Source organism: Cydia pomonella, chromosome 7 (assembly GCF_033807575.1).
Source record: "Cydia pomonella isolate Wapato2018A chromosome 7, ilCydPomo1, whole genome shotgun sequence".
In the NCBI taxonomy this organism is placed as follows: Eukaryota; Metazoa; Arthropoda; class Insecta; order Lepidoptera; family Tortricidae; genus Cydia; species Cydia pomonella.
Window position 1 is genome coordinate 21737285 of NC_084709.1, and position 144179 is coordinate 21881463.

General features: G+C 35.5%; 2 protein-coding genes across 23 annotated transcripts in view; both read left to right on the plus strand.

Annotated features, from left to right (window-relative positions):
- Nucleotides 1-35039: 35039 nt before the first annotated feature.
- Nucleotides 35040-107841, plus strand: LOC133520143 (alaserpin-like). Of its 22 annotated transcripts, none has more exons than XM_061854496.1 (10): nucleotides 35040-35142; nucleotides 53810-53898; nucleotides 54285-54428; nucleotides 54818-55021; nucleotides 55502-55600; nucleotides 55837-55977; nucleotides 56330-56539; nucleotides 57111-57255; nucleotides 105891-106021; nucleotides 107723-107841. In XM_061854496.1, the coding sequence occupies exons 1-9, from the start codon at nucleotides 35124-35126 to the stop codon at nucleotides 106019-106021; spliced, it is 1182 nt and encodes a 393-aa protein (XP_061710480.1). In that variant the 5' UTR covers nucleotides 35040-35123; the 3' UTR covers nucleotides 107723-107841. The 22 variants fall into 22 exon arrangements, with proteins under 22 accessions (XP_061710480.1, XP_061710497.1, XP_061710483.1 ...); XM_061854513.1 differs by lacking the exons at nucleotides 105891-106021; nucleotides 107723-107841 and adding exons at nucleotides 100896-101014; nucleotides 104565-104682; XM_061854499.1 differs by lacking the exons at nucleotides 105891-106021; nucleotides 107723-107841 and adding exons at nucleotides 103532-103659; nucleotides 104565-104682.
- Nucleotides 107842-142371: 34530 nt separating this feature from the next.
- The window catches only part of LOC133520142 (synaptic vesicle glycoprotein 2A-like), a 14094-nt gene continuing 12286 nt past the window's right edge, over nucleotides 142372-144179 (plus strand). The window contains exon 1 of the mRNA XM_061854490.1: nucleotides 142372-142575. Coding sequence (XP_061710474.1) covers nucleotides 142446-142575 — 130 coding nt within the window. The 5' untranslated portion in view covers nucleotides 142372-142445. The remainder of the gene's footprint in view (nucleotides 142576-144179) is intronic.

Consider the following 144179-nt stretch of genomic DNA (forward strand, 5'->3'; position numbering starts at 1 on the left):
GTACTATATAAGTTTAAACTTAGTCTTGTTTTTGTTAATACACATGTATATTTTTTTTTAAATTAGAGTGTTTAAACACTTGGATGAGAGGCACTATTTCAGTCTCGTACTATTGGCGCTCGAACGCAGTGAGTACTACCTCGGCAGAAATGAGTGCCTTTCATCTCTTGATTAACAATCTACTATTTTATGATGTTTTCACTCACATCTCAATAAGCTTTTCTAAGACATTATATATTGGGGCATTGCACGATGAGCTTCTTGGATCTCTAAAACATGCCATATTCGCTGTATGCAAGGCGAGTGGTGGAGGCAGACGAAACGATCACAGCGCACGCTACGGCTAAAAAAGAAACCATTGCAAAACGAAAATCGAAATTTTGTTGTCAAGCAGATATCGCTCTAGCAAATTTGGGGGATAGAGGCATAGGCATCTTTACTCACGTTTTACGTAAAAAAAATTGTTTAAAGTCTGTGAACTTTGGAATGCGAGTCCGTCTCGAACTTGGCCGTTTTTTTCAAAGATGAAAATGGTCAAAATATGTGTTATTAATGTTATTATGAATTGTTAAAACACTAAAAAATTCTACAGATTTCCAAATATATGGTGGAAACAACAACAACGTACTAAGTAGATAATTGCCGTAAGAAGAAAAAAGTTGACTTACTTTTTTCTTCTTTTGAAAAATGAACAAGCAACTGAAAAACATTTCTTTCATCGTCCAGAATTGTATAAGATAGTATAATATCATAGGGATTCATTGAAATTTTCACGATGTTTACTGACTTCATTGTGTCAAATTATGTATGCTTATATTGCAACCGCTATTATATGGCGCTATCGTCGTGCATGGGTTCAATACGAAAACGAAAGAATGTACGAGTATATTCGCCAATTGGAAGTCCGAAGTAAGTACAAACACTTAAATGTTTTATCAGCGGTCGGCAGTGGACGTAAATGCGACAGTGGGCAGGCTTATGGCTACTATGGAAAACTATACTGAGCTTTCTATGGTTAATTTACAATTATAATTTAAGGGGTAAGATTAGGATTAAATTAGAATATAAAAGAGTCAATAAAACATAATCAAATTATTGCACTTGCACTAATTTGTAGATAGTGATGATGATGATAATGTCCTTCCAGAAGTATCCATCGACGGCGACACCTGGACAAAGCAGGTATTTTATAAATTCTGACGTGTATGGGCTCGAACGTGACTTGCGAAACTTTTGTTTTAAACTTTCGGCCACAAGTCGTGCAGTAAAGTGCATTTGAGTCGTAAGTGTATATATAGGGCTTCGGCCGAGATTTTCGAAGTTGGCGTTTAGCGTCACTCAAGATCTTCGAAGCGTGCATGTTCGAAGTCGTTGAGACCAGTGTTGATCGCAGTTCGCCAGTCCGATCTCCGAGTTGCGAGATCCTCCCACGACTCACACGATATGCTTGTGGCCGGCAAGTGGCGTTCAGGGCGTCCTTGTACCGCAGATATTGTCCACCGGCCTTGCGTTTACCCGAAAATAGTAGGCTAACATTAATAAATTATATCAAACACAACAATCATAATTTATTAACTATTAATATACCTACATAAATTGATTTAATCAACATTACATTAGGTAGGTATCAAATAACACTTCATTAACTGTAAAATAAGTGATATACTTAATAAGTGGTATGCTTTGCCAATTTGTCACTCCCTTCGATAAGGTGCAACTTTGTCATCAGTTTCTAAAGAATAAAGAAAGCCTTTACAAGCTGGCGTGGAGAAAAGTAATGTATCCTATTTTACGATTCAAAATACGCTCCTACCTTCCGCCATCAGCATTCATCAACCGGCGCCGGGCTAATGTTTTATTCGCTTTAATCTCTCGGAGTGACTTCTAAATATTCACTCTGGAATGATAATAAATTAGTGGATAGACGGGAAGTAAATCTGCCATAATTGGACTGAGGCGACCTGTCTCGGCTAACGAACTGCATGTTAGCTCTGTCGATTTTACAATATCAACCGGGGTAAGAGTTTTTTATCCTATTAGACATAATGGTATATAACACTTAACTATACTAACCCCCTTATTCATAAAACTTTACGCGCCTGATTTAGTTAAATTGTATTTTATCCCTTTTTGACAAATACAAAAGTCAAAATGATAGATAAAGACAAACGATTCATAGCTACTTCAGGCCAGTAACGCATTTATGAATAACGCCATAAGCAGAGAAAGAAAGCTTACAAGTTTGTTTTCATTTCTCATGCTCTGAAAGCGGGTCGTTGTTCTAAAAAAGTGTGCAGAAAATGATACGTTTCTGCTCTAGAGCACTGTACTTTTTAAGTACGGTTTTTTCCTGTTTTTACGGTAAGCAATTAATATTTTGGTTTTAAATGGATTTGTTGTACAATTTCCAATCTGAAAATAAACTCCCCATTTTATAAATAAAGATATTTTTACCTAAATTGTTTATTGAAAGTACCCTCAGGAAATACAATTGAAGTTTATACTTAACCGTGTTTTTTTAATGCACGTGTATTTTACTTTCCTCGTATTCGAAATAAAATTTATAGCGTTTAATTCGGATGAAAGACACCATTTCAGTCTCGGACTATTGGCTACCACTACAGAAACGGGTGCCTTTTATCCCTTGGTTAACAATCTACTATTTTTAATGTGCAATTTCCTATCCAGTCTCCTATTACTATTTCTATTCTATCTCTTGTGTATATCTCTCAATTCTATCAGTATAGTCCAGGTATTAAATATCGACACGGACAAAGTGCCAAAAATATGTATACTCGACCTTAATGCCTATACATATGACTGTATATTCATCATTGCTCTAACTTGGGGGCGATACTAGCACATTAAAACCTTCAATAGTGGATGACGAGGACTTTCAATGAAATACGATGTTCAACTAACAGTATTTACTGGGCAAGACTGATTACAAATAACACACGTTACACTTTTTATCTTAAGCAAGCCAGTGGGTTTGACCCAGGAACCGCCACCGACGTCATCTTCTCCGGTTTCAGTCTGAAGAATGATTGACAGCATAACTTAAATTTTTCTCGATTTCAATTGTTTAATAGCGCACTCTATGACGCCTTGTTCTATTTGTCAAATATGGATGAATAGCCTCTTAAAGGCGATAGATGGCACAATTCAGCCGTTCTCCGATACTGAGGAAACAGTCGAGTACGTTTGTATGGAGAAATGATCACTTTTGCCTCTGAAATCAGCCAGTCGACTCAAATCTGAAATGAGCGGTGAATCCGCGGTTGCATCGCAGGTTCGATAATTAGCGCGAGTATTCGGATATTGCTTTCTGACTCGGTAAACGATCTCATTTCGAGTGTCGAATCTGAGTGTCTGTATCCTTTTAGAAAAGACTAATGGGTTTCGATAAATGTTTATCTTGACACTTTAAAATAATGCACGACAAAATTAAACTGTCTCGTATAATTAAATAGCTGCTATGCTTAGGAAGAATTAGTACATTATACAGATAAAATATAAATGTAAAAATACTTTACCGCAAAAAAAATACAGTTATAGTATTTTATTCAATCGTGATATAATAGAGAGCTTAATTTCAGTCGAGTACCGGGTTTATGCAACGAAGCTTGCTGAGTTGCCTAAGTAAGGTACGAGATTGAAAAGCTTGATTATATCACTATTGTATACAATACTTTTTCCACGAGTCAACAGAAATAATACTTTAAATTAATAGAATTATATTGGTAAACAAATCAAAAGTATGCAGCTACTTGATATACGGGAGCAGCCGCGATACCTTCATACTTGTACGCGCCGCGGCCGCCGAGGCCCGGCGGATGGCGGATTGTGCAATGACACCTTCTCGTAACTCATGAGGCCCTGGTTTTTGCTTCTTGCTAAATTCAATTTTTAGACAGTTTTTTTTTTTTCTTGATTTAGGCCACCGTAGCCTATGGAGACTAACAAGCAACGCTAAGCGATTTTCGTAGTCTATGGATTTTGCTATTTTAAGGGTGTCACATGTGCATTTATGGCTTATGAAGCAATTGTTTGTACTATACAAACTAATATAAATAATTAATTTGAGCTATTGTTTTGTTTCGTCCTCTTGACTGCGGCGAGCTATTGGTCAATTTCATTATATTTGACTAAACCGATTCAAAATGAATATTATAGTTGAATTGGGAGCTCATATATGAAAAGTACCCAATTTGGTATACGAAATCTAAATTCAAGCATTACAGTCGACAAGTAGAAAAAAGTATACAGTATTTCTATTAAGAGTGGGTGCATAACCAAATTGACTTACGGAGACTCCAGGAGTCTCCGCACAAGGCGTATGGATGTATGTATTATGTATGTACCTGCTGTGATGGCGCTAATAGCTGTCGCAAGTGGATGTAGTCAGTTTTACGAGACCGTGCCGTACAGTTGCGATCGTGGCCCACAAATGGTCACGCTGGAAGATCAGCGCTGACCTTCAGGTCAGCATTATTCTGAGGCGAGCCCATTTCGTGTTAAACAATTTCAATATGTTTTAATCTTTTTTTTTGTAATAGGTATATATATATTTCTGTATGTAATTTAAGTTACTATTTTACCACGAAAATAAATGATTTACAATTTATTATTTATTATGATTTACTCCATCACAGTCAAACAATAATTTCCGTAATTTTTGTAATAAATAACACAGCTCCATTCCGTACCTACTCAAACATCAAAAATCCCTTTTGTAGCACCGTTTCGAGTGGGAAGTGTAATAAGAAAAGTGCTCTTGTTTCCTCGAGATCTCTTAAACAGGCCATTGAATAAGAAAATAAGCATCTAATGGACAAAGTACCGCTTTCTTTGTGCCTCACGAGAAATATTGAAATATTTGTTAAACAAAAACCAAAGGTTGGTTTGTGTAAAGTCAACTTATAACTAAAAAGTAAAACCCGGACTAGTGCGAGTCGGACTACTTCATCCACGGTCCCGTACAAAATTTACTTATTTTTTACAAAGGGTCTAGCAGGCTAAGCGAACAAGAAGTGCCCCCAACGACGGATTTTGTCGATATTTCTGGTAGTGTACTGTTAGGTCCTAAGGACCCTCCATGCTTAACATCAGACCTCGATTCTCTTTTGTTTGCGAGTTATTCAGGATAACGTAAAATAATTAGGGTATCATTGAAAGTGTCATATTTTATAAACGATTCAAGTTACGTGAACCAAACAAAATTATATTTGATAGCAATAAAAAAAACTACAAAATGCATATTTTTTACCAGCATCCTGTCCTTAAACTTCATTGCAAAAAATAAAATAAAAAATTTCCTTCCAATTTTTTTTTTTACTTTTCGCGGAGGTACACCTCCAAAAAAAATATGCATGAGTAGCCACTAATTCCCACTACATACCCATATAAAAATATTTGCACAAATGTTCGTGCTTCATGTCAAAAAAAAAACGATTCTCCAATAAGTAGTCACTGGCATTATATGTACAGATAGGAGTACATCAACGATGACGTGTCAGCGTTGATAACATCTGACACATAATATTATCTGCATTTGTTTTTTGCATTTTGTAGTGGAAAATGGAAAACATTAAGTGCAAGTCTTGTAAAAAAACATTAAAAAATATCCGTGGGAAACAAAAATGCATAGAAACAGAGCAAGAGGCTGATTTATATAGCAAATGCACTAATATGTTAATTTGCATAAATGATTTATTGTGTGGTAAGTGTCGGCTTTTAGTGTATAAACATAAAGCAGTAGCATCAACTTCTGCGAGTACATGCACAACAATTGGCGATGCTGGCTCTTCGTCTGCAACCTACTGCTTTATGTTTATACACTAAAAGTCGACACTTACCACACAATAAATCATTTATGCAAATTAACATATTACTGCATTTGCTATATAAATCAGCCTCTTGCTCTGTTTCTATGCATTTTTGTTTCCCACGGATATTTTTTAATGTTTCTTTACAAGACTTGCACTTAATATTTTCCATTTTCCACTACAAAATGCAAAAAACAAATGCAGATAATATTATGTGTCAGATGTTATCAAAGCTGACACGTCATCGTTGATGCACTCCAAATAGGTTTATTAGAAGAGTTTGTATACCTACACACTAATCTTCAAACTGCACTGGTACTTCTATCTGTACATACTTATAATGCCAGTGACTACTTATTGGAGAATCGCTTTTTTTTTTGACATGAAGCACGAACATTTGTGCAAATATTTTTATATGTGTATGTAGCGGGAATTAGTGGCTACTCATGCATATTTTTTTTGGAGGTGTATCTCCGCGAAAAGTGAAAAAAAAAATTAGAAGGAAATTTTTTATTTTATTTTTTGCAATGAAGATTAAGGACAGGATGCTGGTAAAAAATATGCATTTTGTAGTTTTTTTTATTGCTATCAAATATAATTTTGTTTGGTTCACGTAACTTGAATCGTTTATAAAATATGACACTTTCAATGATACCCTAATTATTTTACGTTATCCTGAATAACTCGCAAACAAAAGAGAATCGAGGTCTGATGTTAAGCATGGAGGGTCCTTAGGACCTAACAGTACACTACCAGAAATATCGACAAAATCCGTCGTTGGGGGCACTTCTTGTTCGCTTAGCCTGCTAGACCCTTTATAGATTTTAGATTTTTCTCTGTACTTGTATTGTAAAACGATGTTACTTGCTAAATTTTATCGTTGTATTGTATGTCAACGGGAAGTGTTCTATAAATGTTCATTCCCTTGAGGGTTTACATATGCCTTTTTTGCGACATTAACTGCCGTATCTTTTGGCATTAATTTCAATTGGATAACTTGAAGCGTTGATCTTGATCGATATACAGACGGATGGACGGATAAACCACGTGATCCTATAAGGGTTCCGTTTTTTTCCTTTTGAGGTAAGTACGGACCCCTAAAATCAAAATAAATATTATTTAATTTAATTATTATTATTTTATTATTTTATTTTAGGTTAGGTTTCAGGTCAAGTATTTCATCAGTATATCTTATAAAGTAACGTCCCACGCCGCGTAAAAAAGTCATTTTAGATGGGAGGTACCCAAAAAAGTTGAGTTGAGGTTGCCAGAGCTCAACGAGGGGCGGGAGGGGGTTAGGGTCGGCAACGCGCGTTTTACTCCTCTGGAGTTGCAGGCGTACATAGGCTACGGATACTGCTTACCATCAGGCGGGCCGTGTGCTTGTTTGCCACCGACGTAGTATAAAATAAAATAAAAAAGGGTATTTTTAGGTTTATTGTACCGTTCTGTTTCTTGAATTTATCCATGACTAATTGCAGCTTTCTAGCACGCGTTCTGACGATCACGGAGCAAAGCCGCGGGCGGACAGACAGACGAACATGACGACACACACAGTTTCCTAGTTGACTACAGAACCCTAAAAATATCTAAGTATACGATAGTTGAAATAACAACCAGTTTATTCTTATAAATAGAAACTTGTACCGACCTATAATCAAGTAAAGCCACTACATAAAATGTTGTACAAAGTGAACTTTGGCGTGAAAACGCGCAAAGTTGTGAACGCGGTAAAAACTCGTTACGCCAAATCGGCCACTAAAACTCCTGAAGCGAAAATTCTATCCAACTTCAATTCACTTTTATTGTTTTTAGTCTCCTATTCTTCAGAGAAAAGTTTTTTCTTTCTATTTACAGGCCGTTTTTTACACCAATCCCAACGAACGCAACGTTCAAATTTCACGTTTGGCTTTACTTTAATTTCCTCACGAAAGGGAGAAAATCTCGTTTCAACGTTATTGTAAATAATCTTTATTTGAACTTCCTTTTTACGCAGAATTCTCCGCTAAATTTGATTATTGTATGGTGAAATCCTCATTTTAGATATTACGACGTAACGTTAATCCATTGAACGCAATTCAGACTCATTTTGAATTTATTTCATTATTTGGCATCTTATAATATTATTTTTCTTAGAATCATTAAAGAAGGTTTATCTTCGCAGAAGAATCAGCGGCTTGATTTTCAATAACAATAATACAGGCAACCATTAAATTGACTTAAAATCATATTAAGTCGTCTAAAACAGTAACCATTTAATTAGTGCAAACTATATATAATATAATGAATGAATAATGAACGTAACATAATGAGGTCTAACCGATACGTTTTAGAACTTACGTTTTACAAATGTCGCGGTGTATGGGTACTTCTCAGTTAGTATGTTCGCGATAAACTCAAATACTTCTGAACGGATTTTCATGTGGTATTCACCTATCAATAGAATACATGATTTACTGAGTTATTTGAACTTAACAGATAAATTATTTTATTGACAATAACAATATAAATAATGGATATATACAGATGATTACTATAACTAGCTTATATCTAAAATAGGCCCTTGAGGCATTGTACCAAGGATGCTGGCGGCATTTCCTCGTTGTATCGCAATACTGATACGTTGTGCGAGGAAGCCGCCAGCTCTTCGGTCACCAGTTACGTCAACCAGACGTTTCGCGATTTCTCCAAAAAACTTTTGCGCGCTGGGACCCCATGGACCTAGGGTTTCAACGCCAAAATTAAAGAAGGTTTATCTTCGCAGAAGAATCAGCGGCTTGATTTTCAATAACAATAATACAGGCAACCATTAAATTGACTTAAAATCATATTTAATTAAACTTAACAGATTAAAAATTAAAGGTACTCAATCCTGGCGTAATAAAAATAATTGTACCTTAGCGTTTTTTTCTTAAAAATGAAATCGATAACTTGAAAAATTATAACGCCTGCAAAATTGTAATAGCAAGCAAAATATAAAATGAGGAAAACTTGGAAACCACAAATAAAATGACTCGTATTATAATTGAATATGAAGATTGAAGGTACAAAAATTTGGCTTTTATAGAATTTATCAATAACCACGGGAACATAGCGTAATAAAGTACACCCGCCATTCTGACTGTCAGGATGGCGGGTGTACTGTTTTTTTGGTTATAACTTTAAGTACCATGAGGTACAATTTTTTTTAAAGGAGGTACTAAATAGTACAAATTAGGTACAAAAATATGGTATGGTTTTCATTTAATTTTATTTAGGTACACCCCGCCATTCTGACTCTCACAATTTTAATGTCACCAAAGTGCTAATCGCACATGCAAATGCGTAAGTAGGTAATGTACTTAAATAACAGTCAAATAAGTCCACATCATTATCTTATAAAAAATGAAATGGAAAATGAGGACCGAAATTACATACCTAAGTTATAGTCAGGTAAATACCAATAAATTCATTTAATTGCCGAGTTTTGTAACTTCAGACAAAGCTGATTACGTTCAGATGATTAAACTTTTATTTCAATACGAAAACTAAATAAATTATCGAAATCCAAGTAAATTACTTTAAAAAATATTTTTTTACTAAAGCCCTAGTAGGTTTGAGGTTACTAATGCCAGATGGTTTTTCGTGTCTGTCTTTTGGTAGTAACGTCAGTTTCAAATACTAAGCACAACTTTAATTATTTAGAATGGCGCCGAAAAAGCAGGATATTGGATTTCTTCAGACCAACTTACATATTAACTTCTCACTGTGCCCATATTTATTTCTTAGTAATTTTCCTATACGGCCATATATTATTTATTATACACCTTGTATCTACATGCAGAATTGCAAAAAAATAATGATACTTTTGAAAGAATAGCTTGACGAATTATATGTTAGAATGGTGGCAAACCATTCTAACATTTTTTTTATCATATTACGAAAAGGTAAGCATTTGACCACAATCTCACCTGATGGAAAGTGCCGATGCAGTCTAGGATGGAACATGCTTACCTAAAAGATGTCTATTCACTCTCGATTTAAAAAGGTCCAAGTTATAGTGGACTGGGAATAGATTTGCAGGAAGTGAATTCCGCTCCTTAGCCGTTCGCATGATAAAGCTGGATGCGTAGCGTTTAGTGCGAATCAGTGGTAAAGTAACGACGTAAGGGTGAAACGCCAGTCCGCGTCTAGTCCCACGGTGGCAGAACGGAGATGGGGGGATAAGATTATTATATAAGCTTCAATATTGTTGCAGTATATTATTGTAGATTAAAATATATATAAAATAAGTAAAGAAAAAAAATCCCATGCCATGTTACAATTTTCGTGCTGTATAGTCTAATTCCCATCGACCACAAAAATTCCCGTGTCCAGACCAAAATTTCAATTTGCAATACATTTTATAGCTTTATGGATATCGTTACTAGATAAGAAAATTAATGTTTATTATATTTTTTATCAAATTATCAGCATTATTTTTTTGTGTAAAATTCCATGGGAATTAGACAAAAATGCTCGTTTGGTGAAATTGACCCACAAGCATATTTTTTTCTCAAACAAATTTACAAGAGCAACAATTAAATTGATAAATAACGTAATCGGAGTTACCATCAATAGATACTCATAATTACAAACAGTCGCACGAAAATTATGCTTCATTGTATAATATATTAATAAGAAGTGATACAATAACTTCTCGGGTTAAAATTAGAAATAAAGCTCAGCCATCATTTAACTTCCAAATTACCAGAAGTCCTGAAATACAGAGCCCCTAGTGTAAATTTATTCGATTTCGAAACGTGACTTACGCGTTTGCGTTAAGTCTTATTTAGATTAAGATTTAAACACAGCGCGCCAAGCGGAACGTTTTGGTAACTCAAAATCCCATACAAAATGAGACTTAACGCAAACGCGTACGTCACGTTACGCCATCTAATAAATTTACACTAGGGGTACAGATGACAAACTAAATGTAGGTAAGAGATTCTGTAATTTTCTATCGTTAGCTTTAAACTAACTTATTTTAAAAACAACCTTATAAACGTTGAAATAAATCTTAAATTCGAATGTAAGTGAAATAGGAGGTCAACGAAGCTATTCCAACAATCGTAAACTGCAGACATGAGCATACATCATCCTCGTTGCAGTCGGTTAAGTCGCTCACACAGTTCTGGAGGCCTATTCTGATTAACAGGTTATTATTTGATATTATATTTTGATCTGGATTTATTATGGATATGATCTGTCAGTGTCAAAAGTGACATTTCTTCAACCAGAAACGTCACTTCCTGACATTTTTCAGATTGTGTTTGTGTGAATTCCTTGATATTAGATTGAAATCAAATGTCAATTTTGAAATCGCAATTAAATCCTATTTTTGAAAGCCTATGCCCTAACGGGGAGTATGAGAGGCCGCTTCCGCCTTTCGGCTGCGGCGGCTGTCGCGGATCGCTCCCCACCGACCGGTGGGGAGGTCTATTGGCCGTTGTGTGGAGGACGGTGTGTGTGTGGGCCAGCTCTTCGCTACCGATCGTTACCCAACTCCACGAACCCTAGCCTGGTAATACCGTTTAAGCGGGGCCAGGTTTCGGGGCCGCGGTAAAGGCGACCGGTAGCTTAGCTGACGTGTGCGGCGTGCTGGTGAGGCTGTATCCGATGTGTGTTGTGCTTGCTCTGCTACTGGTGTAGGAGGGCTCGGGGCAAGTCCCGAGCCCTCCTCTCCGGAGGTCCAGGTTGTGCTTTTATACGCTACAGCTAAAGTTCAATACCACGTGTTATAAGAACGAATGCCTGTCTACCCGTCGCTCTCTTAGATATATTTATATGTATAGGTACCTACTGTTAAACAGATATTCAGCGTACTGAGAACCTTAAGACAAAAGTGGAGGACCTAAACGAAATGACCTGTTCATACATTGTACCTATCCAAATATTTTAATTAATGTGAATGTTTTATTGCAACTGAATAATGCCTTGATTAATGACCTGACATGTAATATTTATAATATTATTAATAGATGACTATGACTATGACTACAAAGGTAGTCCTCATTTTCCTCTCTGCATATTAACATTATTGAAAATATTTTGACACAAATTGCTGCAAATCAACCACAGGTATGCCCCTGCGTTAGATTTTTTTTTGAAGGTTTATTGTAGGATCGTTACATTTTTTGTATGAAATCTGTTTTTCACTCTTATTTTTAATAATAATACAAAAATCGAAAAGAGTCGAACGTAGGGGCATAGCTATGGTTAATATACATCAAATTACATAATTAAATTAGAATGTCACATGTAAAAATATTTTCCAAAATATCAATATCCAGAGATCCTGGGGACTACTTTTGTATGGAGAATCGGCCTTCCTTTCTCGTCTTAAATATTTATGAAATGTGATTTTCTTAAATTCTAGTGACGAATATATTTTCGTTATTGCCTTCGCTCAGTGCAGCTATAAAACTAGCTCAGCATGCATAAGACGGAAGCTCTGGGGCAAGCAAAGTATTTACGTACCTCTCGGCAATCTTTTAAACCTCAAGTGGCCGCCGTCTATGTCAAGCGCTCCTACGTCGTTTCGTTGTATCCCATTTGGTAAATTTTAATTTTATCTTTTACTCTAAACAGTGGAAAGTATATGTTGGTTTTCTACTGTTCTTCCAAGTTAATTGAAGCTTTATTGAAAATTTGTTTTCATTCATTAATGACCTCTGTCACACATACTGTGTTTTTTCTTCCTGACTAAGATTATTAGATATCTATTAAATAGATATTCAGATCTGATTTTTTCTCTACCGAAAATCACATATATTGGTGAAGCGATTACAGGAGGTTCTTGGAGCTCAAGTAAATGATTGGAAGGCACTTTACTTTCTTGAATATTACATAATTATTTATTGTTGAATTAACACAGTTACCTATATAATTTTTTTTGACACTTGGACGAAGAGTGAATACTAAGATTTAAATGTCAGTTGAATTTAAAAGATTCTATATTTAAAATTAGAATGTCAAGCTCGAGTCGATTGCTAATGAAATATCTTCACACTAACACACGTGGTCAGTAGGGGTAAGATACTTAAGATGGTCGCCTCTTTATCATTTGTCACCATGCCTGTCACGTTCTAACAAGCATTTAAGCGCGAAAGTGATGGGCATAGTGACAATCGATGAAAATGGAACTATGCAGTAGGGCTAAGATGGTTGGCTCTTTATCATTTGTCACCATGCCTGTCACGTTCTAACAACTATGTAAGTGCGAACGTGACGGGCATAGTGACAAGCGATAAAATTGGAACCATGCTGCCACTGCAGGTGGTGCTAAACGTTAATCGATCCAAACACTAGTCTCCAAGACCCACTGTGAGTTTATAAATGCCTCTTCTATAATCTTTCTCTTCACAAAACTATGACAATTTTGTTAGCGCTCTGTATACCTAATAGTGTTTATTCATGCCTATGGTTGCGGCCTGCCAGTGACAGCAGTATTCTCATTTGGGCGATGGCGTCTGTTTTCATCATATCATAATTCACTCGTTGCAGTATGTACTCAAAGAGCAGAGCCACGTTTATTATGGCATGGAAATGCAGATGACGCAAACATCGACCGGGTAGGCCACATCGGACCGGACTGCGATTTACTCGGTGCAGAAGGAAAATGTAGCTTACATTCATACAGTCACGGACTTTAATTGCTGAGCTATTTAGGGCTTACTTTACATTGGACATTTCATACCGTTAGTATAGTCAACCAAATTAGTTTGAACCCTATATGGACCGTATGTAGTGAGATTCCACAGTTGATTAATCGCAGGAGAAATTAACGCACTTAGAAACCCTGTGGTATTGCCGATGTCCACGTGGCGGTGGGGATATGTTTGCTCATTTGGCTTCAATATCATATAAAAAAAACTAGCCAAGAGCATGTCGGGCCATGCTCAGTGTAGGGTTCTGTAGTTACCTGTCCGTCAAAATAGATTTTTTGCATAAACTCAGAAACGGCTAGACCGATTTGGTTTGCTATAGTTTTCCTTGAAAGTCTTAACTAAGCTTGATTTTCACGATTTTTGTCCTAGTTTTTGGACCCATGGTTCAGAAGTTAGGGGAAATAGAGGGGGAACCATATTTATTTTCGTTTATAGCGATTATTTTCGAGAATATATGGTTTATCAAAAAATGGTTACGGAAAACCTGTATTAGTTTTGAAAGATCTATCCAACGACACCCCACACTATAGGGTTGACCCGAAAAATATATTCATCCCCACTTTTGGTGTAGGGGAACCAGAATCAGATCCCGTGTGCTGAGTACCGAAACACCTCGTGGGCATATAATCTGACTGAGAAATTCTTCCTAGAGACAAATGGACCAACGACTAAATGTACGTCGAAGAGGGAAGCCATATTTGGTACACTGATGGTTCCAAGAAAGGCAATGATGTAGGATGTGGGATCTATGGTGAGAGACCTAAGTTCAGAGCTAGCGTCAGTATGGGCACACAGGCCTCAATCTTCCAGGCAGAAGTCTACGCCATCAACAAATGTCTGGAGATTAACGTGGATAAAAACCTAAGACATGAACATCAACTTAGACAGCCAGGCTGCTCTGCTAGCACTGGAATCCCTTGAGTCAAACTCAAAACTAGTCCAGAACTGTAAAACAAACCTAAATGCACTGGCTAACTCCAACAAAGTCATACTTAGATGGGTACCAGGGCACTCCGACATTAAAAGAAACGAAGAAGCGGACGAACTTGCTAGAAAGGGCGCAGACACACCCCTGGTCGGCCCAGAACCGTTCTGTGGAATCTCTAAACGGGATGCATATTCTCTGCTCAACAACTTAGAAAAAAACAATTAAAAGGAAGTCAAAGGACAAGAACACTCAAAAGCTCTAATCAAAGGTTTCAACAGGAAATTTGCTAAGGAGCTTCTAGAGCTCAAAAGATACAAAACCTGCACAGTGACCAGAATATTGACTGGACACTGTAAGTTGAACAAACACATGTTTCAAATTGGGAAGAAACAAGATGCGACATGCAGTATCTGCAAGGAGTCAGAGGAGACTGCAATTCACATTCTCTGTTTCTGTGAACCACTAATATCAAAAAGAAGTACCCACTTAGGGCGACACGTATTGCAACCCTATAAGGTAGTAATATTACGGCTTAAAGAATCTAGAATTTCCTGTATTCAACGGGCATCAGTAATGAACTTTAAAAGGCAGTCACAATAGATCACTTCCTGGTCGACGTGGCAATCAAAGGCCCACAAAACCCCAATAATAATAATGTGACTTGCTAGCATGAGTTGCGTTCTCGCGCGCAACTCCATACATTTTGCGCGACTTCAAGTATGGACTCGCGCGCGAGAACGTAACTCATGCTAGACGGTCAGGTTAAATTAGTAGAGAACCGCTGGACAAGAGTAAGATATGTATAGCACATGATTGTTGTAGATACCATTGGATGAAAAAGTTCATGGCTTTTATGATATAACGCAAAATGTGCCGAAATACTTTGCTTCAAAATATGCTTCCAAATTCGAAATTTAATTTAAATTATAAAGATTTTGTTTAATTAAGGCAGGTATGTTGATAATAATTTATATGCCGATTTAAAAAAGACCATCGCTGCTTGACCGTTGACCGTTAGTTGTACCACTTAAACGAGATTGTGATATAATTTTCATATAATAAAAACTATTGGATTACACTTACCCAGTGGCGAGGAGGCACTGTTTACGGTAAATAATGATTTTGATGCCAATATCTAAAAAGAGATATGACTTAGCTATTATGTTGCAAAGTCTCGATAAGACTAATTTCTGAGAAAGGTCACGGATGACCAAGGATTGATCTATTTACTTAACCTACTTAACTGGAACTGTGTTTAAATATATAATATAATAAGTTAATTTATCATACTCGTGCCAGATAATAAGTTGGTAACGGATTTACGGCTTAATGCGTTGGTTTTAAAGAAAACTAAGTAACCTACTCCTTTAAAACGTACTATGCCCCACATAGTAAGACTTAAACGACAAGTATTTTTTAAGTGTACTTATTAGTAAGTAAGATTTTGTTAAGTATCTGGTAATAAATATTTGGTAGTAAAACCCGTGCTCTTCAACATACCAAGACCATTGCCAGACCAAGTGGTTAGGGTGGTGATATTTTGATAATTTACGTCGTTAGTCAGCGCTATGGAAAATGGCGTCGCTGCACAGTTGCGCCAACGTTGCGTTGCGCTGCAGCTGAGTTGACTAGACGCCGACGCTCGGGAGACGGGGGAAAATCCAACCAAACCAAAACCCATACCCCTTGGAGTGGTAGGCGGTCGACACCCGACTAGTGATGGGCAGCTTGTAAGTTTCCAAAGTGAAACTTACACTTAAATTTCATGTAAGTTTCTGTAAGTTTCATATGGAAAACTTCGCTTATATTTCTTTATTTTTTTCTTACTTTTCGAGTTTTTAGCGAACAGACATAGACGCGGCGCGGCGGGGCATCTTTGATATTATATTATGTTTAGATATATAATTAAAGCTCTGCCTACTTTCTTGTCTCAAAACTGTTCACCACATTTTTATATCAGAATTAACAGCATGTCAAATAACAACGCCAAGCGGAATCTATAATGCTCAATAGAAACATTACGAATATTATGGGTTATTAGGATAACGAATATAAGAGCAGAGAGAGTAAAATGAAATTTCATTTACATACGAAGCAAAACAAATAACAGATATGTTATAAAAAAATAATAGAAAGGAAATAGGGCGCAGCGTAACATGGTCTTGAACTTCCATCCATCGTATAACGACCCGGTATGATTACCCTTTAGCCACGCGGCTACTGAACAACAACAATCCGTTCCACTGACGTCAGAAATAGCGGATAGGTTACATGAAATTTAAGTGAAATTTATTCGGTAACATTTCTATCAGAAACATTTCCTGTCAATTATGTAATTTTCAACAGTTGAAATATGTCACCCTTAAGGAAATATGTGAAATGTTTCGGAAATTGCCCATAGCTACTCCCGACCGATTGTGTAAATTAAATTTCAAATTTGATTAATTGAAATAAAATGAAAATTCCAATAACTCAAAAACGACATATGCCACTTGAAGAGATATGCCTCCGTGACCTTTATTTTGTTTATATAGTAGACTTTCTGTATGCTATTACCAACGTTTATATATCCAAACGTCTAAATATTAGCCTAAGGCGTTAAAGCATCTCACCTACTTAATTAAGGAAGTTACAGATTTTAATTAATATCTTCGTTAGCTAAATCCGATAACATTATTAAGTTTCTAGCGATCCGACTGACCCTTTTTGGTCGGATGTCTTGAACTTTGGGAGATTATGAATTTTCTGTTTAACTTGTGAATATTCATTAAATATTTGTTTGCTCTGTAGCGATAAGGCTGTCTGTTGTTTACCTCTCTCTTCATGTATTATATATGTTTCCATGTAAATTTATTTTGAGGTTGTGCAATAAAGAGGATTTGTATAGAATTTAAAGATAAATACCCAGAAAATTACCCAGGTGGGGTGACAAAAGCGACCATATTACACGACATGGATACAAACTAGCAGCGGTGGCTTAGCAAAGACGGCAAAAACTATACGCGTCATGGGCCCCTCTGAGTATAATAATCTAATATCAGTAATAACAGACACACCTAGTTTGTTAATCTTTAAAAATAATCTTAAAGCTTGGCTTGTTGAGCGTTTGTTCTATAATATACAAAAATTTCTGACTGCGAAATATTAATGAAAATCTATACCTACGCAAGTAGCTAATGTATTTTAATTAACGTGTTGTAATTTTAATTCCTTTTTATATGTTATTTGTACTATTTATGTAAGTTGACATGTAATTACCTATTACCAATAAAGAATGAGTATGAGTATTGTATTCTTATTACTTCTTTCCTTACTTTTGGCATGGATGATCCATTTGGTGTCCATCTCATAAAGACGTTTTTTAGTTGCCATAAATATACGCCCGGTTATTGAGTTACTTCTATTTCGCCAAAGACTACCGAATTCGCAAAGTCATTACCCTCGTCGGATCTCGGGTAAGAGCAAGTCAAATACAACAATTCCACGAGATCGTTTCGATTGGAAGCCAACATTTAACTATTGGATCCTAATTAAGCGACCAAACCCGTTTGAACTTCGCACAAGATTAGTTGGGATTCAGAGGATGTTGAATAACACATATGGAAAACTTTGATAGGTACTTAATCTGATTGTAGTATTTTTCAAACTCGATGTGTGTCACTTTAAATATAATTTTGCGGGATTTGGCGTTTTAGGTTATAAATTATATGGAAATGACACCTGTCACCCTACCCATCGACTTTGAAAAATACTATAGCGTCTTTGCCTGTGGTTTTCTATGTCTTTACCTTAGGACATATTTTCTAAATATGGTGTAGTAGGTACGTTCCATTTTATTTTTATTAAAATAAAACTATGAAAACGGATTATGTTCATATAATGTTTAAAGAACTTTATTTATCTCAAAAGAAATTTTACATTTCACCTAATGAGAATATATACTAAAACAAAAGTTAATCAGTGAGCATCGCAAGTTATATAAAACAAAAAAAAAACAAAAAAAAATTAGACAGACGTTTTTGTCACAATAACGAATAGTAGTACACTGCAGGTAGCACTATAAAAGTCCAGAGAGGAACACTTAAAATATTCATTTATTAAGCATACATTGTTATAAATATTACATCTACACAATAATCATTACACTAGATTAATTCAATTCAATTATTTATTTGTATCGAATCTAGGGAGATGCATATAGTGTTAGTACAGTACAAAGAATCTTAAAATTAATTGGGGTTAGTGACATAGAACTTACAAATAACTTAAAACACACACACACATGGCACATTAATACAACACAAAAAGTATTATAATAAAATAAATAAAATAAATTAAAATCTAAAATAAAATCTAGGCAATCTAGATGCACCATTTCTCAGCATCTGTTGTTGCCACATGCAGACTATTCCACTGCTCGAGTAATGGTGCATCTATCTTACCTGCCAACGTTTTCAGGATACTATTGTTACTGCCACCCAGTGTTGCGTATAATCGCAAAAAAGTCGTCCGTGTGCGCCTCCGCGAACTTAGCGGATACAAAGTTTATTAGTATATCGCGTATAATGAATTTATAATATATCCCGACGTTTCGAACCCTTTACAGCGCTCGTGGTCAATGGGTGACACGCGATATAATCCGGTTTCATAGTTTTATTTCATGAGTAAACTATCGCAGTAGGTAACCGAAGACAATTTTTTTTTATACTACGTCGGTGGCAAACAAGCATACGGCCCGCCTGATGGTAAGAAGTCTCCGTAGCCTATGTATGCCCGCTCCCCCCCCCCCTCGTTGAGCTAGAAGTAATATGTAAAATGCAAAATCAAAGCTAACATTTCAAACAATAGAACACAATCGGCTGCAGAAAAACATGGAGTTACAATATACCTAACACTGGAAAGTGCTAAGATGAAGTATTAAAGTGGCGTTCTGCCAACAGTTTTTGGGTTCCGTACCTAAAGGGTAGAACGGGACACTATTACTAAGACTCCGCTGTCCGTCCGTCCGTCCGTATGTCACCAGGCTGTATCTCATGAACCGTGATAGCTAAGCAGATGGTGTATTTCTGTTGCCGCTATAACAAATACTAAAAAGTACGGAAATTGGCAAATCTGACTCGCACTTGTCCGGTTTTGAATTTTTTTCATTGTAGCATTTTTTTTCATTATACTTAATACGGTTGCCAAAAAATGTAAATAGCAATTTTGAGCCCTCTCTACTAACTTCATCCTGATTAAACAACTTTCTCCCGGCCCAATAGAAGAAAATCACAAGAACGTCTTACAAACAATTTGTAATTCTTTTTGCACAAAAGTTATCAAAATGAAAGTTTTTTATAAATTAGACTCACAGCTATAAATGGAGACCCAAATAATTCCTAGAACTTTTAAAAATATTTTAGTTTATTTCATAAGAGTTTCGTTAAAATAATTTAAAATTGTAATTAATGGTCTCAGAGATGTCTTTTTTGTGTCTGGAACTCTTTGTTATCACGTGACAAGGCAATATAATTTTTTTTATTCCATTTGAAACTAAATGATATGCTAGTGTGTGAAGTTAGCATATCATTTGGTAAAAGTCCATAGTATTGGTTTTTATGATAAAAACGCCAGAACTATTGATATAAAGTATCAGGAACTCTAGAACTATGGTGCATGCTAAGAGAACTCCAATAAAAACGTGATCTGATATTTGATCGAACTCATCCATAACTTTTTTTTGTGGAAACGAACTAAAAATAACAATGATATCCGCGATCCCAAGCACGCACGGCCGTCCGCTCAGTGCTCAGCGAGCTGCATTCGGATAATGACCTGAACTCACTGCACTTTAAGCATATACATAAGAGAACGTAATAATAATACCAATACCGAACGGGATGGTCTTATGTGTTCTATGGGATAGGCAGAGAAAGTGTTATTTATGTCGTGTCTCCTTGTCGTACCCACACTTTTCATAGTTTTCATTAAGTAACAGAAGGGGGACATTGAATTTTTTTAACTTTCTTCTGTCATTTTCATTGATGGCTACATTTTTGAATGATTTCCAAAAAGGAAGCTCTGTAGAAATCACACTTACAAAAAACCCGATAAGTGCGAGTCAGACTCTCCCATCGAGGGTTCCGTACTTTTTAGTATTTTTGGCAACAGAAATACATCATCTGTGAAAATTACAACTGTCTAACTATCCTGCCAGGTAACAGACGGACAGCGAAGTCTTAGTAACAGGTTCCCGTTTTAAACCCTTTGGGTACGGACCCTAAAAAGTCCTCGTGGAGTTAAATACGGTACTGGAAAGTGCACAAACCATTTGGTTTGTGCACTTTCCAGTACCGTTTCTAACTCCACGAGGAAGACTTATTAAATTCGCGAATCTTTGCTTTCCATTAGTTGATTAAGCTTCTATTGTTTATGTTTAATCCCGCTCGGCAATGAATAATCTTAATATAAATATCTTTGGCTTAATTTAAATCGTGACTTGGGATTATCTCTTTGAAAATTAAGCTTGTTGCTAATCTATGACGATTTATTTAATTCTGGTTGTGCCTTTAAACCACTATTTATATGCGAAAATTAAAAATATGCGGGAAAATAATTGCATGGGAGCCCTTAAGACACCAGGGTTTGTATGAAGGGGTGATTTTGCGTGGGTCCTCCACGTTCGTCTTAACACCTGTAAAACTTTTATAGCAGTGTTTTATTTATGCACCTTATCACGTTATCTCACTCTAAAATGTATAATTTTCGTCGTAGTAGTACAATTAAATTCATAATAACGTTAGTAAGTACATAATTAATTGAATACGCAACTACGAGAAGGGCTATAATATTAAAATGTTACTTGATTGTTCATGTCAAATTTCATGTTTTTTCAGAATGTGGTTTTATGGATCATAATTCGGTTGCAATCTCGGTAACAATCTTGCAGCCTTTCTTTAGTAACGTTATCAATTCGTAACTTGATTAAACAACTTTCGCTTCATAGAAAAAAAACACGAACAAGTTTAAAATCACCATTAAAAATTGTTAACAATTTTTGCAAATAATTAATAGAATCAGGCGTTACTTTGCGGAAATCCATGCTAATTAAAACAAGAAATATTACTTTGCTAATCCGCGAGAAAATAACGTGTTAGTCAATCAGTGCTAACCCGTTATATTTACTTGCGTATTTTTACATGCAATTAATGTTCCCACCCTCCCACCGCAAAAATAAATACGCAAATAAATATAACAACCCACCACCAAAAGTACAAAACTCGACACGTGTTTCGCCTCTCTACGAGGCATCCTCAGGAGATGCTGGAGATGTTGACGGTCTGACACCCGACAACTGACTGAGCTGTCTAGAACGGTCGGCCATATTTATACCTTGACCAGTCCCCCTACTGTGCAAGTGTGAGTGAGATGGAAAAATTCGTAATAACGGCGATGACGCAACATTCAACTGTTCGTTAAGAATCATCCCCCTATTGTTGTACCTAATTATTTCCAACTGTTCCAGAACACTCAAACGCAATCCTTTCTCGCAAACATGTAAAATATCAAAAGAATGATTCTCAGGTAAAGCATGGCCACTGTCTATCAAGTGCTTCGCAAAATTTGACTTTTCTGGATGGTTGTGTCTGTATGACGCAACATGCTCCTTATACCTGGTAGTGAAATTACGGCCTGTTTGCCCCACATACACTTTATTACAATTATCACAAGTAAGCTTATAAACTCCAGATTTTTTCCCCATCTCGATCTTATCTTTCCCATTGCAAAGTTTAGAGTGCAAAGTGTTGTTTGTCCTAAAAGCCACAGGAATGTCGTTAGATTTTAAAATTTTGTAAATTGCATCTGACAATTTGCCAACATAAGTTATGCTCGCTTTGTATTTCTTAATCGGCTCAGAGGATCGTGCAGCATACAACATATTGTTGACTATACTATTTCGCTTTTTTCTGATGATTCCATCCACAACAGACTTATCATAGCCATTCGAAACTGCTAAATGATAAATATTATTTAGTTCAGCTCGATAGTGTTCATCAGAAAGAGGCACAGTCAACATCCGATGCACATAACAATGAAAAGCAGCCAACTTATGCTGCCATGGATGCGTCGAAGAAGCCGGGATAACCGAATCAGTATGTGTAGGCTTACGGTAAATTTGGAAATGATGCCTATTATTCACTCTCGAAATTGTTAAATCCAGAAAATTCAATGAGTTGTCTTGCTCCAGTTCCTTTTTAAACTTGATTTTCGGATGCTTACTATTAAGTTCAGTAATAAAAGCATCCAGTTGGCCCATGCTCCCCGTCCAACAAATAATCAAATCATCTACGTATCTAAAATAATATAATATATTATTATTGCCTACAATGTGCTGGTTCTCAAAATGGTCCATAAAAATATCCGCCATTAAAGGACTCAGCGGAGAACCCATAGCCAAACCATCACTTTGCAAATAATACTGTCCCCCAAATCTGAAATAATTTTGTTTCATACAAATCGCAGTAAGATCTATCAACTCATCTACCTCCCCTGGATGCAACCGTTGCTTTTCAAAAAGACCCCTAAGAATATCCAAAGTATCCCCATATGGCACATTCGTAAACAAACTGTCTACATCTAATGAAAGAAGGACAGCATTCTCTGGTATGTTAATATCTTTTATTTTCTCTATTAACTGCAAGCTATTCTTCAAACAATATTTCGGCTGGAACTGAGACTTCTGTCTAATAATACAATTCAACCTCTTAGCTAGATTATAAGTTGGAGCACCCAAGTAAGAGACCACTGGACGAACCGGAATATTATCCTTATGGATTTTTGGAAGTCCGTAAAGAAAAGGAGCTCGTGGATTCATAGGCACAACCATGTTCTTTTGATGCTCGGTTTCAAAAACAAACATAGAATTTTTTATTGCATGTCTGAGATCTTTCTGGAACCCTGGAGTTGGGTCCCTATGCAAGCTCGAAAAACCAACACCTTGAATAAGATCTAATACTTTCTGATTATATTGTCCCTTCCCCATGATCACAATGCAATTGCCTTTGTCCGCTTTTGAAACCACCAGATCATTGTCTTGCACTTTCTGTTGTATAGATCTCAGCACCAAAACATCAGAAACAGCACCCTCAGCCTGTGCTGGACTAGAACTCTTAATAACATTAGCTACCATGGTCTTCGTATCTACATCACCACGGCCCCGCACTATTGCAACCTCTGAATCCACTGCTAAATTCTCTAGAGTTCCCTGAGTTATTTTTGGCCGGAAATTATATTTTAATCCTTTTCCTAAAAGCCCAACTTCATTCTCAGCAAAGTCTACATTAGTTAAATTCTTTACGCGAGGATGGAAATCATGGTGTGTTGTTGGTTCCATTTCCCTCCTCCTTAAAAATGAACTAGAACTTGACTCTGTTAACCTATGCAATTTATTAAGCTGGGTGGTATACATGTCGTGTGCAAGTTCTGAAGCAAAGTACCTCGCCTTTTGATCCAGTATATCGAACTCGAGATTATGCAACTTAAACGAAAGTTCTGAATATAACACCTTAAGATGTAACTTCAAATTATCTCTAACTGAAAACCAGTGGCGAGATTCTTCGTTCAACCAAATTCTCTGAGCCCCATTAATAGCCAACCTAGCAGCCCTAGAATTACTACTACTGCGAACATGGATGTAATTAGGAACAACCTTTAAACGCTTGCACTGTTGGTTAAACCAAACATTCTGGACAGCTGCACGATGTTGTTTAGTTAGTTTAACGTAAAGTCGTGCCTGTTCGGCCACGCAAGCCGTTTTCAAATAATTAATAGAATCAGGCGTTACTTTGCGGAAATCCATGCTAATTAAAACAAGAAATATTACTTTGCTAATCCGCGAGAAAATAACGTGTTAGTCAATCAGTGCTAACCCGTTATATTTACTTGCGTATTTTTACATGCAATTAATTAAAAATACGCAAGTAAATATAACGGGTTAGCACTGATTGACTAACACGTTATTTTCTCGCGGATTAGCAAAGTAATATTTCTTGTTTTAATTAGCATGGATTTCCGCAAAGTAACGCCTGATTCTATTAATTATTTGAAAACGGCTTGCGTGGCCGAACAGGCACGACTTTACGTTAAACTAACTAAACAACATCGTGCAGCTGTCCAGAATGTTTGGTTTAACCAACAGTGCAAGCGTTTAAAGGTTGTTCCTAATTACATCCATGTTCGCAGTAGTAGTAATTCTAGGGCTGCTAGGTTGGCTATTAATGGGGCTCAGAGAATTTGGTTGAACGAAGAATCTCGCCACTGGTTTTCAGTTAGAGATAATTTGAAGTTACATCTTAAGGTGTTATATTCAGAACTTTCGTTTAAGTTGCATAATCTCGAGTTCGATATACTGGATCAAAAGGCGAGGTACTTTGCTTCAGAACTTGCACACGACATGTATACCACCCAGCTTAATAAATTGCATAGGTTAACAGAGTCAAGTTCTAGTTCATTTTTAAGGAGGAGGGAAATGGAACCAACAACACACCATGATTTCCATCCTCGCGTAAAGAATTTAACTAATGTAGACTTTGCTGAGAATGAAGTTGGGCTTTTAGGAAAAGGATTAAAATATAATTTCCGGCCAAAAATAACTCAGGGAACTCTAGAGAATTTAGCAGTGGATTCAGAGGTTGCAATAGTGCGGGGCCGTGGTGATGTAGATACGAAGACCATGGTAGCTAATGTTATTAAGAGTTCTAGTCCAGCACAGGCTGAGGGTGCTGTTTCTGATGTTTTGGTGCTGAGATCTATACAACAGAAAGTGCAAGACAATGATCTGGTGGTTTCAAAAGCGGACAAAGGCAATTGCATTGTGATCATGGGGAAGGGACAATATAATCAGAAAGTATTAGATCTTATTCAAGGTGTTGGTTTTTCGAGCTTGCATAGGGACCCAACTCCAGGGTTCCAGAAAGATCTCAGACATGCAATAAAAAATTCTATGTTTGTTTTTGAAACCGAGCATCAAAAGAACATGGTTGTGCCTATGAATCCACGAGCTCCTTTTCTTTACGGACTTCCAAAAATCCATAAGGATAATATTCCGGTTCGTCCAGTGGTCTCTTACTTGGGTGCTCCAACTTATAATCTAGCTAAGAGGTTGAATTGTATTATTAGACAGAAGTCTCAGTTCCAGCCGAAATATTGTTTGAAGAATAGCTTGCAGTTAATAGAGAAAATAAAAGATATTAACATACCAGAGAATGCTGTCCTTCTTTCATTAGATGTAGACAGTTTGTTTACGAATGTGCCATATGGGGATACTTTGGATATTCTTAGGGGTCTTTTTGAAAAGCAACGGTTGCATCCAGGGGAGGTAGATGAGTTGATAGATCTTACTGCGATTTGTATGAAACAAAATTATTTCAGATTTGGGGGACAGTATTATTTGCAAAGTGATGGTTTGGCTATGGGTTCTCCGCTGAGTCCTTTAATGGCGGATATTTTTATGGACCATTTTGAGAACCAGCACATTGTAGGCAATAATAATATATTATATTATTTTAGATACGTAGATGATTTGATTATTTGTTGGACGGGGAGCATGGGCCAACTGGATGCTTTTATTACTGAACTTAATAGTAAGCATCCGAAAATCAAGTTTAAAAAGGAACTGGAGCAAGACAACTCATTGAATTTTCTGGATTTAACAATTTCGAGAGTGAATAATAGGCATCATTTCCAAATTTACCGTAAGCCTACACATACTGATTCGGTTATCCCGGCTTCTTCGACGCATCCATGGCAGCATAAGTTGGCTGCTTTTCATTGTTATGTGCATCGGATGTTGACTGTGCCTCTTTCTGATGAACACTATCGAGCTGAACTAAATAATATTTATCATTTAGCAGTTTCGAATGGCTATGATAAGTCTGTTGTGGATGGAATCATCAGAAAAAAGCGAAATAGTATAGTCAACAATATGTTGTATGCTGCACGATCCTCTGAGCCGATTAAGAAATACAAAGCGAGCATAACTTATGTTGGCAAATTGTCAGATGCAATTTACAAAATTTTAAAATCTAACGACATTCCTGTGGCTTTTAGGACAAACAACACTTTGCACTCTAAACTTTGCAATGGGAAAGATAAGATCGAGATGGGGAAAAAATCTGGAGTTTATAAGCTTACTTGTGATAATTGTAATAAAGTGTATGTGGGGCAAACAGGCCGTAATTTCACTACCAGGTATAAGGAGCATGTTGCGTCATACAGACACAACCATCCAGAAAAGTCAAATTTTGCGAAGCACTTGATAGACAGTGGCCATGCTTTACCTGAGAATCATTCTTTTGATATTTTACATGTTTGCGAGAAAGGATTGCGTTTGAGTGTTCTGGAACAGTTGGAAATAATTAGGTACAACAATAGGGGGATGATTCTTAACGAACAGTTGAATGTTGCGTCATCGCCGTTATTACGAATTTTTCCATCTCACTCACACTTGCACAGTAGGGGGACTGGTCAAGGTATAAATATGGCCGACCGTTCTAGACAGCTCAGTCAGTTGTCGGGTGTCAGACCGTCAACATCTCCAGCATCTCCTGAGGATGCCTCGTAGAGAGGCGAAACACGTGTCGAGTTTTGTACTTTTGGTGGTGGGTTGTTATATTTATTTGCGTATTTATTTTTGCGGTGGGAGGGTGGGAACATTAATTGCATGTAAAAATACGCAAGTAAATATAACGGGTTAGCACTGATTGACTAACACGTTATTTTCTCGCGGATTAGCAAAGTAATATTTCTTGTTTTAATTAACAATTTTTGCACACAAGCTATAAATCTAAAAATGCGCATTTAAAAAAAAAATAGAACTCATCTATTTTTGTTGGAGATTACTCCTTTAAAAATCGATTTTCGTAAATATAACCTGGGCACGATACTCTGCAAAGAATACAACGACAAAGAAGAAGACCATGGGCATGAAAATTTACAATTTTTTCTATTATTTACTTTATTTATTTATCAAACGTTAAATTACGCTATATTTCGTGCGCAACTTATCTTGAGCATTCCTTAGCAAGAGATGAATGGAAACACTTTATTTTCCAATGTCAACAAATAACTGTCAATTTGCGGAGTTTTGATTATAGAGGAACAATTTGACAGAGGCCGCGCCACTGACGACCAGCTGTGACACTGCAATGGCGGACGGTTTCAGTGTGTGCGTGTCACGAATGTATATCTAGACGGATTGAGTACATTTTCTCTAGTTTGGTACGAAACCTCTCTAGCTCGGTGATAAGATTCAATATAGTATGGCAAAAAAAGTGGTAGCGCCCTCCACTTTAGGTACAACTTCATGGATTAATATCGTATTTTACGAAAATAACGTGATAATTGTTTAACTTAAGTATGAAAATTTATCCCATCTCTTTTTTTCTTTCAATCGGTATAATTTTTACAACATTTGACCACGCATGCCGGCGTATTTAATATTTTTCATCGAACAATTAATGCACTGACGTCTCAATTTGTGTTTGATGAATCCTAGTTGTGTTTTAGCGGAACTACGTACTTAGTATTCTAGGTCCATGGTTTTGATCTCTAATTTAATAATGCCTTTTACAATCGTTCGAAAGGAGTACCTAAACTCCAGTCGTGCGTCGGAGCTAACATACACTTTTTTTGTTAAAACTAACTAAAAAATAATAACTCAAAACAATGAAATCCGCGATCCCGGGCACACATACGCCGTCTCGCTTACGCTCAGTGAGAGTGAGAGAACATGAACTCACCGCGCCTCCATATTAACAACGTGAAGGTAATGAGTCACGTGACCCGTCAGCGCCATTCGCGACTACAATTTCCTGACGCTGACGGATGCGTTTCCAATTTCAAACCTCGGTGAACCCTTACGAGGGCTAATGGGAAAAACGTTAGCTAAAGTAGCTCTTGTATGAAGTTGTGTACAGTTTGTGAAAATGCATTATGTCATGTCTTAATTTCATATTTCAAATATGGGACAGTCACATGTAATAAAATGTTATTCTTCAAAGGCCACAAAAATATGTGACACGCTCTTAAGGCTTTACAAATAAGGTCGTGTCAGATATTTTTGCGACCTTCGTTGTGTAATATATTATTGCAGGTGACTGAACGTCTATTCAAATACTCTTACTTCACTACTACCATAGACAAAGTTTTTGGGATATTGTGACTTGTGACTTCAAGAAACGGTCCACATGACTGATAACTACTTAATTTATCTGACACATATCACTGATGGTTATTCCTTCTGCCATGGCTCGGCACCGGTTTTGAAAATAGCGATAAATACCGGTTTATTCCGATTTTACTCCGAACTTTTATAAGAACGTGATTTTTTTTTATATGTACTACGTCGGTGGCAAACAAGCATACGGCCCGCCTGATGGTAAGCAGTATCCGTAGCCTATGTACGCCTGCAACTCCATCAATAATTAAAGAACTTTATTGTAACCTAAATAAACCGGTTTAATTCGCTCGAATAACTTATTCGACGAGCGACTAGACGGGCTGGCCAGCCTAGTAGTGTGCTATGTTAACAAAGACAACCAGTGTTTTTTTTATACCACGTCGGTGGCAAACAAGCATACGGCCCGCCTGATGGTAAGCAGTCACCGTCGCCTATGGACGCCTGCAACTCCAGAGATGTTAAATGCGCGTTGACGACCCTTTAACAATCTGTATACTACTTTTTTGAAGAACCCCATACTGTATACCCTCAGGAAAAAATCGGCAGGGATCTCATTCCACAGCCGGAGCGTCCGCGGGAGGAAATTCCTTTTAAACCGCACAAGCTTTAGGGTATGAGGATGAACACCCTGCCGACGGCGAGCGGTGCGGTGATAGAAAGTGACCGTTGGCATCATGTCAAACAATTCTTCAGAGCACAGCCCATTGTACAAGCGGTATAACACACAAAACACAAGGAGGCAGAGTCTCTCCTTAGACTTAAAGATTCAATGCCGCTTGTGAGTTTGTGATCGTCGACGATTCGTACAGCGCGCCTATGGACTGAGTTGAAGGGTGTAAGCTGGCATCCAGGTGCTCCATATATTGTTGTAAACCTATTGAATCTGTCAAAAATTTTATGGAAATGTTTTCTTAAAAACCGGTCGAAAATAACGGAAAATAACCGAAATTAAAAGGTTTTATGCCAAGTACATGGTAACAGTTTGGAAATTTATTAACCAATTTCTGAGCCTCGCCTTCTTCATAAATATACCCCGCTTTGCTTTGAATATTATTACCCAATACACAATTTCTTTCCTGCTATTATAGAAAAGTTGTGAATATACTTGTAAATCCATCTTTTTATCTTGTACCTTTCATATTACCTATCCTTGTTATTGTTATTCCAAAAAGTAAGATACCACTGAAACAGAAGAAAACAAGTATGAAAATATGTCTATAATGAGAGCACATGATACAATACTTATTTTAATTGGGATTGATAGGTAAAGGTCACGGTCAGCAAGATAATATACCTCTATATATTAGTACCTACTAACCAAAACATCAATGTCAATCTAGCGTTATCTGTACCCCTAGTGTAAATTTATTCTATAGCAAAACGTGACGTACGCCTTAGCGTTAAGTCTCATTTTGTATGGGATTTTGAGTTTTTTTTTTTAATACTACGTCAGTGGCAAACAAGCATACGGCCCACCTGATGGTAAGCAGTCACCGTAGCCTATGTACGCCTGCAACTCCAGAGGAGTTACATGCGCTACAAACGTACCACTTGGCGCGCTTTTTCTAAATCCCATACAAAATGAGACAACGCAAACGCGTACGTCGTTATTTAACGTGCCCTGCGGTGGCAGCATGGTTCCATTTTTATCACTTATCACTATGCCCGTCACCTTCGCACTTACATACTTGTTAGTACATGACAGGCATGGTGACAAATGATAAAGTGGCGACCATAGCCCTACTGTTTGTATGTAATTTTGTTAGTTAGTGTGGCTCAAATCCTGTAAGTTAAATTTGACATACTTTGACTAAGGTGTAGAGCTTGTGAAGTTAGGGCTTGTAGTGTTAGAAGCTTTGCTCTACATGACATCTGAGGGCCTACCGCGAACCACATTCAACGTGTTACCTCTCTGTCATATTTACGTGCGAAGTTACAAGTGCGACAGAGAGGCAACACGTCAAACGTGGTTCGCGGTAGGCCCTCTGATAACTTTTTGACAGTGCGAGCCTCATGGTTTTGTCTTAGCCACATTTTACATGAAAATGTTTTGATGAGATTTATTGAATAAACACAACCACACTAACCAAAAAAGATTTTAAGGATAAAGATTACAAATAACTGTCCAAGAATTTCGGCCTGATTTGAACTTTAAGCTACGTCCAAAATTTGCTATAGATAATATTTGACGTATCTTAAATCGGGCCGTTAGCATAAAAACGATGATTTTAACAAAACTGAGTCTCTACGAGAAACATAATGAAACTAAGTAAGTACTTCTAATCTAACATTAGTATTAACCGTAGTTATATTGTAAATATGTTTTACATTTGTTTTCTTTGTGGTGCAATAAATTATATTTTCTGCCCTCTGGGCAGAAGTTGCCGCTTTCCGCCTCCGTCAAGCAGAAAAATAGTATGCGCACCACGGGAAGAAACGTAGGACATTCCATCCCACGTGTTTGTCACCCTCGCCTTCGTCTCGGGTAACAATTTTACACGTGGCACGCAATTCCCTACTTTTCCTCCCTTGGGACACAAATAACTATTACTTACGAGTAAGGTAAATATCGGTAGCCATACAGGGTGGGCAAATAAGAAGTATACATTTTGTCTTTAAATTTTAACAATATCACAATATTAACTGGGCGTTATTCCCTATATTCTTAAATACGGTGACATATCAAACATTCGTCCGCCATTTTGTAATTTCTTGACAGGTTAGTATCGAGGGCACAGACCTCTTCGGCATTCAGCCACGATTAATAATTATGTAAAAATATTTTAAACGGTTGTTAAATTAATCGAATTATTTAATTTTAAACATAAACAAAAATATTAAATTATAAACGTCAGTATTTTAAAAGTAAAACTCATTTATGCTAAGTACTTGGTTTGTATGTAAAAGTGACATAATTAAAAAAAAAAGCTATAACTCCCTTTTTTTTTTCACAATCCATAACTCCCGCGGGAACAAAATAGATCTTTGTCCCTCAGTACTGCATGAAATAAGAACTTTTTCGAGCAAGTGTGATGAAAATATTTTAAAGGCGTCTCAGATAAGATTAGAATAGAATCTCATTGGAGTACATTAAATAAATTAAAATGTTAATTTTGCCTAGGTATACTGCCCACCACGTAGGTATAGGAAGCGTGTGTATTTAGTCATTTGAAAACCTTATTCATTTGTTTGCCGTCTTTTTTTGTACGCGGTACGGTAGTTTCCATTTTTGTTCTTGTGGTGATAAAACTGAACCAGAATATCTTTAATATCGTGCAAGTTCATTAGAAATAGGTAAGTCTATTTTCAAAATTGTTTAACTAATGGCAATTAAGAAAATAGCTACTATTGTTTGTGACGATAATCTATTCTTAGAAATATGTATCTATAGAACAAAAGGAAAATGATTACATTTGTTCCTTACTTCTCTTAAGTCTTTTCTTATTATTTTGGGGCTTAGTCAATTTGTGTAATAATATCCTATAATATTTATTTATTAAATTTTGTCACTAACTGATAATAATCACACGATAGTGTTCTTCTTGGAACTTGTTATTCCTTGAACTGACAATACATCAGTCATGTATTCCAAGTAAATTATATTTTTAAAGATTTTCCCTGGTAAACATTATACATTGTGTTTTTATTGACGTTGTATTGTTTTCAAAGAACAAGACAATAAATTGAAAAACGGATAATATGAGGCCAAGAGTAACTGCTCATCCTACGAGCATGTCGTAACCTAAATTAACAGAATGTTCACTTACGTCCAAAATTACATATTTTTTTTATTCACTGTCTTACTCTATTTAACTAACTGATGAAAGCAAAGCATATGTACCTGGAGGCCTATTTAGGAACTTCCGAATTCAAACTTAATTTGTTATTGCCACGATATAGGCTGTAGGCTTAGCACATGATTGGGGCGACAGTATCTCGCGGCGAGATAGACTACCCATCTTTTTCTAACTATGCTAATTAAAGAGGGACGGGTAGTCTATCTCGCCACGAGATACTGTCGCGCCAATCATGTTCTAGCTAGGCTGGATATATCTGCTGCATACACCCAGAAAGGTTGGCCAAAATAGTTACTGACTGGACACAGTACTATAGATGGTGCAGAACGGGGTGCACGGAGACCGAGAAGGAGATGGCAGGATGACTTGGACGCATTCTACCTAGAGTTGTGCCCACAGGTTGTGCCGTTTTCAAGGGCGTTCTCAGTTTTGTATGGGGAATGTTCTCGCTCGAGAATATTTACCATAGTAAACAGGGAAATTTCTCGGGAACGGCACAACTCTGGGAAAATACAATACAAAATACAAACAACAGGGTCGAGTGAGGAAAACGAGGGGAGGCACTGCTACTGACTGATTTAGTGTAGGTACTACTGGGCAAACGATTCCAACACACCCGACTTGAAGATCTTGACGCCAAACCCCAGCTACGAAAAACTCGGCCAAGGCCCTCCTACCATTACACAAACAACACATCTGACTCTACTGTGTTTCATGTTGCCGGACTTCCAAAACAAAATTTGGATTCGCAAGCCACGTTCGCGCACGTAATAGTTAAGACCCTTTTTTTATTAAATTTGTCAGGATGTCGTCGTCGATAGATACGTCCGGAAAGACATCAAATTAGACTAATAAAAATTATATGACCTTGACCGGACTAAAAAAATAGTTCGATCTATTTATAATCTTTTTACTCTATACGTTATATATGAATACGACACGATCACTTCTTTAAACCTATCCTGGAGGGGCGAATAGGAAGCAAGCAAGCGAGGTAAAGGAAAACCCAGACGAAGTTACTAAGATCAAGCGAAAGAAAAAGTAGGGGTCGTGTCGTATCAAAAAGTCAAAGAGCTGGCGCAAGCTAGGAAAAGCTGGAAGATACTCCACCGACAAGAGAATAACTGTTAAGTTCATGATGATGATGAAATGATGATTACTGTATAGCTTGATGTTTGATGCTAATTTAAAAATACCGTTACATTCTTTAGTACACAGTGCACACATTCTTTGGAACGATATTTAAATTTGTGCAAATACAGACTCGTAACCGAATTATAATTTAATATGAGTCGTCGAAAAACCCGGCGCTAGTTTTATTTACTAATGATAAGTATTTAATGAGAAAACATGTCTAATTATCAATGTTAACCCACAAGAAAACAATTAGAAAAAGTAATATTAATCGTTAAGTGTCCCCAAATAAGTAAAATGGGTGCAAATAAGTTATGCATGTACGTAAGGCGCAAATTCTGAGTCATCGTCACGATCATCCACGTAATTAATAAGATTCTGACAATTGACTACTAGTATTTCTTTCTTTCTTTTTCTTAGCTATGTTCCCATATCACTTGGGGTCAGTTCTCTTCGTATGGACGTTTTCGCCACAACAATCTATTTTGTATTGTCACTGCGTCTATATTATTAGCTTTAAGTTTTTTTCGATGGTTCTCTTCCAGGTGACGGCTGGCCGGCCTCTGCTTTGCTTAATTGTCTCTATTTGCATTACTGGTCTCATCATATGTAATTTTTACAATAAAATCAATAATCTTAAAAAGGAAAAGTCAATAATAATGTGATAATTTAAAATGTAAGAAACCGTCCAATTGATAAGCTACTATTATTATTATTAAAAATGAAAATTCAGATTAGGTATGAAATATACATTCAAAAGCAATTAATATCGGTCACGTTGTATGATAATTTCTATTAGACAATAAGACCTGTTTTTATTACTCTACAGTATAAATCATTGCAATCTAGCTACCGTTTTTAATATGTTTGAGAATGAAAATCAGTTGGTTGAATATTTATTGTCAAAGGAAAATAAAATAACATTCGTAGATTACAAAGAACATATAAAATGTTACCTATTATAATATATTTACGTATGTACTTAAACTATTTTTGTATGTAGGTGTACATAGAAAAATTATACTAACGTATTTTTTGTAAAACAGTTTAGCTGAATACCTAATAGGTTTGTTAAAATCTAGTTGAGCCCCCAAAATTGATATAACTAAAACCGTCTAGTATAACTACATTTACGTTCCTATTTCTATACGCGTATTTTTTAATAAAATACAAGGAATAGATGATTATCACATTAAGTTTAAAACTCTTTTCCTAATAAATTAGGCCTTCAGAAAGGTGTGATATCATTCAAAACAAAGTCTGATACGGGGAACTCCAAAACAATTTACCACTTGGTCGTTCATTAGCTAATACGCAGTGCACTAGCTGACATTATGATGTTTGTACGCTTAAGCGTGTAGTAGAAAAAAGTCGTAAGTCCTTATGAAATAGTTCGGGTTCGTGCCTTTTTTGGGTTTTGCGATTGTAGTGGTCACTTGGTCAGAAGGTGAGCTTGATATATAAGAATCGTACTGGCCGACCGGTTTTAGTTAATGTTTGGTGGGCGCGCAAGCAACACTGGATAGCAACATGAATACACTTATATTCTGTAAGTCTTTACCGCTTATTTTAATTGTTTATGAACTTGATATGATATAGTTGGAAATGTGTTTTTAATGCATATATTACGAGTATCTAGTTGGATTAATATTATTTTACCGGCTTTAATAATAATATTAATTATTTGTTTAAATCAATATGTTTATAGTAGTACACAATGTCTTGAACTGCAATGCTTCTCCAATTAGGATGACATCACATTTTAATATTACGAATACACATTTTGAATCAACGGTTTTTTCCAAGGCAAACTTTTTATTACTTTATTTAATTAGAATGGATCCATATTTTATACGAACAGAAAAACATTTTATAGTTAATTGTGTAATATGTTTTACTACCTACTTCAAACATTCTATTATTTTAACGCTGCCCCTAAATATGAAGAGCACTCGAAATTAAACTTTAGTGAGACATATTTAAAAATATTCAAAGAATAATAATGACGACCGGTTTGGCCTAGTGGGTAGTGACCCTGCTTACGAAGCTGATGGTCCCGGGTTCAAATCCTGGTAAGGGCAATTATTCGTGTGATGAGCATGGATATTTGTTCCTGAGTCATGGGTGTTTTCTATGTATTTAAGTATTTATATATTATATATATCGTTGCCTAAGTACCCTCAACACAAGCCTTAATGAGCTTACTGTGGGACTTAGTCAATTTGTGTAATAATGTCATATTATATAAGAAAAAAAATATATAAAAAAATAACGGTTACACTCGCGTAAATTGTTCTTCGCTATTGGCTATTTCAAATACCTTTATAAGATTTATTTACCTCTGTAGATTGTGGACTTCTTTGCGTCGCTATAATTTTAGGATAACAAAGTTGCATAGCTTTTTCGCTTTTTTCTCACTCTTTATCATACAAGAAACCTATTTTAGTACGACTCTTGTGAATTTAATTTAAAAACGGATTTGGTATGGGCAATGGAACTATTCCAGTAATGTTTTCGTGGGTAGATAACACGTGTGACCTACTGTGTGAAAGATAAGTTTCTTTAAGGTCGAAATTTCTTATCTATTACGTTACGTGATTAGGAGTCGGTTATGTTAATTGGCCCTTATAAATTTATAAGGTTTCCATTGCTCCTAATATTTTCCTTATATTAAACGTTTATATGTTAAACCAAATTTGAAAAAGCATGGTGGCCTAGCGGTAATAGCGTGCGACTTGCAATCCGGAGGTCGCGGATTCAAACCCCAGCTCGTACCAATGAGTTTTTCGGAACTTATGTACCTACGAAATATCATTTGATATTTACCAGCCCCTTTTCGGTGAAGGAAAACATCGTGAGGAAACCGGACTAATCCCAACAAGGCCTAGTTTATCCTCTGGGTTGGAAGGTCAGATGGCAGTCGCTTTCGTAAAAACTAGTGCCTACGCCAAATCTTGGGATTAGTTGTCAAGCGGACCCCAGGCTCCCATGAGCCGTAGAAAAATGCCGGGACAACGCGAGGAAGAAGATATTAAACCAAATTTGATATAATATATATCATTTGACGACCGGTTTGGCCTAGTGGGTAGTGACCCTGCCTACGAAGCTGATGGTCCCGGGTTCAAATCCTGGTAAGGGCATGTATTTGTGTGATGAGCATGGATATTTGTTCCTTAGTCATGGGTGTTTTCTATGTATTTAAGTATTTATAAATATTTGTATATTATATATATCGTTGTCTAAGTACCCTCAACACAAGCCTTATTGAGCTTACTGTGGGACTTAGTCAATTTGTGTAATAATGTCCTATAATATTTATTTATTTTATTTATTTATTATTTATTTATTTGATATAATATTCTCTTTCAACATTTTGTAAAGAAGGCTGAGTGATATTTAGTATCATGTATCAATTAACACAATAAAAAAAGATTTACGTTATTCAAATACTGAGAGTGAGATTTGGATGTCCACAACGACTGCATCAATTTCCTTTATTATTTGTGGTAGTCCACTACAAAAGGGACCTTATGGCGGTCGGGGCTTACGCCATTATTAGCCCAAGACTAATACGGTACTACGTGACGTATGCGCCGATCGTCATAAGGTCCCTTTTTTATGGACTGTCATTTATAAATGAAAACATAAGTACTAAAACGCAACCATCATCTAAAATATCTAAATCCACAGCGCAGGTTTCGTTAAAAAAGCCTTTCCTTTCTTAAAATGATGTCATGATGTGTGACGTTCTCCGCCAATTTCCTTGATTATTTGTGATAGTTCACTACAAAAGGGACCTAAAGACTAATGTGGTACTACGTGACGTAAGCGCCAACCGCGATAAGGTCCCTTTTTATATGGACCGTCACATTTGACTTTGATCCTTATTATTTCACTGATATGTGTTAAATTTGTTAAATATCAAAAAGCGGCGCCATCTAATAAATAAAAGGCCAAAGGTATGGCGGCATCGTTTCGAGCGATGGCGCCACAACCTTTAGCCACTTTTTGATATTTAACAAATTTAACACAATTCCGTAAAATAATAAGGACAAATGGCGTTCTAAAAGTTTTAATCATGTGTCGAGAGATGGCAGTAAATTTACTGGGGCTATAATATTTTCTTTGACAATCCACCCCTATTTCAAATTCTCTTTACAGCAATACAGCTGCAGTTGACATTCGAATGCCACCTTTAGGGGTCCTCCTAATATACGCGACTACGCAATTATCGCAAGTTCGCTCGAATTTTAGTCGCACGTGCCCTAATTGACAATCGCGCGACCAGTTAGGACACCTATTCGAGTTCAATATGTATGATCGCGCGTTCGCGCGAGTAAAATTCGCGCGAACTTGCGATAATCGCGTAGTATTAGTACGACGCCTTACTCTCAACGGAAATCTTAATTATTTTCAGTACATTCACGGTTCTCAAATCGATTTTGAGGTATAAGACCTTGTAGTAACTTCACATAGCGTTTGTGCGATAAGGGATTCATTTAAGCGTAACATTACAGTTTCTACAACGCACCTAATAATAACTTCGATTAGAAGTTAATTGTTAACAGATTATTTTCCTGTTTTAATGGGTGCATCGAATCAGGCAGGTATTATGTACACTTTAAGCATTAAAACGATTAAGTTGTTACTATGTGATATGCCTAAACCGTCTGATTGCCACTCTCCAGGTATAGAACTTAAGTAGAAATCACCTTTTCATACAAACGTAGTCCTCATTTTCCTCTCTGGATATTAACATTATTGAAAATATTTTGACACAATTTGTTGAATATGAACCACAGCTATGCCCCTACGTTTGATTTTTTTAGATTTTTTTGTTATTATAGGAGTAAGAAGCATTTTAAATTTTGTATGAAATCTGTTTTTCGCTCTTTGTATAGTAATACAAAAATCGAAAAATGTCAAACGTAGCTATGGTCAATATACATCAAATTATGTAAAAATATTTAACAAAATGTCAATATCCAGAGAGAAAAATGGGGATTACGTTTGTATGGAGAATCGGCCGTCCTCTTTCCTCTTGAATATGATTGAAATATGTCTTATGATGGCCTAAAGTAGGTAGTATTTTAAAACCGGAACGCAAGTACTACGTATTTGCAAATTATTATTTCTCGCTAATTACATTTATTTTAATGATTCAAATAATTAGCTACCTGCACGTACGATAATTATAATTATAGTATCCATGGTATTGTAACAAATTCCATACAAAATTATTTGCAGAATATTCGCATTTGGCAAAAAAAAAGTTTTATTTTTTTAACTATTTTATTTAGTTTTTGTTTTGTATGTACAGTGAGCTACAACACAGACAAATTATGGTAGTTTTGTTATAAAGGCACCTCAAATCTTTAAAAAAAAAATGTTCTGTTGCTACACTCACTTCGCAACCATAATATAAAAAAGTGCGAATCGAACTCGCCCACCGAGGGTTCTGTACTTTTTAGTATTTGTTGTTATAGCGGCAACAGAAATACATCATCTGTGAACTGTCTAGCCATCACGGTTCATGAGATACGGCCTGGTGACAGACGGACAGATGGACAGACGGACAGACACGTACAGACAGACAGACAGACAGACAGACAGACAGACAGACAGACAGACAGACAGACGGACGGACTACCCTTACCCTTTTACCCTTTGTGTAAGAATCTCAAAAATATGCTTTTTTTATTTTTTTATAAATGCAAATATACAAAAAAATACTTTCAAGACTTGAGGCAAATAACCAAATAAAATTTTAATAACATAAAATAAATACTTCAATTTTAATACAAAAATTAACATCCCTCTTTGAAAGCCAACAATAGCATATTAAAATGCCTGATGTTTATGCATTAAAACAAGGCTGCAATATCTGGTCTTTACGACATCTGAAAGGTATCATCTATTAATTTATTTCAAACATGGAACTCATTTTGGTCCGTTAAATTTCAATATCATAAAATCAAGCGATAAATGAGTTGTCCGGGTTGTGCCGTTCTCGAGAACGTTCTTCCAGGGAGAACGTTCTCGAGAACGGTAGAACTATACAAATGACACTAAAAGTCGAATCACCCATTGTACTCGAAACGAGATAAGCACCTATTGATTTCGATAACCCGTTTTGAAGTCATTTTACACTGGAATCCAATTTCACCGAAACTTATTTTAAATTTTTATTTAACTGGGTGGGTTCCATAACGAAACTACTACACTAGGTACATGCGGTATTTATTGTCGTTTGTGATAAATCATTTCAACAATATAATCCTTCGAATCAGGCCGTTATGAATGAGATACAGTAACGATAAGTTCTGGTTTAGATAAGATCTCATTTAGATATCGTTTGTATGTCGTATAATTGTCAAAAGCAGCTCGATTCGGGCAACCAATCTCTTTGAATCAAACCAGTCACTTTGACGTTAAAATTATCGTAGATAGATCTTATTGGGATCGAATCGGAATCGAAATAAACGTCAATTTTGACATGTCGTTTAGTTATCGATCTTTTAAAGATCTTTCCAACGTGTCTTAATCATTCTTCGAATCGGGGCCTAAGGTGTTCCCCTACAAGTCCGAATCAGGGGGACTATCGCGAACAACAAAGTTAGCAAACTATATTTTCCTGGGTTTGTTCTAAGCGCGTACCTAATTAGATAAGTGGCATTACAAAATGTGTTGTATTTCCTTCTTCTTTTAGCGCAAACAGCGTCGTGTATGCCTAAGAACACAGAAACAAAGGAAATCATGAGTAACTTCATATTTCTGTCACTGTGACGAAAATCTAAATCAATGCGTATGAGTGGTATTTAGAACCCCTAGTTTAAATTTATTCGATAGCGTGACGTGACGTACGCGTTTGCGTTAAGGCTCATTTTGTATGGGATTTAGAAACAGCGCGCTAAGCGGGACGTTTTGGAAACTCAAAATTCCATACAAAATGAGACTTAACGCAAACGCGTACGTCACGTCACGATATCGAATAAATTTACACTAGGGGTATAGATTTTGAAATCTCGACTTGATTCGTTATTGATGCTATCTTTATTCGCAGATATTGCGCGTAGGTACCAATAAGCCCAAGTGATCGTATCAAATAATTAAATCAAACAAAAAACAATGTTAGGTTTTTATTATTTTTAATCTTAAAAAGGAAAAGTCAATAAAAATGTGAAATTGCAAAATGTAAGTTAAATGTAGGTATGAAATATACCTACATTCAAAAGCAATTCATATTATACGGGTCACGTTATATGATATTTTTTCTTAGATAATATGGCCTGTTTTTGTTACTCTAGAGAAACAGACTCTCTGTCGATCATTGCAATCTAGCCACTGTTTTGAACATTTTATATATTGAAAACAGTGAATATTTTTGATAATTAAAATCATTTGGTTGTTTACTGGTGTTTATTTAATATTGACAAAGGAAATTAAAATATAACATTTATTCGTTATTGATGCTATCTTGATTCGCAGATATTGAAAATATCGATATAAAAATATGTATACACTACCTTAATATATGGGCAATAAAGTAGTGTATACATATTTTTGGTACTTTTTTCGTATCGATATTTTCAGACGTGACCGTACCAATAAGCGCAAGTGATCGTATGAAATAATCAAATAATAAAAAAAAAAAACAATGATAGGATTTTAATATCTGAAGACCGCGCCATGTTTCTAGACCAATTATCACTTACAATGTTCGATTTAATGTGTAAAAAGAGTCTCAATACTCTTATCTTTTATTATTGTGCATTATATAAGCATACTGATAAACATAAAAGAAAAAGAATTGAAGAAAAGAAGTTAACATTAATGTGTGCATCACGAAATGGATCCAAGTCTGCATAATTCTAGCGAAACTAGCACTGATTCCTTCGTAAGGCCCATTCGGTGATAGAACGACAGATAAATATCCATGGCAAAATATATAATAATAATGAATTACACATGAGTCACGCGACACATGAATGCCTAAAACAAAAACAAATCAGTCTCATAGAATTAGTTTAGTTTTCCATGAACGCTGAATGTGGTGATGTCATCATACAACCGACGCGCCAAGGCACGCTAAGTACGAGTATTATGGTCTGGGATTCCCTACCTATTTGTGTAGTAAATATGTTCTATCTTTAGGAAAAAGGGAGTTATTCACTTAAGTGCTAAGTGATTACCTCATTTAGAAATTAATAACTAGCAACTTTCCGCCCGTGTCATACTTGTTAAAAACTGTTGGGGGCAGCACAGGAGACATCAGTACCGGGGAGTGTAAGTTTTATAGACATCATAACGTGACGAACGCGTTTGCGTTAAGTCTCATTTTGTATAGGATTTTGAGTTTCCAAAACGTCCCGCTTGGCGCGCTCTTTCTAAATCCAATACAAAATGAGACTAAACGCAAACGCGTACGTCACGTTTCAAAATCGAATTTATTTACACTAGGGGTACGGATTTTTGGCGCGAGGTGTAAGTGTGAAGTTTATACTTCACACGAACACGAACGTACGATGGCAGTACTGGCTTTGGCGTGAAGTGTCAATGTACATGTTTATGTTTCCGATTCAGGCCACCAGATGACAGGCCCTTCAACGCGCACGTTCTCTATAAACTATAAGGGTGAATTAATTATTCCTGTCAACCGTTGCCTTAATTACATTCTTCTCTTTAAAACCGTTATATGTATTTAACCTATTTGGCACAGATGTTTGTGGTCGCCGATTATCTACTTATCTTTTTTCTCAAAATTCACCATAAATGTCATTACGACACGTCCAATTCATCTCTATGATAGTCGGTATTCCATGCAGGCTAAACAAAACATTCTTCAATTTGCCTATCACTTACGATCTACCCTTGACACTGACCGGCTAACAAGTTTTCCTCGTCTGGTCACTTCAAGTGTCAACGACATTGCAAATGAGACCCTATTTATATTACAAATACGTTTTTATTTAACTTGTTTGACTTGTTAAGTCAATTTGACAAAGCAATTGAGACTATGTTTGTATTGATGTTGAGTTTATTTCTGGTTGTTTGGCATTCAAGACGCTAGGCAATGTTTACTTCAGACAGCGTGATGCTAATTTATTTCTTGTTTGTTTTTTTTCCGGCTGGTTGCTATGGAAACTATAGCCGGTCAAACAACTTTGTCAGTAGAAAAAGGCGCGAAATTCAAATTTTCTATGGGACGATTACCCCCACGCGCCTGTATTGTTTAAATTTGCTGCTTTTTACTGACGGAAATGACTGAATCGTAAGGTTCAGATACTATCTAACACTAGTAGCTCTTTGAGCAGTAGACCTCGCGATAAACTTAGAAAATGTAAAACACTTAGTTTGTTGAGCAATTATCACAGTGAACTCACAATGGTCTTGACCCGAGACGCTGTTGGCGATTAATTTTTTATGTTAATTTCCGCATTTAAAGCGATAAGAACATCCGGGCCTACGAAAGCCATTGGCCCAAGTTAAAATGAAGACATTCCTTAATGCTTTGGTCAATAAACAAAGACGTACGTTGTACGGCGCCATATATAGTTAATCGCGGCCGGCATAACGTCCCAGTATGTCGCTTGACATAACTTGACATAAGGACGCCGAAGCCTTGACAGGTTATCCGTACGAGAATAAAGATACAAAGCAAATCTCTTAGGGTAAGCGACAAAGTGGGATGTTTGCCGGCCGCGGTCTCAATATTTTGTGGTAACTGGATTATCAAAGGTTAGCGCGAATTGATCGACACCTATTCAGACTTATTACGGTTTTAATTTTATTTTGATATACCTAAACATATAAATGATGTGAAAGTTGTGCTTGGCACTATTCACCAAGACGATCGACGAACGTATCAAAACTAGTTCAAAACCATAACAAGTTGTTAAATCTGAATCTGGACTCCATTTATTTATCAGATTTGAATGACGCATTCTAAGTACGCATTTGGTTTTACCCGGTGACAAATACAAATTTAAGTAGTAAATAGCCTCTTCTGGCAAAATGTAAAGAACAATTTATTTGATTACTGTACAGAAAATTGTAATTGAACTTCCGAACAGTGTACTTTATGAATCATATCACACACCGCTCGCCGTCGGCAGGGTGTTCATCCTCACACCCTAGAACCTAACTGGGCGCTTACTGTGTGGTTTAAGAGGAGTATTCTCCCGCGGACGCTTCGGCTGTGGAATGAGCTCCCTGTCGAGGTTTTCCCAAGGGTCTACAAGGGGTTGTTCAAAATAGGAGTGTACAGGTTTTTAAAGAGTCGGCAATATCGCTCGCATGTCTCTGGTCTTGCATTGTATAAAATACTAATTGACAATTGTTTTTTTACAGTATAACAAATTCTTATTGCATACGTTTTAAATGTTAATTAGCATCTGAAGATCTTATATAATTATTTCATCATAATTATGTTTATTATGTTTTTTTTTTGTAATGTAATTTTAGTATTTATATTAGTTGATGTTTAATTATATTTAAACTTGTAAATCTAGTTCGTTTTAAATGAGTGATCTAATCAAGTAATCACTGACAACTGTTTTCACACGTCTATATAGACTGATAATATCATGGGACACAGTGGTTGTAATTTATGATCATATGTTCCCATAATTATGTTCATTGTGAATTTCATTCATTCATACGAGCGAAATGCCCGCGCGAATGATATTAAAATAACATCATTTTGCACCTCGGCTAACCAGTCGAGGTCTCCAGTACTCGCTGGCCCCATCGGTTGTCATCCCTGCGACAGATATGGCCGGTCCATTCCCACTTCAGTCCCATGTCCTCCAAATTCTGTCTCGCAAGGAGATCCCAAGCACTAGTTCTGTTACCAGTTTTAGTGGCTTGACAACAGTATTTTTATTAGACAACGTACTCTTGTATTTATTAGTGAAATAAAATAAAAATCCAGTCTTTTATACTGCATATTGTTTAGAACTTTAGAACATCAATAACATAATTCAAGACTAGGTCAACACTTTTACGATTGTCGGAGTTGGTTGATATTTTCCACATTTACGATTCATTGTCCAACTGTCAATGATGCAGGTGAAGGAAATCATTAATCGTGATTATCGTTCTGCTCAGGAATTGAATGTCAAGAGTATTCCATTGTTTAAGTCTTTGTCACCTCACATTATGTTTAACGCCTATTTTTAATGAATGAATGAATGAAAATATTTTGAGTAACTATGGACTCGTACACATTTGTTAGTAGACTTACGCTCCTATTGTTAGTATCTAATTAATTTTTCTATACCTATTTATACATTATCATAATGTGTATACATTGCTGGAAACATGCCTTTTTGCAGCAGTTTCATTTATACGGGCAGTCAAGTCTGTCCGCTATCAGACACAGGATAGGATTTTTGCGATTAGGGTTTTAGGATTTTTGATTGGAATTTTGCGTGCTATTAACTATACATCGTGTTTTTTTTTCGTTAATTTCGAGGGTGCATTTCTAAGTAACTTTCTCAAAGACACCGGTATTCTAGTTAACTCTATTTCGGAGATAATCATTAATTTATTTTTATCTGATAAGACCCTTACGAGCATTTCCACTTGCCTTAGGGCCTGTTTATATATTGATTAGTGTTAAGTACGAGTTTATACATTAAATTTGCTACTAAACGTACGTACAGTCAGCTGCAAAAATATGTATCGAGAGAATCGTCTCATAAATTTGGTACTACGCTCTTCTTACACTAGAATAAGATGCTACGGGACATATTTTTGGTTGTTTGGTTTGGTTAAATGTAGTGCCCGTGTTACAACAACTCTACTCGTATATACACATTAAAATACTTGTTACTAAAATAAAAATAAAAAATACATTTTTTTTTAATTAACTATGCCATTTAGTTTTCTTAAACGTACTTACCCATACCCCGAAATCAACGGAATTTAATAAACCACACAAGGACATTCTACGTATTTTTTGTGTTAATATTATTTAAGCATTAGTTTTTGATATCTTTAAGTAAAACGGAACCCTTATATCACTTTTTTGTCCGTCCGGTCGTCTGTCTGTCTGTCAAGACCCAAGAAGATCTCAGAAACATAACCATTTGCTCAAGTCCACAGTTCCTTGTAAAAAATCAACCTTCTAAGTTAACTTAAAAAAAGATTCGTCCGTATGCCGCAAAAAAACTTACATTTCGACATTCTCAAGGGAATCAAAATTTATAGGATACTCCCCCAAGAGAACGATATTACTTCCAAAAGTTCATAGTTGTACGTTAACACCTGTGAAATTGTGCAAGTAATATCGTCTTACACTATAAATACAGAGAAAAATCAGAGAACTATAATAAAATAAAATAAAAAAAGTTTATTTTGTACGGAACGCTCGGTGGGCGTGTCCGATTGGCAGTTGTCTGATTATTAGTTCTAAACTTAACCGCACATATGACAGTGTTCGATTTAATGTTTCTTCACCTGACGGTGACAAAGGTTTGCACATTATTTATTGTTTCCTCACCTGACGGTGACAAAGACCTGCACATTATTTTAAGCGACAGTGTCATTTAAAGTAAAATAAAACTACACAATTACGTAAGCGACAAAACGTTAAAAACGTGTCATTGGTAAAACCAAACGTTGAAATCGAAGTGGTCGTAAAATACAGCGGAACCAATACTTCGGGTTATTGCGTAGGTATGTATTGTTTAGTACCTTGTAATGTTTATGCATTTTTGAAGGCAATTTGTGGTTATTTAAATATAGCTTAGAGAAATCATATATCAATCTTGTCATTTTGTTGTCATAAATATTAATATTCCAGTTTCTTATGGTCTAAATGGTCAATTAAATGATTGTTATTGATTCATTCTTCAATGTCACGTATGAAACGTACAAACATTAATGTTCATTTCATAAATTCTGATATCTAAATATTCTTAAATAAAATAAATAAATAAATATTATAGGACATTACTACACAAATTGACTAAGTCCCACAGTAAGCTCAATAAGGCTTGTGTTGTAGGTACCTAGACAACGATATATACAATATATATAATTATAAATACTTAAATACACAGAAAACACCCATGACTCAGAAACAAATATTCGTGTTCATCACACAAATATATGCTCTTACCAGGATTCGAACCCGGGACCTTCAGCGTCATAGGCAGGGTCACTACCCATTAGGCCAGACCGGACGTCAAATTCTTAAAATTGTTAAAATGTTAAACAAACAAAATATGTGACAATTCATATCACAAAATTAAAAAATTTGAAAAAACCCACGACGGTTGAAACGTAGTTGAAAAAGGATGCACAAATAAATGTTTACTGCATCGCCCTCTGGTGAGTTGTCACCGTAACACCTATCTAAGAACATGCACCAATCAAACCCGAACCCATCACTGAAAACCACATCAAAATCGGACTAGTAGATTTTAAGAAAAATGGCAACATTGGCTCCGTTCCGTCGTGGGTAAAAAGGGACCTTATGGCGGTCGGTGCTTACGTCGCGTAGTGCTACATTAGTATTGGCGCGCCGCTATAATGGCGCAAGCGCCGAGCGCCATAAGGTCCCTTTTGATTTGGATTATCACAAATGATGATTTGCATGCATTTTAAATCCAATACTGTATAATAAACTTTATTTTATTTTATTATAAACTGATCGGCGATTGGTCCTAGTAACACCTGATGAAAAGTGAAGACTGGGTCTACAATGGAGCTTGCAGCTCACCGGTTCAGTAGTAGCCTATTCACTCTGCATACATTTTGGTGAATCCTATGTCAATATTTTCTATGGAACAGCTACTTTTTTTCGGGATCGAAGTTGGCCTAATAATAAAACTTGTTCAGAATGACCCACATATTCACCCCTCAGCTTGTAAATATAGCAATTTCACCCTGTATGTATTGTGTGTCGACAGCGCAAAATATATATCTTTTAAGTATCTCCATTATCCGTAGGTTGTCTTAAAAATTGGCCTTTAGCGATAAGACCGACTGTTTTTTAACCTCTACTCACATATGACATTGTGATTCTTCATTTGTTGCTTATGCTTCTTTATCAAACAAATATTGTATTAAAAAGTAAACAATAGAAAAATTGTTTATTTATGAAATAATGAAATAATGAAATAATTTATTAATGCATGTGGAGAATGGGTTACAAATATTAGCTAAAATTGCTACTCTAGTAGTCTCACCAAACTCTACCTTTTCAGGCGTACATACATTTTAGACGATACACACACACACACACACACACACACACACACACACACACACAATCACATTATATAACATCGATTTGAAATAATTTAATTCTATAACTAACATAAATAAATTAAATTATATTAAAATTAAATTAACATGTCATACATTTTGAAATTATTAAACATTAAGTATCATTTAGAAAGTCTTTTATACTATAATAACATTTTTGTAATAGCCATTGTTTAATTAAATTCTTAAATTTATTAAAACCACATTCCTTAAACATGTCCGGTAACTTATTATAAATGGCAATACACATACAGTACGCATTTTTAGAGGAAAGTGCTAGCTTGACCGCGGGCTTATATAGTTTGTGCTTGTATTGCTCCCGGACTTGACGGGGTCGTAGCTGTTGTATTTCCATAAACTGGGTTTTATACTTGTGCACGAATAGTGAAGCTTCCAAAATGTACAGACAAGGGAAGGTGAGAATACCATTATCAATAAAAATTGGACGACATGAGTCCAATTGCTCCATCCCAAAAATTGCTCTAATGCAGCGTTTTTGCACAAGGAATACCTGGTCTCTCTCTGTACTATTTCCCCATAAAACTACACCGTAGCGGAGAATTGAGTCTACGTACCCATGATATGCAACTAATGCTGCTTGTATAGAGACAGTTCTAGCTATTCTCCTTAGTGCATATATAAAACTACTTATTCTGGAACAGACATTATCCACCTGCTTCTGCCAGTTACAGTAACAATCAATTATTATACCAAGAAACCTTGTATGATGGACTTCTTCAATAGGATCGTTTTCGGAAAATATGCTAAGATTTTGTGAGTTACCCCGGTCAGTATGGAATTGCATATAATTTGTCTTATTTAAATTTACTTTTAAATTATTCATATGTAACCATTTAATTGTTTCTGCCAATGTCCTATTTATGTCATCATTATATCTAGATATATCTTTACATTTGATTATAATGGAAGTGTCGTCTGCGAATAAGATGCATTCCTGAGACAGATATTTTGGCAAATCATTAATATATAGCAAGAAAAGTAACGGTCCTAATATGCTTCCCTGTGGTACGCCATAGTTATTTTTAACATACGTAGATTTATATGATGCTAAATTTTTAGATTTAGGACAATATTTGAGCGTCTCCACACATTGGCATCGATCAGTGAGGTAGTCTCTAATCCAGTCAAGAGCTGGGCCACGAATACCATACCTATATACTTTGGTTAATAACCGCTCATGACTCACAAAATCAAACGCCTTACTCATATCCATAAATAGGACTGTAACTGGTATATGCTCATCTATAGCTGTTAATACGCTTTTCATTAGCTTAAACGTTGCCAAAGAGGTACATCTAGATTTCCGAAAACCATGTTGCTGGTCGTCTAACACATTCTTACTTTCTAAAAATTGTATTAACCTATTATACATAATTTTTTCGTATATTTTAGAGAAGATCGGAATGAGTGTCACTGGTCTATAGTTACTCATTTCGCTTCTATCTCCCTTTTTATAGAGGGGTCTCACCACGGATTTCTTAAGAATTTCAGGAAAACTACCTTGCATTAATGATAGATTAAGCACATGAGTAAGCGGCTCTGCAATAAGAAACATACTTTGTTTTATAATGTCTGTCCTTATGCCATCATAACCCACTGCTTTTGAGTTTTTGAGGGTTTTAATAACTTTTATTAGCTCGTTTGGACTTAACGGGTTCAAATAAATTGTAGAATCACAATTAGAAACGTCAATGTCATTGCAATTTTTTGTTCTTACATTATTAACCACAGAGTTTATGAAATAATGATTGAAACATTCTGCAATTTTTTGTGGGTCTTCAATATGGTTATTGTCTACGATAAGTTTTTCCACAGATCTACTATGGAAGTCGGGAGTGGTATAGTTTTTTATTATGTTCCAAACTGCTTTGCACTTATTGCTATACTTATGAATATATTTCAAATTTTCATCCCTCTGATGAGTCAAAATACATTTTTTTAAGAGACGAGAGTATTGCTTGTATTGTAATTTCCAACATTTTGAATGTCTACTTAGTAAATATAGTTGCCTTTTTTTACGGCACGATTTTCGCAATGCCGAAGTTAATTTTTGACTACATCGATTTGTAATTTTCACACGAGTTATAGGAAAGCATAGATTGAAAAAGAGAAGAAAGACGTCGTAAAATTTATTGAATGCCTGTGTCGCATCATTTTCATTAAAAACATCATCAAATCTTAAGCATGTCAGGCAATTCATAAACTTTAATTGATTATCACGATGAAAATCTCTTTTCGTCTCGTACCACCATTTTAGTGGGGGTAGGACCCGCTTTTGTACAGGCACTTGACATAGTTGTGCTGTATGGTCGGAAAGACCTAGATCGTGTATTTTTACAGTGGAGTCGTGAATACTAGTGGCTATATTATCTATACAGGTCTTAGAATAGGCAGTAATTCTTGTAGGTACATTAACAGTTAATTTTAAACCATAGTTGTCTAATATTTGTACAAACTCTTTAGATATCAACGATTGTTTCATAACGTCAATGTTAAAATCTCCACATAATATATATTTCCTCCTTTTATTTTTACAAACAACTTTAAGCATTTCATCAAGTTTATGAAAGAAGGTGGATGATGATGATGACGGAGTTCTATTTGTGTACAAACAAATTATGACCATATTATATTGTGGAATACTAGTCGCGCAACATTCAAAAACATGAGATTCCGCTAATGGGTTAATTTCTTTGATCGGCGTGTGTGCCAAGCCGTGTCGAACCAGAATCGCAACTCCTCCTCTTTTTGAGCGATTTCGGCAAAAATGGGCAGCAAGTTGAAAATTATTCAATTTTAGATTGCATTCTGAACCTTGAGGAATATTGGTTTCAGATAAACACAAAACATCCACATGTGATCCTTCCTTTTCCAAGTCGGATATAGTGTAGTTCAATAGGTCTTGTTTACTTACCGCGCCCGCAATATTTTGATGCATAATTCCAACTTTGTTGTCATAGATGGTATTTGCAACGAAAAAACCTGTTTTCGCTCGTCAAGCTTGGCATAGGTTCCCGCTTATCAGTTAAATTAGTGATGTCGCACGCGGTGTTCATGTTGGGCATACGGTCAGAGCTCGTTGATGCTTTCCTAGTTTTACACATAGAAATATTGCGTTTTAATAGTTGAAGTTGATAATCAGGCGTATAAAGCCTACATGCAATCCTGTGAAATATATTTTCCGCCAAAGTTTTAGTAAGCAAAGATCTATTTAGTTTCGCATCAAAGTCTCGATTTATGTACTCGCAGTGGTGAAATTGACTTGCAATGTGGCGTATCATTTTATTTACGGGTCGTTCATTTAAGTGTCGATGCTGCGGTATTTGTGATAAAATAGTGTGAGTGTGACTTGATTGTTGTATTGCGTAATATAAGTTCGCAAACATCTCGTTCGGATTGGTATCATTAACGCCTGTAAGTATTATTAAAAAATCATCCCTATTTATATTTTCTAAGATATTATTCAGTGAACTCAACACTATTTTTGTGGTCGCTCCAGGTTGAGAGTAGCACATAATATTAAAGTAGGTTCCGTACAGTTTATTGAGGATTATTCCTAGATTTTTGCCCTGATCATCGCATACTACAATCAATTTTCTTTTAGGCAACCGGAGCTTAATTCTTTGTTGAAAATCATCGTCGAACTGTTTTTCATGTATGTTTTTATACGTTTTTGTGTCAGTCTGGTTGATTGGCCGGTAGAAACCATGAGGGTTCATTTTATTAACCGACGACGGTGCTTTATTAATCGCGGCTTCACTTAGTTGAGACGTTGCCTCCTGTCCCTTCACAGGCGATGGTACAGGGGGGGTTGTGATTAATTTGCGTTCCAACACTGTCTCAGAAGTAATTTTTGATGGTGACTTGGGGCTTGAATCCGTGGTTGCCTCCTCAGGCTCAATTGAAAAATCTAGTTTTGTGCGGTTAAGTGATCTACGGTTTTTCTTAGTCGACGACTTTGATGTACTTGTAGACTTGCAAATGTTTGTCAGTTGTTTCACTCTTAATTCGGTGTTGTTTAGACGTTTAGACAATGCATAGTTTTCTGATAGTAGCCTTGTAATCTCCAATTCCGCAGACTCAAGCTTAACGGTTAATATGTTATTTTTTTCTTTTAATTCGTCTATAATATAACTATTGTTCAACCGCAGTTCTGTAAAGCTTCTGTTTAGTCCATGCCTAGGTGAGCTTGATTCAGAGCAATCATCATCATCTGACAGCCCCTCAAATGAGTTTTCCGTGGGTACATTAACTATAACTTTTTTCCGTTTAGTCACATTGTCCCAAGAGCAATGTGGTACTGGAGTTGTAGGCCGCCTAGGTGTCTCCTGATACTGACTTGAATTTATTTCGTTACATGAAATACATTTATAATTTGATTTATTCTCCGCTGTCATTAAGTTAAATAGTTTTTCTGATCTGCTGGTGCAATTTAAATGGTAATAATTTTTGCAGAGAGAACATTTTAGAAAATAGCTATCAGTTATTATCTCTTCGCATTTTATGCATGCTAGCGCCATCTTTTCGCTCAATTGTTAAGATTACCGTACGTTAGGTGGCACGAAACTCAAAGCAATGACAGCTTCGGGTGCTTTCGTTTGTAGATCGTAGGCAAAGGTTCAGAGTCCACTTTATATTTTAAATGCACTAACGGTCCCGGAATTATTAGTTTGTCCTGTATATTTCACAATAACACTGATTATTCAGTTTTAAAATAGCACTTGCACATTTTATATCACACAATTATACACAGTGTCCTTAATTAGCCACAGATATGTCAATTGATGCAGTTTTTATGTTCACATATTATTGTTTCGATATTTAGTCTTTTTCACTGTTTTTTTGTGTAGATAACATTGTCACGTGCTAAGATAAGCTTTATTTACACTACGCACTATAACTTATTCACATATCGATGCTTTACATATTTTTTTTACTGATAGAAATACAGAGCCGATGTTTACTTGACAGCAGCGCCATCTATCTTTTTCCTGAGTCACTTATGACCCACTGTAGTACTGTACCCATGACGACGGTTGACATGACGGTTTATGATTTCACTGTACCCATGTGGGTACAGTTTTTACTGATCTCCACACTAGGTAATGCCTGTGGAGGAGAGATTGTCCATTTTAATTATCTAGAAAACAATAAAGGTAGCATGAAGTATTTAAATGAAACAATTATTACAAAACCAAATTAAATTACATTAGTTCTTACATTATTTTTGTAGTTTATTTGTCTATTATAGTATTTTAAAGCTGTATTTTTTTATATGATTCGGAGTCCTTGGAGGAATGTGAAACTATGTTTTGCAAGCAAAAATAAGTGCAAAAATTTTGGACTTTTTTTAGTATTTGCAGTTTTATTATAAAACAATAAGTATTCGGTCAAAACTCGCTGTATAATGTTAAAAGTATGTACATTAAATTTGAAACAATTTAAGCTCATTTACAGTGCTGTATGTTATATAGTTCTTGAGATATGAGGCTTTAAAAAAAGGGTTTTTTTTTTCTTTTTAATATAATTTTTAGTTTTGCCTATATTTTAAATATTGCCTAAATTAAAAAATCAGCAAAATCCTTACTCATAGTAACTACCTAGGTACCTCTGATCCTGTATTATTGTCAAGCAGCCGGTGTGTGCATGTGTCACATGTTGGTTTTGTCATTAAAAACTATGCACTGCAAAACAGTGATAAGAATCACTTTGTTACATTTTTGTTTTAAGTGTTAAAAATTCTTGCATTGAATATTGATAGTGCCTTAGTTATAAATAAGTATGTTACTAGCATTGTGCCACTAGCTTCTTTATACTGAAGACATTTTTTTACATTTGCGTTTCTTTACAGCCCCTACTTACTTTCTTTAAAATTCTAGTGCTGTGTTTCTTGGTTTGACTTTACCTTCCTTTTGCAGTTGCAGCCGTCGTGGCCATGGCTTCAGCCACTGGTGAGGAGAAGATCCTCAATGATGGAAACAACGTGTTTACTGCCAACATGTTTTCGGTGAGTACTTAAAATTTATTATACATATACTCATTCACTTGTAAAGGGATATGCATTTTTTATGAGGGCAAAGATTCAAAACTGTCATCTATTATTTTAGATACTGTACAAAGACGTGGAAAAAAATGACTTAACCATCCAATTTAAATATATTCAGATATTTAAACTCATTACTACAGCAGCAGCACTACTACAGCAGCAGCAGCAGTACTATTTTAGTTGAAACGCGACGAGCAAAATATTAAACAGGAGTCTACTTTCAGACTTAATAAGGTTAAACCTTAAAATCCGTGCGATTTGCATGGCACACCATATCTTTTCTTCCCGTCTAATTTCTTGTCTTTACGCCACCTCTTAATGTAAGCAACCATTCTTTCTTTTCGCAGGAGGTGGTAAAAGAGCAGGCCGGCAAGAGCGTGGTGATGTCCGCCTTCTCTGTCCTGCAGCCGCTGGCTCAACTGGCCCTGGCCTCTGTCGGCGAGTCCCATGACGAGCTCCTCAGAGCCATCGGCCTTCCCAACGACAATGTGGTAACTACCCTCATATTTTACTTTACAGCCGACTTACCGAGGAATGCTCTTGGTTTGCAAGTTTTGAAATGACACTATGAAATGATTTCCAATTAGGTATTTAACATTATTTTATAATTCTTTGCACTTGCTACAAATCGAAAATTCATTCTTTTCTTAAGCCACAGACTTGACGCTAGCGGGCAGCGGGGCGCGGGCGATGAGCGGCCGAACAAGACCATTCATATATTGAGCTCGATCAAATGTATGAATAGCTTTGAACATTCGCTCGCTACTCCACTGCCTGATGACGTCCAACCCGCGGCCTAAGACTCTTCTCAATAAAATCAGTTCACTTCTTTTTTTCAGTTCACTTCTATCTTTTTAATTTTCAATTTCGTTGTTTTCAGACCAAAGCAGTGTTCCCCAAAGTGACCGCTCAACTTCGAGCAGTACAAGGAGTGAAACTGAACATGGCCAACAAAATATACATTCCCACAAACGCTCAAGTTAAGGAAGACTTTGCCGCACTCTCAAAGAGCGTCTTCGGTTCAGAATTCAAGAACATTGACTTTACGAAAAATGTGCCTGCTGCTCAGGAAATCAACTCATGGGTAAGAATGGATGACGTAATCCTCTTTTTCACTTTAACGCTTTCCCAGTTTCGTAAGACTATCTTGCAAGCGCTGATTTCTACGATAGGAGCTGCCTTTCTATCAAGAAAGTTCCAAGTAGGGCTGATTGGAACTAGTCTGGTTTCCTTACGATGTTTCCTATAGCTGAAAAGCAACGGGTAGTTATCAAATTCTAATTAAATACTCATTGGTTTTAGTTTGGGTTCGAACCCAAGAACTTTGGATTAGAATGCGCACGCCTTACCGCTTGGACAACAGCGCTCGGTGATATGATAAATTACTTTAGGACAATCATACAAATGCCAATGTGATGATCAGGGATGTCTTTGAAAGCGTAACATTATATACTTACATGAACCATATATTTATATAAGGATCCTTGATATGAAATAGTCCCTACTGAGTTATTTTCATCAATCGTCTCTTTTAATTTTTTCAATTAAAGTTGTCTTTGTTCAGGTGGAGGATCACACAAACCACAAAATCAAGGACTTGGTCGACCCGAACTCCCTGGGAGCTGATACTCGTGCGGTCCTCGTCAATGCTCTGTACTTCAAGGTAAGTTCTAGGTTTTATTATTATTATGCTCTAGTAAGATCGTTACTATAAAATCCACAATATATAAAAAATATGGAAGATTTTTAGTCCCCTAGTTTTCTTCGCCTTGGTGACTGAATTAGCAGACTTTATATCCGATTATTTTGTGTATGATGCATGATGGCTAACTTGATGTCACCAGCTTCTAAGTAGTGAAAAACTATAAAATTAGTTAATACATTTCATTAATCTTACAGGGTTCGTGGGAAAAAAAATTCAATGATAAGGCTACTACTGATCGTGACTTCCATGTAACTAAAGACAAGACAGTGAAAGTGCCGACGATGTACAAGAAAGACGAATTTAAATACGCCGAGAGCAAAGAGCTCGATGCTAAGGTAACTAATCATTTAAAATCTTTCTTACTTTTCATTGTACCTTGTATACGTTGCATTCCTATGCTGCGTATAAAAGCTTCCTTCTGTTATAAAAATTCCTGTTTTCTACGCGCATATTCTGTTTCAGGGGCTACATATTTCAGACTGATTGTTACTATAAGCAGTTGGAGATAATTAGAGCTTAAGTATAGTCAGGCCAGCTAATCGTGACCTTGAATAATAAAATTTGATATAGTTACTTTTAATTTCATAGCTTTTATTTTAATTGGTTGTGGTCTAGCGGTAACATTACATTTTAAAAAGACCAGACCTTAATTTTACTTCCGTGGGGCTTAAAAACTTTTTCTTTTAGCTCTTGGAACTGCCATATGAAGGAAAGGAGGCATCTTTCCTTATCGTCCTCCCCAACGAAATCGACGGTCTGCCAGCTTTGCAGGAGAAACTGAAGAACCCCACTGCCTTAGACAAAGCTGTTGCCGAGATGCGCGAGGTGGAAGTCAACGTCTACCTCCCTAAGTTCAAGATTGAAACTACTATCGACCTGAAGAAAGTTCTGCAAAAGGTAATTGAAAAAATGCTAATCAATATTATATTTTTTGTAAAGTGATCTACATTTTGGTCTCTTTTTACAAGCTTGTATTTAGTTTCACCTGTCCTGTTGTCTGTCTGTGTATCTGTCTGTAACCAACTCTCGCAAGTTAAATTTGGTATCCACTTCACGGTTTCCAATAAAGCTAAAAATGTGCATACATAATTATGTAAGTTGGATAAAAATGCGATTTTATGGTAATGCAATATCGAGCTAATTTGATGATGGAGACAGGTGGCCATTGGAACTCTGTGATAAAACAACGGAACTAATTGTGTTTGGGGTTGTTAGAATTACCTGGATGAGTATAAGTTGTCTGTGAAAGAAAAGTACAGTCACTTATAAAAGCTTGTATCAAAAATGATTTTTTTCCAAAAACTTATTTATATACAGTGACAGTGACCTCTTATGGTTTTCGTTATGAATGTTATTGTTAAAAGGTTCAAAGGTTACAAGAATTCAAAAATTTATAATTATTTAAATTCCCTTTCGTTTGGATTGTTAAATATTATTTATGTTAATTTATTTTTATATTCTTATTCAGATCGGCATTACCAGCCTTTTCGACGCCGCCAAGGCCAGATTGGACAATCTCTTGAAGAACGAAAGCGGTCTGTACGTCAGTGATGCCATCCAGAAGGCTTTCATTGAAGTCAACGAGGAGGGTGCCGAGGCAGCTGCAGCTAATGGTAAGTTTTTTAATTTATTTTGTGACGTCTGACACTCGGTATTTAACGTTTACATAGTAAAGGTAGTCAGTTTCACTAAAACGACTGTCTCACTGAAGTTTTAGTGAATCACATGCGTTCTTAATCTGTTCTGTTCTTGATTTAGTGAAACGAACTATTTTTTTGTTTTTCTGTCAAATTACTATATTTTTTTACAATGATCTTATAGTATGTGTGTGTGTGTGTGTTGTTTTAAGGATTTGTTGTTTGTTATATCTGATTACGGGATTTTTTCTTATTTCGATTCTAGCAGAGTGAGATCTCGGCTTTTATTTTTTTTTGTCAGAGCACGACTGGTTTTTACCATATTTAATTTTATAAAAAAGAAACTGGTTATATTGACAATCGCAGCCAGTTGTGTTGGGACTTCTCTATGACAACGGAGTATTATTTTTATTAATATTTACATATTAACGACTCCTCGATCAGCTGACTTATTCTCGTTACGTTTCAAAGCACCATCAAATTAAGACATAATTCGTGTCTGTCACTATACGTCTTTGGTCAAGAATTTCACCTTAATCTGATGTGTTTTATACGGATTTTGCGCCCTGATTGAAAACTAGTTGTTAAGTTTATTTTTAAATACATTGGTGAGTGTCGGGTGTGTGTTTGTCTAGATTTTTGGTGTTATTAACGTATCGGCCATTCCTACATTTTTGTGTTTGTTTTGTTAAAATTATACAATGAATATTAAGTGAGAACAAGAATATAAGAAGGTAAACTGTGCCAGTGGAAGCTTTTTGGTAGAGTTTCTTAAGTATAACTATATGATTTTACAATTTGTCAAAGTTTTGATGTTGTTATGATAAGACCTTGACATGACTCGCTGTGCATTTCGTGCCTATCGATCATAGTGAGCGATTATATCCATATCCAAACTTTAACTGATTTTTAAACCAGAATACCGGTCCTTGCCGTGTACATAACAAATTACTTATACAACCTATTAATTCATATCCAACTAATCGGATTAAAAGCTATAATTATCATAGTTTTATGTTTCAATGAAATATCAGTCTTTAAAGCTTTCCCACGTATTTTTCCATCATTTATATATCAATACTATTTATGTTACTTAAAAATAAACTAATAAACACGTTAATATAACGTAGTTATTAGTTTAATCTAAAATACAATTGAAAAAAAGTAATTTAATAAAATAAAAATATAATAATAAAAATTAAAATAATACATTTTTATTAATACATGAATAAGATTGTAAAATATTACTAACTTCAAAAAATCTACTTAATTTAAATAACATTAATTTTAAAGTAACATTAATTTTACATGCCTTACGTATCATTTTATTATACTTAAAATAAAGAGTCGCATCGTAAATTAGATCACAATAGTAAAATTATTTTTGTAAATTTTTTTTGGCGTAAGGGTTTTTTTCTACTTTCCATATTATTTTCTTTTTAAACCTCCCTCATAAAATATATATTTTTAATAAGCAATTGTATATATTAAAATCAAATAACATTCCAATAAATTTTAAATAACGAACAAAATAAATAAACTAATCCTTAAAATTATTGTGATTATTACTATGCATTTTGATAAAAATATTTTCTTTCTCTCCTTTCAGCATTCCAAGTTGTAAGCCGATCAGGCAAATTCTACTACGTTGAACCAAAAGAATTTAACGCAGACCATCCTTTCCTCTTCTTCTTAAATAGTCACTCAAACGAACTTTTCAACGGAGCTTATATTCATTAAATAAGCTAATTTATTTCTAGTGTTAATATGCATGTTAATTTTATACCACCTACCTCAATTACAAGTATTGCTTTATGACTGTATTTCCCTAATTTTATGTTTTTATTACAATGTTTTATGAAACATATATGAGATTTTTTTTTAAATTTTTCATCCTCAAATTTAAAACTAAATAATTAATCAAATGTTCCAATTACAATTATGTATGGTTTAGCACTAAACCTTGTGCTTGTGAAAAAATACATTTACATAAAATAATTATAAGATTATTAAATAAAAAATCCTTATTTACTTTAAACTATCACTATCACGGATCTAAATACTATTTTTTAAAGTTCAAAAGAAAAATTATATATTATTATTTTTTATTATAATAATTAAAAACCTATTTGATAGAATAATACATTATTTGGTGTACTCTTAAATTTGCAGCCATTTCTTTCTCCTAACTGTAAGAGCAAGCAATTTTTACAAGAAGAAGCTTAAGTAATTAGGTAGAAAATAAAATGGTGACATTATTAGAGTATACAATACAACACACTACAATTTTTCAATTTCATTTATAGTATATACAATTTGAAAATTAATTAAAACAGTTTAATAGTTTCTCTTTTATTTATTTTTATGCATTATGCGTTTTTTTATTATTAAACTATAATCGTTTGCAATAACCATATTTTTTCCTCCTTAATTTTAATGTCATCGCTGTTATTCATCGATATTTATAGACCTCAAAACAGTATTATAACCAATAATTAGTGCACTTATAATACTTTTACAGAGTTCACAATAATGCTCATTATGGCCAGAAAAACACATTCGTTTGTGGCAGACCATCCTTTCTGTTTCTGGCTCAACACTGGCTCCAACACGTTGTTCAATGGCGTCTTCCAATATTAAGTACAAAATCAAATTAAATCCTATATTCAATATTATTGTAGTGCATGTACATTCATTATGCTAAATTCTATATATTTTCATATTCATATTGAATCAAAATCAAAACCTGCACTGTCTGTTAACGATAAAATAAATAATTTCATAGAAAGTCTGCACTTATTACCTTATTAAAAATACGATTCAACATACATCCAAACACAAACGTGTACCGAAACAGGCATAGATGCTGAATGTATTTTTATAGTATTACAATTATTATAGCAATAATAATTGTAATCTTTATTATAAAAAAGTGTTACAAAAAATATAGGACAATAGGAACGTTAAATTACATTTTTTAATCAACTATAGTAACGCAAGCATAATTACGCCCATTATGTGTTGGCAGTTTTAACATAATTCATTATGTAATGGATTAGCAGCCGTGACTAAAATAAAGTTTTTTTTTACGTATCATATATTGTATTACAGAATTCGGAATACATTACGCGATGATGGTACAGGAATTCTTTTTTACGACAGACCGGCCGTTCGTATTCGTCCTTAAAGCCGGATCCAGCATTTTATTCAACGGCCTCTTCCTGTCCTAAGTACAAAATTATATATTGAAATATAATGCATGCACGAATGACGGGCACGAATGCTTCGAGCAACACCGGGAAGAGAGTCGGTATTCTGCCGAAGCACATGCCCAACTGGGCATAGCGCATTGCGTGTTGTGACTCGCCGTCGTTGTGATCGAGGTGTGCAAGATTTTTGTATTTGTGTCGTTATTACAGATTGGATTTTGTATGTAGTGAGTGAGAAGTGCGACTGTGTGCGCGTTTCCCGCCGCTAAAAATGGCAGAAAGATTCGTACGGTAAGATAACACTTGGGCTCCTCTCTTCTGACGTGTCGAAAGCCGGTGTATATTATACTCGAAACTGGAATTTATCTAAAAATATCATTGGTGGCAAACGTATAGATTCATTTGGAAATAACAAAAACATGAACTAGAGGATAAACTCTCTGGGTTGGAAGGTCAGATGGTAGTCGCTTTCGTAAAAACTAGTGCCTACGCCAAATCTTGGGATTAATAGTCAAGCGGTCCCTAGGCTCCCACGAGCCGTGAAAAAATGCCGTGACAACGCGATGAAGAAGGTCCTTTGTTTGAATATCGGGGTAATCATTTGTGATCAACACGAATATTTTTTCCTTGGTTATGGGTGTTTTCTATGAAAATGAAAATGAAAAATATTTATTTCCTTATGAAGTTTACAATTTGGCATAAGTGGTTGGAGCTTCCTTTTAGGTGAATGAACCTGTATCAGGATGTCCCGCTTCTTCATAACTTACGGTCTTTTTACTTACTTAGTAGTAGGGAAATATTGCATAAGTACATGAAAGTTTTATATTTTATTACATATAGGTATATAGGCTATTTGATTTGTGTTCTAGCCTAATTAATATATGAATATATGAGTGAATATACGAATGTATATATATATATATATGTGTGTGTGTGTGTGTGTGTGTGGATTAATGTATGTGTTCAGCCTATATATTATAATTATGTAAGTACCCACCTATTTCAGTCATATTACCTATTTCATTTGCTTATTGTATTGTATTATATTTATTGTTATTTCTTAACGGATTCTTTTCTTAAGGTACCTATGCAATAAATCGTAGGTATATTATATTTATATATGTGTATATCATCATCTAGTACCCACAAAAACCTGATTGAACACACTATAACAACATTAAATTACTTTTTTTATGTCATTTCATTATAGATCAGAAATACAATGATAAACCCTTTTTTCTAAAATTAAAATATTAATTTAGTTTTCAAATCGAAAGAAACAAAACAAAATGCAACATTGGTCCAATTTGAAAATTATTGTCTGTGTGATGTAGAAAATGCAATCTCGAACCAAGATCGGCAATTCGAGATCTCGAACGAAATTTGCATCGAGATTAGGTGTTTTGAGATCTCGACTGTCAGATTTGACACAGGGTATACTAGTACTAACTGTTTAGGGTACTTGCTGTTATATTTGCAAAATAAAACAGCAAATTAAATGACAAAGACAATTTAAGGGCAAAAATCATATAAATAATTCTGGATACGCTCCACCCGATTCAGCACAGAAAACGCCACAGCGCTCTTCTTATCGTCAGTTAAAGCCGCCTACTCAAATATATTACTCAAAACAAAGTAATTCATAAGCGTCAATCTTAAAAATTTCGTTCGAGATCTCGAATATATTAATCGAGATGTCGACCAAGATTGCAAACATTGAGATTTTCTTCTGACTCTCAGTTTCGAGATCTCGCAAGATCAAGATTGCATTCCCTAGAGGCTTTTATATTTATTATTTAAATAAATTTATTATATTACAGTGTTCACCGTAGATAGAATAATGATGATACCGGAAACATACTTGTTTATGGCAGACCGACCGTTCTTGTTCTTCCTAAACGTCGGCTCCAGCAAGTTATTCAACGGCTCCTTCCAGTCCTAAGTACACAATTATATACTAGCATATTTTGAATGCATGCGCGAATAGCTGGCTGGGCTGGATGTGCCGTCGAAAACTTTCCAAAATTGTAAAATTTCGGAAAATTCTCATATGGAAATCGAAACATTCCATTTCCAAAAAGATTCCTTTGTATCCTGTGAAATTTTACTGACATTTTCTACCTTTTTGGAAACTTTCCGCAACTTGCACATTTGTAGACTTGTGGTCTGCAAGTGCTTACGAGCTATTGGAATAGGTATAACCTAAACATGAAAAAATGGGTTCTATCTTGGTTTCATAAAAACTTCAGGATTTCATTATATTATTTATACAATTACTACGAAAACGGCGACTTTGTTCCGGTTGCGGTGGAAACTCTGGTGTTCTGAGCCGAAAACCTTTATTAAAAATCTGGGGCGGCGGTTAAGAGAGCGAGGTTTGGGTCCCCGTTCTGGCTCATACCTGGCCCAGCAAATATCATTGGCGGTACAGCGCGGTAAAGCGGCCAGTATTGTTGGAACTTTTGCGCCGGGTACGTGTCGTCTCGGGGATTAACCCTCCCCGTAGGTATTTTTAGGTTTTTGGACAAAGCTTGTTGCGGATTTTATGTTGTACCTACATTTATGACGAAGCCTGTGGCGAATTTTCACTTATGTCAATTGGACGAAGTTTGTTGCGGATTCTGTTTTGTATCTATGCTTTTGACGAAGCCTGCGCTGTGGATTTGGATGATGGTTATGGATTAAACAAATATATGTACCCTTTATTTCTAATTAAATAATAATGCTACGAAAACTGTTTCTTCATATCATCTCTTGTAAAACAATAATTCTGTTTTACCTATGAAAGCAATAAACATACCGATTACCTACTGACTGATTACTGAAGAAATAGGTACCAATACCAATGTATCAATATTAAAATTTACCCGCATGAATATTTTTATTAAGTGACAATATTAAGGCCCGGTTTACAATGTCCGAGTAAAGTATTGGATAGTTAACAATGTTAACATATAAATTAAATGCCAGATAAAACTACTTTCACTTGTTAAGGTATTTACTTACCTAATAGTTAAGCTTATTTGAAGGTTGTAAAATACCAAAGATGACTTTATTCGTCAGATAAGTGGCCAGTAACTTATTCAGAGCTGTACTTGGACATTGTGAAACGATGAAAAAATACTAAACTGACCTTACCTAAAACCTAGTTGCACAGCAACAAAAAACCAATTGCACATACAGCACTCTGATGAATTTTTTCAAGGACTTTTTTTTTAATGACGACTAGAAATAAAATATTTCGATTAATAACTATGAGCAGCTGAACGTGTGTTTCAGAAAAACTTCGTCGGATGCCAGACTTGTTCTTTGTTTGCCGTAACTGACACAGTGGCGTAGTTTAGGTACCTATTCATAGTTTCTACAGGATATCGAACTAAATTCAAGGATATTTTTATTGACGTATTTAAAATATTGTTTTTTTTCAGATTTCGATATTAACTTGACACCGCAAAGAACATATTCGTTTGAGGCAGACCAACCATTCTTAGTTTTTGTTATCGTTAGATATAGGATTATATTTAACTAACTAACTAGGCTAGAGTAGATTTTACAAATGGAAATCGCAAACGCAACTACGAGTATAATTCTCGCGGCGTAGGATGGTCCCTATGATAGTTTTTTTTTTATACTACGTCGGTGGCAAACAAGCATACGGCCTGCCTGATGGTAAGCAGTCTCCGTAGCCTATGTACACCTGCAACTCCAGAGAAGTTACATGCGCGTTGCCGACCCTAACCCCACCCCCCTCGTTGAGCTCTGTTTAGTTCCTTCAAGTCCCTTTTGGTTGGACTCAAAACAAAATATTGAGCAAATATGTTTTTACCGTATTTTTATTACTTAAATGGGCCATTTATAAACATGAGCTTAACAACCAAAAAATGTCTACAAACATTTTGCGTGACAGCAGCTTTTTATGAAAATGAACTGTTTCTAACATATGTTTAACCCATTTATTTATATGTATCTATTGTATTACAGTGTTCACCGTAGATAGAACAGTGATGATATCGGAAACATACTTGTTTATGGCAGACCGACCGTTCTTTTTCTTCCTTAACGTCGGCTCCAGCACTTTATTCAACGGCTCCTACCAATCCTAAGTACACAATTATATTGACATTTGTATGCATGCAGGGTGGCTGGCACGAACGCCTCTCAAAAATGTCATTGCAAGTACGCGTATCATGTTATTGGAGCATAAATATAACATGGAAAATGCTTTTAAACTTATTTCCTTTTAAAAATTCAGGTACTACTTGTAAAATTGGAAATATATATCTTGTAACTATTCAAAGAATAGTTTAAACGCTGTCTCCAGCACTTGGTATATGATATTTAAATATTTACTTTCACAGAAACTTTGTCGTCATGGTAAGACAATAATTATATTTCATAGAAACTTTGTCAGCATAGTATGACTTATATATTTCATAGAAACTTTGTCGTCATAGTAAGACAATATATTTCAGAGAAACTTTGTCGGCATAGTAAGACAATATATTTCATAGAAACTTTGTCGTCATAGTAAGACAAAATATTTCAAGGAAACTTTGTCAGCATAGTAAGACAATATATTTCAAAAAAACTTTATCAGCATCGTAAGACATTAGATTTCATAGAAACTTTGACTGATAGTAAGACAATATATCTCATGAAATATGTTGAAATATGTTGTCATAGTATGACAATATATTTCATAGAAACTTTGTCGTGATAGTAAGACAATATATTTAATAGAAACTTAGCATAGTAAAACGATATATTTAATAGCAATTTTGTCGTGATAGTAAGAAAAATATATTTTATGAACACAGTTTTGTGTTTATCCTAAGATGTATTGTATTACAGTGTTCGCAGTAAATTACTCGATGCCGGTACCAGCAACCTTGTTTATGGCCGACCGGCCATTCTTGTTCTTTCTTAACGTCGGCTCCACCACTTTATTCAACGGATCTTTCCAGTCTTAAGTACATAATTATTTATTGACACTATTATTGCATGTCCAAACCTTCAAGAAAAGAGCGTATCACATGGCATCATAAAGGCTGCCAACGCTCTTACTAGTTCTTGTGTTGCGGGCTTTCCATAGGCGACGGTAATTGCATTTCCATCAGGCGATTTATCTGCTCGCTTGTCTCCTATTATCTTCTTCTTTCCATCCTTCACAGGATGGAAAGAAGAAGACACCACTGCTGCTGCACCGCTGCTGGGGTGTAGGGCTCGAACCATTTTCTTCCACTGACTCCGGTCCTCCTCCCCCATCCCCAATACACCCAACTCTTGCTCCACGGAATGGTGCCAAGTGAATAAGTAATAGTATGTCTTCTATTATAGGAGTCCTATATCAATTATATTATAAAAAGTGCACATAAAACTGACACGCTTGGCAATAATGTATCAAATTTTGCATGTTCAAACAGCATTTGCATTCAATAAAACAAAATAAAATATTAGAACCAGCTAAAAGTTTGTCAGATTCCAATTTTGTCATTTGATTGTCAAAACTGGCACGGTGCGGTGGCTTAGTTTAGGTAGTTGTAAGGTATTTATTAAATTCATAATTTTAAAACAATATGTTTATATTTTATTTTATTTAGGTACATACTTAAAATAACGTTTTTTACAGATTCCACTATTAACTTGGCATCGTAATAAACATATTAATTTTAGGCAGACGGACCATTCTTATTCTTCGCTAGCCTTAGATACAGGATTATATTCAACGGTACCTTCTAAGCACATTTGTAAAATATTATTACCAGTGTCCAACCGAAGTTTCAGTTTCGGTTTCGGCAGGTTGTGCTATCAAAATCAGCAAAAATACTGCCGAACCTTTCAGCCACGACGAAACTTACAACATTGTACTTTCGGATCGTGTTCAGCTTGTCTATGATGAATATAATTATAAGTGAAATTTAATTAGTCTTCCTTAATTAGAATAAGTGTGGTCTAACACGCACATGGTTTTTACACCACTTTGATTCAAAGAAGAAAGGCCATCAACATTTTTTTCGACAATTTTAATACATTTATAAGAATTCGGCCAAAACCGAAACTGAGCAAAACTGAACCTTTTCGGTTTCGACAACAAAATCTGTTTTAGTGGAAAATCAATGATAAATTAGCATTTACCATGTCGATTGCATTCAGATATGAAGGATATTTCCTGATACTCTTATGCCAGCAGCTCTTAAAAGAGTTAAAATTGTTTCATTTAAACATCTTGATTGCATGGTATATCAAAGGACTTAATGCAATCATGTAACTGAATGCTACTTGGTTTAATTGGTGTAGTACGTTTCTTTTTTTCCCTAATTCTGATAGTCATAAATGATCTCTGTGTAAACCACTATCCGCACTGTTACGTGCCAATTCGTAAATTTTATTAAAACTATATAACATCCACTTATGGGTTAGTGTCGCTCTTAGAATATCAATATGAATTCCTTCTTTTGTATATTTCTCAAAAATGCTCATTTTGTTCATGTTTACGTTAACAAAACATAAGCGAAACCAATTTGTATTACAGAATATGGTGTAGTCATGCTGAGTGCACGCTCTGAAAAATATTTTCTGGCGGACTCACCTTTCATTTACTCCATAAGAATCAGAGCGCTGGATATTTACAGCTTAGGTACAAACTTCAATACTGTAATAGACTTTTCTCAAACTGGCAATGAACGTAAAGGAACTTCATACAGCCTTACACACCTAGGCCTGTAAAGCAAGCTACTTTTGTTTTTAAACGTTACATTGTGATACAACGTCTTGGGATTCAACCATCAAATAGTAGTAGATTCGTAATTTGTTTTTAGCTGTGTAAACCTACGAATAAAACAAATCAACAATATTTTTATTATTATTACAAGTTTGACAAGAGCACTATACAAATCTCGGCGAGAAACGGGGTTGCCGGCCGCATATCACTATATCTACTTGGCTTGCAACCCTTCGTTTTCCGGCCTCTATAGTAATGTACTATAACATGTCAGTATTGTTATTGTATGGCGTGGAAAGAACTGATATTTGGAACGATCGATGTGAACTGGGGGCACGCCGCAAACCACGTTCAACGTGCTGCCTTTCTGTCGCACTTGTAAATTCATACTGAAGTGTGACAGAGAGGCAACACATCGAAACGTGGCTCGCGGTAGTCCCTCAGAACTCGACCATACAACAACTTGCACGAATGGCAATGTCAATAACGACATAGATTCTGTTCCCCAGACTGACCCTGAACCAGTTCCATTACGAGTATTATAACGGTGACAAATGTTTTCTTTTTTATTAGTATAAAAAGCAAATTTGCAAGGTTACAAAAATTCTTAATTATTATTTAATCAAGCAACATACCCAGAATTTTATCTAAAACGTGAATAGCAATTTATTTTAACCAGAGTGCACATTAGCGAAATGATAACACTAGTTGACTTTTTTAGTTCGTTTCGTGAACTTACTATCGTAGTTAGGGATTTAGTCAGATTCCTACACAAATCTAGTGAAATGAAAAAGCGTGTCGCGTTTATTAACCGATTTTGTTTTTTCACTAAATAGATTTTTTCTAGGGAAATGAATGAATGGATCGCCATTTTGAACATCCTGCGTGATTTGATCATATCCCTTAGAGATTTGTTCAAATCTCTGTTTTAATCATTTCCCTACGACATATATAATTGCAATTTCTTTTAACCACAGATACTTAAGAAATAGCAAAGACACTTTTTTTACTTATTTAATGTAAGTAGCTTGTGGAGGTTGAGTTAATTTTCACTAAAATATTGGAGCTACAAAAACTAGCTAAATTAAAGGACCTACAATGTGTAGTTTTTCATCGCTTGTAATAGACATAGGTTCTCTTGTAGTTATTTATATGTTTTATATTATAACCTCGTAGTTCACTTTGATATTTTTACAAAAATGTGTTTTACCATCTTGTATTACATTTTTCAAATAAGGTGTATTGAGGTAACTTCAAAGTATGAAGTGCTTCTTAAACTAGAGGCACTTCATTCTTTGGCGACACTTAGCCTACTCCAACGCCATCAAAAGCTCTTGCTTACTGCTTTTTTTGCAGAAAGTACTTCTAGATTAAATAGTACATATTATTTATTTTCCTAATTATCCCATTCTCGAAAGTACCCACTATATACTCAACACACCTTATATGGAGCAATTCCAATTTGCGACATAATATTGAAGTATTTATTTCTAAAACTAAAAAAAAAACATTCATCAAAGGTGCGCTTTTCGGGATGATTCAAGCTTCAAATAAACGTCAGATTGCGTTTATAATTGGTTAAACAGTGGTAAAGTGAGTCAACGAGCAACCGACTGCCATTCGGCGCGGCATCTCTATTATTTTGAGTTAAGAATAATAGAAATGTTTCTGCGAAATTTGTCACACCAAGAGGGACCTGAAGGTGAAATTACAGTGAAGGGTATTATGCGTAACTGTACTAAGTATAAATACTTAATGTATAACTAGTAAAAGTTTTTTGTAATGTGCCGCTGACTGCATGATTCAGAAAGCAGCACACAACAAAAGCCTAGTTCTAACATCGCCGTTTAAATATATTATTACTACATCTCAATACATACTCATTGAGCAAGTAATTGAGAAGATATATTTGCTATTATAGGACTTAAATTCAGTGCATCTATCCGATCCAAAGACGTTGTTCCTAAAACTATAAAAATACCTGTCAAATCAGGTCCTCTTTATAAAACATTTTGATTTAGCGTCTTTTGATTGGACGGCTAGAATACAATTGATTCAGTTACGCAAAGTATCTCACAATGGAGTAATCGCTTTTAGGTTACCGCAATACGAACAGGTTAGCTTTCACATCATTGACTATTGCACTTTTTGCTTGCTGCACGGACTTTATGTTTGGGATATCTTAAAAATAGTGGCCAGGGAACTTGTTTTAAGAGAGTTTGCAGAGCTTGCTTGATGAAAACTGCTACACCATGTATAATGACCGTGACTAACGTAATACTAAAAATAAAAAAAATGTTTGAACTTGGAATATTATTAGTCGAGAATTCGGTAAACGGTCGAGTGACTGTTCGAATATCATGATTGGTTAATATACGTGGTGGGGAAGAGAGGGTATAATGGTATTCAATAATAGTGGCCAAAATGGAAACAGCTTTACTCATAGAGTTATTGTCTGATTTATTCTTATACAAAGTAAATAATTGGTGTTATGAAGTTTGTTTCCGTTTCCAGCCACTTTCATTCCTACTATTTTTAATTATTGTTCTTATTTTCTTAAATTATACGATATACCCAATATTTGGTGGTGGGAAACAGTTGGTTTAATGGTGTTTAGTAAAAATGGAAACATCTTTATTCCGATTTGTTCTTATACAAAGTAAATAATTGGTGTTATGAAGTTTGTTTCCGTTTCCAGCCACTTTGGTTCCTACTATTTTAATTTTCTTCAAATTATGGTTATTATTTTCTTTAATTATACGATCTATTTAATATTTATGTCTGCTTTTACTCTAGTAACGTATAAATATTACTACAAAACAATTATTTACTAAATATTCGGCAATAACTCACATGAAATAAATACCCTTATGAAACTAATATGACAGAAATATATTTACATTATTCACCAAGTTCATACAAAGGCTTAACGTAATATTTTCTCTATTTTCAGAATTTATACCGATGGGTTCAGCTCTCGCTCCACCACCGGTTAAGAAATTTATAGTAGACAGACCATATTATTTTGCATTAAAATCTACGTACACTTTGTTTAATGGCGTTCAGACGTTTAATTAGTATAATAATAAAGGTACCGTATAAATTATTTTGGTTTTGAATTACGGTGGAATAAAAGTTTCATAATTTAATGTTTTATTTTATTTATTTAATCTTTATTGCACATAAGACAACAGACAGTACAATAGGAGAAGTTAATGCCGTAAGGCATACTCTACCAGTCAACCTTTAGGCAAAGCAGATAAATTGTAGCTGTAATGTTCGTTTTTTTTATTGTGTATATTCTTCCGTACAAGGCTTCTTTCAATATAGTAAATAGGTCGCTATCATGGCCCCGGATTCTATTAATGTACTGAAAAATAATAAGTGTCATAAATTAGTACATTACGATACAAGTGCGAAAAATAGGAAATTCGAAACGAGGGGCGATAAATTAAAACACGACCGAAGGGAGTGTTTTAAATCGACACGAGTTACGAATTATTTATTCGCACATGTATCGTACAACGTTTTACAGTACATATGGCCCTTTAAATGTTTGACACAGTAACGTAATATGCTTATTTGCGCACTAGTGCGCAAAAGTAGCACCATATGTACTGTAAAATACATTTTAACACAGCGGAATGTACAAGCGCAAAGAGCTATTGACCTAAGGAATAAATTATATTTTTGACATCGTGTCATTATTTTTCTGTACATTAGTAGAATCCGAAGAACCGATACGAGAACGATACATAAGGTTTATGTATCGTTTTTAGGCTTTTATTTCTGTTTTCAAAAATCGAGCACAATTTTACTTTTAGAGATATTTATTAAACAAGGGGCCAAACTAGACCCCTACCTACCTCTACCCCTAGAATTACCCTAGTTCTAACATAGCGAGTTTAAAACATTACAAATTATATCCAAATCAATGCTATTTAATATTTGTTACGTCACAAAATCATTGCTTGAAGGCTATCCTATTAGCTAACACGAGTAATATTTATACTGACAATTTGTAACAAATTACCTTGTACTCTAAAGTATAAATTTCAACTTTGCACACAAAGAATAAAAAGAGTCTTTCCGAGCTGGAGTAGTGTCAATATTTTATAGCTTTGTTAAATTAACGAGATTTACTGATTCATGTACGTAAAATAACTTTGATTAATTATATCTAAAAAATCAATTACGCATAGTGCCGCACGTCGTTAATGGCTATTCGTTCTTATTTATATTAAACATTTTGCATGTTGCATGAACTTTTTGGTGTATGGTATCTCAAATTGAAATTATGCTTTATGAATGGCTGTCTACTTTAAATATTTTCACATTAAAAGTACATATCCGAATCAAACAATTACAGTTTCAAAACTAAATTACAAAATGCAATTCGTATTTTTTATTAATTCGTTTGTTTTACTAATATGTTCAGTACCCCTAGTGTAAATTTTATCGACATCATAACGTGACGAACGCGTTTGCGTTAAGTCTCATTTTGTATAGGATTTTGAGTTTCCAAAACGTCCCGCTTGGCGCGCTCTTTCTAAATCCAATACAAAATGAGACTAAACGCAAACGCGTACGTCACGTTTCAAAATCGAATTTATTTACACTAGGGGTACAGTACTCCTAGTGTAAATTTATTCGAAAGCGAAACGTGCCGTGCGCGTTTGCGTTCAGCCTCATTTTGTATGGGATTTTGAGTTTCCAAAACGTCCCGCTTGGCGCGCTGTTTCTGAATCCCATACAAAATGAGACAAAATGAGACGTCACGTTTCGCTAAATTTACACTAGGAGTACAGATGATTAAAAGTTCTGGCTTTTGATGTGTAAGATTTTGTATATCGTGTTGTATTTTGTGTGCATTGTATTATAAAAAAATATCTTATGTCATATCTAAGTCTCAAACTATCTCCATACTACATTTCATCTAAATCGGTTCAGCAGTTTAAGTGGGAAGAGGTAACAAACAGACAGTGTTACTTTAGCGTTAACAATATTAGTAGAGATTTGTTTTGTAATAAATAATTTGCACTGATAAGCATGAAGTAGATGCATGCTAAATAAACTTTGAATATTTCTTTTGATATTATTTTCATGTTTTTTTTTTCAGATTTTTTGTTATTGGGCTCAAGTGGTGTCCCGTCCCCGCCACCTAAGGAATTCGTTGTAGACCGACCATTTTATTTTCAACTGAAGTCTACGTACACTTTATTCAATGGAGTTCAGTTGTTTAAGTAATGTAAATTACATTATTACATTATGTAGGTAATAATAATCTGATGTATAATAAATTATTGTTTTGGGATTATGGTTGAATATATTTTCGTCACGTATTGTGAGTTTTGTCTATCCACTATAAGCCTTTTTTAAATTCAATATTGTCTGGTTAAACCAGCAGGTTTAGGTAGAAGTTAATAAAAATAGAACTATGTAGGATGTACAATCATGATTAAACATGTACCTACAAAATGTGACGTCAGAAAGATGAATAGTATATTATGATACAAGTGCGAAAAATAGGAAATTCGCAAAGAGGTTAAATGTAATGTACCAAGTACCATAGCATATGTAATGTAAAATATTTACATTACATATAGTGTTACTATACCATACTCGTAATGAATTAACACTTTACATGGCTATATTATAGCCCTTTAAATTTTCGGCATAGATACCTAAAATGCTATCTAAAGTACATATTATGTACTGTAAAACGTACAATACACTTACGCATAGGTGCGTTTACAGGTAAACTTTAACTTTCCCTTACACGCTAGCAGCAATCAGTACGAAGCGCCCATTTCCAATACAAAATAAACATACCTACATTTCTGGGCAATGAATGTGTTAAGCAATTGTGATGATTGTTACACCATATATTTAGTATTGAAATACCTATTTCATAAACAACATTTATCTATTATTACTCGTATTGTAATGTTAAAGAACGTTGAATGAAGTATAATAAACACAATTTAGGGTCAAGACTATGACGCGTGTGCCTTTGTTTGTAATTGTAATATATGAAACAAATGAATTATGTTACTTTCAGATTGCTCGCGTTTTTCAAAAATGACGGACAGAACCCCTAGTGTAAATTTATTCGATTGCGTAACGTGACGTATGCGTTTGCGTTAAGTGTCATTTTGTATGGGATTTAGAAACGACGTTTTGGAAACTCAAAATCCCATATAAAATGACACTTATCGAATAAATTTACGCAAGGGGTTCAGAAGTCATTAAATGACAAAGCTATTACGCACTTTCAATGTCGACGTAAAAATAACACCATTTTCATTGCGACTATATCAATCTAAAGATTTTTTCATTTAATTATAAATTTTATGTTTAAATAAGATGGTAAATTTTTTATAAGATAAGTTGCTACAAACTTAAATAGGTAATTCGATGATCAGTACTCCTAGTGTAAATTTAGTCGATAGCGACAGGTGACGTACGCGTTTGCGTTAAGTCTCATTTTGTATGGGTTTTTGAACAGCGCGCCAAGCGGGACGTTTTGGAAAGTCAAAAATCTCATACAAAATGACACTTAACGCAAACGCGTACGTCACGTTTCGCTGTCGAAAATATTTACACTAGGGGTACTGATTGAGACTATCATCGCTATCAAAAAACTGTAATTATATAATACGAATAACAATTTTACACAGTGCCGCATACAGGTGGAACTTTTTTGCTAACATTGTCCAAACAGGTTTGCTTTTTGTATTATCTGCATGTTTTGCAATTTACTTGGATTGTCTTATAATTGGATATAATACTATAAAATTTGTATGACCTCTACACATTTTATAGTACCGTAAAACCAACCAACAATAGTCCAAAGCTCCCAACTATGGTCCACAAATAAACTCAATTTTTCTCGTTCAGGTGTGTATTTTACTATATTTTTGTAGTTCTAAGGCAAAGTATTTTTATAAATGGAAGGTAAAACTAGGAGTAAACCACAAGGAACATTGGTATAGATACTTAATTTCCTTTTGAACTTGTGGACCATAGTTGCAGTATTGGACTATAGTTGGGTGGTTTTACGGTATGCTTAAGCATTTGAATCTTTCTTGTAGACATAGCAAAGTTAAAAGAATCTAAAGCTATTTTTTACTTTTTACGCTGCATGCTTACAGACGGGATACATAATTTCAGTACTTGAGACTCAAATAATATATACTCTATATACAGTCAAAAGATTTAATTTGTGACCCATTTCGTACCTTGTCACGGTGACAAACAACATGAAAGTCGCTAAGTACCTCATACTGTTTTCACTGTCACAAGGTACGAAATGGGTCTCAAATTAAATCTTTTAACTGTACTAGCGGATCCCTTTGTTTGACATAATATTAAAAGTTATAATTTAATGATTGTCAGATTATCATTAGTCATAATTCTGAAACCGTTAACTTCTCAGGATTTTCGTAAGGTTATCCTATAGATAGGTTACGTTAGGTTTGTATTATGGCAATCCTGAAAAAATACGCGTTTCTGAGAAAAAATAAATTATTACTGACAAAAATGCGGACAAACGATACATTATGACTAAAAACTTTATGGGAATCAATGGACCCATGTACAGTCACGTCGGAAAACATCGACACGATCGAAGTGCCAAACATATGTATACACGACTTTATGTCCCATATATTATGGTAGTATATACATACATATTTCTGGCACTTCGTCCGTATCGATATTTTCAGACGCGACCGTACTAGAGTCGTTAACCTTTATTGTATTGCCCACAGAAGTTACATTTTTCTTAAATTGATCCCTACGAGTATCACAAATAATACCAGCGAATGTAGCACGGTCGCATTTTTATCACTTGTCAGTATGTCCGTCACTTTCGCGCTTACATACTTGTTAGAAAGTGATAGGCATGGTGACAAATGATAAAGAGCTGACCATCTTAGCCCTACAGTAGTATATATGTGGGGCTTTATACTCGTATTTATAAAGTCACCCATTTGGGTGACTTACGATTGCACAATAAAGGTTGCCAAAAATGCATCAAAGCTGCACTGTATGATTTTTTTTTACATTAAATGTTGGTGGCTCGATTTGAAAACTATTAGTTTCACCTATCCATTACGTATTTTAAATGTGCCTACTTTGCTCCGAAATCCGAAACTTAATTTAAATTTTAAAATTATTATATCGATATAATTGTATGCCGATTTAAAGTAAAACTGCGTTTTTCTTGTTTTTATTTCTATGTATAATCATATACATACATACATAAAGTATATCATGCTGTGACACTTACATGAGAGTGTGAAATAGTTCTCATATTATATTAAAACTGTGGGACGTTTACGGTGACAACACACAGTGGGGAGCAACGTGGGCATATTTTATGGTATGTCCAGAAACTTCTTTTGCACGTTGTTTTAATGTTTCCTTTATATTTTTATATTGAAATGGATTCATTTTAAATAAGATCTGCCGTTCTGCTGTAAAATATGTTTGGTTGTGGTCTTTTTTATGTGGTGGATGATGATGCTTTTTTTACAATCTTTGTCAAAAATCAATTCCAATTATAAAAAAAACTCTATGCAGTTGCATGCTAAGTAGATTTTTAATCTTTTTTATGTTTCCTAAATATGTTTTTTCTATTTTCAGAATTTAACATTCGTCCCCCAATGCCTGCCGTTCCACCGCCGGAACAGTATTTTGTTGTGGACAGACCATTTTATTTTGAATTGAAAGCTACTTACACGTTATTTAACGGTATTGAAAAGTTTGATAACGTTTAATAAACATTGTGTATCGTGTTAATCGAAAATAATTAATAAATTAACGTTGTTTTCATTTATTTATCGTTTCTTTTCAACTGGTTTAGCATAAAATCACCTTACTTTTAGCATAACGAAGTTAGTAGCGAACCATAGAATGCTCACTCCATACATAGTATACACGTAATTATTAGGTATTTGATAATTAATATAATTATATTATGATATCTTGCTGAGGAGGATATGTCAAAAATCAATTCCAAGTATCAATAAACTATATGCAGTTGCATGCGTAGAATTTTTTAAATGCTTTTTAGGGTTCCGTACCTCAAACGGAACACTTAGACGATCACTTTGTTGTCCCTGACAAGACTCTTTATCTTGGGAACGCGTGAAAGTAGCGAGTTAAAATTAAAAAGTCATATTCTACAGACCCTTGAAGCTTTAAAAATATAAAACTTCTAAATAAACGTAAAAAAAGATACGGCCGTATATGCCGCAATAAACGTATATTTCGACACTCTCGCGGGAATCAAATCTCATAAAGTACCTACTTCCCAGTGACCTAGAACTATGAAATTAGGAAAGTAATATATATTATGTAGTCTTACACTACATGTACAGGAAAAAATTTAATAAATATAAATTTATAAAAAATAAAAGAAATTATTATACGGAATCCTCAGTGAGCGGGTCCGACTCGCACTTCTCCGGTTTTTTTTTTAATATTATTTCTTTAACATGTTTTCCCTATTTTCAGAATTTAACATTCTACCCCCAATGGCAGTTGTTCCACCACCGGAACAGTTTTTTGTTGTGGACAGACCATTTTATTTTGAATTGAAAGCTACATACACGTTATTCAACGGTATTGAGAAGTTTGATAAAGTTTAAAAAATGGATTTGTGTATTGTTATATCGAGCATTATTAATAATAAACATTGTTTGCATTTCTTTATTGTTTATTTCCAAACTGATTTAAATAATTTTAAGTTCTACGGGACGCATGGTTAAGCTTAACTATTAATAGGTGTTATTTCAATAAAAAATCTAAAATCGATCAGATATTACTCTACAACATTTCATTCAAGGTCTAATTTATATGTCAACGACTGATTGTAAAATCAGGCAGATCGTAAAGTTCCTGTTTAATGTTTTGACGATGGTCACATTAAACTATTTAATAGATAGGTACGATAGGTTTCTTAGGTTGCTTTAGATGCCAGAAGGGCAAACTGTCCAGAAATAAGAATCAGGGAACTAGACAATGATTTTAACGTTTTTTGATATGCCTAGGAATTTCATGATCTGCCTGATTTTACGATCGGCCGTCGACTTATAAACAAACACAATGTTAAAAGGCAAACATAAGCTTAAGCTTTCAAAAACAGATTTTTGTACTTAAATCTTATTTGTATTTCATTATTTATCTACTATTTAAATAATAAAATAAATAAATATTATAGGACTTTATTAAATTGACTAAGTCCCACAGTAAGCTCAATAAGGCTTATTTGCCAGTGTGAATGGCATAAGTAAAATAAAATAAAAATAAAAATATCCTTTATTCCCTGAAAAGGTTACATAATTATTAACTTATTTATTAAAAACAAAATTAAAAAAAATTACAATTAGGTATTAAGGTGGATGTCTACTAGGGATGTCCTGCCGACTAGGCACCAAAAGATGGCGTGATTGTGCACAATTTGCGGCGTATCAATATTTTTTCCAAAACCCAAACATTTTCCTAACACGTGTTGATACTTGCGTAAACAATAAAAAATATTACGTCTAAATCGAAACATATTTAAACTGAACAGTGTCAGATTTCATCAAACATCTCTCAAAACTGCAAAATATTGCAATTTCTTCCATTCACGCACACCACCATATCTACTGTCATTCCCCAGTGTCAGTCTTATGACTATTACGCCAAAATAGACTAGAGGTCGGTAATACAGAAGATGACTTTTCTGATTACTCTCATTAGCTCACTAGGGACAAAAGTGTAAACTAGATGGCGCGGTGTAGGAGATGAATTTTTTAGCAAGATAATTTATGCTAAAGGCGTATCATGACTAATAAATAAATAATAAATAAATATTATAGGACATTATTACATAAATTGACTAAGTCCCACAGTAAGCTCAATTAGGCTTGTGTTGAGGGTACTTAGACAACGATATATATAATATATTAATATTGATAAATACTTAAATACGCTGACTGTACGGCGAATTGTCAGTTATTCCCACTAGTTACCACCAAGTTGTTACCAGTGATAACTACATACTAGGGATATTTTTCCAGCTTTTACCACTGGTAAAGCCAAAGACCGATAATTTTTGATCACTTTTAAGGTTGTTTACTGGAACAGTAATCGACAGCGGCAAGGCGTTTTATGATATGCATTTGTATTGAAATTTAAAATGAAGAAGAAATTATCATTAAAATATATAATAAAATGTAATAATTTCATTACATCATAACCATACGTCTGGGTTTTCGGTGCGGGAACGTTTTCTTGTATTTATAACTTTGTCTATTGTAAAATAATTACCAAACTATGAATTAAAAATAGAAGGTAAGCTTCAAATGCGCTTAGAAATATTAAAATAGTATTGGTTTTTATAGTTTTAACCTGTTTTTTGGCTAGTGTTTCCCGCACCGAAAACCCCGACGTATGATCATAGCTGACAAAGATTATTCTCGTTCCTCCAGATTTCCCCATTATTATTCAACCACATCTCGTTTATGTCACACAAATTGAGTATTCACAAATTAACAAATTGGTTTCGACCAGTAGGGCTAAGATGGTCGGCTCTTTATCATTTGTCACTATGCCTGTCGCGTTCTAACAAGTATGTAAGTGCGAAAGTAGCGGGCATAGTGACAAGTGATAAAAACGTAACCATGCTGCCACTGCTGGTGACAGTATGACTAGTGTTTTAATATAAAGTCAGTCAAAATTTTCTATTTCAGCATTTCTCGTGGAGGAGTCGTTGGCCCTAGTCGAAGAGCTGTACTTTGACGCCGACCATCCATTTATTTTCCATCTTAGGCAAGGAGCCCGTACACTTTTTAACGGAGTTGTCTATTTCTGAATTGTATGTTATACCAGTGTTCATAAAAAAGTGATATATAATAGTGACTTAAATACGAAACATGAATCAAAATAATGTTGTTCTATTTTAGGTTAAGTACTTACACTTTTCGATTACTTTTAGTGGGGTTAGTACTTAGTAAGTAGGATATCATTCATTTTAGTGATTTAGCTACCCTACATAGCATTTTTTTGTCTTTATATTGCTAACCGCTTCTACCTCTCAAATGAATAAAAATCAAATAACCAATTGTGAACATTTTTTCTGATTCTCACTGATGGACTAAAAATAAAATAGAGACTAATGTTTAAAGCAGATTTTTACTTGTATTATTATTTCCTAAGCCCCTTAATATGTACCTATCCTATAGAACAACGGACATAAAACAAAAACGAACACGAGGCGTATCTTGAAACTAGTAACAAAACTGGCTGTTCTAAATGCGTACATTGCGTAGTGTCTGAACGAAACATGTTTTTATTTGCCGAAACCAAAACATTTGTGAATTTGTTAAAATCATTGAAAATGTCATAAAACCACTTTTATACACTTATTAAGAATGCGTCGACCGTCCAATGACGCCCTCATTGGGGGAATTGTGGTTTTTAATAAGCATAATTTCTGTATTCATAAATCAGTATATTATTAACTTTTGTTCTTTACCACATAGTTTAGTTTCATAGTTTTATAGTAAGAAGTTTTTGGCCGAAACCGAAACTACGCCCGAAACATGATTTTTTGGCCGAAACTGGCTGAAACCGAATCTTTGGTCGGACACTAGCGTATAGTAAGTAGTAAATGTATGTAGCTCTACGTTTACCTAATTTATTTATTTTCAATTGAGGCAGCTCTCGGACTAGCGACAATAAAGCGAAAAGTGATGGTCTATTCTCTCACGTAAGAAACGCAATTCTAGAAGAAAAAAAATTGTTCACTGAACGCTCACTGTTTGGGAAATTGTGTCCCAACACTTCTCGCTATTTGCTGATTGCCAGCAGACGGGCACCTTGGTCAAACACATTTTAGAAAAAAGTCATTTCTGTGGACAATAGCACAGTAAAAATTAACGACTCTGGTACATTATATATCGTGTTTTTCTTACTTGAGTCTCAAGTATTGTAAAAATGTATCCCGCGGGAGTAAAGTCATCCAACGTCACTTGCTATTTGCTGATCGCCAGCAGATAAACACTTGAGTCAAACACATTTTAGAAAAAGGTCACTTTTGTGTACAACGGTACAATAAAAATTAACGACTCTGGTATATATCGTGTTTTTCTTATTTGAGTCTCAATGAATGTAAAAATGTATCCCACCTGCAAGGGTGCAGCGTTAAAAATACTTTAGACTCCCTCAACTTTGCGATGTATACAGAGAAAGACGCAAACATCCTATAAAATGTGTAAGACCTGCATTCTCGTGATGGACGCATTTGCTTTTTTCAGATTTCGGTGTAACGTACCTGAGCGCATACGTTAAGCCCGAAACCTACTTCAACGCTGACCATCCATTCATCTTCATTCTTAAGTCGGGAGAAAGCGCCTTGTTCAGTGGCGTTTTCTATAATTAGGTACTTTAAGTACTTTTGCCTCAGTATTGTGGTTGCGACGGGGGCTTGGTCTAAGTTTAAGGTCATTTGAGGTAAAAGTAGAAAACAGGCTAATTTACTTAATCAACTTGGTTAAAAACGAAAATGATATTTGCTCAAGTGTTTATTGTCCCGCGGACATTACTGTCAGACTCTCTAATTTGAATATCATTTACCATTATTAGCAAAAAATCAAGAATTCGGTCATTTTCATAGCGTCAATAAGCTCTATTTGATTTTAAAGTAAAACAAAACTTTTACCCTATTTGACCTGAAAAAACGGGCGATTAATAAGCTTATTTTATTACATGTGGACGCATAAAACGCTAACATTGTTCAAAGGGTGCATTTGATTTTACTAAGTGAGAGTTTTAATTGGTGAGTAGGTAAGCGCTTTTTCATTATAAATTAAATACACTTTTAATATTCTAACCAACTCTGAAATGTGTATAGCAAGCATGATTTACTTAGTTCTAGAATAACTGTACTGAAAATTAAGGCTACTTTGAACATCGATTTTTAAACTATAAGAAATTGGTGTCCGAACACTTTCATCATATATTTCTGTTAAGGGTACAACCACATTCTCTTGTGTTCAAAAATAAATTCCCTATAGCTCAAAAATCAATGATCAATGTTTCCTGCGATTCAAAGTAACCGCAGTTTACGGGACCTAACCATTTGTGTGAGGTAACGGTACAAGTAAATTTAGTTAATTAATATATTGATTAAAATCTTTATAATGTTAGAATAACACTACAAATTAAACAGTTAAAATTATCCTTGTAGTGGAAGAAAGACTCACAATAGCCTATATAAAGTTTTAATAATGTAAATAAATATACATGTAATAAAACTAAATATCTTACGAGAAGACAAGTGTAGTAGGTAGTACATTTACCACAAGTAACTGACAGTACCAACACTGATATATTTAGTGATGCATAGTAAGTAAGTTACGTAAAAGTTAGCGTATATGTCAGAAATATATGATTCAAGACTCATCGCCCCTTTAAAGATCTACAGGGTAATTTTTGCTGTAGGTAATGATATCTAATAATAATGTGCCCTATACCTGTGGTAAAAACATCAGGCGATGAAACTATTTTCGTTTACGTTTGCCACATACTGGATACACAGATGAAAGTAATAAAAATAAGTAATGTACACGATTGAGTTTTCGTTTCGTTAAAATGATGAATTATTTTATTTGTTTTCATTCACACCGCTCTACACATAGAGAAAGTACATTTCAATTAAACTAGAGGTTAAACTACATATTTGCTCACTCCGGATAGCTTTGCTTTCAAAGATAGTTTGAAACATGGAAGAGTAAACCAACTAGTCCGAATACAAAATAAAAATGGAAAAGTGTTTATTTTTAAAGTTTTATTTACAAAACTGAAAGGGTATTTACACACCATTTTTTCCATATAGGAACAATAGATTTGTATACATTGTGTCTAGTAAATTATTGTCAGATTATCTATTTATTAAGGGTAGTATACTTATTAATTGTTAGTTGGTAGTAGTAGTTTTAAAGTTACGAGTAAATACTAGTTCATTGATGTTTTTTCTTAGGAAAGTTTAATATTTAACAAATTTATATATAACAGAAATAACATTAGTTCGAAATAAAACATTTGTCCTCTTATTAAATATAATGATGCCTACACATAAATATATTAGCTACATCTAGAGAACACTTATTAAATCACATTATAGCGAATTTATTTTATTACCTTTATTTATCAACGTTTCGATACAGCGGTGGCATCATGGTTCCATTTTATCACCTGTCACTAAGGCTGTCACTTTCGCGCTTATATACTTGTTCGAATGTGACAGGCATGGTGACAAATGATAAAAAGCCGACCATCTTAGCCCTACAGGTTTCAATGGTCATGGTCACCCCAAGCATTTTCATTGCTTTTCGTCGGATTCTCTGTTTTGACATTTTGCTGGGACATCACTACCCCTAGTGTAAATTTATTCGATAGCGAAAGTTGACGTACGCGGTTGCGTTAAGTCTCATTTTGTATGGGATTTTGAGTTTCCAAAACGTCCCGCTTGGCGCGCTGTTTCTAAACCCCATACAAAATGAGACTTAACGCAAACGTGTCCGTCACGTTTCGCTATCGAATAAATTTACACTAGGGGCTCAGTTCGCCGCGACCATAACCAGTGAAACCTGTATCAAAAAGTCGGTAAATAAAGGTAATACAAAAATGGAGATTTAATAAGTAATATATCTATTATTACTTATTAAATTTCCTCCTCCTCAAATCCTCATTTAATAAAAAAAAAATCTTCAACTCTTCAGACATTTTGAAGATCCTAGTTTTTTCATTTTATTAAACTTATTTGCATGCTGTCATTTAAAATTTTCATATTGCGATGTCAGTGCATGAATCGCCTTACACATTTACCTATTTTGCATGTTCGGTAAATAATGACTGTTTTAATACCTTGTTTAGATAATTAGTTCAAAGTATACCTTCTCATCCTCTATTAAATTGAGTACAACTATTTTTTTATTTCAGGGACACCGGTAAGCAGGTGCAGCTGCATTATCATTGAAATACAGAACAAGTGTATTTTTAAAATAATAATAAAAAATCGAAATTTCCTTTGCATTTTATTTCACTCATATAAACGTTTAAGGTAACATTCGGATGGCAAATACAGCTACATTACTACTTCGGCGTCGACGTGGGCGATGCTTGTCGCTCTCGTACAGTCAAGGTATTAACGATACGGACAAAATGTCAAAAATATGTATACACGACCTTATTTTCTATAGAAAATCCAATGTTTTTCTTTCTCTGTACTCATATGTTCTTCTTTTTTACAAATGTAATGTGTTGTGGCGTTAAATAAATGTATTTTCTTTCTTTCTTTCTTTCAAAAAATAAGTAACAGATTAGGCGTTCTATTCGCGGCGGTAGTACAGTAAACGTATTAAATATCGATACGAACAAAGTGACAAAGATATGTACATACTACCATAATATATATATTATGGTAGTATGTACATATATATATTATGGTATATATATATTATGGTAGTATGTACATATATATATTATGGTAGTATGTACATATCTTTGTCACTTTGTTCGTATCGATATTTAATACGTTTACTGTACTACCGCCGCGAATAGAACGCCTAATCTGTTACTTATTTTTTGAAAGAAAGAAAGAAAGAAAATACATTTATTTAACGCCACAACACATTACATTTGTAAAAAAGAAGAACATATGAGTACAGAGAAAGAAAAACATTGGACGCTAAAATAGGATTCCCACTCAGCATAATGCCGCGGCAATCCGTGGCGCTGGTTTTCAGTGGGGACCTGACTTAAAACTATGATATTAATTTTCTATCATTCATTCTTCTAAAATTAAATGGCTTCAGTCCAGTGGGACAATTGCCCCAGTTTCAAAGTATTAGGAGCTTTAAATACGACTAAAATTGTACGGTTAGTAAGTAAGTAACGTCCGGTTTAGCCTAGTGGGTAGTGACCCTGCCTACGAAGCTGATGGTCCCGGGTTCAAATACTGGTAAGGGCATTTATTTGTGTGATGAGCATGGATATTTGTTCTTGAATCATGGGTGTTTTCTATGTATTTAAGTTTTTATATATTATATATTAAAAGTAAGTAAGTAAGACAGTGTAAGGTGATTTTATTAGCTCTTATAAAGCGATAGCTGAACTTTAGCAATTTGCTGAGCAATTTATTGTTGTCTGTGTGTATAGGCCGCCATTAAGTAATTTTGAAATATTTGAAAGTGTAATGGATTCTGTGCTACTTAAAATATCATCTTCTAGTAAGAAATTATTTATATGCGGCGACTTTAATGTAAATATTTTGGAAAATTCAACAATGTCTTGTAGATTGTTGAATCTATTCAAATCTGGTAATCTCAACCACATGTTTATGGAGCCTACTAGAGTGACTGCTACTAGTGCAACCTGTATAGATAATATTTTCACTGATATTGTTCCTATTACTAAAAAAGTTATCAGTAATTTAGAATCAGACCACTTAGGTCAATTAATGGTATTTGAGACATTAAGGAAAAATACTTTAAGAAAACAAATAACTTTTGTACCAGTAACCTCGGACCGCGTAGAAAGAATGAAGCAAAGTCTAGTTCAGGCGCTACCCTTTTTGTCTTCCGATATGGGTCCAAATAGTATGTATAATTCATTCTTTCACACTTTTATGGATCATTATAATGCGATATTTACTTCAAAATCGGTCGTAGTTAGTGGTGCATCAGTTTTTAGTGAGTGGGCTACTGCGGACTTACATCAACGAAGACGTGCACTGTATGCCTTGTATGAGGAACGGCGGTTTAACACGAGTGATGAATTTAAAGAACATGTCAAGCAATATTCGAAAAAGTTTAAAATAGATTGTCATATAGCTAAGCGAAATTATCTAAGTCAAAGAATAAAAAATAGTACCAACATTATTAAAGCAACCTGGAAAGTAATCAATGTGGAGACTGGTCGCTCGAAACACAGAGTGAATGATTTTAAACTAAATATTGATAACAAAATTATAGATTCCAATTTAGAAGTAGCTACAGAATTTAAAATTTTTTTCACTGACGTACCAGTTTTCACAACTAAGGATTTAAATTCATCACCCTCATCTGCTGTTACTCTATTAAAAGATAACGCTCCAGAGTGTTGTGGAGATTTTCATTTTGAACGTGTTTGTACCTCCGATGTAGTAAAGGCGTTTAATTCGGTTAATGTCAAAAAAACGAATGACCTCTGGGGAGTCTCTGTCCATGCTGTCAAATCCTTAGTAGAAATTATAGCGCCTGACTTAGTAATTATATTTAACAACAGTGTTGATTGCGGCGAGTTTCCTGATTTAATGAAACATAGTAAAATAACTCCTTTATTTAAATCGGGTAGCAACTCTGACCCCACTAACTTTAGACCGATATCTGTGCTACCAACGTTCAGTAAGATTTTTGAAAAATTAATTCTTTCTCAATTAGTACGACATTTTAACGTCAATAATTTAATGCATAATAAGCAGTTTGGTTTTACACGGGGTCGCTCGACAACCGATGCTGGTGTTGAGCTAATTAAGCATATCTTCGATGCCTGGGAGGAGTCACGAGATGCTATAGGTATCTTCTGTGATTTGTCTAAGGCCTTCGACTGCGTTTGTCATGAAACATTAATCAGGAAACTACACTATTATGGAGTTAGAGGAGCGGCACTGGATTTACTTAAGTCCTACTTAAATGGTAGAATACAAAGGGTCGATGTGAATGGACAGCGATCACCGGGGTCATTGGTCTCTATGGGTGTACCACAGGGGTCAATATTGGGACCTTTCCTGTTCCTTATCTACATAAATGACTTGCCATTCCTTGTAAAGACCCACCATGATATAGTATTGTTTGCAGACGACACTTCACTTATTTTCAAAGTCAAACGACAGCAACAAGCTTACAATGATGTAAACGATGCTATTTCTAAAGTAGTAAATTGGTTCAATGTTAATAATTTATTGTTAAATGAGAATAAGACTAAATGTATTAAGTTTGTCACTAGTAATGTAAGGCATGTACAAACAAGTGTCATTGTGAAGGATGAGGAATTGGAATTAGTTGATAGTACAGTTTTTCTTGGTATAACTTTAGATTCTAAACTCCAGTGGGGTCCCCATATTGCTACTCTTTCGAATAGACTGAGTTCTGCAGCTTTTGCAGTAAGCAAAATCCGTCAGTTAACTGATGTCAAAACAGCTCGATTAGTATATTTTAGTTACTTCCATAGCATTATGTCATATGGTATTTTACTGTGGGGTGGTGCTTCAGAGATAAATACCATTTTTGTTCTGCAGAAGAGGGCTATTCGAGCAATATATAAAATGAACCATAGAGACTCACTGAGAGATAAATTTAAGGAAATTGACATCATGACAGTGCACTGTCAATACATTTATGAGAATATTCTGTATGTGCATAAAAATATTGCCGATTTTAAGAAAAATTGTGACATTCATAATATTAATACTAGAAATAAACATAAGCTCGCCGTGCCCTTCACTCGGCTCCATAAAATTAAAAAATCATTCATGGGTAATTGTGTGAGATTTTATAATAAACTTCCAAACCATATTACTGAGTTACCAATTAATAAATTTAAGAATCATGTAAAGCGTAAACTTATTTCTAAAGCTTATTATACCACACAAGACTACATGATTGATAAAACAACGTGGGATTAATTGTGATTCGAAATGATTAATTATTTATTATATTTGAATAATGATGATGAAATGGATATTCCAATGCATGTATTTCCTTTGTTGTTTTTATTATATTTGTTTGACATTTAGAATTTATTCTAGAAACAATCTAGACTAGTATTTTTTATACATATTTTTTTTGTATGACTGTATTTTGTGAAATTTTTAGTATTCAATTTGATCTATGAATTATATTCATTAGTATTATATATGGAATAATATTTACAACATCAATAAATTGCTCTGATAATTAGATTAAGATAATTATATGTAATACTGTCTTACTATTCATAAGTGCTTGTTGCTAGGCCTACATGAATAAAGTATATTTGAATTGAATTGAATTGAAATTTACACATGGCACTTGGATTATCGGTCGTTGACTCAAAAATTCTTTCTAGATTATTGCTCCATTCACTGCACACTATCACATTTATAATAATAATAATTCAGCCTATATACGTCCCACTGCTGGGCACAGGTCTCCTCTCATGTGCGAGAGGGCTCGGGCTATAGTCCCCACGCTAGCCCAATGCGGATTGGGGACTTCACATAAATAAAATAAAAAATAAAATAAAAATAATTTATTTCAGGTATATCTATAGGTATACCTTTGAATTTCTTCGCAGATGTATGCAGGTTTCCTCACGATCACATTTATTTACTGTATAATAAGCTATCGATGTTACACTTTAAACAATATAGATTAGCAGAAAGCAATGGAATTAATCGCGAGGCGAGACTATCAAGAGGACGCTCGAACCGGCAGCTGTTACTTATTTTATCAAGGAAATTAATTAACAATGACATCGTTGGCGTCGACGCCGGTGCAGTAATGCCGCTGCAGTTACCATTCGAATGTCATCTTTATGCAGCCAACTGCCAATGAAAAATCCCTATACTACCCTCAAAAGCAAGAGTAACGGGTAACATATTGTAGATACTTGCATAAACAGAGACACATTTTGATTTATTTTAAATATATTACGACCAGTTTCTTTTTCTTCTTCTTCTTCGTCGCGTTGTCCCGGCATTTTGCCACGGCTCATGGGAGCCTGGGGTCCACTTGACAACTAATCCTAAGATTTGGCGTAGGCATAGTTTATACGAAAGCGAGTGCCATCTGACCTTCCAACCCAGAGCGTAAACTACGCCTTGTTGGGATTAGTCCGGTTTCCTGACGATGTTTTCCTTCACCGAAAAGCGACTGGTAAATATCAAATGATATGTCGGGGTTTGAACCCGCGATCTCCGGATTGCAAATCGCACGCTCTTACCGCTAGGTCACCAACGCTTATATTACGACCAGTTTCTATTGACGAAATATAAACTTCTTAGTTGTTTATTGCTTTAATTTTATATGTCATATTTAATAAACTGAACCAATGCAAATTCCAACCATGCTAAGTCGCTCGCCAATATTTACGTGAAGTATGAGCGCGCGCGGTCATACATTGTCATTTCCAAGAGTGCTAAGTATGGGTGCCAAGTTTAGCGTGGTGGTCTCATGTCGTTCTCAAAAAGGTCTCGTATTGAAATTGAAAGCAACTGGTTCAAAACGCCAAGTGTTTTATCTGATCTGTTGGTACATACTCTTATTAATTATTATCACAACACTAAAAATATACGTTCAGATCCGTTTGAACACCTCGCTACTTTTGCGGGTCGTGCTGTGTGTTTGTGTTTGTGTGCGTGCTGTCATTTTTACATGACAACGTGCATTTTCATGAGAATTAGAGCCTAATTATTAAGTATTGACGAGGCAAGTTTTATTCCAGCTAACCTAAAATAATTGAAAGCCATCCATGATATTTTTTTATACGGTGACAAACAAGCTTACGGCCCGCCTGATGATAAGCAGTCTCCGTAGCCTATGTACGCCTGCAACTGCAGAGGAGTTACATGCGAGTTGCTGGCCCTAACAATCCGCACCCTCGTTCAGCTCTGGCAACCTTACTCACCGGCAGGAACACAACACTATTCTAGGTCTAGTGTTATTTGGCTGCGGTTTTCTGTAAGATGGAGGGGGAAGTACCTCCTTAGTTGTTTAGTTGGGCTGTGCTCTAGAATGACATCCGCTGTGCTATGCCCTACCACACAAAGTGAGATGACATTCACAATGCCCATACCTCTCTTTTGGACGTAGTTTAAGGACTTACCGGGGTGCAATATTCATTCATGAGTGAAAGTTTATCGACTTTGTATTTTTGTAAACCTGGGACTTACTTGCGAATAAATCCTCTGAAATAACACAGTGAGCCATTTAGGATGTACGTACTTACCTAGCACTAGATTGACACAAAATCCTTTTTCTTAGTTATGTATAAGTTTATTAACACGCCAAAGCTATGACGTTGCAGCGGTCTCTACAGGTTGTTTTTCATTAGATACTAGTCGTTTTTTCAAGCTTCCAGCATTTCTTCAACGTTTTATTGTTTATTTTGTGTGTATGCTAATATTGATATTATCTAGGAGACCAAGCTTCTTGCTTGGGTAAGTTTTTCCTGACACCGAGTTATTATATTTTTGCAAAGTTTGCTTGTATGATATTTTCAGGCACTTTGTCATTTCTACAAAAAAAAATACCTAAGTAGTGAGTAAGTAAGTAAATAGTCTTTATTGTGCAGTTAAAAAATAAAAAATAAGATAGTTAGATAGTTTTTCTACGACTAACTTCTAATTGAAATATGACAATTCGTTTAATAGAAAAATAAAAATAAAACGTTTATAAATTCAATTTGTAATAAATAATATAGCTCACGCCCCGATGCCACAGATTGTGTTCTCAGTGTATGAATAACCTAATTACCTTTATGGTTTCTAGTATATTGTGAATTAATAATTCATCTTGTGCTTTTTCTTATTCCTTATGCCTCCTGGTGTTAGTTTCTTCACTATGACTAACAAATATTGACCATTATTTTCTAGGCCATGTTAAAGAAAATAATGAATAAGTGCTTTTTACATTACAGTGTTCAACGTTCCCACGGCTTTGAGTTGGTCTCCTCCGCCGACCGTGCGGGAGTTTATTGCAGACCATCCCTTCGTTTTTATCCTGAATGCAGGAGATAGCGCGATCTTTGGTGGAGTTTTCGCCAACTAGGTAAGTATTTTTATTTTATTTCATTTGTATTCAATATTACTGTGTTACTTCATTGCTTTTCTTTTATAATTCCTTGCAACTACTATGCCATCCTATACAATGCCTCACAACATCAAAAAAATAATTTTTGTAGGCACCTATAATACCTATAGAAACAGTCCAATAAAAATCTGTTATTGTGAGGAATTTTTCGTAATCCTTTTAAAGACGGTATAAGTGTACCTATCCCACGTAATCAGAACCCCTAGTTTAAATTTATTCGATAGCGTAACGTGACGTACGCGTTTGCGTTAAGTCTCATTTTGTATGGGATTTTGAAACAGCGCGCCAAGCGGGCTGTTTTGGTAACTCAAAATCCCATACAAAATGAGACTTAACGCAAACGCGTACGTCACGTCACGCTATCGAATAAATTAACTGACTTACTTTTCACTTTCCGCTTTGTGCAGAAAGTCCATTATATAAATAAGTCCAGCCGGCAATCAATAATGCATAATCAGTCTTTGGAAAGTCGACTCATTTCTACATGTATGTAGGTATGAGCTTTTAAATATTTAAATAAAGTCATACCTCAATTATATTATAAATGCACTAATCGTGTTTTTATTTCTCAGGGCCCTAACAAATACACAGACGGACAGTAAAGTTGTGGATCACAGACATGTTGAACAAACTACGAGGAAACTATTTTTTATAAATAAATTAACTGTTATGCAACTTTGTTTTCATTACGAAACATGCAGTGGTAAAACCACTCAAACTCAAGTGTGGGGTTTATGAAACGAATGAAATGAGTTTCATAAAAGGACCACACGGGTGTTATATGCCATATTATGAGTAGTTACATACACTGCTTTATTTACACACATATTATAAGCTCTCTATTATATATATTATATATATCTAATATATTCAGGAACCATATGGTACAGCCGGCTTAGGGCATCGTTATTCACTCGCTGAACTCGTGAATATGAGTAGGCGTCTCCGAAATATGTTTATCGCTCATTTTACTCGATTTTATGTTGTTTTTGTTAGTTTATACACAACATATGTATAAACTAATTAAAAAATAAACTGAACCTCAAATGGCGGTACTTAAATGAAAACTTTTACACACATGTCACGCGTCCCTAGTTTTTTTTTTATTCAGAGATAAACTAGAGTATAGGGGGGTTGCTGCCATATCGTTCCATATCTAGTAACACGCAAGATTTGTCGAAATCGGGTTGGCAACTGTCAAATGTTTGCATAGATGGCGCCATCATAGCTTGCCCCTATCTCTAGTTTTATTCTATGAGATTTGGCTTAAAGGGCTGGCATCCAAGCTATAAAATTCCAAAAAAAAAAACAAAAATGTAACACAATTAGCAATAATAACATGTTTACAGATAATGAATTTGTTGTACAATATCTGATATTTTTTTTAATTCAGAGATAAACTAGAGTATAGGGGGGTTGCTGCCATATCGTTCCATATCTAGTAACACGCAAGATTTGTCAAAATCGGGTTGGCAACTGTCAAATGTTTGCATAGATGGCGCCATCATAGCTTGCCCCTATCTCTAGTTTTATTCTATGAGATTTGGCTTAAAGGGCTGGCATCCAAGCTATAAAATTCCAAAAAAAAAAAATGTAACACAATTAGCAATAATAACATGTTTACAGATAATGAATTTGTTGTACAATATCTGATATCCTGATATCTTAATCCTGCCCGTTATTTGCGGTTTTTACGCGTGCCGTTATACGCGTCAAAGCGATTAGGTTGCCGCGGTTTGTCTACAGGTTTGTTGTTCTCCATTAGTTAATCCATTTTGTCGATCTTCCTTATTTCTTCAACTGTTTGTTGTTTGGTGTGTGTGCTAATATTGCTATTATCTATATGACCAAGCTGCTTGCTTGGGTGTATAGTTGTGCCGTAACTATATTTGAGTGTGTTTTGTTTGACATATGATATTTTTGCAAAGTTTGCTTATATGATAATTTTAGGCGCTTTGTCATTTCTACTAAACAACTTAAACAGATCATTACTAGTACATATATGACAATGAGTTTATTTTGCGAGAGTATAATAGAAAAAAAACAATCAATCACCATTAAAATATCGTATTCCTTAGCATAAATTAAGGTCACTTAAAAAAAATGACATGTATACTTTGTAAGGGTAATTTGTAATCAATAATATAATTTACGCGCCGATGACACAAATTGTGTTCTCAGTGTGTGAGTCGCCTTATTACATCTGGCCAGTACTTTCTGAATAAGTAACTTATCTCGACCTTTATTTGTCTTATCTTCTGGATTCTTCCTTATTGCTAACCATTATTCTTTTTTATGGCTATGTTCTAGCTAACAAGTGCTTATATTTTCACATTTCAGTGTTCCCCGTTCCCATGGCAGCAAGTTGGCCTCCACCTAGAGTGCGGGAGTTTATTGCAGACCATGCCTTCATTTTCCTCCTGAAGGCGGGAGATAGCGCACTCTTTGGCGGAGTATTCGCTAACTAGGTAAGTGTTAGACTATCAGTCCAATTCGAATATGCACTGACATCAAACCGATATTAGAATGAACTGTCATTTCGCGTTCATTTCGCTCAGACTTGTCCGCACAAGTATTAGTGCGAGCGAGACGCCCGCGCTGATATTATGATTCTAATATCGGTTTGATATCAGTGCACGTTCAAATTGGCCTGTTAATTACTGTTGCTTCATCGCTTTTCAATACAATAGTACATTACAATTCAAGTGCGGAAAGTAGGAAATTCACAACGAGTGGCAATAAATTAAAACAAGGTGTGTTTTATATCGACACGAGTTAAGTTTTAAATTTCCGACATACGCACGTATAGTGCTAGTAACCGCACTTGGGCGGTAAAGTAGCATCATACGAGTATGTACTGTAATAGTACATTAAAACACGACCGAAGGGAGTGTTTTAAATCGACACGAGTTGCGAATTACCTATTCGCACATGTATCGTACAACGTTTTACAGTACATATGGCCCTTTAAATGTACGACACAGTAACGTAATATGCTAATTTTTAACTATGATGATTTTGCCAGTGTCAAGTGTCGTTATTCAGTGGTAACTTTTAAGTGTGTTCGTAGAGCATGACGTTGTTCGGTAGTTGCTTTTAATAAAGAGATAGCTGGACTTTACTAAAAGTCACGATGGATTGCCGAGTGTTGAGTAAAACATGGTTAAACGCGTTTCAAAATTAGTTTTTCACTAGCTGCACACTTCCATGATAGTTCACTGCATAATAAGCTATCAATATTACACTTTAAACGACATTAATGAGCTAAAACACAAAAAAAAATCTCGAGATGTCTTCGCCATCTTGAATCTCAACAACAACTTCGTAAAGCGTTGTCAGACACAACCTATGTGACGTTTGTCATAATATGTCATATCATAAAGTTTACATGATATCAATTTGACGTGAACTAATAAAGTCCATAAACTGTACCACTGTTCATATAGTTTTACTGTACTTAACTAACAAATACGGACTGTAATTTGGTCTGAAATAAATATATATTGAATTGAATTGAATAAAGTGCAGTATGATCTTTGATCAGTGAGGTGAAACTGGACCTATCGGGCACTTTCGGCTCCTTTCGGCTCAGCGTTGCTACGACCAATTATTAGGGTTGGCAAAACTTGACGTCCCTTTGCATGCACAGCCCACAGATAAAATAGATTAAAATTCGACAACTCAAAATAGCCCAAAAGGATAGTGCGATATATTAGGAAGGAGCAACATGATTCGTCCCTGAATCGGTGTCAAATGATATTCCTTACATAAGTTCCGAAAAACTAATTGGTACAAGCAGGATTTGAACCCGCGACCTCAGGATTGAAAGTCGGATGTCAGATTCACTCGACCACCACTGCTTCATTCATCAAATAATAATTAAGTACGATAATTGATGGACGGTCGCCAGTGTTGGGAATTCGTCGCAAAACAGCTCATTGTCTCTTTGCAAAGGCTGGTGTGCAATATTTATTTCTGGATACTGTAGTTATGTGCTATTATTTAATATTTAAATAAATTCTTACCCCAAAATTATAAACGCACTAATCCTTTTTTTATTTCTCAGGGCCGAACCACCGGTTAATGGAGCTACTGAGGACTGCGATGGACAGTTGCGGATCACAGACATCAAGATAAAGTTAATTGTCATGACATGTTGAAAAAACTACGAGAAAACTAATTTTTGATAAATAAATTAACTATTCCGCAACTTTTTTTCATTACGAAACATGCAGCGGTAAAAACCACTGAAACACCTTTAAGTTATTAGTTAACTATATACAGTACCGTGAAATCACTCAAATATACAAAAGATACCAAACATGGTCTAAAATCAAAGCGAGTATCTTCGTACCGTCATGACCCTTATCTGAATGTCGTAGTTCTAAGGTAAAATATGTTTATGGAGGAAAAAACGCAGACAAAATTCTCATGATTTTTAAATACCAGATAGTGTAAGCAAATATGAATTTTACGTTAGCAATATGGGCATGTCAGAATGATGGGCAATGTTTTATGACTTACCTGGCAATACTTTAGTTAGGAAGTGGTAGGGGTAAGCGGAAGTTAAAGAGAGTGGTTATAGACTCGATCACTTGGATTGGGAAAATCAAAGAGATGAAATCTTGATGGTAATGGGTTGAGCAAAGTTAAAGAGGCACTTACATTTTATAATGAGAGCAATCGGGTTCATATATATTTATAATAAAATCAAAAAGTAGCTCAGATTTTTGAAATTTTCTGCAGCAATGCAGTCGGTAGTAATGTCGTGCTGCAATAATGCGGCGGTTTAATCTGAATCCGAACGGTGTCTTTAATGTTCAAAGATTGCGTGATAAATATTTTGGAGGGTAGAAGTAAAAAGAACAATCTCTTTTGGGAGAACTGTAGCTAGTGTAGCTAAAGTGTCCAGCTGGCAGCTGTAAATAATAGTTCGAAATCTCTCCGGTGGCGCTAGGGTAGCACAAGGCCATGACATGAACTTAGACGTTGTTGACGGAGTGAAGTGCGCTGTCAGTGATTTGTTTTTTTTTTATCGAAGTCAAACATTTGTCCGCGGTGTATCATGGCGCTATTTAAGGTTTTTTGATGGACACTTTTCATACACATAGATTGTATTCCCTCCCGCCATAATAAATATGAACAAAAAGGCTACATTTACTATATTAGGATTGTGACTTATATTGGGACTGATAATTAATTACGTGATGAACTTGTGGGCCATATTTGTAGTACTTGACTATAATCGGGAGGTTTTACCCCTTATAAGGGGATATTATTTCCCACTTGGTCTATTCGTATAAACTTGTATATTTATTTTTTAAATGGCACAACTCAAAAAGGTTACCATACAGTTTAAGACTCTTGATAAATATTAGATTTACTTAAAAGTAACATAATTATTGTTCACTTAAGCTACCAGTAAGGCCCGGTACAGACGGACTGCAACTCGACTGCAACTTGTATGGTTCTGGACTGCAACTTTGAGTTGCAGTCCGTCTGTACCGGCCCTAAAGTATCGCTATGCTTTAAGATTTAGATTTTTTTGTCTTGGGATGTCCAGTATAGTAGACGTTGTCGGTTTTTATTTGAATAGGTCGGTGGTGGCAAACAAGCTTACGGCCCGCCAATGGTAAGCAGTCTCCGTAGCCTATGGACGCCTGCAACTCAAGAGGAGTTACATGCGCGTTGCCGACCTTAATACTCCGCACCCTTGTTGAGCTCTGGCAATCTTACTCACCAGCAGGAACACAACACTATGAGTAGGGTCTATTGGGTAGGGTGGGTAGGGTGTTATTTGGCTGCGGTTTTCTGTAAGGTGGAGGTACTTCCCCAGTTGGGCTCTGCTCTAGATCTGAAATGACATCCGCTGTGCTGTTTGTTAATCTTGAGATTTCTATGTACTGTTTCGGTAGTCAAAGTGTGGTTTTAATGATTCCTATTGTTACATCATCGTAATATTTTATATAACGATTATGGTTTAAGACATTTATTCTCATAAGAATATACATTATTCACTTAAAATGAGAATTTAAATTTAACTTAATGCTATACAATGACGTGGTGTGTATGTTTTTGCATCCCTCGGAAACACGAGTGAATTCGCATATATACTTATTTGAATAGGAGTAAGGTTGGTATTCGTAGCGCACCCGCGGCCGTGCAATGCAAAAACTGTACAATATTAACTAATTAAGAGTGGGTAGCGTAACAACAACATGCATAACTCTGCGATTACAGTATCCAAGAATTAATAGTTTTAGATCAAAATATGTCATGCTTCTTAATGTAAAAGTATTTTAGGAGCAGTATAAGTTTTTTTTTTTTTTTTTAGTTAACGTCGTATACCAAGCAGTTTTGTATTTGAAAATATTCGTTTAAGTTAATAGGCTGATTTGCCTTTTTTGATTGCAATTGTTATATGTATTTAACTATTTTAGCGAAATATTTTCAACAACATACCGTTTCAGTTTATTTTTGAATATTTTGAACGAAGGACTATTTTTAATACTCGGCGTCAATTTGTTGTACAATTTTGCACCTTCGTTTAAAATACTTCGTTTTCCGTAATTTGTTCTATGGAAGTGTAACTTTAAGCTATGTTTATTTCGAAGATTATATTTATTCTGCTTATATGTAAATGAAAGTTTTGTATGCAGTTTCTTATGTAAAATTTTATAGACCAAGATACAGGTTTTAAAAACGTAAATTTGTTTAATATGCATAATTTTAAGTTCTTCGTAAATTTTTCTTGTTGAAGTATAATAGTCATATCCAAATAATACCTTTAGTAGCTTATTTTGCGATGTTTGCAACTTATTCAAGTGAGTGCTTGCCGCGCAACCCCAGATCTCAATTAAATATTCTAGATGTGGCTTTACTAATGAGTTGTAAATTACATAGCGTACATTTCTAGGGAAACAGCCGACGACATGGCGCAGTGAGCCTGTTAGCGAGATCATTTTTTTCCTGACACGGTCTATTTGGAGATTCCAAGTAAGGCGCGGCTCAAGTAATAGACCTAAGTATTTTTCTTGTGAAGAAGCTTTAATTATTTCTCCATTGATATGTAGTGATTCGTAAGGTCCAATAGTTTTATTTTTAGCGGAAAATATCATATAACTAGTTTTTGATGCGTTAATAGTGAGAAGATTTTGTTTAAACCAATCTGTTAGCTTGTTTAAGTCGCTTTGAGCACGATCTATGAGTTCATCGATTGACTTTCCAAAATACATCAAGCAAGTATCGTCCGCATAGAGAGATACTTGTCCCTGTAAATCAAGATCCGTGATATTATTTATATAGGTTATAAAAAGTAGTGGGCCCAAAATTGACCCCTGCGGTATGCCGTATGTGATTTTTTTAGGACTACTAATCATGCTGCCTATTTTTAAGACTTGTTGCCGGTTTTCTAGATAAGATTTGATCATTGAGAGAGCTTTTCCTTCGACTCCTATATGTTCTAACTTTTTAAACATCAAAAAGTGACTAATGGTGTCGAATGCTTTTTTTAAATCTACAAATATACAGAGTCCCAAGTTTCTTTTATCTATATTTTGTCTTATATCTGTTACTAGGTCTAACGTTGCAGATAGGGTGTTCGATTTAGCTCGGAATCCATATTGAAATTCAGAAAGGAAGTTTATCGAATTAAGGTATGTCTGAAGCCTCGTGTGAATAATTTTCTCTAATATTTTAGAAAGTATAGGAAGAACTGATACAGGGCGGTAGTTTCCTGGACAGGTTCGTTTTCCGGTTTTAAATATTGGCGTTACTTTGGCTATCTTCATACTGTCAGGAAATGTACCATCTCGTAAACATTGATTGAAACTGTTTGCTAGTTTAGCAACTATTAGGTCTCTGATACATTTAATACTTTTAGTGCTAATTTTGTCTATTCCTGTACTTGTGTTAGCGTCAAGATGATCGATTATTTTGCGGACTTCGGAAGTGGTGCAAGGTTCGAATTCTGTAAGATGTTTGTCGGGAATAGAGCGGTTACATAATGTACTAGTGTCTATAGTATTGTGATACATATCAGGAATTTTGTTGGCTAATACGGACCCAATGGTAGCAAAATATTCGTTGAAGTATTCACATATTTCTTGTTGGTTTATTATTTCTCCATTTCCCGTATCTAAACTTGTTGGCATAACAGATTCCTTTAACTTGTTTTTGGATAAATCATTTATCATGGCCCACATTTTCTTTGGTTTATTTTTAAATTTAGCAAATGAGTTTTGGTAGTAAGTATTCTTTGTTTTCTTTATAGTAATTGTTACTTGATTTCTCTTCCTTACAAACTTCTCTTTTAATTCTGTATTGTTTATATCCCCTTTCAGCTGCCGCCAGTAGTAATTCCTTTCATTTATTCCATTTATTATTTCCCTATTTATCCATTCGTCTTGTGGCAGATTTTGTATCTTTGTTTTCACTATCTTACATGATTCTATCTTTTCTTTAATGTTTTTTTCCAGATTTTCATATGTTTCACTTTCTTCAGCTGAATTTGTAAAGCTTTTATATAATTTATCATAGTCTATGGCTTCGTATTGGACTTTCTCTCTTGGATTATGTTTCATTTTCTTAACTTCTAAGCATATCTGTTTGTGATCCGATAGCGCTGATTCTATTATGGTTATCTCAAAATGTTCTTTTCTTAAATTAGTTGCTACATGATCTAGTAAGGTATTAGTTGTATTCGTCGTTCTTGTGCCGTACTCTATATCAATTTTGTTTAGTATATTTACTCCATTTTCTTCCAGCATATTTAAGTATTCTATGGCGGCTTGATTTTTATCGAGTAAATCAAGATTGAAATCTCCAAAAGTTATAACTCTCTGGCGTTGCTCTAACTTTTGACTATATTCGTATAGGAACGAGTCTATGTTTGAGTATCCAGGTCTATATATACCTCCAATATGGAGCGCAAATTTTTCTAAGTAAATCCAGATATAATTAACGCCACTGCTGTACAAGTTTTCTGTTATTTTATGGTTAAGACTCTTATGTACATAGATTGAAACTCCACCTCCTATTTTATCAGGTCTGTAATTGTAGCAGTGTGCGTAGTTAGGTATTTCCAGAAGAATCGCATCATTATCTGATTTTATCCATGTTTCTGTCACGATTATAACATGTATGTGACTCTTGAAGGACTTTAAGATACACTTAAGTTCGTCTAGTTTTCCTCGCGTCATGAGACTTCGAGCGTTGGCGTATAGAAATTTTAGCGATGTGCTGCTTATAGGTATGTCTGCATAGTTGTCAATTTTATTATAAACTATATCATCATCACTGGAATAAATGCCTTTACGATCTAGTTTTTTGACTGGTCTTTGACAATTTGCGGGACACCTTTGATATATTTAATAATTAGATTCTGCTCACCGCTTAGCTGGCGTTGGTCCAGTTGTTCTTTAAGTCGCTTCAAATAATCCTGTTGAAGCGGGGTTCTATCCCCGTATATTTTTATATTGTCCATGCCAATGTTTTCTCTGTTTCGGAGTATTTGTTTTGTGTCATTTTCATTGTTGAAACTCACTTTAATTGGTCGATTTTTGTATTTATTGTATTTTCCTAGACGTATAATTTTATCGGGATTGGAACAATCTTTATGGACTTGTCTGATTATTTCTTTTACCAAGTTGTTGTCTTGCATTTTTCGTTCCTTTGCATCGGTGCTTGTAGGTTCTTGGATACCGACAATGATTATATTTTTATTTCTTAAATTTCGTTCCTTTATCTCTTGTAGCATGTTTTCGTATGACAAATTTGACACCTCTGCAATATTTTGTGGTTGGTTTTTAAGCATTGTTAGATCTTTTTCGAGACAGTCTACTTTTCCTAAAGTTTCCTGGTTTGTTCGTTTTAGCTGTAGAATATCTTCTTTTAATGCTGTCTGTTCTTGCATCACACTGTTGTTGACATTTTTAATGTCCGCTATCTGTTCTTTTAATTCACGAAAATCCTTGCATAAATTAGCTAACATTTCGTTCTGATTTTTACTGAACTCCCCGAATTTATCTTGAAAGTCCGACCTTAGCTCTTGGACTTGTTTTATAAAGTCACTATAGTCCGAATCATCCGGTGATTTTCGCTTTCGCATACTGGAAGAGCATTCCAACTCTTGCCGGAGTTTAGTCAGGTCCGGTTGCGATCCGCTAGGCGTAATTTCGTCCATAATGCCACTTCTAGTGAGCGCGGGATCTGTGTGCTAGTGAGAAGGAGCAATATTATCGGGCGCGCTCGCGCCGCTTCGAAAACAAGCGTGCTGCAGACGTGTGCGAGAGCGGGTTAAAAAATAACAAGCGTCTCTATCCCCCGAGGGGGTGAAGAGCCGTCACCTCAATGTTGGCCGCGTCACTGTGTTTTTAACTGCACTTGTCTACTTAAAACTTCAAACTTAATTACTATACTGCGCAGAGTTTATTATACTTTGTTTACGTGTCACAAATTTAATTACATTTATTAACACAACCAAATACACGTCCGTTTGTTGCACACACCGCGGCAAAATTTTGTACTGTTAGTCTCTCTAAGTACTGTAAAATGTTCTAAAATTTTCTCCAACATTTTTGTAAAGTTTTCTCCAAAAAAATTTACGGCAACATTCGTTTTTTTATTAATTATTAAATTGCGGTATGTTGATATCTTCACTACTATCATGTTCTAATACTAAAATGTGGCTATTATAGTACAAAATTACCCATTGGGGAGTAAAGTAGGCACATTTAACGGTAAACATAGATTTATATTTTTTGATAATTTCTCATTACTAATAAATTCATTCCATTTCAGTGTTTTCTGCGACATACGCTTCTCTTCCACGACAGATATACTTTACGGCTGACCATCCCTACCTGTTCCTTTTGAGGACAGGGAACACCCCACTCTTCACCGGAGTGTTTGCCAACTAGGTAAGTAACACAATTACTAGTTTGGTTCCTCATAAACACTAACCGCCCAGAAAGCTATAAAAAGGCCTGCTTCATTATATTTTAAATCTTAATTTCGGCAAATCAGAATTGCAATTAGTGTAATATTGTTGTGATTTCTTGTTGAGTTTTTACAAGCTTTTACGGCTCGATTCGACGAATGAAATACGATATGTGGAAATGACGGAGTTATGAAGTAACCAACATTAAAAAAAAAACACAACCGAATTTAGAACAAATTTTCAAATCTTGAAGTCGGTTAAAAATGGAGCTTTGTGTAGACGCCATAATCAAGAAGTTTATAAAACTTTGTCAATTTACTAATTTAACACAGTTTAGTTTTTATTATTAATTTTAATGATATATGTATTTTGCCTAGAATTAAAATTTGAACAATTAAGTAGGTATGTAAAATATGTGTCCTATCTAAATAAATGTGCTAAGTAATTTAACTGTCAAAAGAACTTTATTATCACGTTCTCTCCGACATTATGTGTTTGATTGTCTATAATACATAAAAATTTTTAATGAGCCTATAAAGTGTCCCACTGCTGAGTAAAGGCCTCCCCCCAGACTTCCAATCTTCCCGATAAACTGCAGCATCCGTTCAGTTGCTGAGAAATGCGTCCAGGTCGTCCCGCCATCTCCTCTTAGGCCGACCATGCTGGCGTTTACGTTGTGGCACCCACTCCGTGGCTAGTTTAGCCCACCTCTGTGGGTGCATACGTCGTACATGGCCTGCCCAGTCCCACTTCGGCCATAAATAAATGCCTTAATTATACATTAAATTAAAAATGTCGTATTTCATTTCAGAGCCATCGCAGAAGTATGAAAGCAGTACAGTGTCACACATGAAACGAAGCGTGGTTTTTCTCTGAACTAAATATATTAATTTGAATGTGCAGTATATTGTTTTATTGCAGCTTATTCAATTTAATAAGTATAACCAACCTTTAACTTTTATTATAAAACTAAGCGTATGAAAACTCTGGACAACTGTCTAAAAATAGGAAGGGGCAATGAATTACAATTTTTTTAAAAACCCCAGACGCCGGGCACATAAAAAAGTAGGCTAAAGAGTTTAAAAATGGTTTACCTATATCACTTTTATATTATTCTAGGAAAAACACCTATTGTTGATAACTTTTGGTTGGTAAGACCGTTCAGAACCCTGAGGCAGTCCGAAGAATTATGTTGGTGCAAAAAGGAAGGTTCTGATACTTTTGGTAAGGGATGAGTCAAAACTGTCACCTATTACGAACATATTACGAACGAAGCCGGATGTACGGAAGTTTGAAATAAGACAAACAATTCTAGATGCCGCTATTCATGCGAGAAAAAGCAATTTAAGATAAACAATAAAATTAAGTTAAGGTAACTTCTTTAATTACTAAGAAATCAGTAATTTTATTATATATTATTCACTGATAGTTTTTTTTTTAATAAAATTAATCTGGTTGTTATTGTCATGCTATGCTAAATCAATATTTGTACCTAATTACCTTCATTTGTATGTATACCTTTAAATCCATTACCGTCAGAGATACTTACACATACACACACACACACACACACCTGCTATAACTGATGGCAGAACTGAGCCAATACAAAACTTTACTTGATAGGATGACGCCTTATGTGTTTTTGGTTTTCAAAAACTCATAGTGGTGTGTTCCTGCCGGTGAGTAAAGTTGCCAGAGCTCAACGAGGTTGCGGAGCGGGGTCGGCAACGTTTATGTAACACCTTTGGATTTGGCGTCCATAGGCTACAGATATAACATAGAAAATGTATATATTTGCTGGCATCATTACTTAGTTTTATTAAATTATAAGTATGTAATTAGTTCGTAAGTTTTCTAACACATTATATTATTGTTAAAGAAATAAATAAAATGAAATGAAATTATTCTGCTTACCATCACGCGGGCCTTACGCTTGCCACCGACGTAGTATTACATACAAGCTTCATATTTATAAAAGAGCCCTTTACGTAATAAAGTAGTAGCATAACAAATGATTGGTTCCAGGCGAATCATTGTTGGGCAGAAAACTCAAAATATGTCGAGCAATATTCGACTTTAGAACGTAAAGTTACCGGTTTACAAGGAGTATCAAAAATAGTGGGGATCCGGCTTTGGGCATAATCAGTATCGTATTCTGATTAGGAAAAAGTATAACTTTTTTTTGGACGCGTAAATTTTTGGCTGTCCCATAGAAAAAAAAATTCGCGACGAAAAATTTTTCTTCTACTTTTTCCTAATCAGTACATGATATCGAATAGACCCTTAAACGGATCTCCAATATTTTAGTTACACCTTGTATAAACATTAATAATAGATTGTTATTATTATTTAGATAGAAATTCGCTCGTTCCATTACAAGTATCCTCAAAATATACCGAGCGAAATTCAACTTTTTAATTGGGTAGGTATTTGAATGTACATAATATTATAGACACTCCCGCCTAAAAAAAATAATCAAACCTAATTTCTATTCCAGTATTCGTAGCTGAAGGGACGAGTCTTGTGATCAACCCGAGAATATACGAGGTCCGCGCCGACCATCCCTTCTTATTCACACTTCGGGCAGGAGACAGCACACTCTTCAGCGGCGTTTATGCTAACTAGGTAACACATGACTATTGCTTTACGTTCCGTCACCCTAAACCTTATCTTCAGCACTTACCCTGTTATTCATAAAGTTTTTTCAAGCAGTAGATAAATAATTTACCTTTAATTTACCAACGAAAAGACGATGAATTGAAAATGCAATAAAAAAATCGGGTAGAATTTACAAATATGTTTGCAGTAAAATGGATGAGACTCAAGGAGAGCACTGATTTTCAGTCAACCAAAAAAACTTAAAGCTAATTCTTCTAACTCTTAACGAAGTTATTAAATAACTAACCTTACTAACTAGAATAGTTCGCACCAAGGCGAAGCTATTGGACAGGTTATAATTTCAAAGAAAACTCTGGACAACCCTCTAAAACAAGGGACGGACAATGAATTAGGTACAAATTTGGTTTAAATAAGGCAATTATATATTCCATGTCCTGAAGTAATCTTAGAGATGCTGGCTACATTAAAAATAGGTAAAACGGCTTAAAAATGGTTAACCTATATCACTTTTGCTAAGCTAATTCTTATCTTATTCTTAACTAAGTTATTAAATAACATACCTTACTAACTAGAATAGTTCGCTTCCAAGGCGAAGCTATTGGACAGGTTATCATTTCGAAGGCTCTAGTAGTGTCAGGACCGCATCTTGAGTCCCAGACTATAGAAGTTTCTCACTTATCCTGGTTAGGTTTCAAAAACAATAGTTGGGTACTAATTTACGAGATTGATTATAATAATGATGTCAATTATTTTTTATAAATACATATGTCACCATGACAGATATTTAATGACAAACGATTAATGGCTAATTGAGACTTCTAACGTGTTTATGAATAAGGCCCTTAGTAAATGGCTTCGTTCAAAATGTTGCTCTGTTAAAAGTAAATTAATTGTATCGTATTTCATTTCAGGGCCATCGCAGAAACATGTGAGCAGTACACAGTAGAATAGTAACCGGATCCAGTGTCACACATGAATTTATAGTGGTTTTTCTCTGAACTAACGAAATATATAAAATTTGAATGTGCAGTTTTTTTTTTTCATTTTAGCTTAAGCCATTCTATTCAACTTTTATTAGAAAACTAAGCTGATGAAAACTCTGGACAACTCTAAAACAAGGGACGGACAATGAATTAGGTACAAATTTGGTTTAAATAAGGCAATTTTAAATTCCATGCCCTGAAGTAATTTCAGAGACGCTGGCTACATAAAAAATAGGTATAAAAGCTTTAAAATGGTTATCCTATATCACATTTACCAATATCTGTACCTCTAATTACCGTCATTTGTATGTCCTTTAAATCCAAAAATGTCAGACACACACACACACACATGCTAAAACTGAGCCAAACTTTTACATGCATGACGCCCTATGGGTTTTTGGTTATCAAAAACTCATAGTGTTGTGTTCCTGCTGGTGAGTAAGGTTGCCAGAACTCAACGAGGATGCGGAGTTTTAGCGTCGGCAATGCGTATGTAACACCTTTCGAGTTGCAGGCGTTCATAGGCTACGGAGACTGCTTACCATCAGGCGGTGCTTGTTTGCATAAAGAAAGTTTCATATTTATAAACAAGACCTTTACGTTATGAAGTAAAATATTGCTTGACAAATGATTGGCTTCGGGCGAATCATATTCGAATATTCGACTTTACAACGTAAAGTTACCCATTTACAAGGTGTTACATAAATAATGGGGATCCGGTTATGTCATATTCGATCGGGCAACATTTTTTTTTGACCCGAGAAATTTTTGGCCTTTGTATGTAGGGTTGGCCAAATTAGAAGACCTGTCCCATAGAAAAATAGAAAAAAAAAATTCACGGCAAACAGTTTTTTTTTATATTTTTTCGTAATCAGAACACGATACCGAATAGACCCTTAAAAGGATCGGCACTGTTTTTATTAGACCTTGTATAAACATTAATAATATATTTCCATTATAAAGATTGATGATGAGATTTATGCATGTAATTATATATAGAATTTCGCTCGTTCCGTTTCAAGTATCCTCGAAATATATCGAGCGAAATTCATCTTAAATTTAAGTTCGAATACCTACTCGAATGTTCATAAAATTTGAGTTTCACGGGAAATAGGTACTCCCGTCAAAATTAAAATAAATCAATATAACGTTATTTAGGCACAAACTCCTAAATTTAAGTACTTGTAATACTAATTTTATGGACCCAGTGTCAGAAATACATACATTGAAATTGAAATTGAATTTCTATTCCAGCGTTCATCGTAGCTGTTGAGACGAGTCTCGTGATCAACCCGAGAATATACGAGGTCCGCGCCGACCATCCCTTCTTATTCACACTTCGGGCAGGAGACAGCACACTCTTCAGCGGCGTTTATGCTAACTAGGTAACACATGACTATTGCTTTACGTTCCGTCACCCTAAACCTTGTCTTCAGCACTTACCCTGTTATTCATAAAGTTTTTTGCAAGTTGTAAATAAATAAATAAATAAAAATATATTAATTTACCAACGAAAAGGCGATGAATTAAAAATGCAATCAAAAATCAGGTAAAATGTACAAATATTTTTGCAGTAAAATGGATGCGACTCAGCGAGAGCGCTCATTTTTAGATCCGAACCAAAAAAAAATTAAAGCTAATTCTTATCTAACTCTTAACTAAGTTATCATAGTAGTTTATGTGACTGCTACATAATAAAAGGCATTAAAATACACGAGTGTGGGTTTAAGAAACGAACGAAGTGAGTTTCTTAAAAAGATCACACGAGTGTTTTAATGCCTAATTGTGTACAGTTACATACACTATTTTATCTACACACATATTATAAACTTTCTATGAAATATTCACTAACCGAAATTACAGCCTCCGTTGGTGCATCGTTGCTCTCTTGGCGGAACTCGCGGATATATGGATTATATGGTGGCGTCACCGAAATATTTTTATCGCTTATTTTAAACGAAGCTTTTGCTATAGTTACCTTAAAAACAACAAAACAAATTCATTTTATACCTAAACCTAATTAAAAGATAAACTGTACGTCAAATGGCGGTAAATGAAAACTTTTTCACGCATGTAGTTTTTTTTTTTCCTATTATTCGATATAAACAATTTTGACTAACATGCGAGTTATGTCAAAATTATATGCAATTGACATTTCATTTCGAACAAAAAGGCATCTCGAATGATATTAGAATAGAGGTCAAATCGAATTGCTTTTTTTTTAGAGATGTTCCAAAATTGAATGCATAACCAAATCGATTTTGATGTGGTTATGAAGCAATAACTACATTATAACAGATAAGAAATTTGGTGTAACAAAACAGTTTATCGTAATGTTGGCCATTATTTACGGATTTTAAAGGCATCATAGAGGGTTTATGTGGGTTGTTTGGGTAGGGGGGAGGGTGTGTGTAGATAAAATGACTAACCTAACTAACTAGACGAATAATTCGCTTTCAAGGCGATGTTATAGACAGGTGGGCACTAATTAACGAGTTAGATTTTAATAAATACATACTCTCATAGTTTAAACTATAGGTATAGAAACAATATATTTAAACAGAAATGATTGTGACCATTAGTGTACGTAATCTACAGTTGTATTGATTTACGGGACAAAAACGTAAGAAATAGGGTGACAGTCCCGTATATACGGGATATATGTATATAAACGTTGTTCTGTATTCTTATCCGACTTCCAAAAAAGGGGTGATAAATTCTACGGATGCTTTTTCATGTCAATAAACGATGTCGCTGTAAATTATTGATTTTCTATAAAGTGCATAGCTAAGTGTTTTGTTCCTGACTGTACTTACTGTCCTTACCTCTGTTTTCACTCACCTTGGTCTCCCCTACTGTAGGTAAAACGTATAGGTACACGTACGAATATGTAATTCGCAACTCGTGTCAACTTAAAACACTTCCTTCGGCCATGTTTTAATTTATCGCCACTCGTTGCGAATTTCCTACTTTTCGCCCTTGTATCGTAATATAGGTACTATTTCTACAGACACGGTTCTCTTTCCGCGTAAGATACATATAAATATTATATTTAGTTACTTTATTGCGTCGTTTTTCCTTTACAGGGCCCATCGCTGCCAAAAATGTTGCTGCAACAATCCCTGTCCATACGAGATTGTCGTAACGTACACATTCCGGGTAATGGTGTTTTTTTTTAAATAAATGAATATTTGTAATTTTGGTGTATATTTGCGTTTTACTTCTTAAATACTTTATTTATTTTTATGACATACATGCAAAACCAACAGCTTCAAACATTTCTTTTTTTTAAACAAGCATACGGCCCGCTGATGGAAAGCAGTCTCCGTAGTCTATGTACGCCTGCAACTCCAGAGGAGTTACATGCGCGTTGCCAACCCTACCCCCCCCCCTCCCTCGTTGAGCTCTGGCAACCTTACTCACCGGCAGGAACACAAAACTATGAGTAGGGTCTAGTATTATTTGGCTGCTGTGTGGCTCTAGATCTGGAATGACATCCACTGGCTTTGCCCTACCACACAAAGCGACACATTCACAATGCCCATACCTCTCTTTTGGACGTAGTTTAAGGACGTACCCGGGTCAAATCTTTCTATATGATACAATAGAATTACAAAGCCAATTATAGATTTTTACTATTAAAAAATTAAATATACCAAAGATCAAATATAACTACAATTCATTTACACATACAGGTACAGCACAACCAAGGTATACAGCAAGCTGCAAAACTGCATAGACACTTGTGGCCATGCTCTTCTACCACTGACTGTACAAAACTTTTAACGAATATCCAAAATAAAATAAAATCCAAATGTACAGTCAACCAATTAGAATCCTAGGCCACTATAGAACCTTGTCGCTTTAACTACTAGATACTTGACACACATCACTCAATAAGCACTGTCGTAGAAGTCATTATGGCATGGTTCTATAGTGGCCTAGGAATCAAATTGGTTGACTGTACCTATAAAACTTATATACGTAAACGTGTAGGTATACGTACAGTCAGCGTTAAATACTTTGTAGTAACGTGGTAGTAACCAAACTAGCCTAATAGTTCGGTGCATCATATATTTAGTATGGTGTACCGGATTTGGCCACTTTGACAAAGTATTTAACACTCACTGTACAACACGGCCGGTCAACTCTACTGCTGTGAATGTGAAAAGGTGTTTAAGAGCAAGTTTGACCTGGCCAGCCACATACGAGCTCATAAGGGAAAAAACCCTTGATTGCTGAGGTCACCGTCATCGAAATCGATGTGAAGGACTTTCTATCACCGCACCGCTCGCCGTCGGCAGGGTGTTCATCCTCACACCTTAGAACCTAAATGGTCGCGTACTGTGCGGTTCAAGAGGAATTTCCTCCCGCGGACGCTCCGGCTGTGGAATGAGCTCCCTTCCGAGGTTTTCCCGAGGGTCTACAGTATGGGGTTTTTCGAAAAAGGAGTGTACAGTCGGCGTCGAATACTTAGTAACAACCAAAGTAGCCAAATAGTTCGGTACACCATATATTTAGTATGGTGTACCGAACTATTTGGCCACGTTGACTGCTACGGAGTATTTGACGCTGACTGTACAGGTTTTTAAAGGGTCGGCAACGTGCATGTAACACCTCTGGAGTTGCAGGCGTCCATAGGCTGCGGTGACTGCTTACCATCAGGCGGGCCGTATGCTTGTTTGCCACCGTCGTGGTATAAAAAAAAATACAATTCTAACATAGTTTTTATGAAACGCGCAGAAGCATTTTCCATGTTTTATTTATGCTATATATATATACTTACCTAGACTTAGACCAAGCTAAGTTTGCAGCGATTTTGATAGCCCAGCCTATGCAAATGTTAAGTAAACGTCATAATTCGTAGAAGGTTGATGTTTAAAATAATGGTTGCACTGTCTGGGCTGTCAAAAACATAATGAATGGTCTGACTCTATGTACCTACATAGTATTAGTAAGCCAAGCCCGAACCTGCGCTAGAAGCATCACCCATAGGGGAGAGGGGGGCTTGTTTTAACAAAATTCAAACTTCTGCTCATAGCTCCCACAATTATGAACTTAACGTTAATTACAAGCTTTTATTTACTTTCACCTGACCGTTGTCTGTCTGTAATCAAATTTTGCAAGTTAAATTTGACCCACTTCCCGGTTTCCGATGAAGCTGAAAATTTGCATACATATGTAAGTCGGGTGACAATGCAATATTATGGTACCATCGAGATGATCTGATGATGGAGACAGGAGGTGGCCATAGGAACTCTGTGATAAAACAACGTAACCTAATTGTGTTTGGGGTTTTTAGCATTGTCTCGATGAGTATTAGTTACTTGTGGAAAGAAAAGTACAGTCAGCGATAAAAGCTTGTACCAAAAATGCAATTTTTGCCAAAAACTTATATTCTTTTACTTACATGTCGGAAATATATTCATCTTTTTTATCTATATGCAAAATACCACACAGATTGCCTGGTTTCACAGGTAGAAACCATTTTAAAAAAAGTCGGCGGTTAATATTTACCCCTTATACTTACTCACCGACAGGAACAAAACACTATGAGTCGGATCTAGAGTTAGACCAAGACAAGTCTGCGACGATTTTGATAGCAAGGGTTATTTTAACCGTCAAACTTCTATGTTCTATGAAATTATGACGCGTAAATAATACTTGCACTGCGTGTGCTATCAAAATCGTTGCAGACTTGTCTTGGTCTACCTCTAGTATTATTTGGTTGCGGTTCAAATTTAACTTTGATTATTAAGCGCTGGTGGCCTAGCGGTAAGAACATGTGACTTTCAATCCGGGGGTCACGAGTTCAAACCCCGGTTCGTACCAATGAGTTTTTCGGAACTTATGTACGAAATATCATTTGATATTTACCAATCGCTTTTCGGTGAACGAAAACATCGTGAGGAAACCGGACTAATCCCAACAAGGCCTAGTTTACCCTTTGTGTTTGAAGGTCAGATGGCAGTCGCTTTCGTAAAAACTAGTGCCTACGCCAAATCTTGGGATTAATTGTCAAGCGGACCCCAGGCTCCCATGAGCCGTGGCAAAATGCCGGTTATAAGTTAATAAGAAGGTTTATTAACTACTACTATTAATTAGGTTAACTTTTATGTGAAGGAGGTATTACCTCCAAATTGCCATTATTTGGCATTGCTGTTAAAACAGCCAAATTATTTGCTTAAATACGAGTTTAAATGTTTAAGTGAAATCATGACAAAGCTCAAACAATAGCGACCATAAAGATAACATGGAAAGCGAAAGGTAGCCCACATTAATCTCTGGTTTGTTCCTCTGACAGCGTTCATTAAGGCACAAAAGCGTGGTCTATCATCTAGTTTCCGCGCTAGCCCTGACCACATGAAAGGGATAACAGTTCTGGAAAACTGTAGGTGGTTATGTCGTTATGTTCTTGAGCGATGCTACGCTTTTACAAATTGGTGCTGTAATGCTGGGTGCGCCGGACAATGGATGAGTTAAAAGGTACGTATGTTAGTCGAAATGTTAGCTTAGTTACTTAAGGGAAGAATAGCTTTGCGATTCTAACGAAATAACGGTACTTTTTCTATGAAATTCTATTTCGGGAGAAAACGGTTTTCACTAGCTAAATCTTAACAAATCACTTTAATTTTAATGCTGGTCGCTTCAGCATATTTCTTATTCTAGGTTTATAGGTTCCGCTTTAAGTAAACAAAAAATATTGCAAATTTGGAAAAAAAAAGAAAACCTATGAACCTCGATTTGCATTGTGTCAATAATATACTTAAAACCCCCTCGTTGCACAATTTAGGTACTATTGACTGGTACCACTGAATATTAATGAAGATTGAATGTTTCGTGACTTTTTTCTATCGATCCAAACCTTTTAAGGTTTTTGTTAGAATCTACCCTTGCAAATACAGGCTGTTTTTGTCATCAGTAACCAAACTCTGATGGGTAAATATAGGTTATACTGAACAACTTTTACTATGGGTCCAACCCCGAAATCGCGAAATATACTTACTTTACTCTTTTCTCAAATCATCGCATTTAATGTACTTACTGCTGTGGCGCAGCGACCCGAAGTGGATCTTGGCCTCCGACACCAAAGACCGCCATGCTTCTCTGTCCAAAGCCGTTTCTGTCCAGTCGACGGCGCCGAGTTCGCTAAGGTCTTTTCGCGCTTCATCTCTCCAGCGGTACCTAGGGCATCCAGACGGTCTTCGGCCATTTTGAACAAAATACATTGCTGCTCGAAAAACTTTTGAAACTTTCTGGTAGTGTCAACATAATTAAAAAAACTTTTAGAATCGTTTCATAGAACTAAAACCTTACGTCTAGTTTATGTTTTTGATTATATCAAAAATATACATTCTATAATAATTTAAAAATTTTGTAATTTAAATTAAATTTTGAAGCACATTTTGAAGTATATGTGGCTTTTTGACTTCCAAATACTGGTGATTCCTACTGCGATTAGCAGCCCGATTCGAAGAATGATAAAGAAACGTTTAAGATCTTGGAAAGATCTTCAAAAGATCGATAGCTAAACGACGTGTCAAAATTGAGGTTTATTTCGATTCCGCTGTGATCCCAATAGGATCTATCTACGATATTTCTAACGTCAAAGTGACATTGGTTGCCCGAATCGAGCTGCTTCTGTCAATTTTTTTTTTATACTACGTCGGTGGCAAACAAGCATGCGGCCTGCCTGATGGTAAGCAGTATCCGTAGCCTAAAAACAACAACAATCAACAATCAATTATACGGCATAAAAACGATATCTAAATGAGAACTTATCTAAGACTTATCGTTATCGTATCTCATTCTTCGAATCGGGCCGTTAGTAAGTGGAAACCGTTTTCACCCGAAAAAGAAATTCATAGAAAAAGTATTTCGTTAGAATCGCAGAGCTAATTCTTCCGTCTTAAACCACGGAAAATAAAATATTCGGCTTTTTGAGCATCTAAAATACTGCTAATTTCTACTGCGATTAGCTCTTCTTTCAAAAACTTCACCGACCCCTAATCTAAACGATGGATCGAAGCAATAAATACATACAATGCTGCACGGATTGCATTGCAGCATTGTATCGAGCTCTAATGGGTTCCATTACGATGCCCGCCACCTGCGTAATGGGTCAGAAATATTTAATTGATGGAACAGTCCACGATACAATGTTACCCTTTCGTATACGCTTTTCGTATATCGTATTTTTAGAGATTGAAATGGGAAAAGATTTTTGCTTTTCAGCTCTGATATTTGGGCTAAACATTTTGTTATTGACCTTTAGATTTCTTAATAACAAAATCTTTTTGGATAGTGGACGACCGCGTCTCCAGATAATCGTAGTCCGCATTTTCATCCATGGATATCTTATGTATGACATTTATTTTATTTATTTTTACACAAGCAATTTATTGTATAATATCTGGAAGACCGAACTTTGCTCGGAAAACATATAAAAACGCAAAAAATGCGTAATTACTCCCCTGAGAAAAAATATGAGACTTATCATGAGGGCTTTTAATGGTTGTAGAATAAGCTTTTGTTAGGCGTTTGGTTTTAGTTAGTCATTTAGTATAAATAATTTAATTCATGGCAGTAATAAAATGGACGAGCAAACCGCTCTCCATACAATGTAGTTCGACAAAAAATAGAAAAAAGTCAAACGAAGGGGCAGAGCTAAGGTTAATCTTATTATTTATATTATATTATTATTATATGTAGCTGAAACGGAGACTTTCTCTAACACTCGGTCAACTAATCATGCTTTTAATGCTTAATTAGGTACCGGTAATCTGGGGTTACTTTGATCATCGATTTTTAAACTATAAGGATTTTTTTAAGGAATTGGTTTCTAAACGCTTCCATCATGTATTTCTGTTAAGGTTGCTAACCAGTAAACTTATAAATCTCGCGTTCCAAAATCAACTCCCTAGGTATTTCTCAAAATTCCCTAATCAATGTTTCCCCGCGATTCAAAGTGAGCCAAGTTCGGTATATCATCAAGCAATTACTTCACTTCCGTGATGGAACGTGTCTTCCACGATGACGCACAGATTTGTCAAATGTAACCTTTAATAACATAGCAATAAGAATCAAGGCAGGCTCCGTCGAGAATGACACGATCTACAGTCGAGTTCATAAATACTTATGTATACATTTTTTCACCTTATTGCAATGAATTAAGGTAAAGAAATGTATACATATTTATGAACTCGACTGTACATACTGGTTAAATAACAGTAGGTGGATATTATTATTCACATTAATTAACAAACTGCTCGCAAATGTTCATTAAATAGAGATCTCGCGTTGACTGAATTACGTATTTGGCAATCAGGAATACCAACTGTTGCTTCATGTGAATGTTATTGTTTCAATTTTACTCTATGATTTTAGCAATTAAGAGGAGAGGGAACGACTGTTTCTCCGTACAAAAGTAGTCCCCGTTTTCCTCTCTGGATATTGACATTATTAAAAAAAAAACAATTTGATGTCTATTAACCATAGTTATTCTCCTTTGTTTGATTTTGTTCGATTTGATTGAAAGCTCCTAACTTTTAAAGTAGGTATATAAAAATGAAAAGAACAGGCAAAACATAGTCAAAACTAGTGTCAATAAAATATTAAATTGTGTATTTTTATTCATTAATGTCAAAATCCAAGGAACTTTAAAAGTTTTGTTGTTGTTTTTATCATATTTTTGATACTTGGAATTTTCGTTTCATAATATACACAAAATAATTGTTATTAAAATAGTTAAATAAAAAAATATATATCTCTAAATTGAAATATTCACAACAATCGCAGTTTTCGGAAATACCGGAATTCCGATATTTCGATATTGGTCCTCTTCAATTCCGGTATTGCAAATATCAGAAAAATCGGTCCAATAATTCGGTATTTCGGGATTCCGGAATTCCGTTATTCATACCCTAATTTTTACTGCCTGATATGAGAGGCGCCCAATGATCTCAATAGCACTTCGGGCCCTTCCCGCCCTCATGCGGCATACTTCCGGACTTTTATTATTGTATTATAATATATTATATGCTCTATATATTTTATACTCGAATGAGGTGTCAATTATTATTGTATGGCTTGGGTAATATTTTGCATTAAATTTACATTTTAAGCGGGCGTAAATCCAGGAAATTAGAAAGGAAAGGAAACTTGCCACGAAAGATTTGGCGATTGCTTGGCTTTTAACCTTTGGCAATCTAAGGACGGGCCTTACGGGCACTAAGAATGTTGCTAGTTCGCGGTGTCACAAATTCGAGCCAATCGTGCAGTCTAATGCCACAACGCGATTGGTTGATGATTTACACATCACGCGCGCGATTGGTCGTAACTAGTTGCGTTAGCGAATTCGTGTGCGTGACACCGCTGTACTGGGGGCCGATTTTTGAATTTCGAGTGCTCGATTTCGTGTAATTACCTTCAATTCATAGGGAACGTGCATGAACTATAGGAGACAGCACAAGAGCCGTCAGATTTTTGGCGCGAGGCGTAAATGTGATGTTTATTGTTCCAATGTAGCCCACAAGATGGCAGAACCTAATATGCACAAGAAAACACGTGACGTGTAAAACATGTTTATTGTTCCGATTCAGGCCAAAAGATGGCAGACCCTCCAACGCGCACGGTCCCTATCTCCACTACTAGGCCTTTAAATTCTACTAATATAATTGTAACGGGGAAATGCGGCCAGCCTGCTGGGCACATTGTCTGCTGGCGGCAAGTTAGAGGGTGCTTTTTATTTGTAGTTTTTTTTTTGTGCATACTTTTAGAGTAAGTTGACGAAGCCTGTTGCAGATTTTTCCGTTGTATTGTATTGTGACGACGCCTGTAGCTGATTATGAGTTTGTGCTCACCTGACGAAGCCTGCGGTGCGGATATAAAATTATGGTCCCTGAGTAAATTGTAAACGAGTGGTCAATACCACTAGATTCCCAATTTCTATTGCTCGAATTTCTAAAAAATCAATTCGCTGTTTTCCACAGATTTTCAAGTGACGAATTCGAGCGCTCGAAATTCAAAAATCGGGCCCCTGGTCCCATTCTTATTGCCCGTAAGGCCCGTCTTTATATATATGTCAATTCTTTTAACGTTTTAGTTTTACTTCAATAACTCTGAACGTATACTTCTGACTAAAATTTTTCTAGTACTTGGCTAAAGTCATTAGCTATTTTATACTAAAATTATTCTGCTATGTTATGCAGAGTAACGATTTACAGTTAAAACTAAATGAAAAATTGATATGTTTTCGTGATTTTCGGGTGCAGTACCCAAAGGGTAAAGGAGGAACCAATTACTAAGACTCAGCTGTCCGTCCGTCTGTCCTTCTGTCACGAGGCTATATCTCATGAACCGTGATAGTTAGACAGTTGAATTTTTCACAGATGATGTATTCCTGTTGCCACTATAACAACAAATACTAAATATGGTGGTACCTTTGGTGGGCGAGTCCGACTCGCACATGTCCGGTTTTTTTTTATCGAGCCAACTTTAACTCACGTGCTTGATATTTTTCAGTGACTTGTATTATTATAATAATACCTGGGCGACCGAGCTTTGCTCGGTTATAACTATTTATTGTAATATGGTGGTGTATAGGTAATAATCTACATAAACTTAAAAAGTAAAATGTGAACTGACAATTATTATTATTTACAATCGATTTTAACCTTACAGCACTTGTCACAGAGTAACGCCATCTATTGTCAATTTCTCTTATTACATAGGTAATTTTTTTACTAAATTAAACTTGTCTAAAACAATAAAAATTAAAATATTATATATAAACTTGAACATATAAAAAAAAAAAAAAAGTTAGTCACCGGGCGAGATTCGAACCCGTAACACTCGTTTAGCAGTCCGCGTCTTAACCCGCTGGACCAGACGGACAATGGCCGGCAACATGAAATTAGCGACCATATTCTGCGTCGAAAGAAAAAACGCATGAAAACTCGAAAACACGCGTTTCCCCAAACATAAGACTAATCTAGATAGATTGTATACCCCCAAAAACCCCCATATACCAAATTTCAGCGAAATCGTTAGAGCCGTTTCCGAGATCACAGAAATATATATACAAGAATTGCTCGTTTAAAGGTATAAGATATAAGGATGACAGCTGGTAACTACACTTGCCAAAAGCACGTGAGTGGATATCGAGCCAACCTTCTATGGTTTTGCCTAAAATTTGCCCTTGCCTAGTTTTCGTTTTTTATATTTATTTATTGTAACCATGACAATGAATAACAATAAAAACTTGATTCATTTAGGTACCTACTTTATAGCAAAGACCTACTTCAATACTTCATTCTCTTGGTTTATTTACCTTTTGCATTGTTGCCGGGAGCTGACTTAGCTATTCCACGCTGCAGCATCCGTCTATGTAAATTTCATGACAACAGTTTTCGAGCAGAATCACGTCTTAGCGGTGCTTTATGCGCTAGTAGGTAGTTGGCAAGTGTTAAAAGGTGAGGAATAAGGGGTTAAATTTATTTCGGCACTAAAATATCAAGGTTCAATGAGGTTAGGTCCTTCTTTCAAGTTTCAATGAACGGAGCTGGCTTAGTACTGAGCTTGCCTGGGACGGCCGTGCCCGGGATCGCCGTTATCATTATCATTGAATCGTTATTTTTAACAAAAAACAATCAACGAATTCAATCAAAAATTTGAAAAGACAAATAGTCACGTGACTTTTTGTAGCATCTTTCATCCCGATATTTATTATTATTATTATATAATTATAGGCGAACAGCTATTTAGCTGATGAGCCTATGTCACACAGTGTCCTGTATTATACAGTTCAAAGTTTGTAAAGTCGTATCACATCACTAAGTAACATCAGTCTAACTTATTGTTTAAAAGCCACTTGTCCAATCTGTTTTTAAAAACATTGACCGAGGGAGCAGTTACAACACTATCCGGTAAACGGTTCCAAGCCGCCACAACACGGTTGGACAAAGAATGATATGCAGCTTAGCTTAGCTTTTAGGGGATTTTTTTTAGTTTGTAATACCTACGGACATTATAGGTTGGTTGCGGTACCCAATATAAGTACCGATCAAAGCCACTAAACTCCGCTGGCTCGGTTACCTGGATAGGAGAAGGTTGGCTGATGAGAAGAGCGTATAAGGGGCACCCGGGTGGAAAAAGTTCGTCCGGGCGTCCCATGTACTGCTGAATCGACGTAGCCCTAATGGCCACCCCGCACTAGCATCTCCCGAGCGTCAGCATCTAGTCAACTCTATGGCTGCCGCTCGACGCAACGTTGGTGCAACTGTGCAGCGACGCTATTTAACATAGCGCGGACTATACGCCGACGCTTAAAAGACGCTAGACAGGGGTGACCCTAAAACACTTATCCGCTCTCGGAGTACCCAAGTAGCGTGAAGTGGCGCAGAATAGGGTATAACGGAGTTATTTTGAGTCAGAGGTCACGATCCATTTTCGATCCCTGAGTCAGTGAAGTATATGTATGTTACTCGATAAACATAGGTAACATACTTTACCCACTAAGCCTGTTTAATCAGCCTACAACAGCGTCAAAGCGCGTCAAATTGCAGGGCACAAACGCTATTCATTAGCACTGGCGTGTAATTACCTGAGCGGTGAGCTGCAACAGCGAATAGCTCGCTTTATTTAATCTAGAGTCGGACCCAGCTAATACGGCAAGGAATTTGCAATAAAAAATGTAGTAATGTCATTATTAATGTCAAATAAAATGAAATAAATAAATAAATAAATGTAATGTTAAATGTGTAATTGTTGTATGTACTAACACTACATGAGTTTTTAGCTCGAAATAAAATGATTTCAATTTCAATTTTCAATTTCAATTTCAAATTGTATAAGAATGTAATGTTTATTGACACTCACTGTTGTGTTCGTACCAAAGAGAATTGATTGTAAGAGAAAGTCTAAGAACAAAACGTGCCGCTTAGTTTGACATCCAAAACAGATGGCGCTGTACTGCGCAATATGTTTTGCGGTCACTGATTTGTCAAATGTCAATTTTTGGTAATTACAGCTACCGCAAAATGTATGGAGCTGTACAGCGCCATCTCGTCTACCTGTCAAATTCGAAGCACGAAATTGTCTCAGATTTTACACATCTTGCTTAAACAATGTATTTTTGGTTTGTACGCTGCTCGGTATATTTTTAATTACGGAGTCATAATTAAGTGTAACTTAAAAAACTTATTAATTAATTATCACACGGATGAATCTGGTTTAATTTATCGCCCATATTGGATTTACGCACTGTATTAAAATGAAATAGTTATTTGAAAAGGATAATAATATAATGACTTAGCAATTCTTCAATCGTCAATTCTTTTTAAATCATAAGTTGAAAAAAAATCAAAAAATGTGGAAACTAAAAATATATATAGAACAAAAAAAGAGTTATAACACTCTTCTTTTTAATAAAGCCAATCGACAAACGATACAGTGTAGCCAATATTTACAAATTGAAACAACACGTTCCATTCCCCGTATAACTCGCAGCAAAACTAAAATGAAACGAATTGGATTTCTTTATAAAAATAAATTGCAGTGGCTTTCTATGAATTATGCACGATGTAGCTTCGGATGCAGCTTTTTTTTCTCGTCCAATCTCGTTGCAAAAAAAAATCAATACCGCAGTGAGATGATATGACGGCGAAAACACGAGCGATGCGATTCAGTACCCCTAGTGTAAATAAATTCGATTTCCAAACGTGACGTACGCGTTTGCGTTTAGTCTCATTTTGTATTGGATTTCGAAAGAGCGCGCCAAGCGGGACGTTTTGGAACCTCAAAATCCTATACAAAATGAGACTTAACGCAAACGCGTTCGTCACGTTATGATGTCGATCAAAGTTACACTAGGGGTACTGAATTCTTGAAGTATTTTCAATTCACCGAAAATACAGTGTTTGAATTTGGAACGCTCGATTTCGTGTGGCTCCCTTCAATATATACCACGACTAGACGCTAAAATTCTACTAATAGAATAGAAAACGAGTGGTCAATATAGATTCCCAATTTCTATTGCTCGTATTTCAAATATATCAATTCGCCGTTTTCCACAGATTTTTGAGAGACGAAATCGAGCGATCGACATTCAAAAATTGGGCCCCAGGTAAGAAGTCAGGGAAATTCCCAGCATTGTATTTACGGTATTCTGGCTCAGTTTATATTATTCATTTATAAGGAGCACTGTGATATTTACTTACTCATTTCTGTGGGTTCGGAGTCACGTTTTTTGCATTAAAAATTTAACTTAATTCCGGCTTCGAGCTACATACGAATAGGGCACGTATTAAATAAACACGAGACTTATTTAACCAATTCTATTCTGTATTCTTATTTGAGACTACATGAGCAACTTATTTTATTTAGTATAAATGGTACAAGTCTGAAGTCACAAAAATAACGGCAAAGATTTTTTTCTTAAGTCATTAAATAAATAAAAAGCCTGTGTTCTGCCGGCGTCAGTTACACATTGCCGTTCAGCAAAATTGCTGACTTCGGGCCAAACGAAAGACGCCTTAATGACAGACCTGCTTAGCGAAGTAGACCTTTCACCTTAACGAAGTCGCTGCAAAGAAAAAGTGAAATTGAATCAGCTGCGTTCCTTTAACTTCCTTTTTTTGCACCATTAAGAGACTAAAATATACTTATTTCATTTTGTTAAAAGCATCCTTTTGAAGCAAGCGACAATATTGAGTGGATATATTAAAGTTATTTATGCGTTATTATTCAAATTGGGATAGAAATACAATTTCTACAAAAGGCGGACTGTTTGTGAAAAATAAAAGTAAAAGCAAGTATGCCAATGCTCAAATGCGGTTGGGCAAAGTCGGACAAAAAATGAAAATAATTAGCGTGGCCACCGGGCAAAAGCAAAAACCAACGGAAGGATGATATATTTTCAATCGCTGTGCAGCCACTCGTGCACTGATAACTTTATTTAAGAAACCTCGAAATTTCTTTTATATATAACTGGCGACTTGCCCCGGCTTCGCACGGGTAGTAAAGCATTTTACGACATCATTTGCAAACATCGTAATATTTCAATCAATTTATACAAAACCTTAACAAATTATATAAATAAATTATCATTTTTATTTCAAATTTACAATCTATAGATTTTTTAGTTAATCTGAGCTAAGGTCCTTATAATTAGTGTTAGTATTTACTAATTAACCTACAACTAAAATGGAACTCGACAACGTACAGGGAGCCGATTTTTGAATTTCGAATGCTCGATTTCGTATTCCCTTCAATTTATCTCCACTAGGCATTGAAATTCTACTAATATAATTGAAAACGAGTGGTGAATACCACTAGATTCCCAATTTGTATTGCTCGTATTTCTAACATATCAATTCACCGTTTTCCACAGATTTTCGAGTGAGGAATTCGTGCGCTCGAAATTTAAAAATCAGCCCTGGTCGCCCAGTCAAAGCCACCAAGTGTCTCTATATTCGATAGTCGTATACCTAAGCCTTCCTCAAACCTTCCTCAAGAATTACTCTATTGATAGGTGAAAACCGCATTCAATCCGTTCAGTAGTCTTTGAGTTTATCGCGAACATACAGACATACAGACAGACAGATTCGGCGGGGGACTTTGTTTTATAAAGTGTAGTAGGTGTAGATTCATGGTTTATATATAGCTCATAGCTTTAAATCGTGTTGGTAAACATTGAATCAAGAACAAACATCCGTTAAAGATATTTCTATTTCGTTCTATTTCAATCTTATGTGAAGCCTAATAGAAAAAATTATCTTTAATATCAAATTAAATTCCAGCCTTCATATGAACATTGATTGTCTATAATGAACTGAGCGGTTTTTGCTGCAAGGTAAGTAAAATCGCTGAGCCTAATCCTGCGCTGTATCTACACTATCTACCCCTAAAGCGACAGAGACAAGTTATAATTATAGTCTGTCAACCTCCATACGTTGGTTTCCAAAATGCATCTGAAACATATTTTAGAAAGCGCTTTAACCGCTTCACACTTACCTAATGTTTAGTGTGAATCATCAGTATTAACACTTGTTATTATATGCTACGTGATATCAAGAGTGAACTAAAAATCGGCGCCGTGACAGTGAAGGCCACCCCACACTAGGGAAAATGGAGTTGGATTGGGCATACACTCCGAAGGGATCCTAAACACATACCGAGGCAAGCCCTAGACTGGAATCCCCAAGGAAAAAGGAAACGTTGCCGTCCAAAGCAGACCTGGCGCCGGACTATAATTGCAGAGGCGAAGGCTATTGGGAAGACTTGGAGCGAACTCAAGCACGTAGCTCAAGACCGATCCAGATGGCGGCGCACTGTGGACGCCCTCTGCCCCATCTAGGGGACATAGGACAATAAGTCACATTAGCGTCTTTTGAGCATCGGCATCAAGTCGACGCTATGGAAAATGGTGTTGCTGCGCAGTTGCGTCAACGTTGCGTCGAGTAGTAGCCATAGAGTTGACAAGTCACCGACGATCAGGAGACGCTAGTGTGGGGCTCTTAGCTTAGCTTCATCTCATCTTCAACCGCTGAGTTCATATTGTCATAATCTTTGATACTCGTACGAATACTAAACTAATTCTTTCGATCGCTTTGGCCAATTACTGCGCTTCCGAAGCTGACTAGAAGCGTACAAATTTCACCATTTCTGTCTCTTTGTTTACAGACCTTAGTAATTTATTTCCAATAAAATTAATTGGACCATTAATCTATTGGAAAATCTACACCGTGCCTGCGAACCATATGTGCCATTGAATCTATTTAATTTAATTTATGGTTTTCTATACAAATAAAAATCTCAGTGTAGAAACCCTACTTTTATGTAGTTACCAATGTTACCATTCTGTCAAACGGGGGCTATTATTTTTTATTATATTTATTTCTTTACGATGACCCCGGTTTCAAATCCTGGTAAAGGCACTTACCAGGATTTATGTGATAAGCACGGATATTTCTTCCTGATTCATAAGTGTTTTCTATGTATTTAAGTATTTATAAATATTTATATATTATATATATCGTTGTCTAAGTACCCACAACACAAGCCTTATTGAGCTTATTGTGGCAGTTAGTTATTTTGTATAATAATTTCCTATAATTTTTATTAACTTCAAGAAACGATATTTTATTTCGAAACTACAGTCTGTAATATCAGCTGGTTTTTGTAAGAAATACACTTTTTATATCAAGCTTCAACAAAGACAGCAGGAAAAATAAAACTAAGTCGTACACTGCACCGCTCTAATGCAAAGCCTCGTTCAAAGAAAGGCTCCATTCATAAAGTCAAAGTGGGCTTTCTTGGGTTGCTGGTATAATCACCATCAGATATATCTGAGCGGCCAAGTTGTTCACAAATATCTGAACACGCCTCTATTATCAAGGCGTTAGAGTGCGTGTTCAGATATTTTTGAGCACTTTGGCTGCTCCGATATATCTGATGACGACCGTACAACAGCTTTGACCCATTATATGGCTTACCGTTACAATATAACCAAAAAATCCAAAATTGTTTTTAGTCATCGAAATCATTCTAATCTGTGTCGAAATGTTCCATATTACAAAATACGAACACGAGAACTGGGTATCGCGTTATAAACGACTGTAACCCGTAATCTCAGTTTGCGTCACTTTCTAACAACCTTATTTGTTAGAAAGGGACATATACAGTAATTAAACCCTTTTATAAAATGCGACAATTCCGAGAAACTCATCGATGTGGATTTGAAACCTATTCAAACAACTTTGCCACAAATAATCTGATTTTCTATGAGATGATAACCACTTCACTTTTTATCTGCTCCGTAATACTTTTATCTGCTTCCATTTCCATACTTATAGCTGGCATTTATTATATATATAATATGTATTTTAATATATGTATGTATATGTATGATATATTGTTTTGTTATGTGTTTATTTTGTGCTAGACTTCTTTTATTGCATACCTACCTGCCTGGAATACCTACTGACATAACATTTTTTTTTTTAAATTCCGTTACCGAAAGGTTGTCTGGAAGAGATCGCTTTTTAGCGATAAGACCGCCTGTTATTTACCTCTTTATGTGTTGTATTATTTGTACTGTTTCTGTATTGAGGTGTGCAATAAAGATTATTTGTATTGTATAACCCTTCACGCTTCGATTTTTTAAATTTTCCACTTCTTCTACTGACGGAAATGGCTTGACTGACTATATATATATATATATATACAAAAATTTCTCGTTTAAAGGTATTAGATTGCATTGTTATGTACAGTCATCTCTCTCTGCAGTTGACTGTACATAAAGTCAGTTCATGACACCCTGTAAGGGCACACAATAGTACAATTCTATATATTCTACTACTATTGTACTATTCACAATAGTACAGTTCTGTCTATTCTACAAGTATGAACGAAATGCACGTTCGGGTGATAACTAAATGATATCATTTCGAATTGCCCTCCCACAAATTATGCCGCGAAAGCGTCGACCCACAATTAATTATTTACACAAATAAACGTGATAAAGCCTCGGTCACAGCTGACAGATTGTCAAACACATACAAACTGCTATTTTCCGGCCATTTTGCGAATAACTAGTGAACCGGCAAATGCAGATCAAATAGTCAATGAAATGAAATTCTTTATTACAAGCAACTAGCATACATAGGGCGCGATTCGAAGAACGATGAAGAGATGCTTAAGATCTTGGAAAGAGATTGAAAAGATCGATAACTAAACGATATGTCAAAATTGACGTTAATTTCGATTCTGCTGTGATCTCTATAAGATCTATTTAGGATATTTCTAACGTCAAAGTGACATTGGTTGCCCGAATCGTGCTGCTTCTGTCAATTATACGACATACAAACGATACTTAACTGAGAACTTATCTAAACCAGAACTTATCGTTATCTTATCTTTTCCGTATTTCATTCTTCGAATAGAGCCGATAGTTATGGTTGCGAATCATTTCGCAACCCCACAGTGTCAGGGAGCCGCGAAACCGCCGGAACTTGACACCCTTCGGCCAAAACTCCTCCTTGTTGAAGCTCGCTGGACGCTCAGTCGGAACACGGAACGCTCACCTCTACAAACTTGAGCTAAAAGTTTAGAGTTATGCTGTTCTCGAGAACGTTTTCTGTTTATTATGGGAAATATTCTCGAGCGAGAGCGTTCTTCATAAAAAACAGAGAACGTTCTCAAGATACAACTATAGCTACAACTAACAACACGTTTATAAAGAGCACGTGATCACCACACGATTTCACCTAGAAATTTTACTCGTTAAATTCTACGATTCGAGCAGCATTACTGAGTTCTATTATTAAATATCGATAGGATAAACTGATAAAGATAAAGATACTCGTATTTTATAATTCAAGGAGGCTAATTACAATGCGCTTATAAACGTCAAATAAAGCTACACCGGCTCTAACTCTACACCTCTGACCCGAGAAGATTTAAAGATAGAGAGTAGATTAAACAGAGCATAATTATCTCCGGGTTACGAGTAGCTTAATTTGTATGTCATGTTCTGTTTCATATTGCTGAGCAATAATAGTTATTTGTTTTACAAGGGGGCAAAGTTGTTGTTTAACCGCTCGTGCTAATATTGATACCCGAGCAAGCGAATGCTTCCAAAATTGAAGTGGTTTTTTTTTTCAAGTTTCGAGTGGAATTTTGAGCGTTGCGAGGGTTTTAAGGCACGAGGGTTAAACAAACTTCGACTCCGAGTAAAACACGAGGAAAATACTGGGTAACTATGCAATACCAAAAAAATCAAACCAAATCAAATCCAAATGAACGTAATAAAAAACATTATTTTAAAGTCAATTCTACCAGCCAACATTAGGAAACAACTCAAAATCTGTATCTGATTACTTTGCCCCACATGTGGATAAAATGCAACTTTCTCATGATTTTTGGAACAATCAAGCGGGCCTTTACCACTTGGTGTGGTGAAAAGAATATTTGTATTGTATTGTATTAATACAATAATATTTTACAAGCAAAAATTGGAGTGATCACTGGTACATGAGAATAGCATGAGTTTATCGACATAGCCACTCCCAGTTTTGAATTATTCACGGTTAGTTTCACTAGACTTAAATCGACCGGGATAGAAACCGTGATTACCTTTTATATTGTTTGATATCCACCCACTATCTCCAGTTACCGTGAACAAGATGCATGTAACTGCGTCGAAATATCGGGAGCTCAAAAACAACTATAATACAATAGTGATAGCTGCTCCCGAATAACACGTCTGGATATAATGCTTATTTAATAGTGGGAATTAAAAAAAAAAAAACAGATTTTAAAGCTGAGTTTTTACATACTCATTATTCGTGAGGTTTTTTTTTGTAGATTAAGCATGTAATAATTTGTATAAATTATAGCCACAGAAAATTATAAAATAAAAACTTTTTGACAAAAAAAATTAACCGCCGAAAAAAACTAAAAGGCAATAAAAAAACCGGCACTAACACGAAACGAATCGACCAACAAAAAAAAACAATAGCGCACTGAAAAGAAAAAAATAATAATTTTGTCTTCAATAACGCAAGTGAATACCTACCCTACAATTACAATTATAATCTATTTCTATACACTTTCTATATACCTAATACAATCGCTAGGCTTATATCAATTTAATTACATCTAGAAAGTATGAACTATATACATACTTCTGAAATCAATCACACAAATCTGCGTATTTACCTATATATTTAAAATCTGTTATTTTTGGAGTCGGTGCCAGCCTCAAACAAACTTAAGCACCTTAGTGAAGAGTTGAACGCAACACATTCCAAAACTGCAACCTCCGCCAAGCGCCCAATACAAGGCAATACAATACAATACAATAGTGATAGCTGCTGCCGAATAACACGATGGCTGGATATAATGCTTTCATATAATATAAGCCATTCCTACTAATAACAGGCACAATAGAGGAGAGGTTTTGTTAAATCGGCGAAGTGGAAGGAAAGCCGAGTTGGATCGAACCCAGCGCTGCACTGTGGAACTTTTACTTTATTTTCTAGGCCATAAAATGTTTTATTTTTGCAGAAAACTTATTCTTAGGGCTCCGTACCAAACAAATTAACTTCTAAGTAAAAACAAAGATACGGATGTTTACACCGCAACAAACTTATATTTTGACACTCAAGGGAATCAAAATTTATACCTAACACAGGGCAATTTCTGTTGACATATCTTCTTCTTTATTTGCCATGTCCTAACGGACGTCGGCAACCACCTTTGCCATCTCTCTCCTGCTCTTGGCCATTCTTACCAAGCCATTGTTGACTTATAACTATGAAATTTGGCAAATAATATCGTCTTATTCTTACAAGTACAGGGAAAATCTGAAGACTATACATTTGTAATTAAATCAAACTTGCTTTCTTCAGAAACTATGGGTGCTTGATCGTCCGATACCAAAAAAAATATTTAAAAGGTGTCGGAACGTCTGATAGGTGTCTCAGGGGACCACAGAGTGGGTTGTTTCTTTTTTTACAGATACTTACATATTTTTATTGGTAAAATAATGGTACATTTTACAAGTCAAAATAAAATGAAATTTTAAACGTAAAAAATATAGGTTCAATGAAACAAATTAATAATAGAAAATAATAATAATATTTCGTTTCACACAGTGTTGGGTCAATGATCTTTGGTTAAGTTTATACACTTTGCTCAGAGGTTGAGTCTGGCGGTGCAAAGTGATAACGCCGCCAGCAGTCTGGCGTCTATGCCGGAAGCAGGGTATTTGAGGGAGGTTTTTTTTTAATAATTAGTCGTATTTTAGTTATAGTCCCTTAAGTTTTAAGGGATTATTTTATTTTCCTTCCTTCTTGTTTCTAACATGTGTGTACATATGAATTTAGGCTTAATCGACAAAAAAAATATATTTGTCCATTTCGGCTTGATGTTAGTTGCACTGTGTGTCTGAGATTACGGCGATTTATCCGTCGCGACGCAACCTATCTATGAGACCTGCGATAAATGAGACAATATAGCTCTGTTGGCAAAGACTCCCGTCTTTAGAGTTTCTACGTAACCTACGTCACTGAAGGCCTCGAAAATATTTATCTGTGGAAAACAAATGCTGTTGTATTCAGATAACTCATATAAGATATGTTTTGAGACAGTTTGAGCACACTAAATTGGTGACACGAATTTTAAACGAACCAAGTATTTATTGTGTTCTGGAAGTGGGTCACTGTCTACAAGGTGTGCAGAACACTACATTCCAAGTACATTTCTTTAATTTTATTTACGAAAAGCAATTAAAGCATCAAGCATCTTCTGTCAGAAGAACTTAAATAAGGTTCACCATCATGTATTGTATATGTACATAATTATATGTATTATATATTTTTAATATTATTTGACTTCACGTTTATTTTTTTCCTTATTATTTGTTATTATTTTTTCCTGCACCAACATACACAAATGTCTCTGTTTGACCCAATGGTTGACTGGTAGAGAATGTCTTTTGGCATTAAGTTCGCCATTTGTAAATTTTTCTTTGTGTGCAATAAAGTTTAAATAAAATTTGTTTTTACGTGGATTTGTTGTACAGTTTCCGTTCTGATATTTAACTCCCTATTCCATTAACCCTGGGTACGCTTAGGAGCAGATCTGCTCCATATATATTTAACCGAATTCAACTTAAACATGAAGATGTCATGGTTGCTAAATAAATGGCAAATTTTTGACAGGCGCATACGAAAGGTTAATAACGATACTTTTACCAATAATTGAAAGTAGGTACTCTTATAGTACAGGTAAAATAAGACTAAATTATGGCCATTTGGCGGCAAAATATGTACATCGATAAAAAATGTGTATGACCTTTATCTTGCCACTAGAAATGAGGATCTGCCGAGTCCTACCAAAATTTAGGGGTCCGACCCCCTTTTCGGGGGTATGTGCCGGGGGTTCATTTTAAAATATTCACATTTTAGACGAGTGAGCTATGGCGGTTGGCACTTACGCTATTCTTAACGACTCTCCAATATTAATGCGGTGCTGCGACGTAAGTACCGACCGCAATAAGGTATCTTTACTCGTGGAACGTCACATATTTTGTTATAATACAGTTATGCATTTCTTTTAGTGAATGCAAGCTTACCTATTTATATGCCTTAGGATAAATGAGACAATATAGTCTACCCAAATGCCCGGACATTTTTGAAACAGGCAATATATTGGAGAAAAGTATATGTGTCAAAGGTCGATGTCGGTAGCGTTTACAGAATCGATTACCCTTTGAACGCCAATAACGTTTGTGAAATACTATTTATACCTCAGTAAATCGTATGATATAATGTATTTCCAACGGTTCGCCAACAAAAACATCACGCGATACGACCGCTCTGCTCGCCGGTATAACATCGACTGTCAGTAACATCACCATGACGAAACCGCTCGAGACGTCTATATACCACAACGTTAAAAACACTTGAAACTGTTATGGCATACCATGAAATGTACGTTCGGAGATCACCCACGTAGGACATCACATAGGTATCAAAAGATTGAATTCACCCGTGCCGCGACACAAGCATCACGCGATACGACCGCTTCGCGAGTTATTCGCTCACGTAAGACTCTGCCTTATAGAATACTTAATAAGCATGCGCAAAAGCAAATTCACAACGCGCGAAGTATCGGGATGAGTGTGGGTTTCATCCATGTAAGATGTTTTAAGCAACATCCTGGTAAAGACACTTGCGTTCGTGGCTGTATAGCCCTATGCGAGGGAGGATCCCACGTCCACACGCGCGGCAGGTGTATGCTTCCCCAGGTGGGCGGGGGTTGGAGGCCTGGTTGTGGCGGCTCATGCGTTTCTCTTTTAAAGAGGTAAACCAGGCACCGTCGTGCTTGGATTGACCATCATAAATAACACACATCATTATTATCATAGAAGAATTATGGCGTTATTCATAAACGCGTTACTGGCCTGAATTAGTTAAGAATAGTTTGTCTTTATCTGTGTTTGACTTATGTATTTGTAAGAAAGGGATAAAACATAATGTAACTAAATCAGGCCCGTAAAGTTTTATGAATAAGGGGGTTAGACTTTAATAGATGGTTTGCGCGCGAACTGTACAGATATATCTCTATTTGGAAAAGTATTCCCAAGTGGCAGATACTGTTTCATCTGCTACCAAAGACTGACTGTAAAAGATAACATAACATAACATATTTTTTTAGTTTAATTTAAAATTTTGTTTCTATACTCAAAATTAAATTGAATTAAAATTAAATTTATTATGAAAATTAAACATCATTTAGTTCTAACATTTAAAGATATTTACAGCTCTAACTAAATTAAGATATGTAGTGAGGGTTACAGATATTTTTTTCGTATCTATTTGTGTTTTTATTATTATTATTTTAGTTTTTTTTTTGTAATTCGACATTAGGGACTGTATACATCTCTAAGTAATAATAATATTTTACTTACTTTTTCCTTAAATAATAATAATACATACAGTAAAAAAAGCTAAAAATTTAAACGTTTAGTATAGTAACATCATTGTCAGCCAACAGATGACGCTAGTAGTAAGTATAGTCCTGTTACAGGCCAATTCGAGCTTTAGTTATTCGACCTGTTTCCGATATGATACTGATCTAAAAGTGACAAAAGTGACACTGTCACTTTTGACACTGCCTGTATTTCAGATGGCGTTATCGTTTTATGAGGCGTAAGGCATTCATAATTAACTTTATAAAAATATTTTAATTTGACTAGATTGAAGTACTTAATTATTTATATCCATGAAAGAGATCAAGAATAAATTCTTCGAATATAATAATTGATACAATTTCGAATTTAGAAAGTGCATTTAATTCACACAGCTCAGCTGAAATCGTAAATCGCACACAAAGAGAACAGAGCCTCCTCCGTTGGACCGGAGACATCAATTTGTAGCGAAAACGATCCCTTTGTTAGCTCAAGCTGTGATCCCACAGCTCCCAGAATATAGGCAAACATTCGACTCGGGCAAACTGATATAGGGAGAGCCCTGTATGGACCCGGGTATGTCCTTAAACTCCGTCCAAAATAGAGATATGGGCACTGAGAATTTCATCTCGCAACATACCAAAAACAACCACTTAATTTGGTGTGGGGATATGGGGAATAAAAAAAATGAGACTGTGACAAGGACAAACAATAATAGCGCTTTCTCTGCATCAAAAAGTTATACTAGATTTATGGTTTAACACCAGAACAGTCGCGCCCTAATTGGAAACACATTTAGTCGCTTTGGGGTCCACTGGACCCAGTAATTTAAATAACCATAATATGAAACCTATTTAAAGACAATGGTTATACATATAATATTTCTTAAATTAGATTATAAAGCATTCATGAAATAATAATCAACAATTTTAATTAGCGAATATTCGCAAGTCTAAATCTATAAATGACATTTTCAACTTTTTTTAAGCGCTTCAAATGTAATGTAAATAACTTTCAGAGCTATTTATTTCCCTTTATATAAACAAAATTTTCTTAAACTACTAGAAATGTTTCATCAAAAATGGCTAAAAACGATCTCAATGTATATTAAAACATGATCCGTAAATTCACTCCGAATATCAGTTTCAGAAGAGTTTTAATACTATATTAGTTCAATTGATGTAATCTGCTATCTTTTTTTTTGGCAAAGCCCTATGAGCAGTTAACTTTTATGCTAAAAATAAAATACAGACATAATGGTTTCAGATCATGTAAATACTAGTCACACATGGGTCCAGTGGACCCAGAAGTAAGAAAATTTTACAAACGTTAACGGTCGCTACCGGGTCTAACCGACCCATAGAGACTTCAGACGTTCGTTGCTCGTGAGTGTGACGCCCTGACAGACAAAAATAACGAATCGACGCGGCCAACTTTCACTTGAAGGTACTAAAAACGACATCGTCATGTACCTAACGAGCAACGTTAATAATAAAGGTCCTGGGTCCAGCAGACCCATTAGCGACTGTTGTTACCCTTTCTCACTGGCCTCTGTTACGTTGGCAGTTGGGAACAGCATCGCAGTAAGGGCGCAATTTGTTCTCCTTCTCACTTGTAACTTATACGCTGTCGTAGGCGATATAAAAATAAGTGCTCTTGAAGAAAATAACCTTTGGAGTATGTTTGAGAGGCTAATGTGATCTAAAATACACTTACTTTAACGTTAAGGAACGTATAAGTCGTGAGAAGTGGCTTATAAGTATTATTGTATACGATACCAAAGTAACTCTAAGATCAATGTTGGAGAAGACCGTCTATCAGGTAAGACCGAAGATCTTTTGTCGCTTTTAACTCTTGCGTTTGTACTCGTACACATACTCAACTTAACGTAACGTAGAGCAAAAGGAGCGAAGGTCTTCTTTTCTGTAATGTCTGAGCGAAGTACGTATACTAAAATACGAATACGAGAGTTCTCTCCTTATAACGGGCTTCCCACCCAAATATGTATATGTCTTGACCATATATATCTGATCTGTGACCATATTGACCTTAATTATTATGAGAGAAAGATAACAAAGCAATGTGCGTAACTTTTTTTCATCAATTTCATATGTATGACGGCTCACTCGCGTAGTAATTTAAATACGAGTATAGTATGTTTTGTACTCTTTCAGTATACGCATAAAGTAGGTTTTGGCTGTTGTATTTATAAATGTTGTTATGTACTTTCCATTTCACTATATGATGTTACTATAAATGTTGTATTATTGACTTGTCAAAGAGCCCTTGAGGCCTACTTGGAGAAAATATATATTTTTTTAATTTTGAAAGTAATAAGAATAAATGAGAGCGCACTTTTTGCCAACAAACTATCTCCAGTCTCTATTTGTCCATAAGTATTTTTTGAAATAAATAAAAAAATCTAGTTTTGCCCATTTGGTGATTCGAGCAAAATTGTACCTAAATTACTGTTATAAATATATTTTTTATTCTCCAGCAGTTCTATGGCTATGTCCGCATAGACAGGCGGCATAGTATCTAGATGCTAAGCCGCCTGTCTCTAGAGCCTAGCCTGGAGCCTGGCTCTAGAGAGCGTAGCTAGTGGCCTGCATTCTATGCGGACGTCGCCGAAAAAAACCAAACAGGTTTGTTTACTTCGATACATGTTAAGCTAGCTAGGCGCTAAGCGCGCAATGCGCCCAGTCGCGAAAATTCTAGAATGTTTGTTTTACTAATCTACTCGCTAGGTGACTCGATATGCTCTAGAAATGAATGCCAGTGACATTTAAACGAACTTCATTAGAAGCTGCACGTGGAGCGAACCGGCGCTTGTCTATTTATAGGACCATTACAGAACTGCTTAGCAGTCATCTAATGAATATTCATATATAATACAACTGTTGTATTTTTTAATGCCAACTTCTAGGCAAATATACACAAAATTAATTTACTCTGACGAGATTTTCTCGAGAAACTATAATACTTGTACTGGTAGGCTATGGCGAATGCTTACTATCTAATGGACTCGTTTGCTACAGTGACGTACAGTCACGTCTGAAAATATCGATACGAAAAATGCGCCAAAAATTTGTATACACTACCTTAATATATGGGGAATAAGGTCGTGTATACATATTTTTGGCACTTACGTATCGATATTTTCAGACACGACCGTACTCTCAAAGAAAACTTACCACAACAGTTAAGGTACCATTCGGATCCAGACTCTGCCAGTATTACTGATACAGTAATACTGCGTGACATGGCTGTCGACTGTATTGCTGCCGCAAATGTTACCAATTCGGGCAGTAATATGCAATCGGCAGTAATACAATATTGGTGTAGTAAGGGAGCGCGGACATCATGTTTTTGAATTTAAATTTTCTGTACTTTTAAATAAATAAAAAAGTAATCAATAAGTTCCCTCAAACATGATATTGCTGATTTTTAGAAGCTATCTCAGGATTCGAATCCATAGAGTACCTCGATTTTTCGAGAATCCAAGAGGGAGGCCTCAAGATTGTTTATTAGCGCTACGACTTTTCAAAACACTCCGCTCTCCGAACCTACACTTTAAGAAGTTTGTGTCTCGATGCTAACAGTGGGCCACAAAAGAGTGAACTAAAACAGTGAATGCTCACTGCATTTATCACACCCCTTCTACGTAAAGGAAGATACTGATAGGCATGAAAAGATGAGGTATATTTACTACATATATACACGTCGCACGGCTTCCGCGACAGCCCGCAAAGCTTGTTTGCTTAGGATCGAGCTCAAATATTTGGTGCTGCTGATGACAAGACGTGGAGCCGGCATCGATTCCTGGAGTTGCCGTGTAATCTTATTTAGGAAGGAAACGATTGAGCGAAGAATAGGCGATTCAGAGTAGGTATAGAAGGATTGAAGATTTAGATACAAACGGGACAAGTGCCTACCGAGGGTACCTGTTTTTTTACAAATTAGTTTTCAGATTTTTCCCTGTACTTGTAGCAGTGTACACCGAACCTTCCTTCCGCAGCGGCTTATGTGAGCGAATAACACGCGGCCGCGCCGCGCCGCGTCGCATTCGCGAGTTATTCACTCACGTAAGCCGCTGCATTATACTGTTTGTCGCATATAGCTCGTAAGTTAATCAATGTATAAATTTTAGTTTTACGTTCTGCTTTTAAATTTTATTTTTATAAATTATTTTCGTGTCTCATTTGTCTTAACGTGTAATTTACTCTGTTAGATATAAGCTTTTACAAATTTTAATGTCTAGGATAAGTATAAACTGCCTAAATATGTAATAGCGTGCGCTGATTGGTTAATAAACAACTGTGTTTTTAATCTCCCAAAACACTACCCGGTAATGGTACTTGGCGGTATGCGGTAAAGGTTTCCAGTCTTCAGCCAGCGCGTTCCAGCTTCGAGTCTTCGAGCGTCCCGTGTGCTATCGACGGGCTTCTTTCTTCAGCAACCCTACTAGTCTACGCTCCACACTGTTCTTGTTGTGTAAAACGTATTACTGGCCAAATTTCAGAGTTCTAGTCCAACGAGAAGTACTCTGAACATTTCCATTCCCTTGAGAATGTCGAAATATACGTTTTTGCGGCATGAATGCTGTAGACCTGAGTAAATGATTTAAATTACAACTCGATACCTCCATGCGTTCCCGAGATAAACGGTCTTGATAGACAGATAGACGGACGGATCACAAAGTGATCCTATAAGGGTTCCGTTTTTTCCTTTTGAGGTACGGAACCCTAAAAAATAATGTTTTCTCTGAAGTCGGTATTTTTCAAAAAGCATAATCATCGGCTAATTCAACGCATATAAAAATATACAAATACAGTTTCGACTTGCTTCGCCTTCGTAATATATAGTCCTGAATAATGAGATAATGATGCCTTTATTGGCATTAAGTCCGCCTGTTGTACTCTTTTTTATGTGCAATAAAATTTAAATAATAATAATTTAGTTAATAGTGAAAACATTGTTATGGCAGGTGTCCGGACGTCTTTGCAATAACCCAGTCTCATTGTCCTCCCAAACTTCAATCCATAGACGACCAGTTTGGCCGAGTGGGTAGTGACCCTGCCTACGAAGCCGATGGTCCCGGGTTCAAATCCTGGTAAGGGCATTTATTCGTGTGATGAGCATGGATATTTGTTCCTGAGTCATGGGTGTTTTCTATGTATTTAAGTATTTATAAATATTTATATATTATATATATCGTTGTCTAAGTACCCTCAACACAAGCCTTATTAAGCTTACTGTGGGACTTAGTCAATTTGTGTAATAATGTCCTATAATATTTATTTATTTATTATTTATAGACCGTTATACTGTTCACTTTTACTACAATAGTCCCAATACATGCTGCGACCGGTTCATGGGTGTCTATTGTTACGCCTGTGAACGGGTTCCATCAGGCGTTCTACATAACATTAAAGCTCTCCAAAGGGCCTCTACGTGTTGGATCTATATCCCCACGCAAGCCTATCAAAAGACCGGGATTTATAGGCCCGTGAAATCCAAGGAGATACAATAATTTAGTTAATAAAACGTTTGACTTTCAAGCTATTATACCCGTATTCTGGAGGATTATACTGCAAAGATATAGATTTACGCGGGTTAATAAACGTGTATCAGGTATTTTACTATCTTTTCATCACACTTGTTTTTTAAGGCGGCCGGTATACTTGTAAGTTTTACTTACGTAAGTAGGGACACAGCTATACTATAGAGTGAGAGATGAATATCATTATCTCATTCTAACAAATAGCTTTTTCCTCACTTACGTAAGTAAAACTTACAAGTGTACCGGCCGCCTAAGTGTTTTTATATTTTACTTTTATATACATATTGTAAAAATCCTAGCCTAAGAGAGAAAAAAGATAAATAAAGGAAATAATAATTAAAGACTTCTTAGTATTCTCAGTCTCTAATTAACTTACGTATTAAATATTTACAAATGAAATGGAGCCTAAAATAAAGGAAAACTGACAATTTTCATTCATGAGAATCAATTTCCTCAAAGACTTACCCTGAGTGGGTCCTCGAGTGTTTTCAATATTTCATATTCCTTCAATGAACTTGGGGATGTCTAAAATTGCTATTATATATTCATAATATTCCCGAGACATTTCTCGGGAATCCGCCACAGTGGGAGCTTTGACATGCAAATACTAGGTATCGTGGAAACTCGACGCCAAATGGAGTGTTCAGGACCCTTACTATGAGACGCGTATGTATTTAGAACAGGGGCAGTACTGCTACTTTTTGCTATTCAAAATTATCACTGAGATAGACGAGTGGTATTGGCCCCGAACGGCTAATCCTTTGTCTATTCTTTGTCTAGATGCAACTTCTGCGGTAGTCTTCAAAGCGAGATTACGCAAGTGGCTTCTTAATCATGTATTTTATTCCGTAAATGAGTTCTACGAACTCCCTATGATATAATTTCTGTAGTCAGTATTTCAATGTGTATATTAAAATCAAATAATATTTCAATTAATTTTAAATTTGATATAGAATGTACCTGACATGTAACTTGGCGCAATTAATAAAGAATTTGTATTTGTTGTATTTGTATTGTTAAGTAAAACGGCACGTGCCACTACCTGCAAAAAAAGGGTCGTCTAATTGGCACTTGAGCGCGGGCTAGTCCAACGCTCAACAAAAGCAATGTAGGTGTTGTTTGCTTCACATCTCGAGGACACATTTTAGGCTGGTTCTGTAGCTTTCGACTCGCCGGCACTCAGTAACCGTAGAGCGACTACAAAAGAAATCGAAAATTATTTTTCCTTTTGTTCATTTTGAATCTTATTGCAATTTCCATATGAGTTGTAATTCATTACCCGGCTAAAGTGACCGGACCATTTTTTATGCAGATAGTACGCACGTGCGTTTTTACTTAACGATAGACAAAGGATAAGCCGTTCGGGGCCAACTACGAATCAAACGACTTTAATAGACAACTAGAAAAAAGAGTCTGGAAGAGGAAACCAAAGCAAGAGGACTGTGTCTTACTCGCGTGTAACTAGTTAAGAGTACGAGTTTTACCTTATATAATATGACCTATTATTATTGTGTTATTGTAAAGTTGGCATTATTTGACCAAATAATGTTTGACTTTTATTTTCTTACATTATGATGATTTAAATAAATAATTAATGATAATCATGATGAATTATTATTCCATGTAATTAATTTAATTTATTTAATAATCTTATATTTAATATTTCTGTACTTAAATAATTAATTCAATGTATTTGGTTTTGTAAATCCTACTGTGTAGCTAGTTTGTAAGCGATTTAGTGCAGCTGTTAAGCTTATAAATGAATAAATAAACAACAATAAATTATTATTTGTATTTTGTACATAGTTCGTGTCATCCACGATGACGCGCAAATTTGTCAAATCTAACCTTTAATAGAATGTCAATACAAGTCAAGACAGTCTTCGTGAATGACATGATCTATAATTACGAAAACGTTTGACTTTCAAGCTAATATACTCGTATTCTGGAGGATTATACTGCAAAGATATAGATTTACGCGGGTTAATAAACGTGTATCAGTACCCCTAGTGTAACTAAATTCGATTTTGAAACTTGACGTACGCGTTTGCGTTTAGTCTCATTTTGTATTGGATTTAGGAAGAGCGCGCCAAGCGGGACGTTTTGGAACCTCAAAATCCTATACAAAATGAGACTTAACGCAAACGCGTTCGTCACGTTATGATGTCGATCAAAGTTACACTAGGGGTACTGGTAGGTATGTTACTATCTTTTCATCACACTTGCTCGAAAAAGATCTTATTTCATGCAGATGTACTGAAGGAAAAATGCCTTTATTGATCCCGCGGGAGAAATGAATTGTGAATAGGGAGCTATAGCTTTTTTTTTATACTACGTCGGTGGAAAACAAGCATACGGCCTGCCTGATGGTAAGCAGTCTCCGTAGCCTATGTACACCTGCAACTCCAGAGGAGTTACATGCGCGTTGCCGACCCTAACCCCACCCCCCTCGTTGAGCTCTGGCAACCTTACTCGCCGGCAGGAACACAACACTATGAGTAGGGTCAAGTGTTATTTGGCTGCGGTTTTCTGTAAGGTGGAGGTACTTCCCCAGTTGGGCTCTGCTCTAGATCTGGAATGACATCTGCTGTGCTGTGCCCTACCACACAAGGCGAGATGACATTCACATTGCCCATACCTCTCTTTTGGACGTAGTTTAAGGACATACCCGGGTCCAAAGTTTATATCATTAATCTATACAAACCAAGTAATGTAAATGAGTTTCACTTTTAATATACCGACGTTTATCATTTAATATTTTTGTTAATGTATCAAAATATTTAATTTGATTAATTTAATAGCCGCTCAATTTTTTTTTATATAATTTTCAATCGTGGCTGAATGCCAAATATGTCTGTGCCTTAGATGCCCAACCTGTCAAAAATGACAAGATGGTGGACGAATATTTGATGTCACCGTATTTAACAATAATTTCGCTTAAAATTTAGTTTTTTCGCAAGTGTGATGAAAAACATTGTGTGTAACTCCGGGGTTAAGGATATTGCAAACTCGGGTCTTTAACTCCCTCCAGCCGCGGCTGTTGGGAATTACCACCCTCGCTTCCAAAATTTCACTTACCCACCCTCGTTGCACAATGTACTATACTTTTTGTGCATAATGTTTCAAAATTCAAACATTAATATAACTCGAAAGTATGTGACGGAAATTTACATAATTATGCAACGACGTCGCTCGTAAAGTATGGCGAATTATTTATTTTAGACTTGATTTTGCATAATGATGTATTTCATCATATTAAAAAAAATATATATTCTGTTTATTACTTTTTTTTACCACACCAACTGGTAAAGGCCCTCTTGACTGTTTAAAAACTAATGAGAAAGTTGCATTTTATCCACATGTGGGGCAAAGTAATCAGATGCAAATTTAGAGTCGTTTCCTTATGTTAGCTGGTAGAATTGACTTTTAAATGATGATTTGGTAATTAAGTTTATTTTGATTTGACTTGGTTTGATTTATTTTTTGGTAAGTATTTCATAGTTAGTATTTTCCTCGCGTTGGTGTGGTGAAAAATGTTGTGTTTCAGTCGGAGGCAAAATTTGTTTAACCCTCGTGCCTTGAAACCCTCGCAACGCTCAAGATTCCACTTCTCGAACCACTCGCTACGCTCGTGGTTCAATTTTGGAATCTTTCGCTTGCTCGGGTATCAATATTAGCACAAGCGGTTAAACAACAACTTTGCCCCCTTGTAAAACAAATAACTATTTTTATTATTCTCCCTGATTTTAGAGGTCAACTAACATTATCCTGCAGCTCGTAGCACGATGGTATTTTTATCACTTGTTTATATGCCTGTCACTTTCGCACTTACATACTTGTTAGAACGTGACAGGCAAGTGATAAAAATATGATCGTGTTACTGCCGCTGATTAATTTCACAAATAAAAAAAAAAACATGCAAAGAAGGGTTAAGGTTTTATTTGAATTCTGCCCTTGCATAATTTATATACTAGAGTTTCAATGTGATTTTTTTCATAATATTAGCTCTTTATAAAACTATAATTTGCGTTAGCTTTCTAAGTTTTTACCTATACCTAGGTAACAGTATATTATATGCGTCAAAGCATTACTGTCTATTCAGAACTAAAGAATCTATAAAATTTCTCGTTGAATGGAGTCTCTTGAGGGTCTGAGTAGTTGATTTACATGACAAAGAGCTCTGGTACGACGCAGGATTTGGCGAGGTACATACCTACTCATAAAATTCATCTGGTGAATATCAAATTACAATATTTTTATTATTTTTTTTAAAATACTTACACTTTAAACACACAGTATTTTATGATATTTTTTTGTAATACCTAAATTGGATTATTACGAATATCAATTTTTAAACAAACGATTAGTTCGGATTGCTTTTGAGCGTACTTGCAAAGTTATGATGGTAAATAATAATGATCATGATATTAAACAAGTACAACCGCTATGATGAAAATTTATTGATTTTGCCTTAAGGGACTGTCCACACCCAATGTCCTTGAAATTGATGTTACTTAAACTTTAAGAAAGACTGTTTGTTTTAGTAAAGTAAGAAAAATATAAGTTAATATTCATTATATTTCAAAGACCGTGGTCGTATTCGATACATGAGTGAACGAAATCGGCTCGATAGAAAATAATTGCAAAGATTGGTCTTAAAATCACAATTAAACGGTTCTATGTCTTTATTGTTTTGACTTATGGGTCTGCAATTAAAATCACAATTTCAAAACATTTATATCTAAACCGCTAATGAGTAAAATATTACACTAATAATCCGTTTTTTTTATGTAAATAATTTTCTTATTATTCCCTTGCACAGGCCCAGTAACATGCGACAGTCCTATCTCATTTACTCCGATACAAATAGAGAGTGTGCGCGCTTTAGGTATTGACAGCCTCTTAAGTGCAAAATGTATTAAATATTTTTTCATAGATATATTATTCAGGGTTGGCAATTGTATACGGAAGATAATTTCTGCCAAATGTCTACCTCTAGCTTGCAGCAAGCAATTTTTTCTCAAATGTTTGTGTTGTTTAAAACACGTTGTTTGCTCGATTAATTTCGGGAAAAAGTGACAGTGATTGGCACCCAGATTCTCCCAAATTTGCAGCTCCTAACTTATTTCTGTGGGGCTATCTAAAATTACGTGTCTATGCTAACACGCTGATGAAATTTAAACAGATAAAACCGACTATCCGACAAAAAAAATACTAAGATAACGCCGAAAATATTCTGAAAATTGCGATGATAAGGGCACACATTTTCCTGCTGTTAGATGTGGACTTATGTCAAACATTATGTTCCGCATGTATTTGCCAACCCTGATTAATATATTTTTTAAACAATACTTAATAATCTTTGAACTTAAATTGTTAAATATTAAAAAGAAATGTATACTTTTTATTTTCCCACCCTGTACATGGCTATTGCTCCAGAACAGTTTTTTTAACTATGATTTTGCTGAAAGAATATTCATTAGACACGTCATTTCATGCAAATACTAACATTGTAAGTGTAATTGGAATGATATTGTGTTTTCAGTTACACGAGCCCAGCCTCGTTCGCCGACAAATTAAATTAAGCTCAAACGGCGGGCACTCGCCACAGTAACTGGCGTTATTGGTTTTGGCTAGGCCAATTCCCTCCATTGGAAACTAGGCAAGAATATTTAGTTATTCAGTACAAAATGACCTAATATTATTTTATTGATACCAGCTTTGCTGGTTGATTGCAAGTGCAATCAGCAAAATATACAGGAATACACCGTTTTAACATTTCGAGCTGCATCTAAGTTATTGAAACTCTAGGTCCATGGGGCCCCAGCACGCACAAATTTTTTGGAGAAATCGCGAAACGTCTGATTGACGTAACTGGTGACCGAAGAGCTGGCGGCTTCCTCGCACAATGTATCAATATTGCGATACAACGAGGAAATGCCGCCAGCATCATTGGTACAATGCCTCGAGGGCCTATTTTAGATATGAGCTAGTTATATTAATCATCTGTATATATCCATTATGTATATTGTTATTGTAAATAAATTTCAACCAGTTATAATTCTATTTTGGAAATATATCAATTTTAGTTAGAGTAAAGCTGAGAGCAGTTTGAAAATATACTTGATGCCCCTATAACCTCCACAGAAATTGAAAAATCATGTAGCCACCTGAAATGGATTTATCAGCCAAGACGGAGACGCTTAATGCCCGAGAATATGGAACAAATTCTGGTCGTTTACTTTAAAAATAGTAAATGGGATATACACGAAGAAAAAAATTGGGATGAGTAAAATTATAAAATTGTCTTGTCTTCAAAACGAAGAGTACATTGAGTTAATATTTGACTATTTTTTAGTATTAATAAAAACATATTTTTACAATAAACCCTTAAGTGGTCACTAGTATATAGAACTAGCATCGATAGTTGAGTTTATCGATACAGGAACTCCCTACTTGTCAAACAATTTTGCCCCACGGATTCCTATGTCTGGTTATTATTATACTATGTGAACATAACATATAAGTAATTAAGAGCTCTACATTTTGCGATTAATATATTCATTTTCCCATACACTCAGTCTGGTATAAAGATAATTGTAATATTAACTATATATATTGATAGCAGTACATTACTATTTACTTTCATACGTAACAGTAGATATTTTTAAGTAGACGTCTTTAATGTCATGTTTGTTAATGACGAAGTAGACGTCGTATAGATAACTTGTGGTGCAATTCTACTCTAAATGTATATAATTTATTCAAAATGTCACAAAATATAAATAACATAACTGCGAATCCTCGTGGAAGTAATATAGATGAAATACAAATTAGTAAAATACGAAACTTGAAGATTAATGAAGATATCGAGTTTGAAGACGCTTTAGTTTTAACAGGTAATGAATAAAGTTGATTTTATTACTTACACACGATTGTAAGCGATTATTTATAGTAGGGGAACGGAGCCTAAAACGGGTACCCCGGCTAAAGCGCTGTTTTATTGTGAAATTAAGTGCGAATGTCAAAGAATGGATATGTAATGATTATTAGAACACTTCTGAGTTTTTGTAAGTCTGATCGATCACCAGAGTAAAGTAATGATATAATTTAACTAGAATCTAGATGAAAAATAAATAAATCGATGAGTTTGTTAAAATTACAAAAGGAATCTGTCATCGAATATTTCGATAACTAGTATATCTTGATAATACCATGATATTGTTACTATTTAACCCCAAAAGCCTATAACAGTTCGGGCGTTGTTCTTAACGGGCATTCATGATTTTATTATTTAGTATTTTCACAAAAAAACTTGCTCTAGGACGAAACGGGTAACTACTTGTTCTGCTGAGATACAATTATATACTTAATTTTGTTATACCAGCTTATCGCATCATGCAAAAAAAAACGGAAATATATTCTTGATCGAGACATTATTGTGGATTTCTTTGGAAATACCCTTGCTACAAAATAATAATATAGGTATAAGATTATTATTTTAATAAATATAAATATTTTTTAATAAATGTATATATTATTAGAACAAATGCAAACAAAAGTGAAGTATAAATAGTTTTGTGGTAAATTCTGCACGTTTGGAGTGATTACTTGCTTTAGGCTAGGGATTAGGGCAATATGTTTTAATAAATCTAAATCACGATAAGGTACAAAAATTACAGTCTGTTTGTCTTATACTTAAGTTACATCATTATTTTACTGAATGGAATTAAATCCGTATGAAAAACCAAATATAAACTACAATTTTCAGACCTTCTCCTTTCGCATTCCCGTTTTAGGCCTCCCTCCCCTAAACGAGGCACAATCGCATACACATATGTACATTATTGAGGGTCACTTGCACCATCGAGGGTTATCCAGTAACTCGGAGTTAACTGTTAACACAGGATTAAATTGTACTGGTAACTCCGGGTTTAACCGGTTAACCTCGAGTTAGTGGCTAACCCTGGATGGCGCAAGTGGTGAATCCATATCCAGCGTTTTTATTATTATTGAGAGTAATGAGTTCTGAAGAATTTAAAGAAATATTATGGAACATAAGTCTGTCTACTCAAGGTCTTTAGCTATTGAGCGACGATGTTTAGTCCAAGAAAGAGAGGATGGTAGTGAGTGGACCAATCCAGATCAACCAAATAAGAAAAGTGGCGCACAGTGTGTTAGGGTTCCGTACCCAAATGGTAAAACGGGACCCTATTACTAAGCCTCCGATGTCCGTCCGTCCGCCCGTCCGTCCGTCCGTCCGTCCGTCCGTCCGTCTGTCACCAGGCTATATCTCATGAACCGTGATAGCTAGGCAGTTGAAATTTTCACAGATGATGTATTTCTGTTAATACATTCTGCTATAACAACAAATACTAAAATGTACGGAACCTTCGGTGGGCGAGTCCGACTCACACTTGTCTGGTATTTTTTTCCAAAATCTTATGTTGCTTCTAAACACCAGACTAAAACTCCGACTTCGATACGACTTGTAGTCTGTCAC

Coding starts and splice junctions, on each gene's coding strand:
- LOC133520143 (XM_061854491.1), top strand. Junction 56,540..57,110: donor TGAAGAAAGTTCTGCAAAAG/GTAATTGAAAAA, acceptor ATTCTTATTCAG/ATCGGCATTACCAGCCTTTT. Junction 57,256..75,858: donor CGAGGCAGCTGCAGCTAATG/GTAAGTTTTTTA, acceptor TTCTATTTTCAG/AATTTAACATTCGTCCCCCA.